Source organism: Equus przewalskii, chromosome 5 (genome assembly GCF_037783145.1).
Source record: "Equus przewalskii isolate Varuska chromosome 5, EquPr2, whole genome shotgun sequence".
In the NCBI taxonomy this organism is placed as follows: Eukaryota; Metazoa; Chordata; class Mammalia; order Perissodactyla; family Equidae; genus Equus; species Equus przewalskii.
Genome location: NC_091835.1, coordinates 31,745,515 through 31,887,665, shown reverse-complemented (window position 1 = coordinate 31,887,665; position 142,151 = coordinate 31,745,515). Strand labels below are relative to the sequence as shown.

General features: G+C 43.2%; 4 protein-coding genes and 1 long non-coding RNA gene across 11 annotated transcripts in view; 3 read left to right on the top strand and 2 right to left on the bottom strand.

The window, feature by feature from the left end:
• ITFG2 (integrin alpha FG-GAP repeat containing 2) overlaps positions 1 to 8,548 on the bottom strand; it is a 9,410-nt gene extending 862 nt beyond the window's left edge. Inside the window, exons 1-12 of the mRNA XM_008535725.2 lie at positions 8,253 to 8,548; positions 5,150 to 5,245; positions 4,505 to 4,546; positions 4,150 to 4,321; positions 3,217 to 3,356; positions 2,645 to 2,793; positions 2,160 to 2,263; positions 1,944 to 1,997; positions 1,740 to 1,831; positions 1,464 to 1,581; positions 315 to 488; positions 1 to 225 (exon numbers count right to left, since the gene is read on the bottom strand). The exon at positions 1 to 225 is cut by the window's left edge and continues 862 nt beyond it. Coding sequence (XP_008533947.1) covers positions 122 to 225; positions 315 to 488; positions 1,464 to 1,581; positions 1,740 to 1,831; positions 1,944 to 1,997; positions 2,160 to 2,263; positions 2,645 to 2,793; positions 3,217 to 3,356; positions 4,150 to 4,321; positions 4,505 to 4,546; positions 5,150 to 5,245; positions 8,253 to 8,348 — 1,341 coding nt within the window. The 5' untranslated portion in view covers positions 8,349 to 8,548 and the 3' untranslated portion in view covers positions 1 to 121. The remainder of the gene's footprint in view (positions 226 to 314; positions 489 to 1,463; positions 1,582 to 1,739; positions 1,832 to 1,943; positions 1,998 to 2,159; positions 2,264 to 2,644; positions 2,794 to 3,216; positions 3,357 to 4,149; positions 4,322 to 4,504; positions 4,547 to 5,149; positions 5,246 to 8,252) is intronic.
• Positions 8,549 to 14,628: 6,080 nt separating this feature from the next.
• On the bottom strand, positions 14,629 to 24,801 carry FKBP4 (FKBP prolyl isomerase 4). The gene is made up of 11 exons (XM_070620479.1): positions 24,121 to 24,801; positions 23,499 to 23,723; positions 21,248 to 21,392; positions 20,670 to 20,812; positions 19,679 to 19,799; positions 19,277 to 19,433; positions 18,575 to 18,665; positions 18,404 to 18,487; positions 17,965 to 18,150; positions 17,193 to 17,432; positions 14,629 to 15,443 (listed from the first exon to the last, which is right to left on the bottom strand). The coding sequence occupies exons 2-11, from the start codon at positions 23,601 to 23,603 to the stop codon at positions 15,336 to 15,338; spliced, it is 1,380 nt and encodes a 459-aa protein (XP_070476580.1). The 5' UTR covers positions 23,604 to 23,723; positions 24,121 to 24,801; the 3' UTR covers positions 14,629 to 15,335.
• Positions 24,802 to 38,361: 13,560 nt separating this feature from the next.
• LOC139083493 (uncharacterized) lies at positions 38,362 to 62,576 on the top strand. Its single transcript, XR_011540257.1, has 4 exons — positions 38,362 to 52,101; positions 52,484 to 52,532; positions 55,292 to 55,363; positions 61,219 to 62,576. It is a non-coding gene; the product is annotated as an uncharacterized lncRNA (long non-coding RNA).
• Positions 62,577 to 66,785: 4,209 nt separating this feature from the next.
• LOC139083492 (maestro heat-like repeat-containing protein family member 1) lies at positions 66,786 to 94,285 on the top strand. The gene is made up of 10 exons (XM_070620483.1): positions 66,786 to 66,919; positions 80,318 to 80,396; positions 80,967 to 81,077; positions 82,053 to 82,126; positions 83,423 to 83,467; positions 85,948 to 86,107; positions 86,630 to 86,682; positions 87,139 to 87,246; positions 89,907 to 90,022; positions 94,059 to 94,285. Exons 1-10 carry the CDS (start codon positions 66,824 to 66,826, stop codon positions 94,153 to 94,155), a joined length of 939 nt encoding a protein of 312 aa, XP_070476584.1. The 5' UTR covers positions 66,786 to 66,823; the 3' UTR covers positions 94,156 to 94,285.
• A 464-nt stretch (positions 94,286 to 94,749) lies between these two features.
• LOC103561226 (uncharacterized) lies at positions 94,750 to 141,929 on the top strand. Of its 7 annotated transcripts, none has more exons than XR_011540253.1 (14): positions 94,750 to 94,868; positions 95,223 to 95,303; positions 95,914 to 96,049; positions 97,598 to 97,687; positions 114,376 to 114,480; positions 115,837 to 115,934; positions 118,195 to 118,330; positions 118,983 to 119,176; positions 120,013 to 120,166; positions 120,344 to 120,458; positions 120,890 to 121,030; positions 121,359 to 121,444; positions 132,491 to 132,651; positions 139,873 to 141,929. XR_011540253.1 is itself a non-coding variant. In XM_070620481.1 (10 exons), exons 2-10 carry the CDS (start codon positions 95,281 to 95,283, stop codon positions 140,208 to 140,210), a joined length of 1,281 nt encoding a protein of 426 aa, XP_070476582.1. In that variant the 5' UTR covers positions 94,750 to 94,868; positions 95,223 to 95,280; the 3' UTR covers positions 140,211 to 141,929. The 7 variants fall into 7 exon arrangements, 2 of the variants coding, with proteins under 2 accessions (XP_070476582.1, XP_070476583.1); XR_011540254.1 differs by having other exon boundaries at positions 121,359 to 121,564; XR_011540255.1 differs by lacking the exon at positions 139,873 to 141,929 and having other exon boundaries at positions 120,341 to 120,458; positions 132,491 to 132,623.
• The last annotated feature ends 222 nt before the right edge of the window (positions 141,930 to 142,151 follow it).

Below are 142,151 nucleotides of genomic sequence, written 5' to 3'. Positions count from 1 at the left end.
ACGGTTGACACCATCCGTCCATGCTCGTCTGTAGTGTGTATTCCCTATCCTGCCAATGCCATGGATACCTTACGGGGGGAGGTTCAGAAGGATCCTTCTTCAGCTAAGAGGGCAAGTCTAGCTAGGTGGGATCCTGGATGGTTGCGGGAGCACACTGTGGTGGCTGGTCCGGATGGTAGAGGGTTTGGTGAAGCAGGGCACTGGCGGCTGGGAGGTTGTCAGGATCTGAGGGCAAGAAAGGGGCTGATAAGAGGCTGTGGATCTCCTCCCTGGGCCCCCGGGCATCTTCGCCCTGCAGCCTTCCTGGGACTCACCCACGCCCAGCTCCTGCAGCAGGCACCGGAACTCTGGCTCAGCCTCCAGCAGCTTGAGCAGATTGGTGGACTCCATCCGCTCCAGCTGCACCTCCCAGTACACATAGATCTTCTGGTTGAACGTGACGTACACGAGGCAGGGGCTGTTGCGGCCCTCTTTGCAGGCATACAGGCCTGGGAGGTGTGGGTGGTGAGAAAAAGGGCAGAAGTTCCAGTCCCAGCAGTGGGAGGGAGAGAACAAGATGCAGGCGTCAGAGTCAGCAGTTTTGACCCTCCCACAGATGTCAAGCAGAAAGCTAAAGGCCCTCTATTTGTTCTCTGTTGAGAACTCGGTAAAATATCTGGCTTATTCCAGATATAGAAAAACCATAGGAACAAAACCTAGGCAGAATAGCATCTATAAAGGTGATATTTATTGATTTTATCATCTTTTTTTTTTTTAAGATTGTCACCTTAGCTAACAACTGTTGCCAATCTTTTTTTTTTTCCTTTCTGCTTTTTCTCCAAATCCCCTCAGTACGTAGTTGTGTATTTTAGTCGTGGATCCTTGTAGTTGTGGCATGTGGGACGCTGCCTCAGCATGGCCTGATGAGCGGTGCCATGTCCACGCCCAGGATCTGAACCAGAGAAACCCTGGGCCACGGAAGCAGAGCGCGCGAACTTAACCACTCGGCCAGGGGGCCGGCCCCTGATTTTCCCATCTTGGTGATAGCCCTGAAGTAATGAGTCTTGCTAGTCTAAGGGATAGATCAGCAAAACGTGATTGGAACCTGAGGCTTCTCTTGGGTGGAAAGCCCTCTTCAAAGGCATATTAACCTTTCAGGTCACTGGAGTCTGCACGCCAGAGCACTACTCAGTTTCCATCATTTCAGGAACCAAAGATATCCCACATCACCCAGAAGAGTCTGTGGTGGTTTTCAAGGCCCCCAATTTAGAACTAATAAGAATGCTCTGGATGAATGTTCTTCACAGAGTTGTGACATAGTTAGAAAGGAAAGAACTTTCTGATGTCTTCATGCATCCCAGCCAGACAGATGATGATAACTCGCCCCATCCTTTAAAACATTCAGAGATGGAGGGAACACATTGAGAGTGGACACGAGGGGCAGACAAGCGTGCTTAGAGAGGGGCCATGGGGCAGGGTCCCACCTGCACAGAAGGCTCGGATATTCTCGTCCACTTGGAAGCGGACGACAGTGCGCTTGTGATCAATGATGTATGTCTGTCCATCCCAGGCACAGGCAACCACCTCCTCATGCCCATTGCCCTGAAAAAGGCCAGAAACAGGATAGAGTTAGATCCGTCTAAAGAGAGACTTAAGAGTAAAGTTGAGAGTTAATTGTGAAGTGAGGATGGCCTGATTTAAATCTCATCTCTCCATGTGAAGAAGGTAAGAATGTTCCCCTCCCCAGGTTTTCTACTCACTGTGACATCCAATTTCTCTAGGGCAAAAAGCTGGTGATCCACCTGCACTGACCACAGCAGCTTATCTGCTTCCTCCATAAGCTTCAGTGTCCCTGCAGGAGGACAGGCAGGCCTGGGGTGGGTGGGACAGGACGCCTGAGCACACCCCACAGGCACACAACTTCCTACCCCGGCACAGGACTGGAGCTGACCAGGGGAACTCACCATCCAGGGTGCAGAGGGCAAAGAGGCCAGAGCCACCACTCTCAGCGTCGTGGCCTGTGGGTGGGGTGGAAGGGCCAGAAGAAGAAAACGTGAGGGGCGAGGCAAGATCAGAGCATCTGAGGTGAGGGGACAGAGAGGAAGGGACAGGACTCGAGACGTCTCCTCTCTCCCAGAACCCACGTTTCCCCTCAGCTCCCTCCCGCACTCCCACCCCACCTTCACCACGTTTGATGTTGCCAATGAGGTGAGTGGAGACATTCTTGTTATGGATGCGACCGGACGTCTGGTGCAGCACGACATCTCGGGCGGCCGGGGTCTCCCTGTGGGCAGGAGGGTCGGGGGCTAAGTGGCAGATCAAATGAGCTTAGTTCTTCAGGACCTTTGTGGTCCCATCTCTGTAAGAGTTTTCAAGGTGTGAAGCAGCTTGGAAGCCTATCGCTGACCCCGTCTGGCCCATGTGGCAAGTAGGAAAGAGAGGGATGGAGCTGCCAGGTTAAAGTCTTAGAACCTCTTCCAGGTGCTACAAGGTTAAAGCCAAGATTCCCCAGGTCCCAAAACAATCTTCCTTAATGGGGCAAAGGCATTTGTGCCAGGACCTAGCTGAAGCAGCTTTGCCAACTGCAGACCCTTCCATGCCGTCTGCACCCAGGAGTCCATCTCACTTCCACGCACCCCACCATCCACAAGCCTATACCCCTTACCTACTGCCCTCCGTGGCCTCCTCAGGGGTCGGGGGGCGCCCAGTGTCTTTGTTCCAGGTACATAGTAGAATCGCATAAGCACAGCCCGGCTGAGACACCATCAGTTCAGGAACACCCTGGGGCCCTGGAGTCACCGAGAGGCTGTCAACCTGTATCAGGGAACAGGGGCTTAAGGGGCTGGGGAGAGAAGGAAGTGGGGCCCTGAAGAAAAAAGGGGAGAGAGGTGGGGCAGGGGCTCTAGGAACAGTTCCTCAGACTTCGAGGGTAGCAGTGGAGGGAGAATCCTAGCGCTCACAGGGCTCCTGCCTGGTGCCATCCTCTCCACACGGACCATCTGCTTTCCACTGTGCCCGCCTGAGCTAGGTCCAGATCCTGATATAGACCACGTCATACCCACCTTCACACTCCTACTTCTTAACCCTGATTTGAAATTACCTTCTTTGGATCTCTTTCAATACGATGACTCTCCCTTCTTCTCACCCTGTACCCTGGCCTGCAACTGTTCTCCCAGAACCCCCCTCCAGGAGGCCTTCCTCCCTGCTCCCCGGGCTCCAGGACACCCAGCCTCTCACCTGACCCTCCAGCATCCATTTCTTGAGTGACACCAGCTGCCCTGTCAGATGTTCTGTGCCCTCACCCAGATCTTCCCAGCGGAAAGCCCGCACCACACGGTCTGTGTAACCTACTACCAGTTCACAACACCCATCTCCATCTGCGGATTCAGATAATAAGACGAGTTTGGAGCCAAATCTGTGCTCATCAGCTTGAATCCTACAAGCATGCCCTCCCCACTCCTCTGCTAACACCCCCACCACTGGCACTTTTACCGGGTGTGACTTCTCGCCCACTCCACTGTGCAAGCCGCCTCACACACTCCGAGTCTGGTACCTGCACCCCTGCCTTCCTTGTGCTTAGAACACTGTCCCCACCCATCTGTTCCGCAGGTTCCCATCACTTTTTCCCTCCTACTTCTCCTCTCAGATGCATACCTTGAGAGTCCTGATTCATCCCACATACCTACCACAACATTCAAGACAACTTCTGGCCCAAATATCAGCCCCGTATCTGTACGGCTCACTCCCTTGCTACCTTCAACTTCTGATCAAATGTCACTTCCTCAGCAAGGACTTCCCTGAGAACTCTATTTACACTTGCTCCCTCTACCTTGACACTCTCTAGCCCCTTTCCATGATTTATTTTCCCCATGGCACTTACTACCTTCTAAATACTACTTAATTTTCTTACAACATTTACATTATTTTCTGTCCCTTCCTAGTAAAGGTCCAAGAGGGCAGCACTTTTTGTCTGTGTTCATTATTGCAATTCCAGTGCCTAGAATGCGGCCTGGTCTATTGCAGGAGCTCAGTAACTAACATTAAATGCATAATAAATATACAAATGAATACTGACTGCCCCGGCCCTGCCCCCAGCCAATCCCTTGGGATCTGCTCCATTACCCACTGACTCCTATTCCCCCAGCTGCCCGTGAAGACAGCCATGCCCACCTATGTCGCTGATCAGCATGACCTTGGTGTTGGCAGGGATGTGCTGCTTGAAGACGGGCCGTTGCTCTTCTCCCATTAGGGTTTCGTGGTGCCCAGAAGCATCCAGGGCCTTGGCAGGCGTCAGGTCACACAAATGAAACCAGCCTTCAGCACTCACCGCCACCACAAGGTTCTGGGAGAGACAGAGGTCCAGTTCACAGGGACTGGGGAGGGCAGTTTGGGCATAAGCCTGACTGTTCAAGCACAGAGGTCGGGGCTGAAGGCTTTAATTCCCAGCTTATTTCCACTTTGAGACAGGAATCAACATAAGGCCTTGGAGTTCTACCAAAGTCCCAAGGTCCCCCAGAGTGCCTACCTTTCCTTTATTACATACGTCTCCAACCCCAACACAGGTCAGCTGCAAAAGAAGGAAGGGAGGCTCAGGGAGACAGTGAGGGAGCCCAGTGCCCCCTAATCTCTGTAATGCAAGAAGGAGTATGTTTTTCTAATTACCATCATTCACTGAAAACTTGTACCATGTGACCTACACTGATCGTCTGCATTAATCAAGTTATTGTGCTATAGGTTCAGTTCACCCAGACGGCAACATGAAGACCTGAAGTAGTTAAGACAATCTGAGCCTAAAAAAACAAAAGAAAAACTCTACATCTAATATAGCCAGACTATCATATTTCTAGACTTATTCAAGCTATTGCCCCTATTTTCTACTGAACTTTATAAGATCAGACAACCTGGGCAGTTTCCATAAAGTACTAAGGGAGTCATGCCACAACATAAAATAAAAAACCCTGCCTTGTGGATGTGTGTAACAGATGGGGGAGCACTGCCTGGGGAATTTCGACACTGAATCAAATGCACCGAGAACCAGTGGCTGGGCTGAGTAGAGTAGCTGCTGAGTCAGGACACACTGGTGAGCTCCCGTGTGGGACTCACCCTCGCCAGTCCCTGGACAGAACGGTCCCTCCTTCTCCACTAGAGCCCCAGGGAGTTGAATACTGACCATTCCCTGGCAGGAACAGGTGAGCCATGGCCGGCTGTCATCATTCTTATACACGGACAGCTTTCCACTTGTGTCTCCCACCACGAGTTCGTTTAACTTCAAATGGAGAGAGAAGGGAGTGTTAGGATGGGGTCCTGCTGAGCCACCACACGCTCTTCTCTCCTGGGCCCATCCTGGGAGATTCACAAGACCTCGACTTGTATCTTCATCAGCTTTATTAAAAATCTTTTGTGACCAACACAGCCAGTTTCTTTATTTCCGTTTAGGGGTGTGTGTGTGTGTGTACTGGGGGCAGGGGAAGTTAGAGGAACGGGGCAATCGATGACCCGTGCCAGAAGAGTCTAACATCTGAACGAAAAGCTCAATGCCCCACATGCCTGACTTTGGCTCTTCTTATTTGTCCGTTAAAAATGGGATACGTTTTGAAAACAATCCAAAAGACTTAAATTTTGGAGAATTTAACTTCAGACCTTGTATTTAATCAGGGGCCCAATAAAAAGGCAATGTAAGCTCTGGGTACCCCCTTCTGCTAGTAAGACCTTGTGATCTTGGTGTACACGAGTGAACACACAGGGGATGGAGGTGCGGGAGGGGACAGCATAAGGGGTTGCTGGATGACAGCATCCACGCTCTGGGCGTCTGGTGCCCTCAAGTGGTGGCTAAGCTCTCAAAGAAAAATCAGAATGAAAGAGAATGACCAGTCAGCCCTTGAGTTTTCAGGGAAAGCTGGACAACCAGTTAGGGCACAGAGATAAAGGCCACAGGCTCCCTGCTGAGAAGGACCTCACAGTTTAACAGGGGCACAGACACAGGAATAAAATGGTAAAACAGTGTGGCAAGTGCAGTGAGCAAGCAAAGGCGGCTCAGCCCAGCAGAGAGCAGGGCTGCGTCCACCATCCCGGAGGAGGCCCATCTGCTCTGCGGCAGCTCTAACGCTTCCCAGCAGGTCTGCTGCTCTGTGGTTGATCCTGGGTCTGGCCTCTGGAGGACACTCAGTAACACTAAAGAACTCCAGCTGGAGAGGACACCATTGGTCAGAAATGCTGAAGGAAAAAGAAGGTGCGATCTTTCTGTGATCTGCTCAGCCTTCTAGAGACTTTCCCTCTCCTGTGTTGCCAGGCTTTGCTGGGCAGTCCCAGAGAGTGTGTATTCTATCGCTGGTTTCTCCCTCTGACTTAGCAGGAAATAAAATAGTTTCAAAGAACTTTAGGCTAATGGTTTATTAGGATGAAATAAGTCTTTTTCCTGCCTCAAATCTCCACATGTGGCCTGGAGAAACAGTAACAAACTTTCTATGCACACACATGCAGGCTGAGTATACCACACGCCTGATCACCAGCCAGCCATCTCAAATATCTGCTCTTCTTTCAGTTACATTTATTAATAACAGGCAAAGCCCTTTAAATTGCTTTGAGACACATAATCACATTTGCTTTTCATAACAATCCTCATTGATTCAACATTTATTGAGTGCCTACAATGTGCCAAGCACTATTATAAGTGTCAAGAATACAGCAGTGAAAAAATAGATAGAAAATTCCTATCATTATGGAGCTTACAAAAATGGAGCTTACAACCTAGGTAAAAACAAAAAAAGGTAGTATAATGTACCTACTATTGCAGAACTGAGTGTGTAATAGTGCAATTCACTTAGAAAAATACAAAAGCTTTTTTTTTCCCCAAAAAAGCTGGTGCTATGAAGCTATGAAAAAAAGGCATGTATGTTTCTTCTAAACAAAGCCAATCAGATAAAATGGAAAATAATGTACATCTAAAGTCATTTTGTTAATTTACCATTTTAAATGCCTCCCTTGATTTTCTCATAAAATTGTAGTGCTTGGCATATGAAGAAATGTGAAAGCTCAGAAGACATAACACAAATTTATAAGAATAACTTTTTTCTCTCTAGAGGGAGCAGAGCAAAAGAAGCCTCATAAAATACCTTTTCCATCACAGCACAAAGGAGGCTGGGAGGAGAAGGATGTTTTAGCCTTGTTTTTTTCCAGGGAAAAGAGAGCACAGAACAGGTAGGGAAGTGAGGATGCGAACTAGGGAGGCAGAGTAGGGAGATGGGACAGCGGGTAGGAGAGGAGGGCAATAAGGTGCTTTGTATTAAAAATATGAAATAGATAATGAATGAAACGATAAAGTCTGGAAAAAAGAGGGCGTCACACCATCAACAGCCTCCATTCCTTTTGATGCTCCACCTCAGAACCTTTTACATGTTTTAATCAATGTACCTCATTCCATTTTGCTATTCTTGTGACCATCACGCCACCTGATTACGAGCTACCTGAGGGCTGGGACTGTCTTGTTCATTTCTGGATTCCCAGAAAGTGGCGGAATCCTTGGCGCATAACGGGCAGTTCCATAAATATTTGCAGAAAAATAGAATCAAATGCTAACAACAACAACGCTATCACTTCCTGAACGTTAACTGTGTGCTGGGCATTGCTCTACCGTATTCATTCATTTAAACAACGAGAAAAGGAAGGACTGTTGAGGGAAGAAAAGGTAGATGGTAATTCAACCAAGGTGTAGGGCTTTAAAGAGGGCAGACACCTGCGTGTACTACAGACAGGCACTATGGAAACCCGACTTTCTTAGGGTCGGGGTGGCGGCGGCGTCGCTGCCCCGGCCGGAGGAGCTGAGTCCGCCAGTCCGGAGGCAAGGCAGAGCAGTGGAGCAACGCAGGCCCGCGCGAGGGGCCAAGCGGGAGAGAAGCAGAGGTGCGTCTGAAGCCTATATTGAGGCCTGAAAGGTAAAGTCATTTCAGAGGTAAAGTGACGCCCGTGCGGGAGGCAGAACGATGGAGTGAACCAGAAAATTTGGCCACCGGCGTTTACTAGGCTCCGACCGTGAACAAATTACTGAACTCGGCAGAGGTTCAGTTATCCACGCCCCTAAGAGAATACCAGCTCAGGGAACCAGACCAACGCAGCCACAACTTGCAGGCACTGCAGCTATTTACAAAGGCCTCGCCGAAGCCCCAGCCCCCGCGCATGCGCGGCGCCCACGCCGCACGCCCCGGGGACGCCTCACTTCCCGCCCCGCCCCGGCCTGCGCAGACGGGCCGCGTCTCTCGCAGTGCGCATGCACCGACCGTGTCATTATCGACGTCTCCGAGGCAGATCGCGTGCGGGAAGAGGCTCCCGCTAAACTCCAGCGCCACGCGCTGCACGTAGCTCACCGACCTCATCGCGCTTTCCAGGGCTTAGGCGCCGGGGAGCCCCACTAAATGTCCCTCGAGCCCCTCCCGACAGCCGCCGAGCGGAAGGCAACTCAAAGCGGGAAGCTACGTCACCTCCCGAGCCTCCAATCCCGGCCTTCCTCGCTTGACCCAGGCGAGGAGGCGGGTCTTCCGAGCCCCCTGGGCGTGGGCCGGGCTTGCCCGCTACTGATGAGTGACAGGGGCACGGGCCACTCTTTTCCTCCGGAGGGCTGGCGCGCAGGTCTGCCAACCCGACGGGGGGACGGGGGGCGGGGGGGGGCCGATCTGTTCCCTTGGCAACAGGGCCCCTAGGACTTGACCTATTAACCTTGACCTCTTCGTTTGTTGCCCTGGCAATAAAGATGCCCAGCCGTCAGATGATCCCTGAGAATCATAATAATCATAAAAACTGACAATTGTGTGGTTTCCAACAGTGTTTTTTAAAAAGACTATGTAGGGGCCGCCCCCATGGCCCAGTGGTTAAGTTCGCGTGTTCTGCTTCGGCGGCCTAGGGTTCGGATCCTGGGCGCGGACATGGCGCCGCTCGTCAGGCCACGTTGAGGCGGCATCCCACATCCCACAACTAGAGGGACGTGCAACTAAGATATACAACTGTGTACGGGGGTGGGGGGTGGGGGGGAGATAAAGCAGGGGAAAGAAAAAAAAAAGATTGGCAGCAGTTGTTAGCCCAGGTGCCAATCTTTGAAAAAAAAAAAGGAAGATTGGCAGCAGTTGTTAGCCCAGGTGCCAATCTTTAAAGAAAAAAAAAAAGACTATGCAGCTACCCTTTAGGGGTTGTGAAAACAATGTAGTGAATTGAACCAGCATTTTAAAAAACGAAACAGGATAGAATAGAAAATACCAGTGACTGTCGAGTGGTAAGGTAAGTATTGTTTTTGTGAAACCTTTGTTTCAACTGTGCATATTTATATGTGTATATACTAGCTTATCATGTAAAAACTTTTTTTTAATGGTGTGTGTGCTTTATGGCCAATAGTTTGAGAACCAGTTGCTGCAAAGCACCTTTCACATATATTTCATGTCATTAGCACAACCCTGTGAGCTTGAATTATTATTCCAGTTTTTTAGGTGAGGAAAACAGGTTCAGCAAGATTAGGTAACAAGGCAGAAAGTGGCAGAGGTGAGACTCAAACCAGGATTGTTTGATCCCAAACCCTACAGCCTTTGTCATTTACTGCCATGGTTCCTAGGCAAGTCCGCAGGCTAGAAGTCAGGATTGCTGAACTTCTGGACCTGCTCTGCCCTCTTGCTCCCCCGGGGATAAAGCTCTTGTCTCCCTCCCTCAGTGTCCTCACTCTGCAGTGTAAATGGGACATCACCATCATGGCTGGCCTCTTCGGGAAACTTCATGTTGAATGAGTCCAGCCTTTTTTTGCGGTGTCTCAGAAATCAGGGCATCAAAAGTATTATTTGTGAAATTCTGCAGTGCTCAATACCTTTTAAGGTTTAAATCTGCAGGCGCAGGCTGATTTACACTTTGGTCTTTCAGGAGTCAACATTGTGAAAATAAGGGTATCTACCTCACCTGGGGCTGTTGGACCAGGGGCTGGTCCTGCTTTCTATGTCTGAACATAACGGGAGAAGGCATTGGAGGGCAAGGCCTTTTTGCGTGGGGGAAGGGGAGGGCGCATTTTGTCCTCCATGTCCCTGTGGATCTGATGGCCAGTTAAGATGAGAACAACGAGCAGCAAGTCAGAACAGCAAACAGGAGGCAGTTTCAACAAATCCTGGGGGCTGCTGATACATTCAAGTTTCTGTTTCGGGTGGTGTACTGTGGGGTTGGCCAAGTCCAGTCAAAGGCTCTGGGTCACACAGGTGTAGCTGGTGCTTTAAATACATTGTCTCATTTATGGAGGGTTGCATGCTACCTTATCCTGCTCCACCACATCTCTATTCTCTCATCCTAGCTCAAACTCTAAGCTTCATATTAGATTTCAGGGGCTGGAAAAACAAAAGCCAAGTTTAAAATGTTTACCTCTAAATGTAAAGTTCAATAGTTGTGAATTGTTTCTTTTCACTGTATTATTTCTCCGTTGTTTTCTTTTTCCAGCCCTTTGAAAGAAATTTTAAATAAATTAGTAAGTAACCGAGGACAAAATAGATGAAGATAACCCTGCTTCTGTCACCAAATGCTCTGGCCTGACCCAGTTCTCTGAAGTCATACCCTGACCTAGCACTCCACAATGCCTTAGTTTTATCTTCGTCATCACTTGTGCTTCTTGTTCTTGACCTTTCTGTGCCAGGAGGTGACTGTTTTTGTTCGTTCTGTGTTTGCCGTGAAGATCATGTCATTCTGATCACAACGTTTTGACTTTTGTCAAGAGAACCAAATGAGAGGAAGGACAGGTCTCCAAGAAATACGGCATGGATCAGGTCTTCCACTCCTACGCCCCTCCCCACCTTGCATCGGTTCCTTGGTTCCTTTACCTGCGGTGAGTTGCGTGCACAGTAAATAGAACACAGGCTGGGCATCGCAGAGCCATGTGGACAGATCCGGCTCCACAAGGAACACCCCTGTTCTTGGTCCTTTCTAGTGGGATGGTTGGTGGGTCTCCACTGGTACCACCCAGAGCCAGTCTTGTTTAAGCCAAGTACTCTCTCAGCATAGGTTTTGGCTTACTCCCCAGAACCAGGCCATCTTCCTGGTTAGATGACATGGTTACAGTTGTGTGGGTGGCATATTCTTTACAAACCAGCCAAAAAAAGTTTCAATAGAAACCTGCTATGGGAGGAATGGGAGGGGAGTGGCGTTAAGTGGGAAGCATTTCTAGGGGGGATTTTTTGTCCACTTCTTCCTCCAAGAGTGGACAGAGGGGTCAGGTCCTATCCAAGTTCTGTCTGCCTGGGATGCCCAGGTAGGAAACGGGACCTGTAAAGCTCTTTCTACACATGAGGCCCAGAGCCAGTCACCATCCTGGGGGTAGTGTCTAGGGCTTCCTCATTCCCCTTCCCTCTCCAATTCACAGTGTGCCTTAGCATACTAAAGGTTCTGAGAAGTCATGAAGTACAGAAACCTTTCTCTCAAACTTGACTTAGAAATTAGGTAGAACAACAGCGTGGGCAGCCCTGCTCTGAGTGAAATGCTGTTATCTGGAGCTCTACTTAGAGTCCCACCCCTTCCTCACAGTTCTGCCCCTATCAGAAAGGACCACCGACCCTGGAAAGCTTTGATCCTGGAACCTGTCAAGGTTGTTGTCTGATCAAAACTCTACTGGCCATTAATCGAAAGGTGAAGAGTAGTTCTTCATTGTCATTGAAGTCCAAACGTGAGGAAATGGGCTTAAAACACAAAGGATGACAAAAATGTGTTAGAACTAGAGGCGGTGGTTGTGCAACATTGTAATTGGACTAAATACCACCGAATTGTTCACTTTAAACTGGTTAATTTTATGTTATGTGAATTTCACATCAATAAAAAAAAGTACAAATGGAACCATTTATGTGTGAAGCCCCTTTTTCTTTTTTTAAAGATTTTTTCCCTTTTTCTCCCCAAATCTCCCCAGTACATAGTTGTGTATTTTTAGTTGTGGGTCCTTCTAGTTGTGGCATGTGGGACGCCTCCCCAGCATGGTTTGACGAGCAGTGCCATGTCCACGCCAGGATTCAAACTGGCAAAACCCTGGGCCGCTGAAGTGGAGCGTGTGAACTTAACCACTCCGCCAAGGGGCTGGCTCCTGTGAGGCACTTCTAACAGTGGAACAGGGGACTGGAAATCCTAAGAACACACATGTCCTGGGCATGGGGATAGAATATGGCTGGTCCCCTCTTCTACCAAAGCACTCTCGAAGGTCATAAAGGCATTGCTCTTTCTTGATTGTTCCTCCTCGGAACCATGTGAATCTTTCATTCTTACTTTGCCTCCCAAATTGGTGTATTTAATGTTGTTTATTACATGCTAAATAGTTTTATTATGATGCTCAGCTTTTATAATTGAGACTAGTTGGTGCTTACATTATCTGAGGTTGGCAAGCAGCTGGGAACCATAGCCAAAAAGCCCGCAATAAGGATTTCCTCAAAGAGGACAAGTTTTCCTTGTGCTTAGACAGTCTTCACTCTTACATTGACTTATTCAGCACTGCCTTTGGCCCACCGTCACTTCAACTTAAGGGTTACAGGGCTCTGAGGCGGTCTGCATTTGGAGAGGGAAGATTGTTCATTGAGACAGAAGAGAGGAGTAATTACGACGGGAAAGGTTCCACTGTTTAATTCTTCATTTTCCAGTAATAGTTTTCTTAAAAGGTACTACTTCTTCCTAGTCCTGCCTAAAATGTCTTTCACGTACTATTTCTCCAATTGAAATGATACATCATTCGCCCCCAGCTTTTACTCTTAGGACGGTGTGGCTGGTGCAGAGTGAGAGGCCTCCGCTGCACTCGTGCTGGTAGGGCAGGCTGGGCCCGGCCATGCAGGGTTTTTTGGGCCACAGTGGATTCTGATCTTCAACTTAAACGGGATGAAAGTCATGGACGGGGGTTTCAGCAGTTGGAAGGATACAATTTGGGTGCAGTGCAGAGCGCGGTGCAGGCAGGTCAAGAGGTGCCGTGAGATAGGAGCCCTGTGCAGGCAGGGAGTGCGTGGTGATGTTGGCAAGGGGCTGCTAGATGGAGACTGGAAATACTTAGGAGAGAACTTGATGTTTGGACCAGCACTAGGACAAGAAAAATCCTATTTTAGTTTTTCTGGAGATCACCTGCAAATCTGCAGCAACAGCTAACAGTACTGCTTGCTACTAGTTTTCCTTATTCAAGCACATTCTCTCTGTATGGAAAGATTTGTGTTGGTGAAGAAAGTGCATCTGACTGGGAAATGAACTTGAGTATTGACCCAGAGTAGAGTGGAGTTATGTGGTGGGTTTATTTTTAACCTTAAAGACCTATAGTCACTTTAATAAAACACTCTCACAAGACAGTTTTAATGTTACATAAACCAAGGCTCGTCTAGCTCCAGGGTTCTACAGAAGTGCGTTTAAAGTCTGGGAATCCTACTGAAGCATTCAGAGTGGGAAGGAACATTAGGAGTGCTTTTTGCCCATCTCCTTGTTTGCAGATGAGGAACAGGGCTCAACCTGCCCAAGGTCACGTGAACCTCGTGGCGGTTGGGATTTGTTCCAGAGATCTCACATTCCAGGCAGACCTTCTTTCCATTTAACTCCCGCCCCTTGGTGTCCTCATCTGTAAGATGGGTGACACTCAACCTGCACGTGGCTCTTGGCTCAGTGCTGGCTTACACAGTAAGTGTTTAATGAGGGTTAGCGATCATCACTGGCTGCAGGAGCAAATCTAATCTTGAAATACCAAAGACCCAGACACAAACCCCAGGGACAACTATGGTGTGAACCCAGCAAGTGAGCAAGCAGGGACACTGGGAGACTACAACACCCAAATTTTAGTTCTGGCTCCAGTACCAGCCATGCTGTATGACTTGGTGAAACTTTTCACACAGAAATTAATCTTCCACAGTAAAAGTATGGAGAAATTTCTTCTGGAGGAACTATATTTACAGTAATGTAATGTATGTATATATAATGTAATGTAATGTATACATAATGTAATACACATACAGTAATGTGGGTAGGCACAGCCCAAACGGGAGAAGAGAGACAAGGGCATAGATTAGGTTCTGGCCCGCTGCCAGGATCATCTGGAGGCAGCTCAGCACGACTAACTTGTGCCCCCTTGGCCTCTCCCAGGGCCCCAAAATGCTACAGGAGTCAAGGATCAGAGCAGTTAGAAAAAACCATGAGCTTTTTCGTGTTCTGAGGAAGCTGGAGAGTGGGCCTGAGGGAGTGCCAGTGTTCCTTGGCTGGGCGACTGTTTTTCCTTCTCACCTTTATTGCGGAAAAGGTGTCTGACAGGTGTTAGTGACACCAAGGATTTTTCCTGCAGAAACCAGGAGAGCGTGTGCTTTCTACTGGATCAGCCAGGCAGAAGTCAGTCAGCCTAACTTCAAAGCAAACACGAGTGGTCCCACTATTTTAGATGTTTACACTTTCCTGTTCTTAAGTGTTAGAGAAGAAAACCAACCTACTAAAAACTGCCAGGCTGCTGGGGGCAGGGGTGTGCTGGGACCCAGGATGCCCTGCAAGGCAGCGCTGCTCCCTGCTCAACCACTGCTGCTCTCTTAGCTGTGCATTTTGAGCTGGACTGGGGACCAGGTGGTGACTCCCTGAATTTTGAGCCCTGCTCTTAGTGTACCCACCCACGCCCACCGTCTGAGGTCAAAGAGAAAGGGCTGCCCAACACCCAGGTTTTACTGTTTCCACTTTATTGCTCAAGCACGGAACTTGAGGATGGCCTGGGCCTTCAGCAACGTGCAGAGAAGAGGCTGAGGGCGTGGGGACATGACCTGGCTGAGAAGGGAGACCGACAGGAGGGGAAATACTGAAAGGGGGTGCAGAGGGTGGTCACCATGACACCAGAAGACATCATTAGCCACACCATCTAGGGTGAGGAGGGGACAGAGACGTCACGGGCACAGCAGTGGTTCTTCCCACGCCCCTAGCACCCACATGGAGGCCACGTGTTTGGAAATGGACTGGGAGGAGGAGAGGAGGAGGAAAACGGCTGCCCTGGGAGTGTCCCTCTCCACCCTGGTTTCACATCAGACCCCATACCCTACCACTCACCCCGTTCTACCAGCTGAAAAACAGACACAGCAAACAGAGGAAGCAAAATAAATTAAACATTCTGATAAGTGTGCATGTGGATGGACATTCGTTCAGCGTAACGGGGGAAGGGGAAAGGGAAGAGGTGGTGACACCACCTAAAATGATCCCCCACCTCAACCCCCCAGCCTACTCCTTTCCCCCTTCCCCCAAAGCCACCATCCAACCAGATAGAAAAATAAAGGTCTAATTCGCTCAAAATTCTTCAGGTTTTACAAAACTAACAGGGTGGAGTAGGGCAGGGAGCAGGGGAGGCAGGCGGGGGGCCACAGGAGCAGGGCTAGGGGAGGCTATGCTTCCGTCTCCACCTGAGACTGGCTCCCTGCCACACCGTTCTTCTGCTCTTCCTTCACCTCTGTGTCCGCGTGATGGTCTCCCGCAGCTCCTGCTGCCTTGGCCTGCGACAGGGAGAGGGGAAGGAAGGGGATGAATTCCAGCCTCACTGCGCCCAGCCCCTCTGATGAGAAAGGCGACTCTTACTCCATACCCCACGCTTGCCTGCCTGTACCCAATGGACCTGGTGACACACCTGTATCACCCAGCACCCAGACGCCACGTACGGTCTGAACCCACAAACAGTCATCCCCCAAGTCAAAACCATACACATGAATGCCTAACAGAATTACACGGACACAGCAATGCCCTTTCTAGATATGTCCTAAAGATATCCCTGCACATATACAAAATTATGAATTCCTAAGATCATTTATTGCAATACTATTTAGAACTGTACTTGTGCAACATGGTAGCTACCACCATGTGTGGCTACTGACCACTTTAAATATGGCTAGTTCAGGGGCCCGCCCAGTGGCACAGTGGTCAAGTGCGCACGTTCCACTTCTCAGCGGCCCAGGGTTCGCCAGTTTGGATCCCGGGTGCAGAGATGGCACCGCCCGGCAGGCCGTGCTGTGGCAGGCGTCCCACATATAAAATAAAGGAAGATAGGCACAGATGTTACCTTAGGGCCAGGCTTCCTCAGCAAAAAGAGGAGGACTGGCAGTAGTCAGCTCAGGGCTAATCTTCCTCAAAAAAAACCCCAAAAAAATAAAAAAAAGAGGCTAGTTCAAATTGATGTGTTTTAAGTATATAATACACATTGGATTTTGAAGACTTAGTCTGAAAAAAAAACAAACGCACTTTTTAAAAGTTATATGTTGCAATATTTAGATAACTTGGGTCAACTAAGTATTATCAAAATTAATCTTACCTGTTTCTTTTTACCTTTAACATAGCTACTAAAAAATTTCAAATTACACACGTGGTTTGCATCGTATTCCTATTAGACAATGCTGGTTTAGAACACTGAACAACTATTAGGAGACTGGCAAATCAGCTATGACGTAGCCATACAACAGCTTCTATAGAAGCATAAGGAAGAACGTGAAAGCTCTTTTATTTATGTGCTGACGTAAAATAAGCTTCCCGTACAGTATGAAGAAAGCGTGGGCGAGAGGAACAGGTAGAACGTGTTGCCTTTTATTAGGGAAAACGGAGAAGACACAAACGTGTCTGTTTGTGAGTATACAGTGTACTGGAATGATAGCAGGACTGGTAACATCAGTTGCTTCTGGGTGGGAGGGAGACTTTTTACTTCTCTTCCATGCAGTTTGAATTTAACTATGTAAATATATTACCTATTTAAACCCCATGTTTCCAAAAGACACAGAGGGGGCCGGCCCCATGGCCGAGTGGATAAGTTCAGCGGCCCAAGGTTTCGCTGGTTTGGATCCTGGGCGCGGACATGGCACCGCTCATCAAGCCATGCTGAAGCAGCGTCCCACATGCCACAATTAGAAGGACCCACAACTAAAAATACACAACTATGTACTGAGGGGATTTGGGGAGAAAAAGGAAAAATAAAATTTTTAAAGAAAAAAAAAAAAAGGCACAGAGAACATATGTTGGGAAGCACTCAGAGCAATCAGCTCCTGACCCCCAGGGCTTCCAGCCCGGACACAGCAGAACTCCGGCTGCGTCAGGAGGGGTTTTACTGAGGGAACACACATGCTACTGCTCCAGGGACAAGGGCAACTTCTGGTTTCTGGGGTTGGCACAGACAATCACAGCACACCAGCTGGGCTGGGCAGAGGGACAGGGTAATGCCTCTTTTTCTGTCCATTCCGACTGTTCCCTGTCCTGATGCTCACCTTGCTCTCCTCCTCAGCCAGCCTCTCGAACATGTTGGCATACAGCTTCTTCTCCCGTGCAAGCTGCTTGCGGATCCGCTGCTGGCAGATAGCCAGCTGGGCTTTGGCAGCTTTGTTGCTGGGGTAGAGCTGCAGGACCTTCTGGAAGTCAGCCCGTGCCAAGTCAAAGTCATTCACCGCCAGGTGGGCCTCTCCCCGGCGGAAAAGGCCCTTCTCATTGTTGCTGTCCAGTTCCAGGGCCTAAGGGTGTAGGGAGCAAGCAACAGTGAGACCTCAGCTCCTACAGCTTCTCTGGCCCAGACTGGGTTCCAAAGGTAGCCCTCAGCAGGATGAGGCAGAATGGAAATGGGTGGCTCTACCCCAGAAAGAATGAGTCTTGGGGCATTAAATGGAAAGGACCAAGGTCTGGGAAGGAACCTCATGTAGGCCACAGGCAGAGAAGGAAGACAGGTCTTTATAGGAAAGAGAAGAACCTGTGACGACATATCCATTTTCTTTAGAACAAAGCAAGTACGTTAAGAGGAACAGGCTAAGAACCAAGGGGGAGAAAAAGCTGAAGCAGTCCTTCCATCCGGTGTTTCCTTGTGCCTGTGTCAGCTGCCTCCTACCACTAAGGCCAAGTCGCTCGTTGCTCCCATCCCTTGCCTCTGGGCCCTTAATCTCAGAGCCCCCACTAGCCCAGAGTCACTGAGGGCAACTTTCAGACACGCTGGCAGCTCACCCAACCTTGCCTGTGAATGTGGTTCCCGTGCCCTCTTTAAAGGGGCCTCACCTTGTTACAGCTTTCAATGGCAGCTGAGAAGGCCTGTAGTTTCAGATGACACATAGCCAGGTTGAGGTGGGAGGCCAGCCGAAGGGCCTGTGCTTTCTGAACATCCTCATCAGAGAAACTCGACTCGTATTCCAGCCAGGACACGATCTTCTTGTACTGCAGTAAAGCTTGCTTGTATTTGCCTTCCTACAATGAGCGGGAGGCTCAAGCACCCTGCACGGGCTGTCACCCCCCATAGACAGCAGTGACCCTTGGGCACGAGAGAGCCCTGCCTCCCTTGCACACCCCCAGGTAAGATCAGCTAGCTCAGATAAACCAGGTGAAGACTGCAGGTCCCAACCTGTCCATTCTCTGACAGAAAATGACCTCATCAAGGTGAAGGAGGGGCCCAGAAGAACCCTCCCTGGGAGCGTCCTCAGGACCACGGCTGCTGGCTCACCTTGAAGTACACAGTGCCCCGCTCTTTCACTATTGTGCTCTGTTCCAGCTTCTCCTCTGAATTCATCTCCCAAGACTCCTTGGCCTGCCGTACCCCAAGGGAGAAACAAAGTTGTCAGCTACCCGCCCCCAGAGTCACCTATAGGGTGGCACCTGACTTGACCAAACGCACCTTCTCAAAACTCTTGAGGTGGACTTCATATTTCAGCTCAGCATTTGGTGGGATTTGGAACTTTTCCTTCCCAGCACTGCCAAAAGCATAGCTGTGGGGCAAAAAAGCAGCGCTTAGCCTGCTCCACACCGAAAGGCTTCTTGACTGTTTCCTGGAAAGCACCTCCCCATCCCTTGAGACCTGGTTCAAATGTTTCCTGTTTGGCAAAATCTTCCCTGACCTCTTCACACAATTAGCTGGTCTCTTAGCATCTTCCATATCCTCCTAACAACTCACACTACGCGCTGGGGTGATTACTAATTTAAATGGTATCTCACTGAACAGCAGGCAACTTACAAGGCCGGACCGTCTTTCGGAATTTTCAGCATTGTGTCTGGCACAGAGTACGTATGTTACAATAAATGTCATTAACAACTGGATGAATTAATGGGAGATGAAAATCTTGACGTTGGTAGAAGAGGCAGCAACCATGACTGAAAAGATGAGGCTTTGATCCAAGTAGATGTGGACAGCGGGGGCCACGCTCTTAAATACAATGGAGAGCCCACCGTGGCCCGTCTCTGGTGTGCCCAGAGGCACAGTGAACTCTACTGAGGCTGCGGTGGAGCGAACACACACAAGGCAAAGGATACAAATGGCCAGTTCTATCACTCGCTGTGGACATGGAGATCTCTGACCTTGGTTCATCCACCCACTCCTCACCTGGGCTTGAGGTACACAATGGAATGTTCTCCTTTTTCCATGCGCTGAATGGCTTTCTCCAGCCCACAAGGCAGATCCAGATTCTCCCCCTCACCGACTTCAAAGTGGACCTCCCGCCGGTCAAAGAGCTGGTCCTTATAGTAGCCTTCAAGTGCAACTGGCATGAAAGTACCAGGGGTGTGAGCGGGCAGGATGCCCTCAGCCTCCCTCTATCACCTCCTCACTTCCTGCCCCCAAGATGCCCTTGTTGTGTTCTCAGACCTGGAGAGATGTTAAGACTATGGTCCAATCCCTCATTTTACAGACAAGAAAATAGGATCACAGAAGGGAAATGACCTTCCCAAAGTCACCCAGGACCTAAGTCTCAGAATCTGAATTGAAACCGCAGACTGTACGTCTCACCTTCCACAAGAGCACCATCGTTGGGCCTGGCATAGCCTTCGCCCCGCGCCCGTATTCTCCGGATGATTCCACCATCTTCTTCTTCTGTCAGGTCCTCTCCCCTAAACTCAAACAACTCCACCTGTGGGACAAAGCGTCAAGCGACACAACTCCTCTCAGCACTAACTTACCAACAGTGAGATACAACTTTTTTCTTCCTCAGCAGAGTCCCTCGTAACTGCCAGACCAGGTCTGACCACGAGGGCAGCCACACTAGGAGCGGACAAAGCGGCACTTTTGCGAAGTTTTTGGGAGCTGCCCTAGTCTCAACTGGGACAGAGGCGGGCAGGACACATGGGTTTCAGTTTATCTCAAGAGATCAATCTATTTACCACCTGCTCCACATAGCAAGGGCATGTTCCAGACAATCCCAATTCAGCTACTTGAAAAGCCCAAGCCGGTGGGCACTGGAAACAACCTGGCCTCTTTCGGTAGCCTTCTGAACACTGTCCCAGTGGCCACTGATTAGGGCTTAACCATTTTAGACTGAACAGTGTCAAGTTCAACCTCCTCAGCAAAGGCTTTCCTCACCCCTTTGACGCTTGGGGGAGCATTTCTCCCCTCCTCTGATCTCGAGAGCACCAATATTCTATACCACCATTTATAATTACACAGATTCTGACTTCTTGACTCCTTTCGGTTAAAATTACGACCCATTTCTTCTGGTCATGGCTCCTGAGATAAACATGCCTCCAGCCCTGCTTCGAGTCTGAGGAGAGCTTCATGGCTGCCTCTTCCCACCTGAAACCTCCACCGTCAGCCCCGTCCTGGCAGCAGCAGGCTATGTGCACAGCAGAGCCAGCTGCCCTCTCCATTTCTCTTCCTGCCCTATGGCCAGGCCCTCAGCCTTGGCTACATTGTCTCCAAGCGGCAGGAAGGGCTGGAGGGCGGCCAGGCCCTGGGCTGAGATAAGGCTGGCTCTTTGCCTTGCTCTCTGTGGCTGGACACTCACCTCAAACACAAGCGTGGCATTGGGGGGTATCTTTGGAGGGCTGCCTGCCGAACCGTACGCATATGCAGGTTTGCAGGTGATGTGGCACACTTCCCCCACCTTCATGGTTGCTACGGCAATGTCCCAGGCTTTGATGACCTCCCCTGTAGGTGCAGAAAGCGAACAGGTCCTCCTTGGCAGGGATCTGACTCTGGGCTCAAACAGTAGCCCTGGAGAAACTTATTGTACCATGCCCAAGGGGAAGCTGGACACTCTTTAGAAACAGGACCAGGAAGGTAGAAAACATGGTTGCAGTAAGTGCTGTCAGGTCTCAGGAAAAAAAAAAAAAAAAAATCACTCAACTCTAGAACAAAGGAGTTCAAGAAACAAGGCAGTCCACCCCTGAGGAGGAAGTGAGGTGTTCAGGGAAAGGAGAAAGAGAAACCAACACAGTTAAAAGACAGTGGAAGAAAAAGGAGCAACAGAAAAAAATAGACTGGAATAAATCATTCCTCCTTAAGCTTCTGAGAATATGGTTTCTGCTTTGACAGCTCATACCCTCCTTGAAGCCTATCCTACCACCTACTAACCACGCCTACCTTTTCCCAGGTCAAAGGAGAACTTGTCCTTGCGGTCCACACTGGAGTCGAACTTGGTGCCATCTAACAGCCAGCCAGTGTAGTGTACAAAGACTCGGTCCCCAATCATGGGCATCTCCGTGCCCGTGCCCTCTCGCTTGATGACCTAAAAGGGGAGAAGGTGAGTATCCAGGGATGGGGGCAGAAAAAGGCACCGAAACTGCCTGCGTGCCACTGATGGGAACACAGAGGGACTCTTCTGCCTCCTCGTAAGTAGGTTCAAGGGACCAATCTTCAAATGATTCTGACCTCCTTCTCTTTGAAGTGCAACATGACTTGGTTTGAAAGACCGGAGACAAAAGACCCGAGTTTCAGTTTTTGCTGTATGATCTTGGGTAAGTCACTTCAACTCTCTAGACCTCATTTGTAAAGGAGCGATGATAATCCCTATCAGAGTTGTTGGAAGATTAAATCAGTAAAAGGTTGAATAAAACACTATCAGCAGCAAAGGAAAAAGTGTTTATGCATTGTTTCCTCATTCTTCCTAAATGCCAGTGGTCATCAGATCGGGATCTGGTTTGGAGGTAAGAGGAGGAGAAGAATAAGAGCAATAAAGAAAATAGGAGCAGTGTGAAAGAGGTAAAAGAAAATACCAGGTTACACATGAGCACAGGGGCTCTCAATCAGGCCGCCAACTCTGACTTGCAACATGAGCATTCCTGACTGGTAGGCTAGTCAAGTCCTTTATTTCAAAGCTAGAGTATTTCCCAAGAACGTATAAGCCTCTGCTTCTCTTCTTTAGCATTTATAAAAGATGACTCCACGGGCCACCTGGTAGGTGTGTGGTTACCCTCTAAAGGAAAGCTTGCATGATAGAATGGACCAAGACTTGAGAAGTAGAAAAGTAGAGAGGAAGGAGTGAAGGATAAAAGGGGAAATGACCCTTCCAGAAATAATAATCTCAGAAATCCCCAGGACGCTGGAGAGAGGGGAAGCTGCATGCCCACTGGGACAGCAGCATGAGATTCCAAGATCTGGGGCAAAGCCAGCTGCATTTCTAGACCAGGTAAGGGCTCCCCGAAGTCTTCAGCTTTGCCCAGATCTCACACACTCACACACGTGTGGAGCTGAGCAGTGGGAAGCCAGGACAAGGAGAAACATTGGATGAGGAGAAAGCAAGAAATCCTGCCTCGGGTTTCTCCATCCTGGACTCCACACAACCTGCTCTGGACCACCGCTGGTTGTCCTGACTCAGGTCAAGATGCCCTGCCCCCTGAGTCCTGGACCCCCTTCTTTGCTCCTGTGGCTAATTGTAGTCAGGCGGTTACACTGCAGCAGGCTCCGAAGTAAAGCACCTCCCCCTGGCCCCACAGCCCACACCCCGAAGCCCCAACTCAGGAGGCCCCCGGGGGGGGGCGGCGCAAGATGGGCGGGGAACTACAGGTCCCGGCATGCACCGCTCCCTGGTTTTCCCGGCGCTGGGCGGGGGGAGGCGGGGGACAGCATGGCTAAGCGGGTGACCTAGCTGGGTCCCAGCCTCTAGAAAGGGGGTAACGAGAGGGCGGAGGCCGCCAGAACCTTTCTCACGGCCAGGCAAGGGCGCCAAGTCGCACAAAGGCTTGTGGGCCAGGAAATCACTCTTGTGACCCGCTCCACGTCCTAGCTAATATTTAACTGCCAGGGGTAGGCGCGCTCTCGCACCACCACCGACGAAGGCCGCCCAGGGACTTCCCGGCTGCGGCTGGCAGGGAAGGAGCTGGCAACTTGGCGGGGCCGCGGGGTCGGGGCGAGGTGAGGTGAGGGGGGCGGTGTCGGGGCACGCCGCCCGGGCCCCTGGCCGCAGCTCGCGTGCCCCGCTGGGCCCCGCCCCTCTCGGGCGCACCGCGCACGCCGGATTTGAGGCTGCAGTCCCGGCCCCCTTCCCGGGCCCGCAGGGCTGGGGCGCCGGGGGGCTTCAGCCCAGACCGCGGGCTTCCCAGGGGGCCGGGAAAACGACCATGTGGAGGCCGGCGCACCTACGCACCCCTCTTAGGAGCGTGTGGCTGCCCTCCCACTCCCGAACAACGCAGCCTGGTCCAGGAAGGCGATGCGACCGGCCGCCGGCTGCGCGACCTAGCCAACTACTGGCCTGGAGGCTGCAGAGGCGGCCGTCTCCGCCCCGTCTCCCGGCCCGGGTGCCCCCATGCTCGGCGGAAGGACGGCTGCGATGGGCACCCGGAGCTCGGCCGCCCCAGCAGGCCCAGGGCTCCCGGCCCGCCCCCCCGCCCCTTACCTTAAGCACGCCTTCGTCTTGCTTGGGGCTGACATCCACTCCCTCGAGGGGCAGCGGCGCCGACTGCGCCCCGCTGTCGGCCGCCTTCATCTCCTCGGCGGTCATCGCCGCTCGGTGCGCCGTGTACTCGGGAGCTGGGCACCGGGCACGAGCCAAGCTCTCTCGGCCGCCGGGCCTATCTGCACGGGGTGCGGGCGGGACGGCGCTGGCGCGGCGGCCGCCGAGCTGCAAACCGGCCGAAAGCTCGAGCACCTCTGCCTCCCGGCGCGCTCGCGGCCCGCGGCGGAGTCGGGCGCGGGAGCGGGAGTAGGTGGGTAATGCGCGGCCGGGGGGAGCGATTGGTCCCACCCCGCCGCGGAGGGAGGGGCTGGGAGGAGCTGGAGCAGTAGCGAGGGACGGAGGGGGTGGGGGTGGAGAACTTTCTAGAGACGGCGGCGGCTAAGCCGGTTCGGGTTCTAGTGCTAAGGGCGCTTATAAGAAAAAAAAATTTTTCTGGTTCATTCCTCCTGCTGGCTGCGTGGCTCCTCTTCCCCCGACTCGTAGGACCCTCGGACTCTAAGGAACCGCCCCCCCGCCCCGCGCGCTCTCCCCGGGCCCTCCCCCGTCCGTTTCCCGGACTAACCGGATTCTACCAGATCCTTCTCGATCCCCCCCATCACTCCAACACGGAGCCTGCCAACTGCCCCAGATCCGCCCTTTATATTGCAGCCCGCAGCGTGGTTTGCTCAGAGCCCTGTGGCCGGATGTGAGCGGCAGCGCGTCCGTCTCCTCGGGACCGGAGACGCGCATTTTTATAAAAGCCGACCGTAAACACAGATGGCATGGCCTCCTTGCCTTTACTGCGCGCGTATATTTAACCAACGGGGCGAGAAAAGGGGGATAGGAATTCGGGCAGTGGCGGGGTCGGGGGGAGTGAGTCTAATAGCAGTTATCCCAGTGCACAGAATTGGGGGAAAGCAACCTTGATTTCCCTAGTTCAGGGAACATGTGGCGCCTTCAGCTCTTTAGAATGCTCGGAGTAGCCGATTTGCAAGAAATGACCCGCTGAGCTAAGGACTCTTAAATGGGGCACGTATTAAAAGGACCTTCCTTTAATACAATTAATAAAACTGCCGTTTCGGTTAATACTTATTCGGTTAGTACCAATTTTTAATTGGTTCAACTCGCGAAAACAGCCGTTCCATTTCGCTAAAGGCCCACGGGAAGGAATGTTTTCTTCTTACTGTTTGGTTGCCAAGTGTTAATGGGCTGCTTGTGGAGCGCAGAGCACCTGTGCGGTAGTTTGACGGTCTGCGCAGCTAGCTATCCAAACAAAAGCCTCTGACAAAAAGACCCTTTCAGAGAGAGTCTTGGTTTTGCTCATCACTTAACCCCAGTTTAGCATAGTGCCTGGTGAGTGGTACCAAATAGTTATTGGCTGCATGAATTTGTATTCCAACAATAAACTTTCTTTGGAGCCCTCACGTTGTACTTGGCGCTATGCTGCTGTACGCAAACTGTCCCGATGGCGGCGGGGGGGGGGGGGGGGTGGGGGGTGGGTAATTCAAAGGGCTGTTAGAGATGAAATTTCAATAGCATAACATAATTTGATAGTTTATTGTAGTCCTTTTTGATGGAACTTGACTGGAAGGGGATGCAGAAGAAATAAAACCGTTAATTCCAGCATTTTACAGTAAATGAGTTTAGCCACAAGTAAGATGTTTCTAAGTCCTGAGACTTAAGGTCGCTAAGATGATGGCGGATACCCTCAGAGGAGATGGACGATTCACTCACTAGGGTTAAATCTATTTCTTTTCTCCACTTCCCTTAGTAGGGTAAGAGGTAGCAGTGCTAAGGCTCTCCAAAACTCCAGCAGACAGGGATGGTGGGTAAGATTCTGGCTTGCTGTTGTGGCAGTTATCTTGCTGTTGGCTTAATGCACCTGCTTATTCTACATGGATGCTAGTTTCTTTCGGTGCTGGGGCCATTGGCTATTATCTAGCAGAACAAGTTGGGATAGAAAAGAAAAGTTCAGGGGCCGCCCCGTGGCCGAGTGGTTAAGTTCGTGTGCTCCACTGTGGCGGCCCAGGGTTTCACGGGTTCAGATCCTGGGCGCAGACATGGCACCGCTCCCCAGGCCACATTGAGGCGGCGTCCCACATGCCACAACTAGAAGGACCTGCAGCTAAGATATACAACTATGTACCGGGGGGGAGTTTGAGGAGGTAAAGCAGAAAAAAAAAAAAAGATTGGCCACAGTTGTTAGCTCAGGTGCCAATCTTTAAAAACAAAAGAGAAGTTCACCTTTAGAGTAATGCTTTTCTGCATTTTTTTTCCTTATTGAAAGCAAACTGTGTAGGTCTATGTCTTTTTTTTTTTTTTGAGGAAGATTAGCCCTCAGCTAACATCTGCTGCTAATCCTCCTCTTTTTGCTGAGGAAGCCTGGCCCTGAGCTAACATCCGTGCCCATCTTCCTCTACTTTATATGTGGGATGCCTGCCACAGCATGGCTTGACAGGTGGTGCTAGGTCCACACCTGCGATCCGAACCAGCAAACCCTGGGCCACCGAAGCAGAACGTGCGAACGTAACTGCTGTGCCGCCGGCCCAGCCCATAGGTCTATCTCTTTTAATTCTTGTCAGCACATATTAATTGGGCACTTAGGATGTGCCTGCCATTGCATAAACACACAACTTAATAACAGTAGAAAGAGCAAATGCTATGGAGTAAGCAAGGATTTGGGTTGCCCACGTACTAACTTTGATTCGGGGCGGGTTATAACATTGTCAATCAGTGTAGCTGTGATGGTTAAAAAAGTGGCAAGGTATGTCAGGTTCTAGCACAGTGCCCGCCTTCAAGCAGGTGGTTAATGAATACTGGTCATTAGTCTACTGTGATAAGTGCTGTGGTGGAGACAGGGACAAAGTGCTGAGAATACAGAGGTCTGTAAGAGAGGGAAAAGAGTGGGTGTAAGGGGAGAGGGAGGGACGAGAGGGAAAGGTTTGCCTGCATTCAGTGGATGAGTAGATGAGGAGGCTGGGGGAGGGGAGGGGGCAGTAGGCAGTGGGTTCTTGAATCTCAGCAGGAACTTATTGTTTCTAGAAGTTTTTCTGGTTATTTACATTATATTCTCCTCATAGTAAAACTTGCACATACTAAATGTAGAAAGTGCCCAGATGATTTGTTCTTTCCCTCCTCTTCCTTACCCCTTTCCCAGCCCATTTAAATTAGTATTCCCCTTAAAGGCATTTAACAAGGTAATTATTTTCACAGGTATCGGTTAGTCATTCAAAATCCTTCTGAAATATCCCCCTTTGCTAGAGGAAGAGAGTGCACTTTTTTTAATCATCCACCTGGCTCTGTAGATGCTTCCTGCTGTGGTTAGAAGCTTTAGTATTGCCAAAATGAGCCTCCAGAGCTCGTCTGGTTCACCTCCCAAATGCTAGGCCCATCCTTCAGACGCGAAGACCCCTTTGTTTTTTAAAGTTGCCATTTTGACTTAGTCTGCCAATGCTCTTAAACATTTGAAAAATTATATAATATGAATCATTCCAATGAATGTGAGATGAGTGTGTGTGTCTATACATGTACACACACACACGCACACACACACAGACATTACGTGACATGCAAACATAGTGAACCTTGGGAATATACCAGCAAACCTAAGAATTAGAACACTACCAATATGATTTGTGTCAAAAATGTAATAACAAAAATGTTAAGGACCCTTACATAATTTTTTGCTCCTTTTGGTGTCTATTAACTGAGAAAACACAAATTATACTACTGACCAAAATAGCTACTACACATTTCATAAAACATTTATTTATTTTAGTGATTACAGCTCCATTTTCATACATTTGAAAAATAGTAGCCCTCTGTGAGGTCTCCATGTAATGGAGATCTGCATAGTGTAAAGGGCTCTGGGCTCTGGACTGGGTTTACATGGGTTCAGATCTCAGCTGCATCATTGAACACACCATGGGTCCTTGGGCAAGTTTTATCCACGTCTAAAATGGGAGGGGCTGGCCCCGTGGCCGAGTGGTTAAGTTCTCAAGCTCCCACTGCAGGTGGCCCAGTGTTTCGTTGGTTCGAATCCTGGCCACGGACATGGCACTGCTCATCAAGCCATGCTGAGGTGGCATCCCACATGCCACAACTAGAAGGACCCATAACTAAAAATATGCAAATATGTACCGGGGGGCTTTGGGAGAAAAAGGAAAAATAAAATCTTTTTTTTTTTTTTTTAAGATTTTATTTTTTTCCTTTTTCTCCCCAAAGCCCCCCGGTACGTAGTTGTGTATTCTTTGTTGTGGGTTCCTCTAGTTGTGGCATGTGGGACGCTGCCTCAGCGTGGTCTGACGAGCAGTGCCATGTCCGCGCCCAGGATTCGAACCGATGAAACACTGGGCCGCCTGCAGCGGAGCGCGCGAACTTAACCACTCGGCCACGGGGCCAGCCCCAGGAAAAATAAAATCTTTAAACAAATAATAATAAAATAAAATCTAATTTCATGCTTCAGATAAATATACGTTTTTGTTTTGCTCTTAGGGGTGATAAAAAGTAGCTATTCATTATTCCATATCTAAGGATGCACTGAAATTTGGCTTTGGCCTTGTTCTTCAGAGGGTCACATAGCAAAATGCCTATTTCAGCATTATTTCCAGCTTCCCCAAACTTGTGTGTGATCAAAGGTCACGTGTTTCTCTAGGTTACTGTCCTATCTAATTAGCATAACTAGAATGAGGATTGTCATTTGGGAAAAATAAAACCTTGCCGTCCGTCATCCTCAGTTGAAAGTAAATGTGTGTTTAATATCATAGATGTCCACTGCAGTGACCACAGGAGCACCCCAACAGCTGTCCTTGCTGAGAAATTAGCAATCGTTGTTCCTTGTGTAATGTCAAACTTCCGTAATTGATCTACTAACATTTTAAAATGTTTAAATTGTATTAATAGTACGTTTATATGAAGGTTTGGGTTTCTTCTTTTATCTCAGAAGTTCATTCTGTGAGTTAATAGACAGCTGTCGTCTAGTCAGATATTGACTTTAATATTTATCCTTTCAGCATTTGGCCAAGATGTGTATCCAGAGCATTTCTGAGTTTAACCCTTCTCGTGGTTCTGCAGGTGGTTTTTTTTTTTTTTTTTTTTTTTTTTTATTAAAGATTTTTATTTTTTCCTTTTTCTCCCCAAAGCCCCCCCAGTACATAGTTGTATATTCTTCGTTGTGGGTCCTTCTAGTTGTGGCATGCGGGACGCCGCCTCAGCGTGGTTTGACGAGCAGTGTCATGTCCGCGCCCAGGATTCGAACCAACGAAACACTGGGCTGCCTGCAGCGGAGCGCACGAACTTAACCACTCGGCCACGGGGCCAGCCCTCTGCAGGTGGTTTTTAAGTAGCTCTGTCCACAGCTCACTTCCTCCAGGGGAATTATTCTGGCCTTTCCTTGGGCTTACTTCCTCAGGTTTCATTTCCTCCTGGGTTCCTGGGAGCCCTGGAGCGGGTGGTTCCCACAGATTCCTGGATAGACCAGACAGAGAGAGCCTCATACACCTACGGGGAGAAGGGGCATTAATTTTTTTTTAAAGGGCCTCTTGGTTTGCCAGGGGCTTCACTGATCAATTACTTGACACCCCAACTCTTCTGTCTTTCTTTCCCATGGGAAAGTAGGATAGAGGGATGGAGAACATCCCTCCGCCCCTGTGCTCAAGACCGTGCCCGCTGATACTTGCCACCACCACTTTCTACAAATGGCCAGTAAATGGTGTCAAGATATTTTTTGAGCACCTTCTAGGTTCCCGGGTCAGCACTAGGGACTGTGGGGTGCCAAGAGGCCACGACAGAATTACCCTCCCCTTAAGGTGCCGACACAGGGGAGTTAGAGCAAAGCTAAGGGCTAGCTGTGTGGCACTGTTTCAAAGAGCACAATGGCTGAACCTGTTCAGAGGAAAAGTATTCTGGGAAGGCCTCGCAAAGAGCTAGAACTTGGAAAAGATCTTGAAAGATGGATAATAATATTTATTTACTTTTAAAAAAGGTATAACAAATAAATGTTTGGCTTGATAAATTTTTACATATGTGTATACCGGCCTACACCCAGATCAAGATAGAGAACATTCCAGCACTTCAACAGATTCCCTCATGTGCCCTCCCAGGCAATAATCATCCCCAAGAGTAGCCACTGTTCAGACCGCTATCACAATAGAGTAGTTTTGTCTGGTTTCGAACATCATTCCAAAGAAATCCTACAGTGTATACTTTCTTCGACTGGCTTTTTTTGTTCCACATTATGTCTGTGAAATTCATCCATTTGTTGCATATAGGAGTAGTTCATTACCTTTCATTGCTATATAATATCCCATTGTGTGAATATACTGCAATTTACTTGTTCAGTCTATTGTTGACGATATTGGGACTGTTTCCAGTTTTGGGCTATTATGAATAAAGCTTCTATGAACATTCTTATTTGTGACTTTTGGTGGACAAAAATGTTCATTTCAGTTTGGTATATACCTAAGAAATGGAATTGCTGGGTTATGGGTTTCTGTTATGTTTAGCTTTAGTAGATACTGCCAGTTTTCCAAAGTCGTGGTATCAAGTTACACTCCCACCAAGAGTGTGCAAGAGTTCTAGTTGCCTCACATCCTCAGCAAAACGTGGTATTGTCAGGCCTTTTAATTTTAGCCCATTTGAGGGATGTAGTGCTATGTAATTTGTATTTCCTTGATAATTAATGAAGTCAGACACCTATTAATACACTTATTGGCCATCTGGATAGCCTCTTTTGTGAAGTACCCGTTCAAGTCTTTGTCCTGTTTTAAAAGATTGCATTGTGCGACTTTTTGTTTTTCGTTTTTTTTTAAAGATTTTATTTTTTCCTTTTTCTCCCCAAAGCCCCCCGGTACATAGTTGTATATTCTTCGTTGTGGGTCCTTCTAGTTGTGGCATGTGGGATGTTGCCTCAGCGTGGTTTGATGAGCAGTGCCATGTCCGCGCCCAGGATTTGAACCAACGAAACACTGGGCCACCTGCAGTGGAGTGCGCGAACCCAACCACTCGGCCACGGGGCCAGCCCCGACTTTTTGTTTTTAATTTGTGGAATTTCTTTCTATATTATAGGTAAGATTTGAAAGATATATTGTAATAATCTTTTGGTCTATGGTATGCCGTTTCACGCATTTTTTTGATGAACAGATTTTTAGTTTTAATGAAGTCCAATTTATTAATCCATTTTTTATGATTAGTGATTTTCTTTATTATTATTATTATTTTTTGAGGAAGATTAGCCCTGAGCTAACTGCTGCCAATCCTCCTCTTTTTCTGCTGAGGAAGACTGGCCCTGAGCTAACATCCATGCCTATCTTCCTCTACTTTATATGTGGGATGCCTACCACAGCATGGCATGCCAAGTGGTGCCATGTCCGCACCCGGTCCGCCGAGAAGCAGAACGTGGGAACTTAACCGCTGTGCCACCAGGCCGGCCCCAGTGATTTTCTTTAATAGACTTTATTTTTTAGAGAAGTTTTAGGTTCAAAGCAAAATTCAGCAGAAGGCACAGAGATTTTCCATAGACCCCCTGCTCCCATACTTGCGCAGCCTCCCCCATTATTAGCATCCCTCACCAGAGTGGTACATTTGTTACAATTGGTGAACCTACATTAACACATCATTATCACTCAAAGTCCATAGTTTACATTAGGATTTGCTCTTGGTGTTGTATACTGTATGGGTTTGGGCAAATTTATAATGACCTGTATCTACCGTTATAGTATCATACAGAGTAGTTTCCTGTCCTAAAAATCCTGTGTTCTGCCTGTTCATCCCTCCCTCCCTGGCAACTTCAGACAAGCACTAACCTTTTTACTGTCACCACAGTTTTGCCTTTTCCGGAATGTCATATGGTTAATCATACAGTGTGTAGCCTTTTCAGACTGGCTTCTTTCACTTAGTAATATGAATTTAAGGTTCCTCAATGTCTTTTCACATCTTGATAGCTCATTTCTTTTTAGTGCTGAATAATATTTCATTGTCTGGATGTACCACAGTTTATCTGGTCACTGCTGAATGACATCTTGGTCACTTTCAACTTTTGGCAATTAGGAATAAAGCTGCTATAAACATCCGTGTGCAGGTTTTTGTGTTGACATGTTTTCGACTCCTTTGGGTAAATACCAAGGATTCCGATTGCTGATTGTTGGATCATACGATAAGAGTATGTTTAGTTTTGTAAGAAACCACCAAACTGTCTTGTCAGGTGGGTGTTTCAAATTCCCCACCAGCAATTAACGAGCGTCCCTATTCCTTCACGTCCTCACTAGCAGTAGCTATTGTCAGTGTTCTGGATTTTGGTCATTCTAATACGTGTGTACTGGTATCTCATTGTTTTAATTTGCATTTGCCTGATGGCATATGATGTGGACCGTCTTTTCATATGCTTATTTGCCATCTGTATATCTTTTTTGGTGAGGTGTCTGTTAAGGTCTTTGGCCCATTTTTTAATCAGATTGCTTGTTTTCTTATTGCTGAGTTTTAAGAGTTCTTTTTGTATTTTGGCTAACAATCCCTTATCAGATATAGCTTTTAAAGATATTTTCTCCCAGTCTGTGGCTTGTCTTTTTATTCTCTTGACAGTGTCTTTTTCAGAGCAAAAATTTTTAATTTTAGTGAAATCCGGCATATCAATTCTTTCTTTCATGGATTGTACCTTTGGTGTTGTATCTAAAAAGTCATTTCCAATCCCAGGGTCATCTAGATTTTTCTCCTATCTAGGAGTTTTATAGTTTTGGCTTTTACGTTTAGGTCTGTGATTCATTTTGAGTTGGTTTTTGTGAAGGGTGTAAGATCTATGTCTAAATTCATTTTTTTTCGCTTGGGATGTTCAGTTGTTCCAGCATCATTTGTTGAAAAGAGTATCTTTGTTCCATGTATTGCCTTTGCTCCTTTGTCAAACACCCGTTGACTATATTTATGTGAGTCTGTTTCTGGTCTCTCTTTTCTGTTCCATTGATCTATCTGTCAATTATTTCACCAATACCACTTTGTCTTTTTTTTTTTTTCCTTTGAGGAAGATTAGCCCTGAGCTAACATCCATGCCCATCTTCCTCTACTTTATACGTGGGATGCCTTCCACAGCATGGCTTGACAGGCAGTGCCATGTCCGCACCTGGGTTCTGGGCTGCTGAACCCTGGGCCACTGAAGCGGAACGTGTGAACTTAACCGCTGTACCACTGGGCTGGCTCCAACCTGCCTTGATTACTGTCGCCTTATAGTAAGTCTTGCAGTTGGGTACTGTCAGTCCTCTGACTTTGTTGTTCTCTTTCAATATTATGTTGGCTATTCTGGGTCTTTTGCCTCTCGGTATAAACTTTAGAATCAGTTTGTTGATATCCACAAAATAACTTGCTGGACTTTAGATTAGGGCTGCATTGAACCTATAGATCAAATTGGGAAAAACTGACATCCTGACAATAGTGAGTCTTTCTATCCGTGAACATGAAATATCTCTCCATTTATTTAGTTCTTTGATTTCTTTCATTAGAGTTTTGTAGTTTTTCTCATACAGATCTTGTATATATTTTGTTAGATTTAAACGTATTTCATTTTTGGGGGTGTTAATGGAAATTGGTATTGTGTTTTTAATTTCAAATTCCACTTGTCCACTGCTGGTAAATAGGATTGAATTTTGTATATAAACCTGTGTCCTATAACGTTGCTATAATCTCTAGTTCCACTGGTTTTTTTTTTTTTTTTAAAGATTGGCACCTGAGCTAACAACTGTGGCCAATCTTTTTTTTTTTCCTTTTCTGCTTTATCTCCCCAAATCCCCCCTGGTGCATAGTTGTATATCTTAGTTGCAGGTCCTTCTAGTTGTGGCATATGAGACGCCGCCTCAACGTGGCCTGACGAGCGGCGCCACGTCCACGCCCAGGATCCGAACCTGTGAAACCCTGGACCGCCACAGTGGAGCACACAAACTTAACCACTCGGCCACGGGGCCGGCCCCTCCCTAGTTTTTTTGTTGATTCTTTCAGATTCTCTACATAGATGATCATGTCATCTGCGAACAGAAAATTTTATTTCTTTCTTCCTAATCTTGGTTAGTGATTTTTTTGTGTGTCTCGTTTAAGACATCTTTGCCTAGCCCATGGTCATGAAGATAGTCTCCTTTTTGTTTTTGTTTTTTTAAATCCTAGAAGATTTTATTTTCTCTTTCACATTTAGGTCTATGATCCATCTCAAATTAATTTTTATATCTAGAGTGGGGTAGGGAGCCAAGTTTTGCTTTTTGCATAGGATGTACAATTGAGCCAGCACTAGTTATTGAAGGGCCACCCTTTCCCCACTGAACTGTGTGGCTCTTTTGTCGTCTGTCAGGCGTGAGCGTGCATTTATGTCCGTTTTGGACTCTATTTTGTTCCCTTGGTCTGTTAATCTGTTGTGTGCCAATACCTTAGTGTGTTAGTTGCTGTAGCTTTAAGATAAGCTTTGATGTCTGGGAGTGCAAACCCTCCGGCTTTGTTGTTCTGTTTCAGATTGCCTTGGCTTTTCTTAGTTCTTTGATTTTTCTGTATACATTTTGGAATCATCTTGTCAATGTCTAAAAATAAAATGCTGGGATTCTGATTGGGATTCCATTGAATTTATACATCAAATTAGGGAGATTTGACATCTTAAAATACTGTCTTCCAATCCATGAACATGAAATATTCTTCCATTTATTTACGTATTCTTTAATTTTTTTCAGCACTGTTTAATGTTTTATATTTTTTAGTATAGAGGTCTTGTACATCTTTTATTAGATTTATTCATAGGTATTTTTTTGTTTTTGTGCTATTGCAAATGCTAGTTTCAAAAGTTTCCTTTCTAATTGTTTGTTGCCAATGTATAGAATGCAATTGATTTTTTGTTTTTATTTTTAAATTTTAATTGTGGTAAAATATACATAGCATAAATTTTACCATTTTAACCATTTTTGGGTGTATAGTGTAGTGGCACTAAATACATTCACATTATTGCACAAACATGCAATTGATTTTTTTGGTAAGAGCTTTATTGAGATAGAATTCAGACACCATATAATTCACCCATTTAAAGTGTACAATTCAGTGACTTTTAGCATATTTGTGGACTTGTGCCACTGTTACCACAATCAGTGTTGGCACATTTTCATGACCCCATAAGGAAACCTTGTACCCTTCCCAACCTCCCCAAGCCCCCAGCCCCTGGCAAATGCTAATCTACTTTCTGTCCATCTGTTCCCCTCTTAGTTCACAGGTATTTACGAGGTTTGACAGAATGACTGGAGCTTCATCTTTATGCACGGATAATGCTTTAAGAATTCCTGCAGATGTTTTACCCGCTCTTGGACGTTGTGGGTCTTTTAGACACTTGCATTCTATTGTTTATTTATCCGCCTGGTCCTTAGCTTTCTTTTTCTTTCTTTCTTCTTTTCTGCCTCTTACTTGTGAAAGAAAAAGGTGCGTTTCTGGTATCTGTCACCCTTCCTCTGTGAACATTGAGGCAAACACACCCTCTCCTCCTCGGTGGTGGCTCTTCCAGCCCTGAATCACCGTGTCCTTCTCTAGGCCGTGCCTTTCCCTAGTTCATTCAGCTGCTACTTGGACGCATTTATCTTTCTCCATTTCTGTTCTCCGATTTTTCTTTCCTCATGCAATTGATTCTTAAAATCAGCTTTATTGAGGTCTAATTTACACGTGCTAAAATTCCCCAATTTTAAGTGAATAGTTCAGTGAGTTTTGATAAATGTATGGAGATATGCAACCACTACAGCAATCAAGATATAGAACTTTTCTATCATCCCCAAAAGTTTGCTTATGCCCCTTTACACCTAGTCCCTAGCAGCCCCCTCCCTGGCCCCTGGCATCCACTGATCTGCTTTCTCTTACTGTAGTTTTGCCTTTTCTAGGATTTCCTATAAAAGAATTATACAGCATATATCTTTTGTATCTGGATTCTTTCACTTAGCATAATGCATGTGAAATTAACCCATGTTGTTGTGTGTATCAGTAATTTGTTCTTTTTTTAAAAAATTACTGAATAGTATTCCATTGTCTGGATATACCACAGTTTGTTTATCTATTCACCAATTGAAGGACATTTGGGTTGTTTCCAGTTTTTGGCTACTAGGAATGAAGCTTCTGGAACATTCTTGTACAAATCTTTGTTTGGAAATATGTTTTCATTTCTCTTGTATATACGCCTAGGAGCAGGCCTGCTAGATCATATGGTAAGCACATGTTTGACTTTATAAAGAACTGCTAAACTTTTTAAAAAGTGGCTGTACCAATTTGTATTCCCACCGGTAATGTGCGAGAGTTACATTTGCTCTGCATCCTTGCCAACACTGATTAGTCTTTTAACCATTCTAGTGGGTATGCAGTAGAATATCATTGTGGTTTTAGTTTGCATTTCCCTAATGAATAATGATGTTGAGCATCTTTTTGTGTACTTATTTGCCATGTTGTGTATCTTCTTTGGTGAAGCATCTGTTCATATCTTTTACTCATTTAAAACAATCAGATCATTTTCTTATTGATTTGTAAGAGGTATATGTGTGTATGCATATGGTGTGTGTATGGCACTGTGGTGAGCTGAATAATGGTCCTCCACGTTCTAAACCCCAGCATCTGGGAATAGGTTACCTTGGGTCTTGAGAGGGGGAGATTATCCTGGCGAATCCAATGTTATCACAAGGGTCTTTATAAGAGGGAGGTAGGAGGGTCAGCATCAGAGATGGAGCTGTGACGGTGGAAGCAGAAGTTGGTATGCTGTGGGTTCATAAGCCCAGGAATATGAGCAGCCTCTAGAAGCTGGAAAAGGTAAGGACGCAAATTCTCCCTAGAGCCTCTGGAAGGAATGCGGCCCTGCTGACACCTTGATTTTAGCCTGGTGAGACTGATTTTGGACTTCTGGCCTCCATAACCGTAAGATAATAAATTTGTATTCTTTTAAGCCACCACGTTATAGCAGGGGTACGCAGGCACTCAGTGTTCGTCGAATGATTTGAAGCTAGCTTTCCTGCCTCTAAATCCAGCGCTGCTTTGTTTCTCCCATATTGTTCTGAGTGGAGGGAGCAGGGTATTTCAGGTGGTGGAAAAGTACGAGAAAGCGGCCCCAAGGTGGACGTGAGCATCTACAGCAGAGAGTGGACAAGTCTTAGATGGAGTAGTGTGGGTTGGAGGGATGGGAGATGAGATCATTAGGTGGAGAACGCTAGATTTTGGAAGCTGAGGAATTTGGGCTTGAGACAGTGAGAAAGCACTTAGATGCTGGAGCATTTAGGAGGTTTGTTAGAACTATGGGGGTGGCTGTACCGAGAAGAAACAAACTTTGGGGAAAATGAGTCTTTCTAGTCTCCTTCACTCAGCTCTGATGGGAAGGCAAACCTGGCGTGTTGTTTGTTATTCTAACAGTGTTACACAGTTCTGCAAACCAAATTGATTGTGTTAATGGGGGTAGGGAGGCTGGGAGGTGAAGGCCGTCTCATCCCTTTGGGATCCTCTGGCTCACTGGAGTGCCCAGCCTGCCCCTCCCCTCAATCTCCTCCCAACTGGTGCTGGCCTCACTGATGACATTCTAAGATGGCACCGTCAGCCTGGTCAGCACTTCACTCTCGTCTGCCTGCACGTCACTGTATCACTCTGCATGGGCGTGGGGTTCTTTGGCGTGAAAAGGCATGGAGTTTGTTGGAGAGGGGCCTTCTGCAAACGAGACCAGAGCATACTGTTGTCTGGAAGCTGGCAAGATAGGCAGTTGTGTTCTCTGCTGCCCCTGCCCCGGCGGCACAGCTCTCAATAGTGAGAATGTGGGCTGGCTGGCTGACTGTCTGCTTCACACCCGTTCTCCCCACCTCTGGAGTTGTGACTGAGATCTCTGTCCTTGGGACTCAAGATGCCTCCAGACCCCTGGACAATGAATTTTCTGTTCTCTTTCCTACTTCACCCTCACCTAGGGCAGTTCAAACCCAGCCTCCTTCAGGAAGCTTTTCCTGATAGCTCTACCCAACTGAAAACACATTTTCTATGCTGCATGTTTTCAGTACCCATCGATTGTCACTTTACTATTTCACTATTCATTACATGGTTGTCTAATCATTCTGGAGAAGCAAGTACAAGACAGATGCCTTGTCTCCAGTGAGATTACAAGCCTCTTGAGGACAGGGAGCAGTCTCTTCATTTGTGCCGGGTCTCAGCAAATATGTTGTACACCACTGGAGGCCCGGTATCATTTTACATGAAGACATTTGTGGCGCCCTTCCGATGCTTGTTCAGTAGTCTTCAGGGAAAGGATGAGTGGACAGGAACTAAATAAGAGATGAGGAGGACTTCTTGGGAAGCCAAGGAGGGGTCATTTGTTAGTTGAGAAAGTCGTTTCCTTTCTAGTGAGGTAGACTCCTAAATTTAGGGCAAACCTAACAGGAAGCTCTAAGTTTTAACACTATAAAAAGACGGGCCTCTGGTCTCTAGTCCCGTTTTCTTTTTTTTGTGTACTCTCCTTTCAGTCTTTCAATAGACATCAGATGTTTGCTGAGTATCTTGTGTGATAAACATTAAGGACCCAAGGTGAATGAATATAAGGTGATGTTTCTCTGCAGGGGGCTATCTGAGCTGCTCTGTCTTTATCTCAGTGCATGTCATTCACAGACCTCTATCTCCTGTCCCAAGTTCCCTCCCCAAATCTGTTTCCTATCTTAGGTGTTAAACAATTTTCCACGTGTCAAAGTACAGCCAATTAGACCCGCAGCCCCAGGAGGAGCGGAGGTAATGCTTCTCCTCGCCAGGAGGGGGCGCACGATGCCACATGCCTTGCTGAAGCCGTGGGAAAGGATGGGGGTGGGGGGGGGGGGCGCGTCTTAACTAGTACTTGGATTTGGGCAGAAAGCTGAGAAACCCAGAACATCGGAGACAACTTCCTGCCAATAGGAAGCTGAGTTACAATCAAGAGAAGCTAGTGGTCAAATTCAGAGTAGTTTTATACACAAGAACAAAACGCATGCTTTAAAATGGAGGGAAAAATTAGTGATCACCTACTGAAATAAAGGAAAGCAGCAATAGTTGTGATGACAACAGCGACAAGGACATGCCTCCTTTTGAAGCGCTGCCCTGGCTTCTGCACCCTAGCTGCTCCCTAGACACGGACATGAGAACAATGTGGGCTGACAAAGATGTCCCACCAACGCCTCAATCCAATGTTTCTTTGGACAGCTCACTGATTCCTCCATTCTTCTCAGCTCCTTTTCCTACCAACCCTTCCTCCACTTTTTTTTTTTTTTTTTTTTTTTGTCAAAGGAGGGCTACGGAACGTGTCTGTGGTTAGGACGATGCCTCACATTGCCAGGAGAGGGCAGCAGTTCACGTCTCCTGTCACGCAGGTGCAGCCTCAGCGCTCTCCAGGATTCCTGTCATTTTTTCAGTAGTTACTGCGTGCCCACTATGTGCCAGGCTCTGTGCTGCGCACTGGGGGTGTAAAGCTGACTAAGATATGGGTCCCCGCCCTGGAGGAGGCTGTGGTCTAAAAGAGTGAGACAGCCATGGAAACAGACAAAATGCCAAGCAGTGGCGTGAGGTGCTAAGGCAGAAGGCTAGTTAGGGGACTGCCGACTCCCAAGGAGGGGTGGGGAGAGGAGGGGCATCAAAAGAAGCCTCATAGAAGGAGATGCCTGAACGGAGTCTTGAGAGGTAGTAGGTTTTCTGCAGTGTGCGGGATCAGGAAGAGCGTCCCAGCAGGGGTACCAGGGTGAGTGTGACACTACACGGTGGGCTCAGCTTGAACAAAGGGACTGGAGAGGGGGTAGAAAGACTCGGAAAGTTGGTGGATCATGGAGGACTCTGCTTGTCTGCCATGCTGAGGAGCCTGGACTCGAACCATGAAGGAAACAGGAAGCCGTCATAGGGGCTTAATTAGGAGAATAACACAGATTTGCACTTTTTAAAAGTTTCCTCTTCTAGCTGTGTAGAGGATAGATACAGTAGGGATGTAGGAAGGGCGGACCTGAAGACTGATGACCAGTTAAGGTTTGCTTGAACCAGGTCGAGTGAGAGATGACGGTGGTCTGAACTAAGATGGTAACAGTGGGCATGGAAAGGAGGGGCTGGGCTTGAGGCTGAAACGACAGGTTTTGGTCTCCGATTAGATGGAGTGGGATGAGGGTGGAGGTCTCCCAGGTGTCTGGCTTCGGTGTCTGGGGTGAATACTGGTGGCAGCTGATGGGATGGAGAACAGACAAGAGGAGGAGAGATCTGGGGAGAAAGATGATGAGTCATTGACAGATATGAGGCACCACGTCCAGCTCTCCGTTTCATCCCCACCATATCCCCTAGTCTAGATCCTCACTACTTCCCACTGGTTCTGTGACGGCAGCTTCCTGTTGGGTCTCCCAATGTTTAGTCTCTCTCCCTGTTGGAATAGCTTCTGAATTCTCTCATTTAATATGTATCTACTGACAGCTTATTACGTGCAGGCACTGTGATAAGTTCCTTCCCCCACAGAGCTTATAGCCTAGTGCAGGGAGATGGGGATGAAGGAAGAGACAGATAACTAAGACAATACTGGCAATACTATGGATGGAAAATGCTCTCCTAAGTGAACAACAGGATACCAGGAGAACATTCCAGGAGGGGCTCATAACCTTGACTTAGAGTTCCAAGGAGAGTTTCCTAGAGGGATGACCTCTAGGCTTATCTGGGTGAGTAGAGAGTGGTTTGCCCAGTGAGGGAATGGGTGGCACTGGGCGGGGGATGGGGAGAACGGGTTTAAACAAGACTGAAAGTGATGGGGGTGCAGTCCCTGACCCTGGAGTGCGCAGGACAGGAGAAACAAGCAGCCTCCACTGAGAGCACACAGGAGAAACCATGTCCTCAGGTTTCCATCAAGGAAAGGAGATAAAGAGGGCTTTCGATGAAGAGTGGGGATAGAGAGAAGTTTGCAGAGTGGGGAGGCCTTCCAAAGGGCCTCTGGAGAGGTTTCAGAGGGGCGGAGGCAGAGGGGTAGGTCAGGGGAGGAAGCACAGAGCAAGTATGGCAATCATTCATTCACTCATTCATTCTCTCATTCATTTTATTTAATAAGTATGTACCAACTACCTACTCCAGGCCAGAAATACAGTAGTGAACAAGACTGACAAGTTTCCCAATCTCATGGAACTTATGTTTCAGTGGGAAGAGACATACAATAAACAAATAAGATAATTTCACATAGGGGTAAGTACTGTGAAGAATGGAAAACAGGGGAGTGCAGTAGAGTGCCTAGGGAAGAAGTGCTTTAGGTCGGGACCAGGGGAAGCCCCTTTGAGGAGGTGACATTGACATGTGAACTGAGTAGGAGGTGAGCAGCCCTTCTAGGGAGAGGAGACAGTAAGAGCAAGGTAAAGAGGGCGTGGGAGAGTGGACACCTGGAGGGGCTTGTCCCCTGGGTGGTAAAGGAGGGTAGCAGCAGGGAGTGGATGCGTTTAGCTCTCACGAGTTGGGCACCAGTCCTCCACTGGGTGGATGGACCGCCGGGCCTGGAGGGATTTCACTTCTGAAGGAGGCTTCTTAGTCACTGACACAGATGAGGCTTGGGTTTCTGGAAGACGTTGGAGCTGGTCTGTGTCTGGATTCGTCACTTGGGCTCTGGGAAGAGGCTCCAAACTCCAGGTCAGGCGTTGGTAAACTATGGCCCGAGGGCCGAGTCCTATATTATTACAACACAGCCGAGCTTCTTCATCGATATAGTGTTGATGGTTTCTTTAGCAAGTTGAATAGCTGCCACAGAGACCATATGGCCTGCAAAGCCTGGAACTTTTACCATCTGACCCTTTATGGAAAAAGTTTGCTGAGTTCTGCTCTTGTCTGTGGCAGGCAGTTTTCTCAGAGGTGGTTCGGGCCTAGTCTGTATGGGCTGAAAAGGTAGGACTGGATTCTGAAGCTGCGTCTCCAAAAGCCACAGTCTGTCTCAGGTGCTGTCAGTCTGTTCACCGTCATGCTTGTCCGCATGTACACAGTAGTGTGCCATGAGTTTGGGGATGTATCTAGGCTTGGATTCATCTTCCAGGACTGGCCTGCGGGCTCTGCCACTTGCTGCAAGAGGATCTTCCTAAATTGCAGTCCTAAGCATGTCATCCCCTGCTCAGTAACGTTAAGTGGCTCTCTTTCGCTACCTAGTAAAATTCAGATGCCTTAACCTGACCTTCAGAGTTCTCCACATGTGGCTCTAGTGGGTCATTCCAGCCTTAGTTTCCATCTTTATTCAAATACCTATTATCTGCTTTGGTCACACGTTACTACTCACCACTCCACAAACATACTTTCTCCACTGAGTCATTTTGGGACCAATTACCACATTCAGCTTCCTGTTCTTGATTATTTGGGTTCTTGTCTCACGTGCTCTATCAGTTTTAGATGACGGAAGGGTAAGTACCATGTCTCCATTCAGTTTTAGATGCCCAGTAGGGCTGGCTTTTGGGAGGGAATTAATGTTTACTGAGTTATGTATCAGTCATGTCTTGGTAGCAGATGTTTAGCACTGTTTCTTGAATTCATTTGGCGCTCAAAAATAGTCACTTAGTGATGCTTTCAACCAATCAAGTGTCCACCGTATTAATACTTGTGTCCTCAGCACCCAATATCTGGCACATGATAAATGAATGAAAAGCAATGAATAAATGAATGAATGATCTCAAGCATTTCTACAAAGTGAGAAGAAAGTATCATATTAACTAGTAGCAGTAGGGAGGCATTTGGGATTGTTGACTCTGCTGTTGCGTGATTTGTTTGGGACTCTGAAGATTGGCGTTTCCTAATGCTAACCTTGAAGTTTCAATAAATTACTACCATGTGTGCAAAGTCACATGGGCCATGGCTCTTGTTCTAAATAATGTACTCCTTTAAGGTGTGACTAATTGAATGGGAATATAAAAATTAAAAGCAATGTTGGAGAGCTGTCCGTCAGCCACGGTGATAAGCACTCTGTATACATTATTTAATACTCAATACAAGCCCATGAAGTGGATTTTTAGAAACACTTTCTTTTATGGAAAAATTTAAACATATGCAGAAGTCAACAGAACAGCATAATGAGCCTTCCTATACCTATCACCAAACACGCTGTTTATTAACTCATGGCCAATCTTGTTTCACACATACTCCCACCCACTTCTCCCCCTCCCTTATTCTTTTGAAGGAAATCCCAGACATCATGCAATTTCATCCAAAAATATTTCAGTGTGTATCTGTAAAAGATGAGGATTCTTTTGATTTGTCTCTTAGCTTTTTTGGATGTATAGGTTTCTTCTTTCATCTCTTTTTTTCTCCCTTGCAATTTATTTATCAAAGAAACTAGGTTGTTTTCCCATATTTTGGGCTTTGCTAATTATACCCTCATGAAGTTATTTAACATGCCTCTGTTCCCTGTATTTACTGTGAATTAATAATTTGATCTAAAGGCCTGATCAGCTTAGACCTAGGTAGCGGGGATGGCAAAGATGATTCTAGGTTCTTCCGTCAGGAGGTAGGTAATGTCTGGCCGCCTTTTTTTTGGTGATGTTAGCAGCTGTTAATCAATTATGGATTGAAGAATGGTGGTATTATTGTATCATTCCCTCTTCATTTATTAGCTGGCATGCCTCTGTAAAGAGATACTGCCCCTTGTAAACTATTTTGTTACCTAATGGTACAATTTATATGTAAAAGGCTGGATAATTGCTTGATTTGTTGTTTTCATTTACCATTTTTCAAAATAGAGGGTTGTTTCATATCCTTCAATGGTGACCACTTTTTCTTTCTTAAGAACTATTATGAACTCAGGGACTTAAACATGTTTGATGTATTTCAATCCGTCTTAATTATATCTTTATTAATACACAGAATGTCCTGTCTTTGGACAGAAGGAGTCCTTTCAGATCAACTCTTGAGACTTGCTGACATCATCCGAATAATCTTTGATCAGATTCTTTACTGTCAGAGTGGCAATATGTTCCCTGTTCATCTTATACATTTCTGGCCTCAGACCTGGAATTAACAATTCCTCCGAGAAATCCTGATTTCTTTTAGTGGGAAATGGTATTTGGAGACCACAATCTTGGAGCTAGGGGTAGATGTTATCATTTAAAACTTTAAGAATAATTGATGGGGCCAGCCCAGTGAGGTCGTGGTTAAGTTCACTTGCTCTGATTCGGTGGCCCAGGGTTTGCAGGTTCAGATCCTGGGCGCGTGATACTGACTCTGATATCAGCTTCCCTACATCAAACCCAGCATATGTGGGGTTAAAACCAAAACACTCATTCCCAGCTTGTTCTCTGTCTTCCTGGCTCCAGAATCCACTATCCTCCATGGAGACAGACACTGCCAAGGACAAGCACCTGGATTCATTATCTCCTCCCTGCAAAGAGATACAGGCTGATGGGAAAGCTGCTGACCAGCAAGGTCACAGGCTCCCTCCTCTCTGCATAGTCTCAAGGCCAAAGACAGGCTGGTGGGAAAGCTCTGACCAGCAAGGCCATATGATCCACCTCCCGTACCTAAAACCCCAAAGAAAAACCCTTCCTTTTAGCTTTTTGGGGAGTTTGGGGTTTCGGTGTTAGCTGCCCTCTCTCAGCACTGTGCAAAAATGAAATTCCTACTTTCTTCCATCAGACCCGGTGTCAGAGATTGGCTTGCTGCGCAACGGGTGAGCGAACTCACTTCCGGTTCGGTAACAATTTGGCGACCCAGATGGGACAGTGTCCCAGGTGGACGTCCCGCTAGTGGCACACCGGCTTCTGGCTAAAGGCCTCTCTTGGAAGCTGGCCTGCAGCTGCCTGAGCCTCTTGTCTCAGGGACAGCCCCAAGTGACTGGCTGCTAGCCAGACGTTGTTGGCCCATGGCGCTTTTGCTTTGGTGGTGGAAGAAACTAGGTTTAGGACGTAGGAAGACGTCTCTTGTAAGCAGCTGGTAGTTTTTGTCGTTGTCTTTGTGTTAACCTTAAAACAGGACCGGCAGGAAATAATGGGTACCTTGGCAGCCCTCTAGGCTCTGTTTGTTTTGAAGTCACGCCACCCTGGCCAAATTTTGGTAAGTCCCCCAGGTGTGTACAACCGAGGTCCCTTGTCCTTGCTACGCAGATCTTCATTTGTTGGGCGCCCACCAAGTGTAGGACATGGACTAAGCTGGGACTGGAAGCACTTTGGTTTTTGGTTTTGGTCTTTGTTTTGGCTTCCATTTGTGGCTGAGGGTTTTTGGGAAAGTGTGCTTGTTTGGTATTTTCGGTTGTTTGTCTTCCCTTTTAAAAGTGTTAACATGGGAGGTGCTACATCTATTCCACCTAAGAGCCCCTTGGGAAAAACTTTGGTTGATGGTCGACCTATAGCTATAAGCCAATGTCTAAAGAGGGTTAATTTTCTTTTGTCACACCAGGTGGCCACAATATTCTTTAGACTCTGGAGGAAAAAAAAAGGCCAAACAATGGATCCTTAAGTTGGGAAACTTTTTAGAGAGCTCTTATGATAAACAGCTGTTTTATTGGTACATATGGAAAGACCAAATTAAAAGGAAACTATAATAACTAGTCTTAAGAACTTAATCAAACTTGGGGGGTCTCAGCTTCTTGTAGTCTTACAGATGCTAATAAAAACATTAAGTTAACGAAAAAAATTAGAAAAGGAAGAGTCACAGGACTCATCCCAACAGGATGAAAATCTTTAGCTAGTTATTAAAAGAAAAATGAGATAAATGGAGCAGATATAAATAAAATTAAAACAAAGGTTTTGATAAAACGCTACCTAAGGTTGGATGGGCTAAAGGGGCCCCCCCATTGGCTCCCCAACATTGAAGGACATCAGACAAACCTGTTCTATTTACCCCAGTTGGAAAAAATTTAAAAGATCAGGAGGCAAAAATCAGAATAAGAAACCTGACCAGCAATTGTTTGGGGCAACAGTTAGGCTACTAAGATTAAGACGACTATAAAAATTCAAGTGTTTAAACTAATATTATATGAAGAGGTTATGTCAACTTTGCCTGGATGTTTGCTTTGGGAATAAATGTTATGTCTAACTGGAAATACTTCCCCTACACAATATTGTAATACCAAAACTTGTTAATGGAATTCTAATGTAAGTTATAATTAAAAGTATAAGAGTTGGTAAAATTAAGATAAAAGTTTTGTAAAAATTGATATACATAAACAGGCCAATTTCAGTTCACCCAAACTGATGTATGCAATTGGAAAAGCCAGCTACAACAACGGGGAGCCTGTTTTAATCTTTTGAGGCTTCTAAATAAAATTGGAAATACTTCACTGCCTCTTTAAGAGAAAATAATTAAATAATTAAACATGCCAGCAGCTGAACCCAAAGCTGCTGCTTTTGTCTACTGTCTCGCTGAGCTTCCCAGCAAGCTGAGCTTCGCTTCAACTCCCCCAAAATTCCTGATCTAAAATTGAACAAGTTAAAATAAGTAAACTTTTGAAATAATTTGGAATGGTAGTGGCCATTCTGAAAGCCACTTTCAGAAGAGGATTCAAAATCTCTCATAATGGAATGCAGTCATTAATGAATATGCAAAAACTTCTAAGAGACAAAGTTATTTAACATGATATAAAATGATCTTTGATGAATGAAAACCTGTTTAAGTTTGCTGGTTTGATTTAAAATAAACATGTCCTCGAAATTATCGGCATTGGATACAATGCAGACATACAGCCTGGGTTTACTGGTCAAATGAGCTCATGCCATCTCTGCTACAGAATTTATCAGCAAAACTAATAACTCAGTATAATAGCTAATTTTGTTTAATGTTTCATGAAGTTTTTGTAGAGATCTAAATATAATTGCTAAAGATAGATAAACTAAATAAATGTAAAAGGATAAAAGTTTTTGGAAAAACTTTTTAACAATAATTATATGCATTATGATGTATGTACTGAAAACAACTGAAGATGATAGTTAACTGCTGTGATGTCACATGAAGTTTTAAAGAGTAATTGTTAAAACTGGGTAAGAATTTTAAGTACAATAATTATGTTTTATAGTCTGCATACTTAAAAAACAGCTTCTGAAATCTTTTTGGAAACTTAAATTTTATAGCTTGACTAAGTTAAGTTAAATAATAACAGTTTATTGGGTATCTAGGTCATTTCCACATAAGATACAATATTAAAGGTTAACTACTAAGCAGATATTTGTCTGCCTTTGGTTTCTTATACAGAAACTGAAAAGTGCTTAGGTTTATTGATAAACATGTTTTATGTATGCTGAGAAATTTTCTATGAGAAAACATATATTTCTAAAAGGAAATGTTTCCTGTATACAAGGAAAGTAAAATATATGTTTTCAGTAAAAAGATATAAAGAATGGAAATATTTTTGTTTCTTGAGTTAAGAAAGATAAATTTGTCCTAAAGTACTGGGACAAATTCTGAATGTAAAAAAAGCAACAAAAGCTTTGCGAAAGTAAAACCCCGTAAAATTTTGTGCATGGCCAAGTTGGCTAAGATTAAAATAAATTTGGGGCCGGCTTGGTGGCGCAGCGGTTAAGTTCGCACGTTCTGCTTCTTGCCAGCTCGGGGTTCGCCGGTTCGGATCCTGGGTGCGGACATGGCACTGCTTGGCACACCATGCTGTAGTAGGTGTCCACGTATAAAGTAGAGGAAGATGGGCACGATGTTAGCTCAGGGCCAGGCTTCCTCAGCAAAAAAGAGGAGGACTGGCAGTAGTCAGCTCAGGGCTAATCTTCCTCAAAAAAAAAAAAAAAAAACAACGATTAAAATAAATTTATTAAGTAAATGTTTCAATATCAAAAGTAAACTGGTACAAGATTAAAACTTGGTTGCCTCTTTCTTAAAAGGATAATTTTCCTAAATTTTTAATCTGCTCTTGATAAAAAGATTATAAAAAGGCTTTTTTTGGACTATTTTAACTCTGTTTCCCCTTGACTGTTTCTGTTGTCACTTCAAATAGATACCTGAGCATGGTTTTGCACTGAGCTTGGTTTCCTATCTGAACAAATGTTTTAAAGCTTTTAATATTTTTGACAAGCTTTCCCCCACACACAAATATTCAAGTCTTGAATAAAAGCTTTCTTTTGACCTGGAAGAGGAGGGAGAGTTTCTCCGGGGATTTTCAGAGGGCCCCTGGGACTTCTCAGAGAAAGTTGCTCTCTTTCTATAAGAAAAATGCTAAACTAATAAGGCTTATTTTTGTGTGTTAAATTACATGAGAAGTGTTGTCAAACGAGTAATGATAAATTTTCTTAAATGGTATTATGTAAATGAGTGTTATTGATATAAGTGTTTTAAAAATTGTCTGATCTGTTCTGATTGTACCCATAATTCTAGTTATTATCTCAAAGGATTATATGTCACAAGAATGGTCAAGTGTCTTTGTTAATTACCATTTTTGAATGTTTTTTATTTGCAGAGAGTTGCTGTTTTACTTTGATGTTTTTGCACATATGTTTCATCTTCAGAGAAATTCATGGAAAGGACTCTGGTGCTTTCTCTAGAATACAGGTTCTGATAAACGTTCAGACTGTAAAACTAAACTGGGTAGAAATTACAGAACTCCAGCAGAGAAACTGATCACCTCACAAACTGCTGACGGAAGATTAAGATCAAGAACCAGTTACATAGGACTGAATAAACCAACAGGGATGATTATAATTTTTATGGCTTTTTGATTGAGTTATTGCTGATTTTTGATGTTTTGTTTATTTCCAGTTTTAAGAAAACTTTTTCTCTATTCTCTTAAGGAACTATGATTTATAGCAAATGTAAACAAAATTGAAACATTCATCTTTTTCTCCCTATCTAAGCCCTCCAAAACGTAAAAACTCCTGATGAGTAAGTGTTCTTATTCTTGTGGCAATATAGATGTTTGCATAAGTCCAATAAGAATCTGTTCCTATAACAGGACACAATTGGAAACATTGGTTATGTTACCAAGTCTTTGACTGGAACATCATATTTGAAAAAAACATATGGGCTTGGATATAACAAGACAGCTTTTGAGGAACGAAGGTTGACATTCTGGAATAAAGCCACTTGGAAATATTGGCCTTGTACCTTGCTTATGGGTTCACTAACCTGGTAAGGTTGAGCAAAGAATGTTGCTCCCTCTAGCAGGCACAAGGAACCTCAATATTTTGGGGACCTTGTGAAAAGAGGGATTCACCCAAATCTGCAGGTACTGCAGGTGGAATCTGATGACAGGTCCTTTGCTTGACTTTCCTTGAGAGGCCTTTAAAGTTCAACCTGAGATTCCTTATAAGGTTCCAGCAAAGCAGATTTAAAAGAGCCTATATGATCAATTACTATTCTTGCTGTACTTATGTAAATAATTATGCCAAATTTATTAAAACTAGACTTATTTTGCAAACCAGTTAGTCTTAATTTGTCTATGTCTAGTGAAATTAAGAGTGATTTTAGAGAAAAAGATTATGTTTCAATAAAAACTATAATACACATTTGTAGATATTAGATTTTGGTTTTGTCAATTGTCTTTAAGATTTTTGTTACATCTGTTAACTGGACTGGATCCTGAATTCTTTTAGTCTCCTGACATATCTGGCTACAAACCTCCAAACTAACATTTTCAGTGTTTTGTTTCACCATTGTTTTCATTTGGAGTCTTTGAAAACTAAATTTGCCCTTTTCCCTAAAGCCTCGCAAACTGAAGTTGGAGAACCTAATATAAACTTAAGAGAGATTCATGTCTACTGCTGCATAAGCCACTCAAAAAGCTACCTGAGTGCCCAATGACACCATCAGAGACATTTCAAACTGCAATACATCCTTCAACCCTGACTTCTAGGAATCTTGATTGGCTGCCCCCTGGGCTCAGAAGCTAGTTTATAATTTGTTCCAACCATTAACCTTGTTTTTATCTTTTTGTTTCTCTAGAAAAACTTCTTATTAAATACCTGGTTACTTACTTACCTGATACAGGCCTAACTTTGGGAGCCCACCTGCATCACCACCTTATTAAAAGACTGGTTCAATGAGATGAAACAACCTATGCCCCATTTCAGCAGGAAGTAGCTAGATCGGTCACTGCCCCAATCCCTCAAGATTGAGGGATGAACATAAGATAGGAGGGAGTTGATACTGACCCTGATATCAGTTTCCCTACATTAAACCAAGCATATGTGGGGTTAAAACCAAAACACTCATTCCCTGTTTACTCTCTGGCTTCCTAGCTCCAGAATCCACTATCCTCCATGGAGACAGACACTGCCAAGGACAAGCACCTGGATTCATTATCTCCTCCCTGCAAAGAGATACAGGCTGATGGGAAAGCTGCTGACCAGCAAGGTCACAGGCTCCCTCCTCTCTGCATAGTCTCAAGGCCAAAGACAGGCTGGTGGGAAAGCTCTGACCAGCAAGGCCATATGATCCACCTCCCGTACCTAAAACCCCAAAGAAAAACCCTTCCTTTTAGCTTTTCAGGGAGTTTGGGATTTCAGCGTTAGCTGCCCTCTCTCCTTGCCCAGTGCTGTGCAATAATATAATTCCTACTTTCTTCCACTACCCCTAGTCTCAGAGATTGGCTTGCTGCACAACGGGTGAGTGAAGTCACTTCAGGTTCAATATCACATGGACCTACACACTGCTCATCAAGCCATACTGTGGTGGCATCCCACATACAAAAAGTAGAGGAAGATTGGCAGAGGTGTTAGCTCAGCACCAATCTTCCTCCAGTTAAAAAAAGAGGAAGATTGGCAATGGTTGTTAGCTCAGGGCCAATCTTCCTCACACACAGACACAAATTAATAGCTTTATTGAGATGTAATATACATACCATAAAATTCACCCATTTCAAGTATACAGGTCAATGATTTCTAGTATATTTAGTATATTTACAGAGTTGTGCAGCCATCACCAAAATCTAATTTTAGAACATTTCCATCACCCCCAAAAGAATCTCATGCCCATTACAATCATTCCTCATTCTCACCCCCAGTGTTAGACAACCACTAATCTACTTTCTGTTTCTATATTTGCCTGTTCTGGATGTTTAATATAAATGGAATCATGCAGTGTGTTCTTTTGTGTCTGGCTTCTTTCACAGAGCATTCTGTTTTTGAGGTTCATTGATGTTGTAGCATGTGTCAGTACTTCCTTCTTTTTTACTGTTGAAGAGTATTCCCTTTACCATAGTTTGTTTATCCATTCATAAGTAGATGGACATTTGAGTTGTTTCCACTTTTGGCTCTTGTGGATAGCGCTTCTATGAGCATTCACGTACAACACCTTGTGTGGACATATATTTTCATCTCCCTTGGGTAGATAACTTGAGTGAAATTGTTGGGTTTATCGTAATTCTATTTAACGTTTTGGGAAACTTTCATACTATTTCACAAAAAAGTGGCTGCATCTTGTTACATTCCCACTAACAATGTATGAGGATTTCAATTTCTCCACATCCTCACCAGCACTTATTGTCTTATTGATTATAATCATTCTAGTGGGTGTGAAGGATATCTCGTGGTTTTGGTTTGCATTTTCCTAGTGACTAAGATGTTGAGTACTTTTTTATGAGCTTATTGGTCATTAATATATCTTCTTTCGAGAAATGTTTATTCAAATCCTTTGCCCATTTTTAAATTGGGTTATTTGTCTTTTTATGGTTTAGTTGTAAGAGTTCTTCTGGATATAAGTCAATTATCAGACATATGATTTGTAAATATTAGCTCCCATTTTGTGGGTTGTGTTTTCACTTCTTCGATTGTGTCTTTTCAAGTGCAAAAGTTTTTTCTTTTCTAGGAAGATGGGCCCTGAGATAGCATCTGTTGCCAATCTTCCTCTTTTTTTTTCCCCTCCCCGAAGGCACAGTACATAGTTGGATATCCTAGTTGTAAGTCCTTCTAGTTCTTCTATATGGGATGCTGCCACAGCATGGCTTGATAAGCAATGTGTAGCTTTGTGCCCAGGATCTGAACTGAGGAACCCTGGGTCGCTGAAGTGGAGCACACAAACTTAACCACTATGCCACTGGGCCCGCCCCCAAAAGTTTATAATTTGGTCAATATCCAGTTTGCCTTTTTTACTTTTCTTGCTGTGCTTTTGGTGTTGTATCTAAGAAATCATTGACTAACACAAGAGCACAAAGATTTCCTACTATGTCTTCTTCTAAGTTGTTATTCTAATATTTAGATTTGTGATCCATTTTGGTTAGTTTTTGTATATGGATTGAGTTAGGAAACCAAATTAAATTTTTGTATGTGGATATCCAATTGCCCCAGTACCATTTGTTAAGAAGACTATTCCTTTCCCGTTGAATTTTCTTGTCCTCTCTGTAGAAAATCAATTGACTATAAATGTAAGGGTCTATTTCTGGACTTTCGGTTATATCCCATTGACCCATGTGTCCATCTTCATTCCAGTACTACACAGTCTTTTTTTAAAAAAAAAGATTTAATTTTTCCTTTTTCTCCCCAAAGTCCCCCAGTACATAGTTGCATATTTTTAGTTGTGGATCCTTCTAGTTGTGGCATGTGGGATGGCGCCTCAGCATGGCCTGATGAGCAGTGCCATGTGCACACCCAGGATCTGAACCAGCAAAACCCTGGGCTGCTGAAGTGGAGTGCACGAACTTAACCACTAGGCCCTGATGCCGGCCCCAAACACAGTCTTGATTATCTTTGAGGTAAGTTTTGAAATTAGGAAGCATAAATCCTCCAACATTGTTCTTTTCTTTCAGGTTTGTTTTGACTATTCTGAATCCTTTGCATTGCCATATGGATTTCAGGATCAGCTTGCCAATTTCTGCAAAAAAGGCAGCAGGGATTTTGACCAGGATTGTGTTGAATCTGTAGACCCATTTGGGGATTGTTGCCATCTTAGTAATATTTATTTTCTGATAATGTGAAAATGGGATGTCTTTCCATTTGTTTAGGTTTTATTTAGCTTCTTTCAGCAATGTTGTATAGTTTTCAGTGTACATGTCTTGCAATTCTTTTGTTACATTTATTCCTGAGTATTTCTTGATGCTATTGTGAATGGAATCATTTTCTTAATTTCATTTTCAGACTGTTCATTGCTAGCGAAGTCTAGTGTATTCATAGCTAATGTATGCTGGTAAGTTGATTTTTGTATGTTGATTTGATGAACTTGCTGAACTAGTTTATTAGTTCTAGTTTTTTCTCTTTTTTAGTGGATTCTTTAGGATTTTCTATGTACACGATCATGTCATTTGTTTTACTTCTTCCTTTCCAATCTGCATGCCTTTCCATCTTTGTTGCCTAATTACCCTGGCTAGAACCTCCAGGACTATTGAATAGAAGTGGTCACCATGGACATCCTTATCTTGTTCCCAGTCTTAGAGGAAAAGCATTTGGTCTTTCACCATCAAATATCTTGTTAGCTGTAGGGTTTTCACAGATGCTTTTTATGATACTGAGGAAGTAACTTCCTATTCCTAGATTGTTGAGGATTTTTCTCATGAATAGGTAGATATTATCTTTATTCCTATTTTACAAATAAGGAAACTAGCATTCTGTTCACATATGATCTGACTCCAAAGACCAAGCTCTTAATCACTGTGCTCTCTGTATAGCACATGCTTCCATTTAGTGACTGTTTTCACTCAGTCTCCTCCTCTAGGTTCTTTCCTTTTTATTCATGTGGATGTCCTCTTAGCTCGCTGCACTTGTTATTCTCTCCTGAGGTAGGAGAAGGGCTTCACTATCACTTCCAAGCTGATGACTACTATATCTTCAGCACCCCCTGAGCTCTGGCCTATCCTAACCCTAAGACTTCTCCCCTTGGGTATCTAAAGTGATCTCAAACCCATCGTCTTCTTCAAGTGCCCCATTATCGCCCCTCCTCTCAAGTGGTGTTCTCTTTCTGTATTTTCAATAATGAATGCTTTTACCCTACTCAAGCCTGAACCTGGGAGTGATCCTACGTGCCTCTCTCTCCTTGGCCCTTCCTCTCACCTTTTCTAATCAATTGCCAATTTCTGCCTATTTTAACCTCTGAAGTGTCTTTGTAATCCATTCTTTTCTCTTCATCTCCACTGCTACTCCCTTAGGTCAGGCGGCCATTATTTCTTGCTCCTGCCTCTGGTCTTGCCCCCCTCAAGTCCACTTTCCACATTATCAACAGAGGGATCTCTCTAAATTACAGATCCCCTGATTTAAACCCTTCAGAGGCTCCCTGTCGCCACAGCATGGCAAATAAGGTCTTTCCTCCTCAGTTGCATTTTTACACTTCCACCCAATAGTGAACTCATTAAATTCAAGATACTGATTTTAACAGCTGCATGATACTTCCACCATTTGGAGACGTCATGGATTATTTGACCGGTTCTGCATGTGCTGTCCTTTGCATGTCATGTTGTCTCATGCCTCACTGCTTTTTGCATATTCCATTGTGTTTGTTTGAGGGATTCTCTCTCCTTCCACATCATCCTCTCTACTCCTTTTTATCCTGAAAAACTGTACTCACCAGCCCGTCCTCTCTGAAACCTTCTCTAACTCTTACAGAGTTAATTATGCCCTCCTCTATGTTTTTTCAGAGCGTCGTACATGCCTATGATATTGCATGCCTTGTCCTGACCTCTAATGATTTGTCAGTTGTTCTTTACCTCACTCTAAGTTCTTTGAGGTCAGCAGTCATCTTAGATTCATCTTGAATGTCCTCGTGATACCAGCATATAGAAAGTGCCAAAAAACCATGTTAAACTTACCTGAATTAGGCTTTTTAAAATAAACATCCTTGCTCATAATGGACTGTTTTCTAATATGTCAAGCAGTTTAAATGCATTTTTAAAAGAACGTACTTAAAAACTAATATTTTTTTGGATGCCAAAAGTAACATATGTTTATTTTAAACTGCATGGAATTTATAGAGAAGCACTTAGGAGAAAATAAAAATTACTTATAAATCTACCATCTGGATATGTTATCATTTTTTTAAAAAGATTTTATTTTTCCTTTTTCTCCCCAAAGCCCCCTGGTACATAGTTGTATATTTTTAGTTGTGAGTCCTTCTAGTTGTGGCATGTGGGACGCCACCTCAGTGTGGCCTGATGAGTGGTGCCATGTCTGCGCCCAGAATCCGAACCAGTGAAACCCCAGGCTGCCAAAGCAGAGCGTGCCGACTTAGCCACTCGGCCACAGGGCTGGTCCTGATATGTTATCATTTTAATGCATGTCCTTCCAGTTTTTTTCTGTGTTTGTATATGTGTGTATGTGTACACATACATATGCATATATACACAGTAGACACACATATATGTGTACATTCTGTATAAATGTATACATATAATATCTAGTTGGATATGTATAAAACAGTGTTATACATAATTTTTGTCACTTGCTTTTTTTTAACTTAATGTAGTGCAAACATTTCCTCATGTCAATAAATATTATTTTACAAAATTATTTTTAATGACCTTGCCATGTTCCATCATATGTATGAACTGTAATGTAAATGTATTGTTGAATGGCAAAAGTATTTTGGATTTTTCTTTATGGTAAATAATGCCATGGTGAACATATTTGTATATAAATCCTTGTGCACACTTTTGATTGAACACAAGTTTTTAAAAAAGTAGTTCATTCACTTATTTATCCTCTCAACAGATATTTATTGAGTAATTACTATGTGGCAGGTATTTCAAAGAAGTTATCATAAAGCCATTGCTCCCCAGGAGTCCTAATTGGGGGAGGCGGAGCTCTAGTCCACCTTAGGTTCTCTGGGATAGGAGCTGGGGCGGTGAGTTCCGGGTTGAGCATTCCAGGCTTGGTTGCTAAGCTGTGATTGTTTCTCAACAATTGGGTGGTGTTCCCAGGAGACACTTACTCTGTGTTATCTGAACTTCTTCCTTGTAGTGCTCTTGCCTGTCTGGTGTGGCAGAGAAGGACAGAAACGGAAACTGGAACAGGTTCAGGCCTAGAGAGGAGGTGAGTATGAACATGACAAATGAACTAGAAGAAAGGCAGTGTAAAGGTAGAAAAGGGATGGAGCCAAGGGACATTTCATCAGTAGAATCCTCTGTCCTAGGAGGGCTGTGGTTGGTGCTGGAGAGAAGGAGTCAAAGATGACTGGAAGCTTAAGCACAGCCTACAGATGGGGATGAGGTTTGGATGCAGAGAAGGGGATAAGTTCACTGTAGGATGTGTTGAGTTTCAAGTACTACAAGAAATGAAGTCTAAAACATGGAAATAAGGGTTTACAACTCAAACAAGACCTGGAGATATAGATTTTGTTACTCTAAAAATTTTAAACATTTATTCTGAACTGTATATTTTTCTAACAGAGTTTAAAGTTCACCAATTCTTTATATTCTTCCTGAACAAAAGAAGGATCTTAATTGTCCTGCAAACTCAGCATTCTCATCTTTTGTGTTGTATTGTCTAATGTTTTAGTTCTATCATGATTTTAACTCCCTCAAATTAGTGGTGATTATTATTATATTTTAACAGTCAATATTTAGATTTACTAACATCTCAGTCAGGGTCCTAGCAAAACAAATTATACATTCAAATTAGAATAATTCAAGGAGAGTTTAATAAATAAATTAAAGCAACTCTTTCTAATGAGTATGTGTGGGTGGAGATTAAAAAATCACAAAAGCTAGTGTCATATGCAGGAGCTCGTAGCAACCAGAGTTTTATCACCCCTAGGCCTGAAAGGATTTGGGGAGAGAGCAGTCATGGAAACCCAAAAGGAGAATTGTGTATATGGGCTATCTTGAGAGAAGCAGTGACCTCAGAGGTATACACCCAGCAAAGGATAAACCTGCCAGGAGGAACCAAGAGGCTGTAGAGTCTGACCTGACCACCCCTTTCTGCGGTGTCCTATTAGGGCTCCCCACTGGCAAAGCCAAATTGCAAGCCAGAGGACGAGGGAGCTTGTTTGATGTGCTCCATACTGGCCAGCTTCCATGGCATTTAGCAGAGAGAAAAATGGCGTAGGGAAGATCTGAAGAGCTAACAGAAGATATTTAGGATACCAAGTGTTTACTAGTTCTTAGTACATGATTAATACATTTCTTGTATCCTACCCCTCCTTTCCAGGTTTATTTTATTCCTTACTGAAGGAAGGAAGTATGTTAGTATTTTCAGAGAGGGCTTATGAGTAATCAGTTTCTTACTATATCTGAAAATGTCATTTTGCCCTTACTCTTGAATTATATACTGAGTATAAATTTCTAGATTGATAGTTAATTTTCCTTCAAAATTTGGAAGCTATTATTCCATTATCTCATCTGTTGATGATAAGAAGTCTGTTGTTGGTCTGGTAGTCTTTCCTTTGCAGTTGATCTTTTTTCTCGGAACCTTCTAGGATTCTCTCACTTTTATAATTTTTAATTTTATTCCAATATATCTAGATATGAATTTGTTTTTATTTATCCTATGAAAAACTTGGTGTACTTTTTCAATCTGAGAATTCATATATTTCTTTAATTCTGGAAAATTCTCAACCATTATCGCTTTAATTATCACCTCTTGCCCATTTACTCTATTCTTTTGGGAGTTCCCATTAAGCGTATATTGACGTTTTTCATGCTATCCTCCATCTCTCTAAACTTCTCTTTTATTTTCTTCATCTTTCTATATGTCTGTGATATATTCTAGGTCACTTTTGCTACTCTATCTTCCAATTCACTAATTCACTCTTCAGTTGTATCTAGTCTACTATGAAACCCATCTACTGTGTTGCTTAATTCAATCTCTGTGTTTTTCTTTTCTGTATCTATCTTTAAAAAATATAGCTACTTTTTTCTTTTATGTAAAATTCCATATTTGTCTTATAGTTCCTATTTTTCTTTTAACTTAAAAAGTCTATTTTGTTGTTAAATATACAGAAAAGTGCATGAAACAAGTATGTAGACCTCAGTGATTTACCACAAAGCAAATATCTGTGTTGCCACCATCCATATAAAAAACTATAACATCACCAGCATCCTGGAACTCCCTATTGTGATCTTTCCTAGTCATTACTACCCCCAAGATACCATTAAACTTTTATAGAAATCACTTTCTTGCTTTTTAAAGAAGTTTTACTACCTAAGTTTACATCCCTAAACATGGTAGTTTATATTTACCTGTTTTTGAACTTTTAAATAAATGCAATAATAAAGTATGCATTATTTTGTATATGACTTCTCTCACTCACTTTGTGTTTGTTAGATTTATTCATATTTTTGCAGAAGATTGTAGTTGTTCATTTTCATTGCTGAATAGTATTCCATCACATGAAAATTGTATAAGTATATCACAATTTATTCCTTCATCCATTCTGATGATATTAGACATTGAGTTGCTTCCAGTTTGGGGCTATTATGAATAACGGCACTATAAACAGTTATGTACATGTCTGGTGCTGTAAGCATGCATTTCAGCTAGGTGTATACCTAGCAATGGGTCATAGAGAATGCATATCTTCAACTCTTAGTAGATAAGATCAAATTGTTTTCCAAAGTGGCTGCACTATTTTATACTCTCCCTAGTAGTATATAAAATTTCCCATTGTTCCACATCCCTGCCACACTTGTTATTGCAAACCTTTTAAATTTAAGCCATGAAATTTGGTGGGTGTGTAGTGATACATTTTTTTGTGGTTTTAATTTCCACTTCCATAATTCCTAGTGAGATTAGCCAAACCTTTAATGTGTTAATGGACCATTTGGATATCTTCTTTTATGAATTCCTCATAAATCCCTTAACCACTCTTCTATTTGTATTTTTCTTTCTGATTTGCAGGAGCTTGTTGTATATTTTGGATATGAATCCTTTGTTGATCTTCTGGCTGACATGTACCTTTACTCTGCAGTGTCCCTTTTTCACTCACCTACTTGTTTCTTTTGATGACTGGTAGATCTTAATTTCTCTCCCAACTTTTTATTTTGAAAAAATGCCAAACCCATAGAAAAGTTGAAAGAATAGTAGAATGAGCACCCATTCTTCTTCTTTCTTTCTTTTTTTTAAAGATTGGCATCTGAGCTAACAACTGTTGCCAACCTTCTTTCTTTTTTTCTTTTCTGCTTTTTCTCCCCAAATCCCCCCAGTAGATAGTTGTATATTTTAGTTGTGGGTCCTTCTAGTTGTGGCATGTGGGACACCTCCTCAGAATGGCCTAATGAGCGGTGGCCATGTCTGTGCCCAGGATGGGAACCGGTGAATCCATGGCCACCGAAGCAAAGCGCGCAAACTTTAACCACTCTGCCACGGGGCTGGCCCGGAGCACCGGTTATTCTTAAAGCTACATTCACCAATTTGCTAAAATATTTTGCCATATTTGTGCTCATTCTCTCTCTCTCTCTACACACATACGCACCTGAATCCTTTCAAAGTAAGTACAGACATTTTATAGTATTTTAAGAATTCCAGCATATATCCGCTTTTAAAAAAAAGGACATTCTAAAATCGTTGTTATGCTCAGGGAACTTAATATTGATACAGCAAAATTATCATTACAATACCATACAGCCTATGGTCAAATTTCTCCAAGTATCCTCAAAATTTCCTTTATAGATGTTTTCTCTCCCGTCTAAGATTCAATCAAAGATCATCCATCACATTCTTCTTTCATCTAAAACAGTCCACCTGCTGTTTTTGTCTTTAGTTGTCTTGTAGACTGTCTCACAGTCTGTATTTGACTGATTGTTTCCTCATTATAGATTCAGGTTAAACGCATTAGGCAAAAATACTACATGAGTGTTGTGTATTTTATATTGCATCATCGGGAGGCAGATAATATCATTAGTTTCATTATTGGTGGTGCTAAATTTGATCACTTGGTTAAGGCAATGTCCATCAGATCTCTCCATTGTAAAAGTACCTTTTTTCCATTTGCAATTAATAAGTAAGAAGTATGGTGATACTTTGAGGCCACATGAATATCTTGTTCCATTGATGCTCCTTGCCTGCATCAGTTATTTTGTTTGTAGTTGTACTTCTATCATTCTTTCCATATTTATTAGCTGGCATTCTTTAAAGCAGAATACCTCCCCCCTCACACAGCCACTATGCACTTTTAGTTCGAGTTTGGGCCCATGGGTTCTTTTTTTATTTTTTTTAAAATTCAGTGTGCTTTAATCCATTACCATCATTATTCTTTTTGATGTTCAAATTATTCCTCATTTGGCTAGTGAGAGAACCCTTTAAGCTGGAACCTCTGTCCTTTTAATGTATCCCCCTTAATTTCTTGGCACTTCCTTGTTTCTGGCACAAAAAGATAGAGACTCACTTTGTGCTTTTCCTTTTCCTAACCTGTAATTAGCCATTTATCCAATCAGCCTTTTGTTTTAAAAGCGTGTTATGAATGGTATGTAGAAAGTGGGATTTGGGTAGTAGGTCTGCTCTTGCTACTGGCATGTCCTTGCTTCTAGGCCTTTTCAGTGAACAGAGATACTTTACGTCATGAATTCTTACTCATTCTTCCAATCAAAATTTGAATATCAAAGAGCTCCCATTCCATATTTGGAATGCTCTTCTCCCATGGTGAGAATCCTGTTTCCTGAAAAGCATCAATATATTTACTACAATAGACATAATAGTTTCAGAATTGCTACCCCAATAATACTGTCAATAACAAACTCATTAAGTAAAGTTCAAGGCTTCTTTGCAGGTCTTTTTATCCTTAGAGTATATCCCACTAAGTATACAGTTAGAGTATTATGTTTAAAAGCTACTTGAATTATTTTTTCTGCATAGCTATATAACCAGTTTAGTATGTGTTAGATTAATTTATTTCTCTTGTATTCATTTTTAGGGTTTGCCTTTTTTGGTCCATTTGGACTCATTTTGTTTTTGAATAGGTAAAGCATTTACATGGTTGAAAAATCAAAATGTTATAAAGCACTAAAGCCGGGGAAGTCTTAATCTCATCCTTATCCCTTCCTTTCTCTTCCTACACACCCCAATAGTAACCATTTCATTAGTTTCTGGTTTATCCTTTCTCTGTATTTGTCTTCAAAAATAAGCAAAACTATACACATATGTAGGAATATATGCCTTTCCTTTTCTTTTAATTTTCCTGTATCCTTTTGTCTGAGATGTATCTCTTATGAATAGTATATGATTGTTTTTCTATTTTTAATCCAGCCTAGCAATCTTTTTATTTTAATTGAAACGTTTAATATATTTACACTGAATATAATTACCAATATAGTTAGACTTAAATCTACCTTCTTTTAAAAGCATTTTCTAAATATACCACCCATTCTGTGTCCCTAATTTCTCTACTTTCTTGCCTTCCTTTGGACTGAGTCATTTAAAAATCATTCTATTTTACCCTTCTATTACTTTGATATTTATACATTCTTTTACACTTCTTGTAGTGGTTATTTTAGACTCTACATAGAGTACAACAATACATCATGCAATTTCCTTACTATCTTCTGGCATCTTTTGTTGTTGTTGAGAACCTAGCTGTCAATAATCTGATTGCTATTCCTTTGTAGATAATTTGTGTTTTATTCTAGTGGCTCTAGAACTTTTATGTTTATCCTCGATGTTCTGCAGTTTCACTGCAGAACACTAATAAAACATCAATTTATCTTTATCCTGGTGAGTACTTAGAGTGCACTTTCCATATGAGGATTCTTGTCTTTTTTTCAATTCTGAAAAATTCTCAACTATCTTTAGATATTACCTTCCTTCTATTCTTCTGGAACTCCTCTCAGTCTGTCCTCCAAATCTGCTAATTATTCTTTTATTAAAAATTATTTTATTTTTTGGCATTGCATACTAGGTGAATTCCTCAGAACTATTTTCCAATTTACTAATTCTCTCTTTCTTTTTTTGAGGAGGAGTGGCCCTGAGCTAACTGCTGCCAATCCTCCTCTTTTTGCTGAAGAAGACTGGCCCTGAGCTAACATCTGTGCCCATCTTCCTCTACTTTATATGTGGGACACCTACCACAGCATGGAGTGCCAAGTAGTGCCATGTCTGCATCTGGGATCTGAACTGACAAACCCTGGGCTGCCAAAGTGGAACGTGTGCACTTAACCGCTGCGCCACCGGGCTGGTCCCACTAATTCTCTCTTTAACTGTGTTCAGTCTTGATTATATCCTATTTATTGAGATTCAAAATTTTAATGCTTATTTTTTTTTTTCTGAGGAAGATTAGCCCTGAGCTAACATCTGCTGTCAATTCTCTTTTTGCTGAGGAAGACTGGCCCTGAGCTAACATCCGTATCCATCGTCCTCTACTTTATATGTGGGACGCCTACCACAGCATGGCTTGCCAAGTGGTGCCATGTCCACACCTGGGATCCGAACCAGAGAACCCTGGGCTGCCAAAGCGGAATGTTTGAACTTAACTGCTGCACCACCGGGCTGGCCCCAAATGCCTATATTTTTAATTTTCAAGTTTTTTGTTTCTTTTTCATATCTATGAATTCTTATTTGATTCTGTCTGTTTTTATTTTATAATATCTTGTTTTTTTAAAATGGAAAGTACGTCCTCATTTTTTTTTTAACATCCTAAGTATATTTATTTGATGATGAGGAGGAGGGTGATGGTGATAATGATTACAATTATTATTATTTTTTTAAAGTCTTTGAGAGACTGTTTTATAAAATTAATCCCCTCTGGAGTAATTTCATGTTCTAACAGTTGATTTTGTTGGCTGTCTTTCATAACATTGGATTTCTATATGTCTTTGGGAATTTGGGTTTGTTCATTTTAAGCAGCATCTCCTTAGTTCTCTCTCCCTTCCCCTCTCTCTCCCCATCTCTGGATACACTTCCTTCCCATTGTTGTTTTTGGTTATCTCATTTGCACCCATACTCCTGATCTGATCCAGAATCTTGTCTCAAAGTGGCAATAAAGAGCTCCTCTCCTATGGAGATGTGGGGATGCTGTGGATCCAAGTGGCATGCCAACAGTTTCTAATTGAGAATAATAGTAATAATAATCATAATGATGATGATGATGATAATAAACAATATTTATTGATTTCTTACTGTATGCCAGGCACTGTTCCACATATATTGTCTGATGTAATGCTTCTAACAACTCTATGAGGTAAACGATACTACTACTATTACTGTGAGGACCATTTTATAAATGAGTAAAATAAGACATGTTAAATAATATCTTTAAGAAAGATAAACCAGAACATTTACATAAATAAATAAATTATCCTTGCTGGTAGTAGATAAACTGAGCCCAGACTACATCAATTTCCTGTTGTTGCTGTTGTTGTGGTTATGGTTGTGGTTGTTTTTCTATCACTGTTAATCAAGGTTATATGTGACTGGAATGTAAGTTTGTAGTTTATAGTAATCAATTTTTCACAGTCCTGTGGATAAGCCTCCCCTACCCCCATCCAGCTCTCAACCACGGAAGGCACTTTGTGATCTCAAGGGAAAAGACGTGATTCAAAGGGCAGGCTGAGATCCTGAAATTTGATATGTAATAGCACATATCTCATCTCTTGATTCTCATGTTAATTTTTATTATGCTTATTTTTCATATGAAGAAGTAGCGTCTGGATGAGTTAAGTGAATTGCCTAAGGACGTATTGCTAGTGAGGGGCGGAGTCTGAGTCAAGAGGCAAACTTGTGTCTTCTCATTCTTTGCTTGTTTTTATCATACTATGACACCTACCTCTGAGGAAACACCCACCTCCGGTAAGAGAGGAACAGCTCTCCTTCCTCGCTCTCTTTATTTCTTACAGAGATGTTTATAGTTATGGTAGGTTCCTCAGAGACCACTGAAAGGGACATCTCAGGAAGGAACATCAAGAACTTTAAGGAGGAACTCCAAGTTGCTGGTCAGGTGAGGACATCTCAGACATCTTTCTGGCTCCAGCCAGTGTAGGACCACCTCCATCAAGGTGGCTGGTTGGGCGCGTACCCATTGTGCCAGGAGAGTGGGAGGAATTTCTAGTCAGCAGAGCATACTTGGTCCAGTCCATTTACAGCCCAGGTCTGGTTCCCACGTCCCTAGTCTGACCCATGCCTTCTCCACACCCTCAACCTCTTTAATTGTTGTTGAGAACCAAGCTGTCAGTCTGGATGTTATTCCTTTGTAGGTAATTTGTATTTTATTCTAATGGCTCTAGAATTTTAATTTTTGTCTTTGATGTTCTGCAGTTTCAGGTCTGGCTTTAATCCTCTCCCTAGATTCACTCCTCGTCTTCCTTTCTCTATCAGGAATTGTTATTCTCTTTGCTATCTCCATCCTTCAACCTTTCTCGCTTCTTGAGTCCATCTCTCCTATAGTTGTCAGCAGATAATGTCTTACAAACCCTCAAGTTGCTGGAAGTTAAAATCCTAAATAACAAGATGGCAAGTCCACTATGCCAGAATGTGACAGGTATCATCGTGGACTACCTGAGGACAATGGTGAGGAGCCCATGCCTCTGGGTTGGGGCTGTAGGAGAAAAATGATCCCTGGTCTGAGCCCAAGAGTTTCTTTCTGATGGATAATGACATTTGGAAACTAAGTGGGATCTGGGATATGAGTACCTCAAGCTTCTAAACAGTTTGCTAAAGCTCATATCTTGAACCTTAAGCATGTCTCAAGACTGTGACCTAGAAGAATTGAAGATACAGTAATGAAGTGAAGGGCTGAGGTGGGAGAAGTGAGATGGAAAGAGGAGAAGCATTTGGCCTACTGACCTCAAAGTCTGTCTGGGGTCCTCAGATTGTGTCCTAAATCTCCTCCTAGCATACCTTAGGCAGTCACCTTTGTTATTGCATCTCAACTAGTCATCTTAATCTATTTACTAACCTATTTAAATCCACCCACCTGTCTGCTAGTCCACCTTTAGACTGAACATTCAGACATATACCTATCTGTCTATCTAGCCACATCCTCTTGTACTTACTTTCGTGACAGTGGGTTAATCTGGTTTCTTATTTCCCTGGTTGACTACCTACCTATAAGGTGTCTTTCTTCCACTTTACCTGCCTTCCTTGGCATGTCTGTCTTCTGATCAAGCCCTCTGACCTACCAGAGAGTTTCCAAAGTTGCTTGCACAATCTACCCACCATCCTGATGTTTCACTTGCTGCTGTAGGGGAAGCTCTGTGCTCTGGAAACCCCAATCCCCATTTCCACCCCAACACACAAGCCAGAGACTTTCCAGACTTCTTGTCTTCCTGTCCTCTTGCACACTCTAGGAAGCTCTTGCTCTCCATCACTGGGAAGGTGCATGTTGGATGGAGTGGTAGGGTAAGGTAGAGGAGTTCCTGCCCTCTAGACAGCAGAAAATCACTTATTTACCAAAGCTGATTCTCAGGAGCTGTGGACTCATCATGGGGATTAGCCTTGGAACAGTTAGTCTTTCTCTTTCCAGAAGCCAGAGGGAGAAGTGGAGGAGAGATGTACTGCGGTCCTAGTGGCTGTGGGGTCCCAGTTCCCAGGAATGGTCATTGTCAAGCTGTGGGACAGATTGCATCTGCACAACATGCCCCCAAGAAGCCTTCTGGTTGCAGTAGGAAAACTCAGCAGCTGCCAGGGTATGAACCTCTGTGGTGGAAGAGTTAGCCTGAGGACAGAGGCAGCAGGGCATGGGGGCGCTATATGGACTCTAGACTAGCATTATCCTCCTGACTCCTCTCACTGGACATCTCCACTTAGTTCAGTCATGGGTGTATGTAGTGGGGAGAGGGACATACCAGGATATCTGCGGGGTTGGTGGGAACTCAGGATGGAGGTCCTGGAGATAAAGGATGGGCATATTAGAACATGGTGGCTCTCTTTCCCATTCTACTCCCCTCCCTCAATCACAAAGTGTGAAAAAAAATCAAGTCAATGGGCAAATGACAGGACTTACCCTTTCTTTAACACTTGGAGCTGGGACCAAAGAGAGGCTAGGGGAGGTCAGCTGGCCTTCTGGGCATTAGGTTCAAAATGACAAGGCATGTGGGTTGGGCTGCACGGCAAGCCCAGAGAACACAGTGATAGAAGCTGGAAATGTGTCTCCTGGTCTAATCGGGGCAAATGTTCTCACAATCAACCTCAGGCAGCACAGCTCTTTGTTTCCTTAACAGTCCTTAGAAGGGAGCATGCATGTGTAGGCTGTGGCAATACCTTACATTTGTAGGCTGTATTGACACCCGTTATTAAGCGTAATCTTTCCAGAAGCCCTGTGAAGTGGTCATGTGAGGAAGTGTGGTCTTATTAAACAGTGGAGGAAGCTGAAACTCAGATAAATTAAGTAACTTGCTCTGGTTGACCAGACTCTTTGGAGGCAGAGTGAGATCAGAACCTGGGCCTCCTAGCACCTAACCGATAACGTTTCCTCCACTAAGGCTGGGAGGCTCCCCTCCATTGGATAGGGATGTCTTTCTTGTACTCTCCCTCCCAGGTACAGCCTCCCACATTGGTGCCACATGGGAACATATCCTGCACCTTCTGAGGATGATCCATGAAGAGGATGACATGTTGGTGATATGTCATGGTGAGGGTCACAAAGGGTCTGGGCAAGGCTCTGTTGGAATTGGAGAGGGAGGAAAGAAGGGCAGGAAGAGACTGGGTTCCTCTGAATGTGGATCCCGGAAGGCTGAGAAAGGGGCAGGAGATGACAGAGCAGGCCAGGCATGTGCAGATACTCTTCTCCATCTGATCTTTCTTGGCCTGGTTTGGGGCAAGGACTAAGCTTGATAGGGATGCTGTGGGTATTGACAGCCTCATCCACTTACCCTGGCCCTTCTGGGTGGACCTTGCAGTCTGAAAGGAAAGATAGTTGGGGAGTGGGTGAATGGGTTGGTCTTTCCCAGCACAGGACCCCAGAGGCCCTTTTAGAGTTGGAGATGAAAGGAATATGCCCACATGTGTGTATGTTTCCCTTTGTGGGAAGGGAAAGGTGATGGGCAGCTCCAACTCCCTGCTCCCCTCACAGTGCTCAACGGATCGGTCATCAATGCTCAGAAGCATCTGGATCTGGGTGCTAACGATGATGAAGTGATGGACATCACACAAGAGGGAGTGTCCATCAAGGCCTACAATACCTTCCGGGTTCTCTTCAGCCGTTGGTCCCTGAAGAGCAAGAACAAGTAGGAGTGGGAGATATAGCAGGGGTTGGGTGGATGGACTGAAGGAGTGAGGCTTGATCCAAAGGCGGGGCAGGGTAGTGTCTGTCCACTTGATGGTGGAAGACTGACTCCAGGAGAGCAGGGTGACTCTCCTCAGGCTCTTCTTCCCATTCTCCAGAAAAGGGTACAGTCGGAAAATCCTCCACTGTCTATGCACTTATTTTGTTAAGCATGCAATTTACACTTGTTGATTACTCTCATTTGCCAGGCACTGTGCTAGGCCTTGGGAATAGAAAGAGGAATAAGGAAAAGCCCCTGAGGGCCTGTCCTGCCTTCATCCCTGAGCTGAGGCAAGTTTGTTGTGTCTCTTTGAGCACAGGTGACAGAGCAAGTTCTGGAGATAATTGGCCACCTCTTCTTTCTCATGCCACCAGGCAAACTCAGAAACCAAGTGAACGAGTTAATCCGATGGTTAATGACTTTGATATCTGCAAAAGTGAAGCCTTGCTACATTTCTCAGGTGATTGGGGTGGGAGTGAGAAGGAAATTTAACTAATTCATGCACTCTATTTTTATTGAGTAGTTAATGCTGGAGTTGGCAAAGCATGGCCTATGGGCCAAATCCAGCCTGAAGCTTGTTTTTGTAAATAAGGTTTTACTGGAACTCACCCATGCTCATTCTTTGAATCCATCTCATGCTTTGAATCTCTCTGACTTCCCAGTCTCTGACCTCCAGACCCAGATTTAAAGGGCTCACGAGATTAGATCAAGCCCATCTGGATAATCTCCCTGTTTTAAGGTCAACTGGTGTGGGACCTTAATTACATCTGCAAAATCCTTTCACATCAACACCTAGATAAGTGTTTGAGTGAATAATTGGGAGAAGATATGTGCGTACCAGGGGCCTGGAATTTTGGGGCCTATCTCAGAATTCTGCCTACCATACAAATATTATACCAATATTAAATATTTTTATGAGCAGAGGATCTAGAACCAGAAACCCAAATTTTTTATTGTTGTTTCAGTCCTCTGTCCATTTCAGTGGCATTTCTCAAACCAAGTTTCCCCTAACTTTTTTTTAAAGATTTTTTCCCCCTTTTTCTCCCCAAAGCCCCCTGGTACATAGCTGTGTATTTTCAGTTGTGGGTCCTTCTATTTGTGGCATGTGGGATGCTGCCTCAGCATGGCTTGATGAGTGGTGCTGTGTCTGTGCCCAGGATCCGAACTGGCGAAATCCTGGGCCGCCAAAGTGGAGCACGTGAACTTAACCATGGCCATGGGGCCGGCCCCTCCCCCAGCTTTTAATGAGTATTCCATAAAAAAGTCGTGTTATTGGATAAAATGGATGGGAAACACTGAGTTAAAATTAAACAAATTTCTTACCAGTAGACTTCTCAGAGCCTTCAATATGTGGGTTAGTCTGATCCTCCAAATAGCAAATACCAAGATGAGATTAGACGTGAGGGAGATTTATTAGAGGAACACCTGTGAGGGAAAACAGGGAAGGAGCCGGGAGGCTGAGAGCCATCAGCCTGTAATGTAGGTCTGACACTCGATAAGGAGAAGGAGAAGGAGAAGGAAGGAAGGAAGGAAGGAAGAGAAGGAAAGGAGAAGAGAGAAAGGTCTTAGATTACAGTGTAGTTCTAAGAGAGTTTCAGCAAGGCCAATGGGGAGTCATCAAGCCAAAGTTACCGACCCAAAAATTTCCATATCTTTCAGGAACACTTTTGCCTTAGGGGACCTGCCATATTCAGTTATTGCCTGGGAGAAACTCATGGGAATCTGGCCTCAGTTTTAACACAGTGATGGGTTTTAGAGCACAGCAACTTGAGATGTTGGTCAATTATGCCCTTCAGAGTAGGCATCTGAGAGGCACATTTTTCAGGGTTGCTAAATATGCTAATATGCATTTATAAATTTCCAAGAGGAAGATTTTTTTTTTTTGAGTGCAACATTCATTAGTACCAACTTTTCAAGACCACAGTTTGTGGTCTGCCATTGCGCTACCCCCTCAAATGCACTTTCCTTGGTATATGGATAGTTGACCTTTCTCACATATGTGCTCTGAGTTTTTCCCATTAGTGGATCAGCCAAAGTCTCTTATTTACTCTCCCTCCTGGCACATGTTGCCTAAGGGTAAGGTCTATGAATTTGGAACGGAGGTTTGCTCTGTGTAGCCAGTTAGCCAGTGGGAGGATGAAATTTGTATCCCAACTGCTTGTCAGCAGATCGGTCAGGTAGAGATTCTACCCCATGTCTTGGCTGACAGAGGGAATGTTTTGGCTACTCCCTTTCTCCTTTTCCCTTCTCTTCCTCTCTCACTCCAGGGGATGGTGATTAAGAATCAAGATATTTATCATACCATAGTGTAATTTTGTTTGGACAGCTCTACTTAGGGAGGGTGGTCCACTGGAGGTCCATCAGGCAGAGCAAAGAGGAGGAAATGCTAAATACTCAAAATCCAGTGGAGAAATTTCTGCTTCTGGCAAAGATGGAGTAACTAGGGCCAGATTTACCCTGTTGCCTGAAATGACTAAAATACTGGACAAAATACATGAAATAATGGTTCTCAAGACATTGAGAACAAAGAACAGGCAACAAAGAAACATGATCCCTGAGAGGCAGGAAAGAAATGAAATGAGTTATTTATTGCCCCAGCTTACTTCCTTAAGAAAATTTCAAGGACGTGACGTAGGAAAAGAAAACCTAGGAAGAGTCTAGTAGACTTCCTGAGTTGAGAAGATGGCAATGAAAGTCCAGGGAGACCAAGGCACCTAGAGTTTACAGGGCAGAATACTAAATAGTGCATGTGTGTGAAGAAACTGTCTCAGGTGAGGAAAAGAACCAAGACTTGAAAGAACAGTAGCCAGGACTCACACAGGGCCAGGAATAGTGCCTGTTTCCACCAACCAGCCTGAAAACCTCTTAATTCACATGGCATTGGGTAGAGTACTTAAAAATGGGGACAAAAATCAACAGTAGGCTGAATGCTATTCTGGTCCTGTCTAACAAATCTTAAAAGCAAGACTCAAAAGGATCAAACTATTTCCAATAACTTAACTGTATCCCAGGAAAAACTCAAGAATAGTTATAGGAATATAAAAATATTTAGCATCCAATAAGGTGAATTCACAATGTGTGGCATAAAAAAAAAAGCATCAGGAATGCAAAGAAGCAGGAAAATATGACCTATAATAATGAGAAAAATCAATTAAAACTGACCCAGAACTCACACAGATGTTATAAGTTGCAGACAAGGACATTAAAACAGATATTATAACTGTATTCTATGGGTTTAAAAGCTAGAGGAAAGCTTAAGTAAGTTAAGTAGAAATAAGGAAGATACATTTTTTTAAAAGACCAAAATTGAACTTTGAGAGCTAAAAACTAGAATATTTGTGATGAAAAAACACTGGATGGGCTTAATGGCAGATTAGACATTGCAAAAGAAAAGATTGGTTAACTTAAAGACATAGCAATAGAAATTATACGAAATGAAACATACAGAGAAAAAAAGACAAAAAAAATGGAGAAGAAAAAGAAGAAGAAAGCATCAATGAGGCATGAGACAACTTCAAGCAGCCTAATTTCTGTGTAATTAGACTCCTCCACAAAAGGAGAGAGACAGGAAAAATATCTGAAGAAGTACTGGTTGAAAAGTTTCCAAATCTGAAGAAAAATATAAACCCACAGATCTAAGGTAGTAAATGAACCCTAAACATGAGACATCATAATCAGTTTTCTCAAAACCAGTGAAAAAGAGAAAAATCTTAAATGCAGCAAATGAAAAAAAAGAACCCCAAACCAAATAAAACCAAACAACAACAAAAACATGTTTCATACAGAGGAATAAAGATAAGAATAATAGTGGATGTCAGCATCATGGTGGAGTGAGTTGTTCCCTTTGTCTCTCCCCTCTAAGTTAGAACTAAATGGAAATTCATTAACCAACAAAGGATTCCCTACACAGCACATGGGGACACCTGAGAGATCCATGCAGTCATACATCTGAAGTTGGGTAGACTGGATCCCTGGGAAGTGATGGAACTAGGCCAGACCTCTCCCCGTCTCTGGCTGCAGCAATCTAGGTTGCAGGTCCTCACACAGTGGCTGGCATGACTGTAAGAGGAGTCAAGGGCAATCCAGGGTGCAAAAGAAAGTGCCTCTCCCCTCCTGCTTAGTGCAGCAGCTCCACCAGTCCCCTGCTGAGTGCAACATCCCTGCCTATGAGAGCAACCTCCTGGCAGAGCACAGAGGCCCGGTCTGTGCATGTGTGCATGATCTCCAAGTGGCTGAGGCTGAAAATTCTGAGCAGCTCTACCAGCACAACTTGCAGCAGACAGGGAAGTAGAAGAAAACACAGTTCCTGCCCTGCACAGTGGTGGCAGGTGGAATCCGAGACCTGATACTACCACAAATGCACTGGAAAAGGATCAATTCTTCAAACATGGTGAAGAACTACAGTAACACTTAAGATCAGAAGGAAAATGACAAGTCTCCAGAAACAATCCTGAAGTCACAGAAATTTACAATCTAAATGATAGAGAATTCAAAATAGTTGTCGTAAAGAAACTCAACAAGTTACAAGAAAACTCAGAAGGATAGTTCAATGAGCTCAGGAATAAAATTAATGAGCAAGGAGAATTCTTCACTAAAGAGATTGAAGCTCTAAAAAAAAACCAAACAAATTCTTTATATGAAGATATAGTATTACAATTAATCTCACAATTAATGAGATAAAAAAAAAACCTAAAAACCATAAGAAATAGAGCCGATTTATGGAGAACAGACTTAGTGATTTAGAGGATAGAAATATAGAAATGCTTCAGGTGGAGGAGGAGAGAGAACTAAGACTTACAGAAAAATGAAGAAATTCTCTCAAGAAATATCTGACTCAATTAGGAAAATCAACATAAGGATTATAGGTATTCAAGAGGGAGAAGGGAGGGAGAAAGGAGCAGAGAGTTTCTTCAAAGAAATAATAGCTGAGAACTTCCAAAACCTGGGGAAGTAACTGGACTTACAAATGCATGAATCCAAAAGAACTCCTAATTATATCAATGCAAAAAGACCTTCTCCAAGGCACATCATATTAAAACTGTCAAAAGTTAATGACAAAGGAAAAATATTAAGGGCAGCAAGGCAGAAAAAGCAACCTACAAAGGAACCCCTATCAGGCTTTCAGTGGATTTCTCAGCAGAAAGCTTACAGGCTAGGAAAGAATGGAATGATATATTCAAAATACTGAAAGACAAAAACTGTCAGCCAAGAATACTCTATCCAGTGAAACTGTCATTCAGATATGATGGAGAAATAAAAACTTTCCCAGATAAACAAAAGCTGAGAGAGTTCATTGCCACTAGATCTCCCTTATAAGAAATGATGAAGGAAGCCCTCATACCTGAAACAAAAAGGCAAAGGTCTACAAAGCTGTGAGCAAGGAGATAAGTAGACAGACAAAATCAGAAAACTGCAACTCTCTATCAGAATAGGTTAGCAAATACTTAATTTTAACATAAAAGATAAAGAGGAGGAGAGCATCAAAAATAACAATAAACACTTAAGTTTAGTCACAAACTCACAACAGAAAACAGAATAATTTGTGACAACAATAACTCAGAAGGGGAAGAGGTAAGGGATGGAACCTGTTGAGGCTAATGGAGATAAGAAGCTATCAGAAAATGGATGAACTCATCTGTGAGATCTTTTATAGAAGCCTCATAGTAACCACCAAACAAGAAATCAGAGCATAGCGATAATTCATAAATAGAAAACTGAGAAAACCATCACAGAAAACTACCAAGCTGAAATGGCAGTCAGAAGTACAAGGGAAGAGAAACAATGGAAATACAGAACAATCAGAAAAAAAGTGATAAAATGGCAGTATTAAACCCTCATATATCAATAATCACTCTAAATGTAAATGAATTGAATTCTCCAATAAAAGACACAGAGTATGGATAGATTAAAAAACAAGACACAACAATATGCTGCTTCCAGGAAACACATCTCAGCTCTAAAGATCAACATAAGCTCAGAGTGAAGGGATGGAAGGTGATACTCAAAGCAAATGGCAAACAAAAGAAAGCAGATGTTGCCATACTTATATCTGACAAAGGAGAGTTCAAGATAAACAAGACAATGAGATACAAACAGGGGCAGTATACAATGATAAAAGGGGCATTCCACCAACAGGACATAAAACTTATGAATATATATTTGTCTAAAACAGGAGCACCAAAGTATACAAAGCAACTATTAACAGAACTAAAGGGAGAAATTAGCAGCAACACAATAATAGTAGGGGACCTCAACACCCCACTTACATCAATGGATAGATCATCCAGACAGAAAGTCAACAAGGAAATAGTGGATTTAAATGAAACACTAGATCAGATGGACTTAACAGATATATATAGAAGATTCCATCCCCAAACAGCAGAATACACATTCTTCTCAAGTGCACATGGAACATTCTCAAGGATAGACCATCCTTGAGTTGGGAAACAAGGCAAGCCTCAACAAATTTAAGAAGATTGAAATCATATCAAGCATCTTTTCTGACCACAATGCTATGAAACTAGAAGTCAACTACAGGAAAAAAGCTGGGAAAGTCACAAATATGTGGAGACTAAACAACATGCTACTGAACGACCATTGGATCAATGAAGAAATCAAAGGAGAAATTTGAAAATATCTGGAGACAAATGAAAATGAAAATACAACATACCAACTCTTATGGGATGCAGCAAAAGCACTTCTAAAAGGGACGTTCATAGCAATGCAGGCCCACGTCAACAAACAAGAAAAATCTCAAACAATCTTAAACTACACCTAACTGAACTAGAGAAAGAAAAACAAAGCCGTAAGTCAGCAGAAGGAGGGAAATTATAAAAATTAGAGCTGAAACAAATGAAATAGAGAGTAAAAAAACAGTAGAAAGGATCAATGAAACAAAGAGGTGGTTCTTTGAGAAGATAAACAAACTCGACAAACCCTTAGCCAGACTCACTAGGAAAAAAAAGAGAGGAGGCTCAAATAAATAAAATTAAAAATGAAAGAGGAGAAATGACAATGGATACCACAGAAATACAAATGATTATAAGAGAATACTATGAAAAATGATATGCCAACAAATTGGACAATCTAGAAGAAATGGATAAATTCTTAGACTCATACAACCTCCCAAAACTGAATCAAGAAGAAATAGAGAATCTGAATAGACCAATCACAACTAAAGAGATTGAAACAGTAGTCAAAAATCTCCCAAAAAACAAAAGTCCAGGACCAGATGCCTTCTCTGGAGAATTCTACCAAACATTCAAAGAAGAATTAATGCCTGTTCTTCTCAAACTACTCCAAAAAATTGAAGAAGATGGAACACTTCCTAACTCATCCTATGAGGCCAACGTTACCCTGATACCAAAACCAGTCAAGGACAATGCAAAGAAGGAAAATTATAGGCCAACATCGCTGATGAACATAGATGCAAAAATCCTCAACAAAATATTGGCAAACAGAATATGGCAATACATTAAAGAGATCATACACCATGATCAAGCGGTATTTATTCCAGGGACACAGGGATGGTTCAACATCTGCAAATCAATCACTGTGATACACCACATTAACAAAATGAGGAATAAAAACCACATGATCATCTCAATAGATGCAGAGAAAGCATTTGACAAGATCCAACATCCATCTATGAGAAAAACTCTCAATAAAAGGCATATAGAAGGAAAGTACCACAACCTAATAAAGGCTATATTGACAAACCCACAGCCAACATCATACTTAATGGTGAAAAACTGAAAGCCATCTCTCTGAGAACAGGAATAAGACAAGGGTGCCCACTCCTATTCAGCACAGTACTAGAGGTTTTGGCCAGAGCAATAAGGCAAGAAAAAGAAATAAAAGATATACAAGTTGGAAAGGAAAAAGTGAAACTCTCACTGTTTCCAGATGGCACGATTCTCTATATAGAAAACCCTAGAGAATCCACCAGAAAACTATTAGAAACAATCAAAAACTACAGCAAAGTTGCAAGGTGCAAAGTCAACTTACAAGAAAGGTTGCATTTCTCTACACTAATAATGAAATAGCATAAAGAGATGTCAAGAATACACTCCTATTTAGGATCACAAAAAAGAGAATAAAATATCTAGGAATAAATTTAACCAAGGAGGTAGAAGACCTATACACTGAAAACTATAAGACATTGTTGAAAGAAATTGAAGAAGACATAAATAAATGGAAAGATATTCCATGCTCGTGGATTAGAGGAACAAACATAGTTAAAATGTTCACATTACCTAGAGCAATCTACAGATTCAATGCAATCCCAATTAGAATCCCAATGACATTCTTCATAGAAATAGAACAAAGAATCCTAAAACTTATATGGAACAACAAAAGACCCCAAATAGCCAAAGAAATCCTGAGAAAAATGTAGAAAGCTGGAGGCATCACAATCCCTGACTTCAAAATATACTAGAAAGCTATAGTAGTCAAAACAGCATGGCACTGGCACAAAAACCAGACACACAGAGCAATAGAACAGAATTGAAAGCCAAGAAATAAAACCACACATTTATGGACAGCTAATGTTTGATAAAGGAGCCAAGAACAGACAATGGAGAAATGAAAGTCTCTTCAATAAATGGTGCTGGGAAAACTGGACAGCTGCATGCAAAAGACTGAAACTAGACCATTATCTTACACCATACACAAAAATTACCTCAAAATGGGTTAAAGACTTGAATATAATACCTGAAACCATAATACTCCTAGAAGAAAACATAAGCGGTACACTCTTTGACATCAGTCTTAGCAGCATCTTTTAGAATACCATGTCTACTTAGGCAAGAAAAACAAAAGAAAAATAAACAAATGGGATTACATCAGACTTAAAAGATTCTGCAAGGCAAAGGAAACCATGAACAAAATGAAAAGACAGCCCACCAAATGGGAGAAAATATTTGCAAATCATATATCCAACAAGGGGTTAATCTCCATAATATATAAGGAACTCACACAATTCAACAACAAAAATCCTGATCAAAAAATGGGCAGAGGATATAAGCAGACATTTTTCCAAATAAGATATACAGATGGTCAACATGCACATGAAAAGATGTTCAACATCACTAATATTAGGGAAATGTAAATCAAAACTACAATGAGGTAGCACCTTACACCTGTCAGAATGGCTATAGTTAACAAGACAAAAAATAACAAATGTTGGAGAGGATGTGGAGAAAGGGGAACCCTCATGCACTGCTGCTGGGAAGGCAAACTGGTGCAGCCACTATGGAAAACAGTATAGCGGTTTATCCAAAAATTTAAAATAGAAATACCATGGGGCCAGACCCGTGGTTGGGCGGTTAAGTTCATGTGCTCTGCTTTGGCAGCCCAGGGTTTCACTGGTTTGGATCCTGGTCATGGACCTAGCACCACTCATAAAGCCATGCTGAGGTGCCATTCCACATTGCACAACTGGAAGGACCTACAACTAGGATATACAGCTATATACTGGCGGGGCTTTGGGGAGAAGAAGAAGAAGAAAAAGATTGGTGACATGTTAGCTCAGGTGCCACCTTTAAAAAAAGAAAAAGAAAAAGAAATACCATATGATCCAGCGATCCCACTACTGGGTATTTATCCAAGGAACATGAAATCAACAATTCAAAGAGATTTATGCACCTGTGTGTTCATTGCAGCATTATTCACAGTAGCTAAGATGTGGAAGCAACCCGAGTGCCCATCAACTGATAATTGGATAAAGAAGATGTGGTATATATATATAATGGAATACTACTCAGCCATAAAAAAATACAAAATTGTCCCATTTGCAACAAGATGGATGGAACTTTCACTTATTATGTTGAGTGAAATAAGCCAGACAGAGAAAAACAAACACTGTATGATTTCACTCATATGTGGAAGAGAAAAAAACACATGGATAAAGAGGACAGATTAGTGGTTACCAGAGGGGAGGGGCGTGGGAGGGTGGGCAAAAGGGGTAAAGGGGCACATATGTACAGTGACGGATAAAAACTAGACTATTGGTGGTGAGCATGATGCAGTCGACACAGAAACTGATATATTATAATGTACGCCTGAAATTGCATAACGTTATAAACCAATATGACCTCAATAAAATAATTTAAAAAGTAGATAAGGATAATAGCAGCTTTCTCACTGGAAACAATGCAAATGAGAAGATAGTGGAATAATACCTTCAAAGTACTGAAAGCAAAACGCTTTCTCCTGGACTTCTATACCAAGTAAAAATATCTTTCAGAAATGAATGGAAAATAAAAATGTTTTCACATACAAGAAGTGAAAGAATTCATCACCAGTAAATGCACACTATAACAAATGTTAAAGAAAGTCCTTGAGGCAGAAGGAAAATGATACTAGATGGAAATATGGATTTATACAAAGGAATGAAGAGAACTGGAAATGGTAGCTATGCAGGTGAATATATATTTTTCTTATTTTAAAAATCTGTTTAAAAGATAACTGACTATTTAAACAAAAATTATAACAGTATAGAGTTTATAACATGTAGAAATAAAATGGATGAGAACAATACACAAAGTGTAGTATACTTATACTTACTGTACGTAAAGTAGTAATAATATCACTTCAAGGTTGACTGGAATAATTTAAAGATGTATTCCGTAAACCCTATAGCAACCACTAAAATAACAAAGGGGTATAGCTAACAAGCCAACAAAGAATATAAAATGGAATTATAAAAAACATTCAATTAATTCAAAAGAAGGCAGAAAGAGAGGGAAAGGGGAACAAAGAGTTGGGAGTAATAGAAAACAAATAGAAAGATGATAGACTTAAGCCTAACCATATGAATAATCACATTATATATAAATGGTCTAAATACCCCAACTGAAAGGCAGAGATTGTCAGATGGATTAAAAAAGGAAGACCCACTTATATACTACCTAAGGAAATGCACTTCAAAGATAAAGATACAAGTAGGTTAAAAATAAAAGGATAAAAAAGGTATACCATGTGAAATTTATCAACAAAAAGGCTGTGTTGTCTATATTAATATCAGACAAAGTAGATTTCAGAGCAAAGAATATCATCGGGTGTAAAGAATATCATTTCATATGATAAAGCAGTCAATTCATCAAGAGCACACAACAATTCTAAATGTTTATGTACCTAATAACAGAGCCTCAAAATATAAAAAGCAAAAACTAATAGAACTGCAAGGAGAAATACACAAATCCCTAATTACAATCAGAGATTTTAACGCCTCTCTTTCAATAATTGATAGAACAAGTAGATGATCACTAAGTAGATAAAAGATTTGAATACGATCAAACAACTTGACCTAACTGGCATACAGATTGGAAAGGAAGTACAATTGTCTTTCCTCACAAGCAACGTGATCATCTATATAAAAGTATGAAATACTTAGGAATAAATATGAAGAAAAGATAGGTAAGACTTGCAAACTGGAAACTACTAATCATTGCTGAGAGAAACTAAAGAAGACCTAAATAAATGGAAATATATGTAGTATTCATGGATCAGAAGATTCAATACTGATAAGATATTAATTCTTCTCAAGTTGATCTGTAGATTCAATGCAATCCTAATAAAAATCCCAGCAGGCTTTTTAAAAATAGGAATTGACAAGCTGATTCTAAAATTCATATGGAAATGCGAAAGATCCAATATAGCTAAAACAGTTCAGAAAAAGAATGACTTATAAAACTCCAGTGATGAAGAAAGTGTGGTATTGGCATCGAGATAGACAAATTGACCAATGGAACTGAATAGAAAATCCAGAAATAGATCTACACATATACTGTCAATTGATTTTTAGCAAAGTTGAAAAGACAATTCTCTGCAGAAAGGATAGTCTCTTCAACAAATGGTGCTGGGACATTTGGATATCCATATGCAAAAAGATCCACTTCAAGACATACCTCACACCATGTGCAAAAATTAACTCAAAATGGGTCATACTTAAATGTAAACCCTAAAAGTATCAAAGTTCTAGATGAAAATATAGGAGAAATTTGTGTGAACTTGGGTTAGGCAAAGATATCTTAGCTACAACACCAGAAACATGATCCATAAAAAAAAAAAAAGGATAAATTGGACTTCATCAAAGTGAATAACTTCTGTTCTTTGAAAGACATGGTTAAGAGAATGAAAAGACAAACCTGAGACTGGGAGAAAATATTTGCAGATCACATATATATCTAGAATACATAAAAAATGCTCATAACTCAATAAAAATAGTTAAAAAAATGGGCAAAAAAATTGAACAGATGCTTCACCAAAGAAGATATAGAGGGATGGCAAATTAGCATAGGAAAAGTTGCTCATCATCATTTAGACATTAGGGAATTTAAAATCACAGTGAGACGCCACCACACATCTGTTAGAATGTAAATTGGCACTACTTTGAAAACAGTTTGGCAGTTTCTTAAAAAGTGAGTGACAGATCTATAGTGACAGAAAGGAGATGAGTGGTTGCCAAGGGAAAGGAGAAATGCTGCGAGGGAAGGGCAGGAGGGATCACAAAGAGACAAGAGGAAACTTGAGGGCGCTGTGGACGTGTTCATTATCTTAATTGTGATGATGGTTTCGTGGGTGTATACATTTATCAAAACATTAAATTGTATACTTTAAGTATGTGCAGTTTATTATATATCAATTAGACATCAATAAAGTTGTTTTTTAAAAATCAAACGGAATGTTTACACATGTGGAACTAAGGCTATTTGTAGAGCTCTCACACCAGTGATAAAAAAAAATCACAAAACAATAGAAACTGCTAGGTGGAGGGTAGATATTTAGGCTTTTAGACTTGGTTTTCAGAAGTTTGAAAGTCAGAGAACAATAGAACCAGTTCTTTCTTTGGCCACGATTAATTTATCCTGCTTCTTTGAGGTCAGCCAACACTTGCAATGTTGAATTGCCCTCAAAATTTCTGTGGAATAATGAGATTATTTGAAAATAAGTGTAGCTTCTTCGGTGGAAGGGCAGGTAGTGGCTGTGTTGGACTATGGAACAACTAGTCCCTGAGCCTTTCTGTAAAGTTCCAAGAAGGCGGTGTGAAACTCGGATGGCTTGGGCCATCTTTGAAGAGATGTGAGGACAGGTTTTCCCTTGAGTCTGTGGAGAGGGCTGAGCTGACGTGCTGACTCTGTCCTCATGCACACAGTGTGTTTGCCAGTTGGTGGATGCTCTGGCTCTCAGCCGCTGCGGAGGTGCAAACTTGCAATCCCAGCTGGAAAATATTATAGGCGTGCTGTTCGTGCAGGTGAGTGCTGTGGGGCTCGAAGCATCCTGGGCTTGCTCTTTGTCTCTTCTTTGGAGATGATAGCTACCCCAGTCCAGGCCACAACGTCCACGCAGCCCGGGGACATGTACATGGTGACCTTAACCATACATCCGTCAGGCTTCCCTGGAACAGGTCAATGCCTGGATTCTGGGCATTGAGTGGGATATTCTCCACGAGGAAAACTGGACACGTTCTGTATGTTTCTTGGGGGGACAGGTCTTTGTTGCTTCCCCTAAACTCTGAAGGTTCAAATGGCAGAAGGTTCAAACCACTCCATCATGCCTGTAGGAAATGTCAGGCCTTCTGTGCTGCGGACAGAAGAGGGAAATTGAACATTTCAATGGAAGTGGGAAGAGGACAATTGAACATTTTGCAAAAGGTGTTACCTTCCATATATTTAATTTGTTGGCCACTGTCTTCTTCCCTTTGGGGCTGGGAATGTGGATTCCTGGGTTCTATTTTCCTGTTCTCTTTATGGCCCAGCACCACACTTTTCATGGCTACATGCCTCAGTTTCCCCATCCACACCCAGGGCCCCTGGTTCCAGTCCTCCCAGGTCTGATGGCCTTGCTTTCCCCACAGCTGAGTGAAAATGTCAACAACTCAGATCCTTACTCCATACAGAACCACAGCCCCGCCCTGAGGACTTTCTACTTCCTGAGTGAGTTAACACGTTTCCCTGGTGCCAGCTATGTGTGCGTGTGGGTACTCAAGACTACCTTTGTCTCCCCCTGGACTGGACTGGGGGCCTATGTTCCCATGAGGGGCTTCCATCCTGATGGACATGTTGTGAAGTAATCTACGTGGGCTTGGCCTGAAATTCAGTGAACTGGCAAGGGCATAGACATTGCTCCACTCCTACCCTTTTTTCCCACTCCCTTCACCTGGTGTTGGCTTCTCTTTCTTCTTTGGTGTCCCCAGCTCAGAAAGGTGATAATGCAATCACAGTGCTGATGAGTATGAGAGGTGTTCTCACCCCTGGGAGGGCACATGGTAGCGCAGGGGAGGGACAAGGCCTAGCTCAGGAAAAGCATCAGGCCCCGCGCTTAGCACATGGTAAATGCTGGACAAACATGGCTCTCTCTCTTCTTCCTTCCTTTCTCCAACCTAATGGACCCTATTTTATCCTGCCCCTGGCATCAGTGGTTTTCTGTGAGCATGATTTACTCCTACTTACCACCTGCCACTCAAACATACTCTTGATTCCCTTGTATTCACACCCTTCTGATAGCCAAGTTATACAGTGATCAGGTGGTATTCCTAATACGAAAGACCATGGAATCCAACGATCCAATCAAGATAGTACCAGCCCTTCAAGTCTTCACGGATGTGTTCCAGGATGGTGAGTGGGAATCGGGCCCGGTCCTAGGGATCTTCTTTCCTATGAGATGTTCTTTCTCTGGGAGACAGTCCTGCATAGTAGTTAAAAACATAGCTTAAAACTCAATGTAATTCAAAGTCAATGGGTTCAAATCTTGCCGCTTTTCCTCCTATTAGCTGTGCAAACTTGGGCAGATTACTTTTAGTCTCTGCTCTATTCCTCGTCTGAAAAATGGAGATAAAATTAACACCTACCTTTAGGGTATTTTACTGAGGATTAAATGAGAAAACATATGTGAGGTGCTTAGATGATTGCCTACTATGCAGTTTTGTGTTGCTTTAGTCTATAATTAGTATCTCGGAGAGTAGGCTTCAGCTCCAATCTAGCGTTTGTTAAACTGTCGCTGGGTGTGTGGCACAGTGCTGGCCACTGCAAATACACATGGTCCCTGCTCTCAATGAGCTCACTGAGTAGGGAAGATGAGGCTGTGCACACAGCGAAACGACGCAAGATAGTTTGCATTAAGTTGCTTAAATGTGAGCATGGCAATGTGCAGCAGGAATGTAGAGAAGGGACCAGTCGAGGGGAGGGGATGGGCTCTGGGCAGGAGATGAACCGAGAGCAGGGGAGGAGATTGTGATGGTGGGTTAGGAGGCATTCATGTGGAAGAGCAGTGGTCGCAATTCTAAAGGTTGAGATGTACAGAGGGGAGGGGAGGACAGCTCAGCTGGAGTGGTGGATTTGTGTGAGCAGTCATGGGAGACTGGCAAGGGCTGGGGTTCAAATGTCAGCCTGATGACAGTACTGTTTTAGGTCACTCTTCAGTCTGGTTTGAATCAGAGGAATGGTGGAGATAACCTCTGGGGACTCCACCTGGCTTTTGAAGACCAGGATTATACCTAGAATGCCTCCTACCTGTCTGTCTTCTTATGCCTCTCAAAGCAACAGAGGAAGAGGGAGAAAACTGAGCCCCAGCTGTATGTCTCTTTTCTCTAGTGTCCCAGACAGAGAATCTGAAGAGTGAGGTGATGCACTCAGTCGTTGCCGTGATTCAGGAGGATCTCAAACCAGTGAGCAGAAAGGCGGAATGTTTGGGTTGGGAGGGCCATTGCTTTCTTGAGACCTTGAGGTCACGGAAAATGGAAAAGGAGAGGCTGTTGGGGGATGAGGAGAGAGAAAAGGCACACTTCACAAGCCAGTTCTGGCCTCAGACCACTGCCCATGGGTTACATTTGGGCTCTTCGAAGCCTGAGAAGGGTTTGGGAAGTAGGCAGGTGGTTCCTCCCTACTTTCAGAGTCTTTTCTGTGGGCGGCACTGTCTTATGCCTGGTGGGGACATGGAGCTCTAAGAGATACTAATTCTGCCTCCTGAGAATTCACGACTTGCTTGCAGAGAGAAGATCTCAAAGATCCTCTCTGCATGGGGTCTGAGAAGCCATGTCTTTAACGAGCTCTGCAGGCAGGGTTGGAGGCAGCAGAGACTGCTTCCAGCTTTGGATTGTGCAGGACAGGGGAGCAAGGGGGCAGTGGTTTGGGGTGCTGATTGGATGACATCATCCCTGAAAACAAAGTCCTAAATCCTCAGAGGGTCAACGGAGAGTCTGGGATCTTGAGGACTGGGCCCTCAGGGCTTGTGGGGTTCATTCCTAGCTTTCCCTATGAAGGCCGGAACATGAGACCTTTCCTGGTTTTAGATTCTCCTCCTACCCAACCCTCCTGCCAGTTTTCATATCTCTGAGGAAATAAGGTGTAGGCAAGCTAGATGCTTAGACTTCTCCAGGACGGTTGTAGGAGCTCAAGTGAGTTGGAACTTCAGGGTGGAGTACAGAAGTGGTCAGGTTCAGCGACTGGTGATCTGTCATCACCCAGAGCCCACTGAAGAGTCACATTGGGCTTGGAGTCAGGAAATCTGAGTCCTTTGAAGACACTCGTCCCCTGCTTTGGTTCTCTGTGTCCTCACCTGGAACATGAGGGGTCATACTGGTGGTCCCTGACATGACTTCCTGTCTTGCCATGTGATGGTCTGTGACCCCACAGGTGCGGAAGGCCCTCCTGAACTTCACTGAGATGCTGGGCCAGAGGAATTACTTGGCCCTGCCCCAGGGGAACATCATCATCAACTATGTCATCAAGCTCAGCAAGTCTGACAGCTCACTAAGCAAGACCCAGGCAGGGAGGGGACAGAGATGGGAGCAGACCTCAGGGGAGAGAACAAGAACAGGGCAGCGTTGGGAGCAGAGGGAAAGAAGAGGAGGGTATGGCCAGCATGATGGGAGGGGCTTTGAGCTGTGAGCCAGGGGAGGCCTGGAACCAGGAGTCTCAGTAGCATTGGTTTCAGATGTAAATCTTCCCTTTTATTATGCTAGGATGAAGAGGACATCCAACTAATGTGTTCCAAAATCCTACAGAAGGTACAAACAGCTGGGGTCAAAGAGGCCTCTCTGTTTCCTCCTCCCCTGGCACCCCAGATCACTACCCTGCCCCCGAGTCTGCATTCTCCCACCCCCTCTGTCTAACCCCTGTACTGTCTCTCTCACCCCTCCCTACCTTCACTTGTTCCCAATCCTTTGCCTGGGCCCCTTTGAGATACTCAGTGGAACAGAAGATGGTCACTGCATGGTGAATCTGGAGGCCTCCACTTGAGTCCTGCTCGCCCAGTTTCTAGCTGTAAAATCTTGAGTAAACTGTTCCGGCTGCAGTTTCTCCTTCTGTAAGAAAGCAGTTGATGATGTGCCCTGCCTGCTCACAGCAACCTCTAAGGATTCTTGGAGGCTCATGGAGATTCTTGGAAGCTGATGTGTGGGTCAGAGTTGAGTGAAAGGCTGTGGGAGGAAGAGGACAGCTGTGACTTCCTCTCCTTCCCAGAATCGCAGTGACCCTCCCTCCCAGCAGTCTCTGCCTCTTGACCTTTAGCTGCCCCTGGCATGTTCCCCAGTGAAGGCCATCATGAGTCACACAATGCCAAAGTTCAAGAAGCCCCTCTATCTGATGAAATTCTTCTGCTGTAATTTTAATCAGGACCTTGGTTACGTTTTACCAATATGGAGTGGGAGAAGAGAGAGACAGAGAGGGAAAGAGAGAGAAAAAGGAATGATAGAGAATATCGCTGGGGGGAAGGCGTGCATATAGGTCTCAAATACCCCTCCAGGAAAGGAAGACAAAGTCATAGGGTTGGAGAACTTGTGACTGGGGCCGACTGGGGCCTGGCATTGAAGGCTTTGCCACATCTCCTGCCAGGTGTCCTTGCCCAAACTGATCACCTTGGCATGTCAGCCCAGCAACATCTTGGCCTTTGTGCCCCTGAGTGAGACAGCCACAGAAATGGCTCTGAGGGCCCAGTCCCTGGGGCCAGTTCCCCTACCTCAGCAGTTTTCACCTCAGGCGTAAGTGTAAGTACAAGAGTCGGGCAGCCTGTGGAGAGGTGCCCACTGTGAAAGCTCAGGCTGCTACGGGCTGAGACTCTGTAGGGGTGATGGGTATAGGGGAGAAGATGTGGATCTGTGGGGTTCGGGGGGTGACTGTAGGCCATGAGCCTGGGACAAGGTGGGAGGAGGAGGGCAAAGGGTTAGGACAGCAGCTTAAGGCCATTTGGCTCCTTACATGGATGGAAAGGGTACTCCTGTGGAAAAGAGACAACTCCAGACATGGTTCCATCTGGCCATTAGTCCTCATTTTAAAACACTGGAGTCAAGCTGTAAAAATGTTGTTGTTAATTACAAAGTCATGAATACACAGACATTCCTGCCCCTTAGTTCTTCCTTTGCCCCAGCTCTGAGCCTCACTCTAGACTCACCCCATCCCTGACCTCTAATCCCAAGGGAGTCAGGGTTGGGGTGAGGATGTCCATTTAGCACATTACTTGGTATATTATTGTTGTTGTTGTTTTCAGCTGAAAATATAATGGTTTGTTTTTTAGGCTGAGTCAAAGTGTCTCAAGCTCCCATGGCTTTGGCACCAATGCTCCTTCCCCACTTAGCTCTTTTTCCTCCTCTGAAGTACTGACGGTGTTAGCCCACCCCCAATGGGGGCTGGAGGTCAGACATCCTGGAACACGCACTGACTCTGTCCTCTTCTTTTATCCTTTCTCTAACTTAGCCATGTAGTTCATCTCCCCACAGAAACTCCTGACCCATTTGTGGTAAGTGATGCTGGGATGAATACTACATCCCTCCATCCATCCATCCATCCATCCATCCATCCATCCAGTCATTACACAAATAGTTGAGTACAACGATATTCCAGGCATTATGCTGGACATGGAATAAAGAGGTAGGGCCAAGAATCATGGAGGCTCTGGGGAGAGGTATTCTAGGCCAAAGAGCTTAGAAAAAGGAACTGGGAGCATAGTGGTAGGGCCTGGAGGTGGGGAAGGAGTTGGGGATGGGGAAGGCTGGGCTTGTCTCCTGTATGGCCTTGTCATAGCTTCTCTCTGTTGACCTTGGACAAGTCTACATGTCTTTACGGATCTCATTTTCTCAGCAAGTATGTTTTGAGTTTCTCTATTTTCCCAAACATTGTGTGCTAGACATTACGAACACTTGGAGAGACAAGGTATAGACCTGTTCTTGGGGTGTTCACAGTCTTAGTGGGAAGACAAGCCTGGGAATAACCACCCATAATTCAGTGTGATAACCGTACTCATGAAGGAATACACAGGGTGCAATGGGATCTTAGAAGCGGAATGAGCTGACTTGGTCTCCAAGAGTCAAGGAAGACATCACAGAGGAGGTGACGTTTCGAGAGCATCTTGAAGAACATGTAGGAGTTCAACAGGAGGAAAAGAATGGGGAGAGTCTAAGTGTCAGCTTTGCCATTCTATGAGTTTGTTCTAATTTTCTTCTCTTCCTTTAAATCCTGTCTCTGCCTTCTGCTTGCTTCTCCTGTTTCTCAGATGTTATCGCTGAAGCCCTACAGAGAGAAGCAGGTTGGTGTAAGCTCCCTAAAGCTACTCTATGCCCTGCATCCGATCACCTCCCTGCACCCTGTTATCAACTCTGACATGGGCCAGCTGTGGAAGAAGATGATCCCTCAGATGTTGAACATACTAGCTGGTGAGGGGTTGGCTGGGAGTGGGGAGGAATGGAGCTGGGGCAGTGGGGCAGACTCCAGAAGAGATGGAGTCTGAGGTGCAGGATGGACCTTTCTCAGTGTGAGGAGGACTGGGGCCAGCCTCTCTGTCCCTCTGAGATGCCGTTTGGATGAGTCTGCTTATTTGGACCGTGATCTGCACTGAGCAGGTATGTGGTCCAGAGTTCTGTGGCTCCAGAGTTCCCAGAACAACTCCTGCCGTTTCTTGTGGGCGGAGGATCAGGGAAGAGTGTGGGCTTTGGAACCAGACAAACCCAGGTTTGTATCTTTGCTCTGACACTGACCAGCTGTGTATCTTTGACCTTTGGAAAGTCATTCATCTCCTGGAGCCTCTGTAAAGTGGCAGAGCAGTTGTCTTGTAGGATCATGGTGAGAACAAAATGAGATGATGGACACATAGCCCCTGGCATAGTGTTCAATGTTGGTTCTTTTGCCCTGGCTGGGTCCTTCTGGTCGGCTGGGTCCCATGCTCTCTCCTTTCCTAGGTCACACTAAGGAGGACCTTAATCAGAAGGAGTGGGAAGACAGGCTGCTCCAGGTGAGCACTCCCAGGGAGGTGCCTCCGTCCACACGTGCCTTGTTTCCCCTCTTCAGGACTCACCTTCCACGCCCTCAAGGCCCTGTCGTCAAGGGGAGTAAGGGAAAGGGCCAAGCTGTGTGCCCTTCGGCAAGTTCTTTAGGCTTTACAGGCCTCAGCTGCTTCATCTGTAAAATATGAATGCCTATCTCCCAGAATTAAATAGGATAGAGTCTCATAAACTGGAGAGGGCTTCACACATGTAGTTGGCATTACCATCATTGTCATTGTATTGTCATTCTTCAGTTCTGACAAACCCCCTTCCGTGTATTTCAGTTCCTCCCCATTTCTTGAGCTCTTTTTCCATATTTTCAAACCATGCCCCTTGTCTCTTGCTTCCTTCTGATCCCACTTCCGTGGGACAGAAAAGTCCTATCACTGTTCTTCATGGTTCTCTTCTCCTTTCCTCTTATTCAGTTTTCAAGTCGGTCACTAGTAGCCATCAATGATGACAACTGGCTCGAGCAACTCATGGAAGTCATCTTGGAGAGGATAAACGATTTCAGCAATGAAGACGAGGAGAAGGTGTGTCTCTGTGTGTGTGTGTGGCTGAGGTTTGTGGTTGCAAGGGGGGAAATTGGGGGGGAGGAACCTGGTAGGGAAGGGCTGTAGAAATGCACATGAAGTTCAGGCCTTTAGGGAAGAGCCCATGGATGGGTGCTCCGGGTCCTGGGGCATCAGGATGGGGATGATCAAGAGCTGGTGGTCACCCAGGAGCAGCAAAAATATCGAAGTGTCTAACATTTGAATAGTGTTTCAGGCTTTATCAAGAACTTTGCCATCTGTTGTCTTAATTGAACTTCCCAGCTGTTCTGAACAGAATGGAGCTGGTGTTTGGGTGCAGTGGAAAGATTATTGACCTTGGAGTCAGATTTAAGCAAGTTAATTCAAGTAATCTCTGAGGGCATACCGTGGGTTAGGAACCGTGCTTGGTGTTGGGAACATGATGCTGAGGAAGAAAGACGGGCTCCTTTCCTCAAGGAGCTCAAGGTGGGTGGTGGCAAAGGCCTGGGGCCCTGCCCTGGCATCTCCGTGCACCCCTGGTGTAATCTGGTTCGAGGGTCCTAGCCTCCCTGAGATTTCAGTGCCTCACGTGGGAAGTGGCAAAAGTAACTTCTACACCACAGGAGAGCAGACGAGGAGCAAACGAGGATACCTGTGAAGGGGCTTTGTAAAGTCAAAAGGCTAACTCACCGGACAGCCGTCATTACCCCTCCCTCGCCAATGAGGCAACCCCATCCTGAGGGTTTCAGTCTTCAACAAATTATTGGCAAAACTGGCGCTTGAATCCAGGTTTCTCGGTTTCTCGTCTTGTTTTTCTGTCACTGAGCAACACTTTATTTGGGCTTTGAGGGGTCTCCAGAAAAGAGGCCTTATTTCCAAGACTGATCGTTTGCTCTCTAATTATGAACACATATTTATGAAGCACCTATTATGTGTAGATGGGAGATTGGGGTGAAAAATGAAGCGAGCAGGACTCTGATGGCATTGGTTCAGTTATTAAATTGTGTGCTAAATGCCCGCAGCACGACAGGCGCTGCCTGGGTGCAGGTGCTCACAGACGAGACGCGGGCTGCCTTTGGGAAACCATTGTCTGCGGGAGTGAATAGATAAGAAAACGGGCAATTATAATAAGTGTGCTAAGTGGCAGGATCACTATCTGCTCTGTATGCTTGGGAGCCCAGAGGAGGACGCATGTGGCCTGTGGGGGCTGCACAGAGAAGCTTTCTCAGAGGGGACCCACCATCTCAGTTTGCTCCAGACTTCCAAGGGTTAGCACTGAAAGTCCAGCACCCCGGAAAACACCTCAGTCCTGGGCAAACTGGGAGGATTAGTCACCCTACAGAGGAGTGAGTAGGTCTGGAAAGATGAGTGGTTGTTTGCCAGCCAAGCAGAGAAGTGGGCACCTTAGGTCAGGGCTCATGGAAGCGGAGCCTGAGGCGGGGTTCTTGCCACATGGTTTAGCCAGGGAGCGCTGCCCGGAGAAGCTGTGGCAGAGCTGAAGGAAGCAGGATGGGAGGGGGAGAGGCTGAGCAAGGATGTGGTCTGAGCCCATGGGGAGCCCTGGATGGAAACTGCACTGCAGAGTCTGTCCTGCCTGGAGACAAGTGAGGGGGGCTTTTGTACCTATGCCCCCCACCTGTCTGTCATTGACTCCAGGCTTCCATGGTTGGTATGGGCCAGGGACGGGTGAGGGAAGAATGTAATTCCCAGGCGCCACCAGGCAAGGAGGCCCAAGTTACCCCAGGACACCAAGGCTGCAGGTGGGAACTGTTTCCAACAGTGCCTGCAGCCAGTCACAGGCAAGGAGCCCTGGGGTCTGGACAAGGCGCCAAGAGCATCTGCTGGAGGGACAAAATGTGCCCGTAGAGAGGGGGTTCTAGGGGGTGAGTGGAAACCAGGTAAGACATTCATCAAACAACTGGTATGTCCTGTTTGCCTCCTGTGTCAGGCACTGTGTTAGCGCTGGGAGAGCCATGAACCAGACAGACCCTGCTCCTGACCTTGATTCTGGTTAGAGATGTGGGGTTGGGGTGAGTTAGGAACTAACCAAACAAATGCATGAGGAGATACCTAGTGATTGTGCTGAAGCTCAGAAGGAAAGAAACAGAACGGTGAGCTGAGGAACAGGGAACAGGGTAGGCTCACTGAGCCAGGATCTGAGAGACGAGAACGGGCCGGAAGGTGTTCCGGATAGAGATAGGGAATGCAGACTCGGATGCAGGGAAGCGGGTGAATGTGTAAATACGGGTGTTACAAGGTAGACAGGGCGATGCATAGCATGCGGGGACAAAGGCCCCTGAAGTTCAGAGAAGGGAGAGAGAAATGGTTTATAAAAGTACTTTTTCAATTACTCAATTTTGATTTGAAAACTGCAAATTTAAGGAAGTGTTTTTATTTCTTAGCTGGAAAGTAGGAAGAGCGTGGGTCAGGGAAAGTTTCTAAAGGACAAGCCCTACCCTAAGTGGCTGAGAAATTAGAGATGCAGCTTTCCCTTCCCTCTGGCTGAGCCCCTGCTCTGTACAATCACTGCCTTGCCCAGATGCCCCCAGAGAGCAAGAGGGCCAGTGTGGAGGATGAGACGGTGGGCGAAGTTACAAAGCTAGTGTCAGAAATGGCTGTTCCCCAGGCCGCCCTAAACTCATTCCAAGCTGTGCATGACCCTCCCCTTCCACCTCCCCTAGGCTTTCCTATATAAATTCTTCGGCTGCACCCTGCTGACCTCGAGGGATGTGAAACTGGTCAAGAAGATGCTCTCCTCCGCCCACAAACTGCCCACGAGGAGCTGCAGGAGAGGGAGGTGAGGTGGAGGGCACTGGCAAAGAGGGACCATTTTTAGTTTAAGAGGCAGGATGGCAAGGTGGCTAAAAGCTGGGGCCTGACAAGCCGGACCACCTGGATGGGAACCCCAGCTCTGCCACTTACTAGCTGTGTGCCCTTGGGCAAGTTGCTGAACCTCTGTGTGCCTCAGAGTTTCCTATTCTGTAAGATGAGGCTATGGTACCTTCCTCATGGGACATTTTCTAAAAAGTTTTTAGTCTGAAATAACCCCACACAAAGAAAAGTTGCAAAAAACTCCCAGAGAATTTCTGTATACTCTCCTTCCAGATTCCCAAAATCTTAACATTTTCCCATGTTTGCTTTATCATTCTCTCTCTCTCCCATTCTCTCTTTCTCACTATAAAATTTATTTATTATTATTTTATTTTCTGAACCATTTCATGAAGTTGCAGTCATGATGCTCATTTTACCCTAAATGGTGCAGTGTGTATTACCGAAAAATAAAGACATTCTCTTACATAACCACAGTACAATGATTAAAATCCGGAAATTAACATTGCTACAATGCTATTTTCTAATTTATAGACCTGATTTGAAAATTGTTAGTTGTCCCGCTAATGTTTTTTAGAGCAAAAGAAAAGCATTTTTATTTGTCTGGTCTGTGATCTAATTCAGAGTCAAATAGTGCATTTAGTTGTCATTTATTTACTTAATTTTTTAAGTTTATTGAGATCACATTGGTTTATAACACTATGTAAATTTCAGGTGTACATCATTATATTTTGGCTTCTGTATAGACAACATTGTGTTCACCACCAAAAGTCTGGTTTCTGTCCACCACCTTACATATGTGCCCTTTTCCCCCTTTTGCCTTCCCCCCTCCCTGTTGTCTTTTTTTTTTTTTTGAGGAAGATTTGCCCTGAGCTAACACCTGCTGCCAATCCTCCTCTTTTTGCTGAGGAAGACTGGCCCTGAGCTAACATCCGTGCCCGTCTTCCTCTACTTTTTATGTGGGACCCCTACCACAGCATGGCTTGCCAAGAGGTGTCACCTCTGCACCCAGGATCCAAATAGACCAACCCCAGGCCACTGAAGTGGAATGTGCGCACTTAACTGCTGAGCCACCAGGCCGGCCACTGTTGTCACTTATTTTTAATAGTCTTTAATCTGGAACAGTTCCTCAGTCTTTATCTTCTATGATCTTGACATTTTAAAAATGTACAGATCATTTATTTTGTAGAAGGTCCCTCATTTTTGGTTTGTCTCATATTTCCTCATGATTCGATTCAGATTGTGTATTTTTAGCGAGAATACCACGGCAGTGATGTGTGTCACAGGATGGTTTTGAGGATTAAAGATGTGACAGCACTTAGAACAATGCCTGGCACATGAGCACTCTTTAAGCGTTGATTCCTGGCAGAGTTGGTGTCCTTGCTCTCGGGCCTGCCCTCCCCAGTGCCCTTCCCCAGCCAGATTCTCAGAGCACCCATCACCATCATGGCTATCATCAGGCATTTGCCAAGCCCAAGTTGCAGACGGTATCACTGGGGAGACAAGACATGTCCAGGAAGAAAACAGCTGACTACACAGAATAGCCTTACTCGAGGTTACGTGAGCAGTCACAGAGACATATAGTAGCTATGTAGGAGGGTGGTTGGGACTTGGGCTGGTTGGCGCTGGTTTAGGAGAAGGAGGGAAGCAGGTATTTCCACTTGATATAATATTCTGAGTCAAGACTCAGGAACTTTTAGAGGCACGTCTAGAGAATAGTTAGTGGTCTGGTGGGATGCGAGTACACAGTTCTTTGACAGGGAAGTAAAAGCTATCCCTCTGACAGCCCTAGGGGACAGAATGGATACAGAAGATGAAGATAAGAGGGAAGAGGATGTCCAGGATGGTTCCTGGGTTTCTGGCATGCTCAATTGGGAGGATAATAATGGTATCCTTCACTGAGAACAGGAACCCAGGACAAAACGGGGAGGAAGAGGATGCATTCAGCTTTTGACTGGGAGGGGTTGGGGAGCCTCAGGATAGCCAGGTGGAAAGATCCAGTAGCCATGTAGATCTGGAACTAAGATCTGGGCTGGATGTCTAGATTTGGGATACATTATATTTTCCCTGTCTGTAAAACAGGGGTGATAATATTGACCTGAAAATTTTAGTGTGAGGATCAATGAGATCATATGTGTAAGGCTGGTACAAACTAAAGCACTAATATTCTGATGATGTCAATGATGCTGATGATGACGACTATGATGAGTGGAAGCCATGGCTAAGGGAGGTCATGAGAAGAGGGACAGAAAAGAACCCCCTTCTGATGCTCAACTAGTCCCTGCTTTCTACCTAGCCAGAATTTTCCCTTCATGTACATGGAGACCAAAGGTCTGCCAGTCCCACTAATACTTCATCCCTTCTTGAGGATCTGTGTCCTGGAGCAACTGTCACTGTCCCCAGGGTCCCATCCACTCTGCCACTCTCTGCTGCAAAGTCTTAGTGGGGGGCCTTCCTGCACAAATGAGTCAGTTCATAAACAGCTGGCACTTGCATCTCTGGGTTAGGCATTCTTTTAGCTCCATGCCAGGATATCCTGTTGAGTAAGCTCTGGGAAGAGACTGGGCTGACATTTAAGTCAAAATGGCCTACTATGAGATGGAGGAATTTAAATTAAATATTGTTACTGGCAGGAAATGTAGAACCCCCAAGCCTTCTGTGCTCATGACTCTCACTAGGTTGTCGATTCCCAAATCCACACTTATAGCCCCAGCTGTCAGACCCACCAGTCACTGACATCATTTTCACTCAATTGTCGTGCCACTGTGTCCCACACAACACATCTAGGAGCTCACTCCTTCCTCTCTCCCAAGGCCTAGACAGGCCCCCTTTTCCACCTGCCCATTTTGGTCAGAGTTACTGCTGTTTCCTGTTTTCCTGGACTAGGAATATTGGTGTTGCAGGTCTTCCCGCTCCTCTGTCTCCTCTCTGATTAGCCATCCAATCCTGCTGATAATATGCCTCCGATTTGTTCTTCCTCTCCATTCCCTCTTCAGAAAAACTCTTCTCTGAATTCATAGTGCAAATAAGTATGTTCTGTTTTGCAATGTCAGATTTGACAATCCCAAGATTTTGTAAATCTGTGACTAACGTTTCATAATCTGGGATAATTTGCTTCTTAAATTACTTCCTGCAAAGATGTTTGGTTCTCCATCTGGATTTTAAACAGTTCAAGTCCAGGGAACCAAATTTCCCTTCCATTTCTGTTCTTTCCCTCTCCTCTGCCTTCCTCTCTCTAAATCCCTGGTTCTGGGGGAGCATGCGGGTGCTTGGCTTCCCCTGAGCTGTGGCATGAGGCTGAGCCTAGCTCTGTTCCAGGGCATTGCTGTGGCGCTCAGTATCATGTCCACGAAACACCTGGAGCCAGCCCTGGATGAGCTGCAGGTGTATAGTGCTCTACTCACTGACAAGGACTCATCGTCCATCCTCAAGCTGATGAAGGTGATGGCATTCCCGGGGCCTCTGCCAGCCTCCCACACAAAGCCTCCCAAGGCATCCCCATCACCCCAGCCTCCCCACTTTTCTGAGGCCTTGTGACTTACCTCTAAATGCTTCTCTTTCCCTCTGACCAATAGTGGGGAAGTTTCATCCTCCCCTCCCTTTCCCTCGCTCCCTCACACCCATGCTTCAGGCCCTGAGATCACCAGCTGCACCTCCCAGCTCTTCACCATTCCACAGCCCCATCTTTCCTTCCGTGCGCTCTGGGTGATCTTTTCCTCTCTGATCCTCCATTTCTACTGCAGACAAGGGGGATAAGGAGAGGAGAAGGCAAGTTTTCCCCTTCCCCTACAGGAGCATCAGCAAAGGGAATGGGGGCTCATCTGTAACACCATCTACTTAAGCTATGGCAAGATTATTTTAGAGAGTGAGGGAGCTGTCAAGCATTTAGATGCCATTCTCGCTTTGGTCCTGCAACACTACCGCAACTGTATTGTGGAAAAGGTACTTCCTGCTTATTCTTTCTCTCCCACACCCCATCCCTGCCTTCTCTCTTCCCCTCCAAGGACAAGATGCCTGGCCTTGAATGGAACTCAGTGTGGGGCTAGTGCAGTGACTTCCTTGACCACATTTCAATGCTTTTACTTAATACTGCTACTCTGAAACTCTAACCAGCCCAAGGAAGAGCCTACAGAAATTTTAGGGCTGTTGAAAAGTGTCACCTCCCCTGCTGGCATGCTATGTAACATGCTTTTGGGCTCTTCACTGCCTCTCCAAGGGACGAGGAGGAACAGATGAGTAATCCCTAAATTCCCTAACACATGGGAAGAAGTGTTCAGGGGAGGTAGAGGGAGCCACAAGGAAACGTCTTGCCTTTGTTATTTGTCCTGAACATCTGTCCCTAGGGCAGGGAGAAGAAGCACTTCTTATTCCCTGTCCATCTGCCACCCAACTAGACACCCTTCGGGAGAACTCCTTGTGTGAAGACAGCATCCTAAGAGATAAGGAAGTTAGACCTGTCCTAATTTAGGAGTTGTATGAGGGACTCTGGAAGTAGGTTGGTGAGAGGAGTGGCCCTTTTCCCCTTTTGGGCTTCCCCTTCCTGAGCTGCCCTCAGAGGGAAGATGCAGGGCTTCGGCTAGGGGAGGCTATGGCAGGCTGAGCTCCTCATCCCCCAGGTTCTGTGTAGGCAGTTTTGCCTGGCTCCAGGATCATGCCTACCTTGGAGCTCTCTAGCATACTGGTTGTTTTAGGGTATGAACCTGAAGCTGGATTATCTGAACACCCTGACCAAGCTGACAAACATCCTGAGCAGCCAGCCCCTGGCCTTTCAATTCAAGTTCCCTCAGAAACTGGAAATTGTAACCTTCATGGTGGTAAGTACCGCTCAGGAGGATGGAGGTGGAAATGCAGAGAGCAGGGAGGATGGGTCCTCATGGAAACCATTGGCAGTGCTCCTAGGCTAGGCCTGGAGGGTAGAAGTCCAGATTTTCCAGTGTTCTCGTCCTACCTCAGTGTTCCCTTTCCCATCCTCAAGGCAGGGGGAGCACTGTGGGGAAGACGTGGTTGGGAGTAGGAGAGAGGTGCTGTTCTTCAGAGTCTTTGCAAGTCCCTGAAGATTCCACGTTCTGCCTCTTGTGAATATGGCCTGGAATGGGAGGAGGGGAGGAGCGCAAGAAAAATATGTTCATGATCCTCTTGGTCTCTGGGGGTATGTGTGGGTGTCTCAGGAGCTAATCAAGGAGGAGCCCGTTGAACTCCATCTCCAGCCCCATTAGGCAGAAGGCAATGAACATCATCACTGACTTCAGGTAACAACATGCCATCCACTCTCTCTTCCTTGTCCTGCCTATATTTCAGCTCTTTATTCCCGAGTCTGTCCTCATCTCTTATTTTCTACTTCTGCTTTTAGCATAAGAGGCCCCAGGCAATAGTAGACATTTACTAGACAACGTCTGCCACTTCCTTTTGCCGAGAGTTTTTGGGTGGGGTTTTCCAAACACCTGGCAGAGACTGCCTCTCCCCTCTCCACAGGCACTTGCTGTTGCTTCTTGCCCAGGCTTCCTTCTGCTTTCAGGGCTGTCCCCGACTAGGCACTTCCGTCTCTCTCACTGATCCCCCATTCCCTTAAGACATCTGGGGAACCAAAGAGTAATATATCATCCCCAAGATATCAGTACCCTTTCCTGTACTAGTCATGCCTCCTCTCTTTCCCTTAGTTCTTTTCTTTCCATCTTCCTGGCTCTTTTCACCTTTTCTTACTGTTTCCTCCTTTTCCTCTTTCATTACCTTTTTTTCTAGTATCTCCCTCTCTCTTGCTCCACTTAGCCCTCCATCTCCACCTTGGCCCTCTGTGCCTCCCTCAGCTGTTATTCCCAGCCAGCATTCTCTGGTTCACTTCTGCTGCTCCCTGGATCTTAGGAATCTCAGGCCCCTCTTAGAGGTGGAAGGAAGAGCCGAGCTACTCTCTACCTGCTATAAGAGCGTGATCTGCCTGCCCGCCGTGGATGCTCTGCAGAAGGAAGCTTCCAGTCCCAAGGAGGCCCAGGCCAATGTGGTAATTAACTCTCTAATGTTTCTCTCTTTGTTTTTGTTCTTATTTTTTTGAGAGGATGAGAAGTATAGGTTTGGCAGTTTTATGTAAGGATCATCTGCCTTCTTTAATAAAAATAAAGTCATTGGAAGGTAGACTTCCTGTGAGGAAGGAGTTGCTAGGTCATGCAGCCTGAACTCTACTCATGACCTGCTTCCTTCTAGGGGCACTCACTGATGACCACTGCCACCACTTTAATATTCTGGCCCAAAGGTCAACACTCGAGCCTTCCCTTTATAACTGTTGTACAATTGAAACCAGATTGGAAGTTCAAACATGACTTTACTAAAGGCCCACTTCAGGCTTCCCTAAGGGTAAACGCATTCAGGGAGCCCCTGGAGCAAGAGATCTGAGTCCACTTCCTACAGGGCCGATGGTGTTTCTTTGAGGGAGGGAAGAGGGATGCAGTTTTCCAATTTGCATTCATATGTTTAATTCCTAGGATCTCTTTCATATTCTCTGATTACTCCTTTATCTTGACTGGTTTTTCTTGTTTTATTGATGCCGTAATCTTTTGAAATTTTTGAGGGTATCAATAAGAATTTTTAAAAATAAAGGTTTCTACTATTTATTGAATTAGTTTGGTTTTCTTTAGGATCATTTGGTCTGTTTGGTTATCTTGGGCTTTCTTTTCGTCGGACATCTGGTGATCTTCTTTGTCAGTTCATATTTATTTATGTTATGAAGCAAGAACCGGGCCTTAGAGAGAGGGCTAAGGTGGGTTTCCTCTGGTTGTGTCCCCATGGGGTCTTCATCAGTGTAGCTCTGGTTAGGGTAGGGATGGTGTTTTGACAGGCTTTCCCCTGTTTGGGACAGGCTGGGAATTCCAAGTGCCCTAGAAAGGATAGCTTTACTCTGGAGGTAGCTTTCTCTTGAGTACTTTATTCCGGGAGAGGAGAGCTGCCTTTCTTTTCCTTTGCCCCTCCTGGTCTGTTTTGGTGGTCCAGAACTGTCACAAATGTTGCTTTGGTTTTCCCAGCAGGCCCCTACCTTTAGGAGCCCTCCTAGGCAGATCACCTACTTTCTTTATAAGGTTTATAAGGTTTGGGGCGGGGCCACTTAGTTCACTAAAGAATGAGAGGGAGAAGTCTACTGTCGTGGCTTTTGTGAATTGGTTACCCTGCAGACTGCTGGGCCAGTCCTCTTCCTTCCCTGGAGCCAGCCAGCCTCTCAGTCATGGCTGCTGACTGAAGCTGACCCACTGGGAGCTGAGCCCCAGAATGAGCTCAGGTCAGCAGTGGGTTGGAGGGGCAGGGTAGTTATGTTGTTAGGGAACTCCCTGTCCACTAGTACAAACAGCACATCTGGCAGACATTTGTGCTCTGGTGAAAACAACAAGGAAATTCATTCAAGTTAATAGCTGGCAAGTCACGCTTGAAATGTAGGGGAAAACTTGTGGGGCAGAATTTCTTAAGGAAGGTTTCCTGGGAAAGCCAGAGTGCTGAGTGGAGTTTAGGAGGAGGGATGGGGCTGAGAGTTTGGCAATTCTTTGAGCCCCTACTCTCCCTTCAGGAGCTGTTCAGGGAGACCCTGCAATCCCTCCGAAGACTATTGGAGACTCTTGTCGTTGAGAAGCCCACTCGGACCTGGTACTGCTTGGAGGTCGGTGAGAAGGAGCCCCTGAGAGTTGGTGCATTAGTTTCCTAGAGCTGCCGTAACAAAGTACCACAACTGAGTGACTTCAAACAACAGAAATATATTATCTTACAGTTGTAAAGACCAGAAATCCAAAATCAAGGTATCTGCAGGGTTGGTTCCTACTGGAGGCTCCGAAGGAGAATCTGTTCCATGCCTCTCTCCTAGCTTCTGGTGATTCCTGGTGACCAGAGTGTCCCTTGGCTTAAAGATGTATCATTCCAATCTCTGTCTCCATTTTCACAGGGCCTTCTTCCTTCTGTGGTGTGTGTATGTCTGTGTCTCTGTTTTCTCTTCTTAATAAGGAGAGCAGTCCTTGGTTTAGGGCTCACTTAAATCCAGTATGAACTCATCTTAATTTGAATTCATCCACAAAGACCCTATTTTCCAAACATGGCCACATTCTGAGGTTCTGGGTGAACACGAATGTTGGGGAGGACACCATCAAGCCAGTACAGCTAGGAACAGACCCACGGAACAGTTGGGGGCAAAATAAGAGGTAGAATTGAGGATGAAGGTTCAGTGCAGAGCTTTTAAGGAAAGGATAATCGGCTAGGATCCAAATAACCTTGGTCTTCCTTTGCAGGAGAAATTTTCCTTCTTCCTTCTTCCCCTTCAGTCACTGCTGTGGTCATCTCTTCTTTCTGCTCCCCTCTGCTCCTTCACAGTAGTTAAACATTCTGGCCTTCCACCCTCTGCAGTTCCAGATTCTGGCTCTTCTGTTAGCTGTGTGGCCTTGGGAAATTATTTAACTTTTGTCTGCCTCAGTTTTCTCCTGGAAAATAGGATGATAATAGTACCTAGTTAATACAGTCATTTTGATAATTAAGTGAGATAATATTTATAAAGTGCCTGGCTCAACGGAGTAAAGCAGGTTCGAATAATTTGCTCATTTTAAAATTGTTTGTCTTTCTATTGATTTGATTTCCTTTATGCTAATGTCATTGTGATGCTTTGGCCTGCTCCTGAATATCCTGTTCCCCAGTTACCACATGAAGTTTAAGATGCCTTTGCAGTTCTTTTTGTTGTCAGAATATCAATCGCTAAGAAGTATAGTCAGAATATTGTATTCAAAAGTGACTTGAAATAACTATTTTCCTTATGATTATATTATCAATGATATAATTTGGACTTCTTTGTGTTGAAGTTTAGGATTTCCTTTTATTTACTTGAAGAGTTTGATTATGTAAATATTTACATAATTAAAAACTTAAAACTCTATAAAATTTTTCTCAGAGAATTCTTGCTCCCATCCCGATCTTCTTAACCTCATTCCCACTCACACACTAGAGATAACCATTCTCATTAGCTTCTGGTTTGTTCTTCCTGTTTTCTTATTGTAAAAATAAATGAGTCTGTGTTTACGGTATATTCTTATTTCCCTTTCTTTCTTACACAGTAGGTAGCACGTTCTATCCAGTGCTCTGGACCTGGCGTTTTTCACTTATCCACATCAGTTCACAGATGTATTCCTTATTTTTATGGTTTCATACATTGTGTGGATGAACTATAGTCTGTTCCATCAGTCCCCCTGTGGATGGGCATTGGGCTGTTGCCAATCACTTTGCTGCTAGTTTTCTTCTTTTTATTTTGAAATGATTGTAGATTCATAGGGAGTTGCAAAAATGGTACCTAGAGTCCCTTGAATGCTCCACCCAACTTCCCCTAAGGGTGACATCTTATATAACAGCAGTGCACTATCAAAACCGGGAGCTGACACTGGCACACTCTTGTCAGACTACAGACTCTACACGGTTTTCACCAATTTTTACATGCACTTGTGTGTGTGTGTTATATGCAATTTGATCTAACGTATAGAGTTGTGAAACCACCACCATCATGATGTAGGATGTTCCCTCACCGAGAGACACTCTCTTGTATTTCCGCTAGATAGTCACATCTCCTACCTCATACCTCTTCCCTGGCAACCACTAATCTGTTCTCTGACTCTCTAGTTTCGTCATTTTGAGGGTGTCATATACAACCTTTAATGGGATTGGCTTCTTTCACTAAGCTTAAGGCTCTTAAGATCCTCAAAGTTGTGTGTGTCAATGGTTCCTTTTATTACTGAGTAGTATTCTATGGTATGGATCCTAGAGTTTGTTTAATTATTTACCCAGTGAAGGACATTTATTTGGGTAGCTTTCAGTTTTGACTATTATGAAAAAAGCTCCTGTGAACATTCATATACAGGTTTTTGTGTGAACATGAGTTTTCATTCTTTGGGATAAAAACTTGAGAGTAATTGCTGAGTCATATGGTAAGTATATGTTTAATTTTATAGGAAACTACCAAACTGTTTTCCAGAGCGGCTGAAGCATTTTACGTTTGCACCACAATATATGAGATGTCCAGTTTCCCTGCATCCTTGCTAGCATTTGGTATTACTTTTAAGTTTTATCTCATTGTGGTTTTAATTTGCATTTGCCTAATGGCTAATGATGTTGAATACATTTTCATGTGCCTATCTGTTATCTATATTCTTTCTTTGGTGAAATGTCTGTTCATGTCTTTTGCCCATTTTTAAATGGGATTTTTTTCTTTAATGTTGAGTTTTGAGAGTTCTTTATATATTTTAATCACAAGTCCTTTGTCAGATCTATGTTTTGCAAATGTTTTCACCCAGTCTGTACTTGCCTTTTCATTCTCTTGATAGGGTCCTTCAGAAAGCAGAAGTTTTAAATTTTGATGAAGTCCATTTTATAATTTTTTCTTTTACAAATGATGACTTTGATGTCATGTCTAAGAACTAGGTCCTGAATATTTTCCCCTATGTTTTCTCCTAAAAGCTTTTTAGTTTTACATTTTATGTTTAAATCTGTGGTCCATTTTGAATTAATTTTTGTATAAGGTATGAGCTTTGGGTTGAGGTTCAATTTTTTGCATATGAAAGTACAATTGTTCCAACACTATCCTTTATCTGTTGAATTGCCTTTACAACTTGGGCAGATTCAATTTGCCGTATTTATATAGATCTATTTCTGGACTCTGTGTTCTGTTCCATTGGGCTCTGTCCCTGTTTCTTCACTTATACTCACTATCTTGATTATTCTAGCTTTAGAGTAAGTCTTAAAATTCTGTAGTATAATCCCTCCAACTTTCCTCTTCTTTTTATCTTTGCATATAAATTTAGAATCAACTTGTCTACATCTGCAAAACATCCTGCTGGGATTTTTATGGAGTAGCCTTAAATCTTCAGATTCATTTGGGAAGGATTGAAATCTGTATTACATTTAGTCTTCTAATGAACATGTTATGTCTCTTTATTTATTACATTTTCTTTGATCTTGTTCATCAGCATTTTGTAGTTTTCAGCATACAAATCCTGTGTACATTTAAGTATTTCCTTTTTTGGAGATATTTTAAATGCAATTGTTTACAAATTTTGCTCTCCAGTGACTCAGTGTTATCATATAGAAATTCAATTGAGTTTTGCATGTCGATCTTATATTACTTCTAGTACTTTTGTGTGTGTGGATTCCTTGGAATTTTGCATGTATCTTGTTTGCAAATAGAAACAATTTTCTATCTTCCTTCTAGTCTTATACCTTTTATTTCGTTTTCATACCTTACTGCACTGGCTAGGACTTCCAGTATGACGTTGAATAGGAGTGGTAAGAGTAGACATCCTTGCCTTGTTCCCCATCTTAGGGGAGAAGTCATTCAGTCTTATACCACTAACTATGGTGTTTACTGTAGGCTGTTTGTAGGTGCCATTTATCAGGTTAGGAAGGTTGTTTCTGTTCCTAGTTTGCTGAGAATTTTTAATATGAATAGATGTTGAATTATGTAAAATGCTTTTTTTCTGCATTAATTGATATGGTCATGTTGATTTTCTTCTTTAGACTTGTAATATGGCAAATTACATTGATTGATTTTCAAGTGCTGAAGCAATTTTGTGTTCCTAGGATAAACCTCACTTGACTGTGACGTATTATTCATTTTATATATTGCTGGATTTAATTTCCCAGTATTTCATTGAGGATTTCTGTCTATGTTCATGAGGGATATTGACTTACAGTTTGCTTTTTTGTGTGTTGTCTTTGTCTGATATTGGTATCAGCTTATTATTGGCCTCATAAGTAAGTTGAGAAGTGCTCTCTCTTCTTCTGTCTCATGGAAGAGAGTGAGTAAAATTGATGTTATTTCTTCTTTAAATGTTTACTAGAATTCATCATTGAAACCATCTTGACCTGGAAATTTCTTTTTTTGGAAGGTTTTTTATCTATACATTCAATTAAAAAATAGTTATAAGACTATTCAGGCTATCTATTTCATCCTAGGTGAGTTTTGGTTTTTGAAAAATTGGTCTGTTTCCATTTCATCTAAATTGTTGAATTTATGTGAGTTAGGAGTTGTTTGTAGTATTCCCTTATTATGCTTTTAATGTTTGCATAAACTCTTTTTCAGTCTTGTATCTTTTCTCTTTTTTCTTTGTCAAAAACTAGAGGTTTTTATTGATTTTATTGATCTTTCAAAGAACCAAATTTTTGTTTCATTTTTTCTCTGTTTATTCTTTTCATATTTTTCTCTATGTTTTTGTTTTCAATTTTATTGATTTTTTCTATTATCTGTAGTATTTTCTTCCTTCTGCTTGCTTTGGGTTTATTTTACTTTTTCTAGTTTGTTTTTTTCTGTTTTGCTTTCTGTTTTTTTGCTTTTGTTTGAGGAAGATTAGCCCTGAGCCAACATCTGCCACCAATCCTTCTCTTTTTGCTGAGGAAGACTGGCCCTGAGCTAACATCCATGCCCGTCTTCCTCTACTTTATATGTGGGATGCCTGTCACAGCATGGCTTGACAAGCAGTGTGTAGGTCCGCACCTGGGATCCAAACCAGTGAACCCCAGGCCAATGAAGTGGAACATGTGAACTTAATCACTGCACCACCAGGCTGGCCCCTCTAGTTTGTTTTTTAAGGTGGAAACGGATTATTGATTTGAGACTTTCTCCTTTTCTAATATAAACATTTAGTGCTATAAATTTTCCTCTAAGCACTTCTTTAGTTGCATCCCATACCTTACAATATGTTGTATTTTCATTATCATTCAGTTCAAAATATTGTATAATTTCTCTTGAGAGTTCCTCTTTGGCCAATAGATTATTTAGAAGTGTGTTGTTTAATTTCCAGATGTTTGTAGAATTTTCTGTTATTTTTCAGTTATTGATTTCTAGTCTAATTCCATTATGGTCAGAGAACATACTTATGATTTCCATTTTTAAAAATTTAAGGTTTTATTTTATGAAACAAGATATTGCCTATTTGCTTTCGTTGGATGGAGTGTGCTAAAATGCCAATTGATGTCAATTGTTCAGTTCTGCTATATCCTTGCTGATTTTCTATTTACTAGTTGTATCCACTCCTGAGAGAAGAATATTGAAATCTCCAAATATACTGAAGATTTGCCTATTTTTCCTTTCACTTCTGTCAGTTTTAGCTTCATATATTTTGAAGCTCTGTTGTTAAGTGCATATACAATTAGGATTTTTATATCTTCCTCGTAATTTTTCTTTTTATCATTATGAAAAATCCTCTTTATTTCGGATAATTGTCTTTGCTCTGAAGTCTTCTTTTTCTGTTATTAATATAGCCACCCTTCTTTTCTTTTTATTGGTGTTTGCATGATATGTCTTTATGCATCCTTTTACTTTTAATACACCAATATTATTATATTTGAAGTGAGTTTCTTGTAGATAGCATACAGTTGGCCATTTAAAAAATCCATTCAGTAGGCTCATTTGAAAAATTTCTTTCTGACACTGTGTCTTTTAATTGGTGTGTTTAGACTATTCACATTTAATGCAATTATTGGTATGGTTTTAGGCTTCTCACTTCATTGCTCGTGTCCTACTGGTTCCCTCTGATTTTTATTCCTCCGTTTCCTCTTTCTTACTTTCTTTGGGCTATTTTCACATTATTAGTATTATGTGTTAGTTTATCTGTTCTGCTTTGATGATGTCTCTCTGTGTAGTTTTTATAGCAGTTCCTCTGGGGATTACAATATACATGCTTATCTTTTCACAGCCTGTTTAGAATTGATATTGCACCACTTCAAGAGGAACGTAGAAACTTTATCACCATGTAGACCCCTTGATTCTCTCCCTTCTTTATGCTGTAGTTGTCTTACATATTACAATTACATACATTAAAACCCCATCAGACAATTTTAGAATATGCGCTTTGAGATATTCAACATATTTTACAGATCTCGATAAAAGAATAGTCTATTCTATTTACCCAGATATTTATCTTTTCTGTTCAATCCTGATGTCCCAAGTTTCCTTTTGTTATCATTTCTCTTCCTTTAACAATTCTTTTAGAACAAGTCTGTTGGCAATGAATTCTCTTAGTTTTCCTTCACTTGATAATGTCTTTATTTCACCTTCATTTCTGAAGAGTTTTTTCCCACTGGACATAGAATTCTGGGTTAACAGTATTTCAATTTCAGCACTTAAAAATATTATTCTACTTCTTTATTTCTGATGAGAAATACACAGGCGTTCAAATAATTGTTTTCCTACAGGTAATGTCTCATTTCTCTCTAGTTGCCTTCAAGATTTTTTTCTCTGTCTTTAGCTTTCAGAAATTTTGTTATGATGTGTCTGCATATGGATTTCTTAGGATTTAGCCTGTTTGGGATTCACTGAGCTTCTTGAATCTCTAAAATTATGTCTTTCACCAAATTTGGGAAGTTTGCAACCATCATTTATTCCATTTTTTTTCAGTACTGCACTTTCCAATTTCCTCCTGGGATGCCAATGACATGAATATTGGACATTTTGGTATTATCCCACAGGTTCCTGAGATTCTGTTTATTTTCAATATTTTTTCCCTTTTTCTTGTTCAGCCTGGATGATTTTTACTGGGCTATCTTCAAGTTCACCAACTCTTTCCCCTGACATTGCCGTTTTTCTATTAAGCCTACCCAGTGAAATTTTAATTTCAGTTACAGTACTTTTCAGTTCTAAAATTTTCTTTTATTTTTCCTTTGTATCTTCTGTTTCTTTGCTGAGACTTTCTCATGTGAGTTGAGATTTTCCTTGTTCTTTATATGTGGAGTAAATTTTGGATTGTATCCTGGACATTATGAATATTATGAGATTCTGGGTCTTATCTAAATATACAGAACATGTTGATATTTTCATTTTAGCAGGCAGCTGATGCAGTTCAGATCAAGCCACAATGTCTGATCAGCGTTCTGTGGGTTGTAGTTCCAGTATCAGTTCATTTTTCAAGGTCTTTGCAGTACTAGTCAGATGTGTCCCAAATATGTACCACACGTATGTGTCCCACTTTGGGACTAGGGTGGTAAACTACTCCTGTAGTTCAGTTCTCAAAGTCTGTATGTTTTTAGGATTAGATTTGTACATATGAACCTTGATGGTGAGCCCATGAGTTCATAAACAACTTTAAGGTGTTTATTTTCCAAACTCTTCCCTCTCTGCAGTCTCCCTAATATTTTCTGCCTCTATAGGGCTCCCCTTTTTGGTCCTCCAGCCAGAAATCTGAGGCTTTAGTGACCCTGCCCTCTCAAGCATTTCCACCACTGTATCTGCATCTGGGGCCAAGCAATGGGGGGACAGAGAATAAAGAAAACGTCTGGAGTTCACCTCACACTTTTGGGACCACAGGTCCTCTGATCAGCATAAAGTTCCCCTCTCTCAGAGGTTTGGCTCCTGCAGCTTCCTCTTGCCACCATTGCTGTCACAAGTTTGCTTAGGGGCTGGGGCATGAGACAATTGGGGAAAGGGGGAAGAAAGAGCAAACAGAAAAATGGAGGATTCCCCCACGCTGAGGATTAGAAGTTCCCTTTCCTGCTCCTTGAGCTAGAATTAGAGCACTTCTCTGGGAGCTTTTCTCTTTGCAACCTGGTACCCAGGTTTTGGACTGTATTGAGTTCAAGCCAGAAGAAACTCGAGGGAAAAAATGGTAAACTCTCCACTGATTCAGTGTTGCTTTGAATTCTGGTCTTCTTCCCTAATACACCTGCTACTATCATTTTGGAGTCCTCAAATGGCTGCTCCATGTATTCCATCCAGTTTTTAAAAAATTTTTATTTTATTGAGATCATAATAGTTTATAAGATTGTGAAATTTCAATTGTATGTTATTATTAGTCGGTCACCATATGTATGTGCCTCTTTACCCCTTTTGCCCACTCACCAATCCCCTTCCCCTCTGGTAACCACCAAACTGTTCTCTTCATCTGTATGTTAGTTGATCTTCCACATATGAGAGAAATTATGCAGTGTTTGTCTTTCTCTGTCTGGCTTAGTTTGCTTAACATAATACCCTCAAGGTGCATCCATGTTGTTGCAAATGGGACAATTTTGTCTTTTTTATGGCTGAGTAGTATTCCATTGTTGTGTGTGTGTGTGTGTGTGTGTGTGTGTGTGTGTGTGTGTATACACCACATCTTCTTTATCCAGTCATCAGTTAATGGTCACTTGGGTTGCTTCCATGTCTTAGCTATTGTGAATAATGCTGCAATGAACACAGGGGTGCATAAGTCTCTTTGAATTGTTGATTTCAAGTTATTTGGATAAATATCCAGTAGTGGGATAGCTGGGTCATATGATATTGCTATTTTTAATTTTTTGAGAAATCTCCATACTGTTTTCCATAGTGGCTGCACTAATTTGCATTCCCACCAGCAGTGTATGAGGGTTCCCTTTTCTCCACGTCCTCTCCAACATTTGTTATTTTTTGCCTTGGTGATTACAGCCGTTCTATTGGGTGCAAGGTGATATCTTAGTGTAGTTTTGATTTGCATTTCTCTGATGGTTAGTGATGTTGGACATCTTTTCATGTGCCTATTGGCCATCTGTATATCTTCTGTAGAAAAATGTCTGTTCCGTTCCTCTGCCCATTTTTTTTGACTGTTTGCTTTTTATTGTTGTGTTGTGTGAGTTATTTATATATTTTGGAGAGTAACCCCTGGTTGGATATATGATTTGCAAATATTTCCTCCCAGTTTGTGGGTTGTCTTTTCATTTTGTTCCTGGTTTCCTTTGCCTTGCAGAAGCTCTTTAGCCTGATGAAGTCCCACTTGTTTATTTTTTCTTTTTTATTGTATATCCTTTATTATATGTCCTTTCTTTTTAATTTTTTCATGTCTGAGTAGACATGTTATTCAGAAAGATTATTCTAAGACCCATGTCAAAGAGTATACTGTCTATGTTTTCTTCTAGGAGTTTTATGGTTTCAGGTCTTACCTTCAAGTCTTTGATCCATTTTCAGCTAATTTTTGTGTATGGTGAAAGATAGTGGTCTATTTTCACTCTTTTGTATGTGGCTGTCCAGTTTTCCCAACACCATTTATTGAAGAGATCTTCCTTACTTCATTGTATGTTCTTAGCTCCTTTGTCAAAGATCAGCTGTTCGTAGATGTGTGGGTTTATTTCTGGGCCTTCAATTCTGTTTCATTGATCTATGTGTCTGTTTTTGTGCCATTACCATGCTGTTTTGATTACCATAGCTTTGTAGTATATTTTCAAGTCCAGCATTGTGGTGGCTCTTGCTTTGTTCTTTTTTCTCAGGATTGCTTTAACTATTTGGTTCTTTTGTTGCCCCATATGAATTTTAGGATTCTTGCTCTATTTCTGTGAAGAATGTCATTGAGAGTCTAATTGGGATTGCATTGAATCTATAGATTGCTTTAGGTAGTATGGACATTTTAGCTATATTTATTCTTCCAATCCATATGCATGGAATATCTGTCCATTTCTTTATGTCATCATCAATTTCTTTCAATAATGTCTTATAGTTTTCATTGTATAGGTCTTTCACCTCCTTGGTTAAATTTATTCCTAGATATTTTATTCTTTTTGTTGCAATTGTAAATGGGATTGTAGTCTTGAGTTCCCTTTCTTTTAGTTCATTATGAGAGTACAGAAATGCGACTGATTTTTGTAAGTTGATTTTGTACCCTGCAATTTTGCTGTAGTTGTTGATTATTTCTAGTAGTTTTCCAATGGATTCTTTAGGGTTTTCTACATAATAAAATCATGTCATCTGAAACAGTGAGAGTTTCACTTCTTCATTGCCTATTTGGATTCCTTTTATTTCTTTCTCTTGCCTAATTGCTCTGGCCAAAACCTCCAGTACTATGTTGAATAAGAGTGGCAAGAGTGGGTACCCTTGCCTTGTTCCTGTTTTCAGAGGGGTGGCTTTCAGGTTTTCACCATTAAGTATGATGTTGGCAGTGGGTTTGTCATATATGGCCTTTATTAGGTTGCAGTACTTTCCTTCTATATGCATTTTATTGAGAGTTTTTATCATAGATGGATGTTGGATCTTGTCAAATGCTCTCTCTGCATTTATTGAGATGATTGTGTGGTTTTTATTCCTCATTTTGTTAATGTGGTGTATAACATTGATTGATTTGTGCATGTTGAACCATCCCTGCATCCCCAGTATAAATCCCACTTGATCATGGTGTATGATCTTATTCATGTATTGCTGTATTCAGTTTGCCAATATTTTGTTGAGGATTTTTGCGTCTATGTTCATCAGCGATATTGGCCTGTAATTTTCCTTTTTTTGTTCTCCTTGTCTGGCTTTGGGATCAGGGTGATGTTGGCCTTGTAAAATGTGGTAGGAAGTGTTCCGTCTTCTTCAACTGCTTGTAATAGTTGAGAAGAATAGGTATTAAATCTTCTTCGAATGTTTGTATAATTCTCCTGAGAAGCCATCTAGTCCTGGACTTTTATTTTTTGGGAGGTTTTTGATTATTGTTTCAATCTCTTTACTAGTGATTGGTCTATTCAGATTCTCTATTTCTTCTGATTCAATTTTGGGAAGTTATATGAGTCTAAGAATTTATCCATTTCTTCCAGATTGTCCAATTTGTTGGCGTATAGTTTTTCATAGTATTCTCTTACAATGATTTGTATTTCTGGGGTATCTGTTGTAATTTCTCCTCTTTCATTTTATATTTCATTTATTTGAGCCTTCTCTCTTTTTTTCTTAATGAGTATAGCTAAGGATTTGTCAATGTTGCTTATCTTCTAAAAGAACCAGCTCCTTGTTTCTTTGATCCTTTCTACTGTTGTGTTTTTTTGTTGTTTCAATTTCATTTAGTTCTGCTCTAGTTTTTAATATTTCCCTCCTACTGACTTTGGGCTTTGTTTGTTCTTCCTCTTCTAGTTCTGTTAGGTGTAGTTTAATATTGCTTATTTGAGATTGTTCTTGTTTGTTAAGATGGGCCTTTATTGCTATGAATTTCCCTCTTAGGACAGCTTTTGCTGCATCCCATACTAGTGGTATCATGTATTTTCATTTCTCTCCAGATATTTTTTTGATTTCTCCTTTAATTTCTTCAATGATCTATTGGTTTTTCAGTAGCCTGTTGTTTAGTCTCCACATATTTGTGACTTTCCCAGCTTTTTTCTTGTTGTTGACTTCTAGTTTCATAGCATTGTGGTCAGAAAAGATGCTTGATATGATTTCAGTCTTTTAAATTTATTGAGATTTCCCAACATATGTTCTATCCTTGAGAATGTTCCACGTGCACTTGAGAAGCATGTGTAATCTGCTGTTTTTGAATGGAGTGTTCTACATATATCTATTAAGTCCATCTGGTCTAGTTTTTCATATAAATCTACTATTTCCTTGTTGACTTTCTGTCTGGATGATCTATCCGTTGATTTAAGTGGGGTGTTAAGGTCCCCTACTATTATTGTGTTCTTGTTAATACCCCCTATTAGGTTTATTAGTAGTTGCTTTATGTACTTTGGTGCTCCTGTGTTGGGTGCATATATATTTATAAGTGTTATGTCCACTTGGTGGAGTGTCCCTTTTATCATTAAATACTGCCCCTCTTTGTCTCTCATACCTGTTTTATCTTGAAGTCTACTTTGTCTGATATAAGTATGGCAGCACCTGCTTTCTTTTGTTTGCCATTAACTTGGAGTATCATCTTCCACCCCTTCACTCCGAGCCTATGTTTGTCTTTAGAGCTGTGTTTCCTGGAGGCAGCATATTGTTGGGTCTTGATTTTAATCCATCCCTCCACTCTGTGGCTTTTTATTGGAGGATTCAATCCATTTATATTTAGAGTGATTATTGATATATGAGGGCTTAATGCTGCCATTTTATTGCTCATTTTCCAGTTGTTCTGTATTTACCTTGTTTCTTGGCCAGTGTATTTTGGACTACAAATTCAGTTTGGTAGTTCACTATGATGTTTTTCTCATTATTTATCATTTGTGTCTCTGTTCTGATTATTTGTTTAGAGGTTACCATGAGGTTTGTATAAAAAAAAATCTCATAAATGAGATACTCCATTTTCTGATAGCCTCTTATTTCCTTAGTCTAAGCTGATTCCAGCTCTTTTCTCCTCCCCTTCTAAGTTATTGTTGTTAGAACTTATTCCATCTTGTATTGTGGGTTTGTTGTTAAAATGATGAGATTATATTTATTTTTGATGTTTCCTTCTCTTTATCTTTAAGGTTATAATTAAGTATTTGCTAACCTGTTCTGATAGAGAGCTGCAATTTTCTGATTTTGCCTGCCTATCTATCTCCTTGCTCAAGGCTTTGTAAACCTTTTTTTTTTTTTTTTCAGGTATGAGGGCCTTCTTGATCATTTCTTGTAGGTGGGGTCTTGTGTCAATGAATTCCCTTAGCTTTTGTTTATCTGGGAAAGTTTTTGTTTCTCCACCATATCAGAAGGATATTTTTGCTGGATAGAGTATTCTTGGCTGAAAGTTTTTGTCTTTCAGAATTTTGAATATATCATTCCACTCTCTCCTAGCCTGTAAGTTTTCTGCTGAGAAATCCACTGAAATCCTGATAGGAGTTCCTTTGTAAATTATTTTCTTCTATCTTGCTGCCCTTAATATTTTTTCTTTGTCATTGACTTTTGCTAGTTTACTACTATATGCTTCAGAGAAGGTCTTTTTATGTTGATATATTTAGAAGTTCTATTAGCTTCTTTTACTTGTATTTCCAACTCCTTCCCCAGGTGTGGGAAATTCTCAGCTATCATTTCTTTGAACAGCTTTCTGCTCCATTCTCCCTCACTTCTCCCTCTGGAATACCTATAGCTGCATTTCCTAATTGAGTTGGATATTTCTCAGAGAATTTCTTCATTTCCTGTTAGTCTTAGTTCTCTCTACTCCTCCATCTGAAGCATTTCTGTATTTCTGTCCTCCAGACTGCTAATTCTCTCCTCCATAATATCAGCTTTGTTATTCAGGAAGTCCAGATTTTTCTTTATCTCATCCATTGTGTTTTTTGTCTCCAACATTTCTGATTGGTTTTTCTTTACAGTTTCAATCTCTTTTGTGAAGAATTCCCTCTGTTCATTAATTTGTTCCAGATTTCATTGAACTGTCTGTCTTTTCTTGTAACTCATTGAGATTTTTTATGATAGCTATTTTGAATTCTCTGTCATTTAGATTGTAAATTTCTGTGCCTTCAGGATTGATTTCTGGGCGCTTGTCCTTTTCTTTCTGGTTCGGAGTATTAATATATTTCTTCATACTGTTTGATGGTGTGTATTTATGCCTTTGCGTAGTGATAGTATCTGGTCACAGATTCCAACTGCCTCCATTTGGGGTTGGGAGGTTCAGGAGCTGTGTAATCTGAGCCCCCTGCGATTCCTGGCATCTGTGCCTGTCCTTAGAATCTATGCTGACAGGGCTTGCCTGCGATTGCCAGCTAGCTCGCTCACAGCTCCTGTTTTTCTAACCTATGAACAGGTGCTCTGGCCAACTGGTTGAGCTGGAGTGCTAGGCAGGGGGAGGGGCACTTTCTTTCACATGCACGATCCCAGGGGCTTTCTTGCTCTGCTCTCACTGTCTGCTCTCCTGGTGTGCTGGCTTGATGGAGACACACCCCCTCAATAGCTTAGCCATCTCTGTGTGGGGCTTTCCCATAGGCTATGAGGGAACTGGGAGAGCAAAGGTGTTCCTGTGGAGCATTGACCCTTCCCCCTCTCCTCTCAGAGCTGCACCTGGTCCTGCCCCCTGAGTCGCTGCTGTTTGGGAGGGAGAGAATATTCCCTTACCTCTTTCCACTTCCTCTCAGGGGTTCTGGCACCTCCACCTTCAGATGTATGACTGTGTGGATCTCTCAGACGTCTTTTGCGTTGTGTGAATGTCCTCTGTTGGTTTATGAATGTCCTTTTCATTGTGTCTTAGGGGGCAGAATCTAAAGGAAGAGCTCACTCTGCCATGATGCTGACGTTCCCTCTCTCTGTCTAGTTTTTATAGATGCATTAACTGAGAGAGACAGGGTGGGTGGTGCTTATTTCATCTTACCCAGAACCAAGACCCCTACTTTTTTTGTTCCCAATTTCCATTCTAGTTTTCTTAATTTTTTATTATAGAAAATCTCAAGCATCTACAAAAGTAGGGAGAATAGCACAATGATCCCTTGTACCATTACCCAGCTCCAATGATTAGTCATGACCACTCTTGTTTTATCTATACCCTATACACTCCCCAACCTCCTCCCCTCTATATTATTTTGAAACAAATTCCATACCATTTTATCCATAAATATTTCAGTATGTTTCTCTAAGAGATAAGTATTCTTTTAAAAAAATATATAACTGTGCTATCATTATTACATTTAAAAATTAACATTAATTTCATTGTTTAAATATCATTAAATATTCAGACATTCCAATTGGTTAGTTTGTCTCTTAAGTCTCTTAATCTATAGATTCTCCTTCCATTGTTTTTTTCCTTAAAATTTATTTGTTGAAGAAACCAAGTCATTTGTTCTGTAAATTTTCCACATTCTGGTTTGTGCTGATTACATCCTTTGGGGTGACTTAACAAGTTCCTCTGTTCAAATCCTTCCTATAAATTAATTGTTAGATCTAGAGCCTTGATCACGAGTCTGAGCAATTTTTGGCAAGGATTACTTCATAAGTAGTCTTGTCTTCTTCCACCAAGAGGCACATAATGCTGGTTGTCTCTCTTTTTGAGGCATTTACAGCTTTTGATGATCACTACTTAGATTCATTAATTCATTAGTGGTTAAAAATTGGTGATACTCTTTTTTTTAAGACCTTGTTATTGGATATCACTTGCTACAATAAAGTATGCAAATCTTAAGTGTACACTTAGACACATTTTTACGTGTGTATACATCTGTGTAAATACCAGTCAGAACAGAATATAGAACATTTCCAATACCCCAAAAGGTTCCCCGTGTTCCCTCTCCCAGTGAATAACCCACACCAGTGATAGCCACTATGTTGACTTCTAGCACCATGTATTAGTGTAGCTTGTTCTTGAGTTTCGCATAAATGAAGTTGTATAATATGCACTTTTTTGTGTCTGTATTATTTCACTTCAACATTGTGTTTGTGAGATTCATCCATGTTGTTACGTGTAGCACTACATTATTCTTTTTTATTGCTATGTAATATTCCATTGAATGAATATACTTCTATTTATTTTTGCAAAAGGATGATGCAATTCTATCATTCCTCATTCATTTTTAGCTGGAATTCTAATATAAAGAGAAACCACCTTTAAAGACTATGTGATTACCTTGAGGAATAGCTTTTCATATAGAAAAGACAAGATAAATGCTGGATCCTTTCCCTTTAACAGTTTACAAAGTAATTAATTGTTTCCTAGTATTCTCCAAAAGTGACCAGTGATGTTATTTCTCTAGTATCCTTGAATTTAAAATGAATTTTAAAATGTTTTATGTGTTTTAATCAATTACAACTATTATTCTTATTTATGCTTAAATTCTTCCATCTTTGGTCAAAGGGGGCCTCTTCAGATTGGCTCCTGAATCCCTCTACATGACTCCAATAGTCTTCAATAGCTTCCTTGCTCTTCAATACAATATCTTGTATATTTTCTGTCTCAGTCCTGGAATCAACTGTTTTTACAAGGAGTTCTGATTCCTCTTATTGAAAAATGGTATTTAGAGACCACAGTCTTAGCACTGGGGTATTTCATCAGAGTTTGGCTGCAAGGAGGACTTGCAGAGCTCCCAGGAGAACTCCTCATATCTTCAGGAAGAGTGTTTTTTGTTATTAGTGTAGCGTCAGTATTCTCTTGATTTGGTTGTGGATTTTTCATCTGCTGCTTTTCCCCTTTTCAATTATAAATCGCTGTTTGTTTGGCTGCACCATTGTCAGATTGATTGCTGTAGACTGACACGTAGCAATGCATCTTTGGATCAGTGGCATTTTGGGCCCATAATTTACTAATGGTGAGAAACTTATACATTGTGTTTCAAGTAGGAATCATCCATAATTATATTTCTCAAGCAGATTTAAACATAATTCACCCTTGAATCTGTGAATACTGCGATGCTTCTGTGTTATCACTAAGTTCTCTTTCTACTGAAGAATGGGAAGCAGTGGGTAGGGAGACACTGGGGTATGTTGACCCTTTGAAGTGAATCACAGTCATATAATTTGAGAGCCATGGCTTTAACCTGAAAGAAGGAGGTACTAATTGAGGAGATTTCTAGCACCTAGATAAGGGCAAGATTGGGGGCTAGAGGAATGAAGTCTTCTGGTGCCAGACCCACACATATAATCTGCCTCTAGGCAAATAAAATCCTGTTCTCAGAAGTCTTGCCCTGATACTTTGCAAAAGCCAGGTTTAAGGTTACACTTCTACCCTCTGGGTTGCAGCTAAACAAGACTCTCCTTTCATTCTTTTCTCCTTCCAGCTTCTGGACACATGGCTGAATTCCCAGAAGGACAATGAACGAGAACGGGCCATGTGGTGCACTGCCTGTATCCTTGGTTTTACTGCAAAAATGAACAACTTTGAAGTGAGTGGGAGCCTGCCCTAGAGCCTGGGCCGGCCCTGCTGCCCACTCTGGTCACCCTTATCCCTACCTTTATCCCAAACTTTATCACATGTATTACCTAGCCTTAGTAATTCATCCTTATCCTCCATCTCCTTGACTCCATCCTCTGTTTTCTCTTGTGCATCCCATCTTGTTCTTTCCTTTCTTCCTTCTGACATCTTCTGCTTGGTCTTTTTCTCCATCCACCAATTCCATTCCACTTGGTTCAGTTTGATTCCATTCATCTTAACAGGCAGTTACTGAATACTCACCTTGTGCCGGGCACTGTGCTAGGTGTTACACTGGATACATAGAGGACCAAGACAGTTCCCTGACTTCATGGATCTTACAGTCCACTGGGGAGAGAGGCATGCATAGAACACATTTAAATAGAGGGTAATAATGAATGTACAAATCAAATGTGGTGGGAATAAAAGATCAAAACACAAATGATTCCAAGTGGGGGTATCAAGGAAAACCTCACAGAGGAGGAGGCATTTGAGTGAGGCTTGAAGGATGAATGGAGTGTCCAGAGGCAAAGAAGAGGGACAATATAGAGTCATTCCAAAACTGTGATTCCTGTGTCCTTTGTAGCCACAATTCACCCACCTAATTCCTTTCCCATTAACCTCACCTAGTCTCACCTCTCATGTCTCTGGCACATGCATCCCCTCTTCCTAGTTCTTTTCCTGTCATTCCTCCCAGCCGAAGGGGGTGGCTGGGATAACCTGTGACTCTCAGCTCTCCTCCTCAGACGGAAATCAAGTTCACTAGCCTGGGGCGTTTGGTAAGGCTGCTGGCCATGCGCTGCCAGGACCCAGTCGACGACATCTGCTTCCTGTCTTCCCAGGCCGTCTACAACCTCTACTGTATCCTCCTGCTACAAAAGCATATGGCGAACTTTCTCTTGTCCCTCCCGCTCTGCCTCCCACTTAGGCCTGGCCGTCCCCACATACTCTGTCCCAGGAGAGTGAGAGTCAAGAAGTTACTTGAGCACCTCATTTCCACTGAGGAACCTGCCCCCAAACATCTACAGATACCCTCTTGGGACAAAATATCTATTCAGGAAGCAGAGTTTTTGAATTAGTTTCTCTCCCTCTGGCTGAACCCCGTACTCTTGCCCAATTCTGTCTCTGCTCTGAGGCAGGCAATGCGGGTTCCTTTGACATTAGCTCGCACCATTCCTGGTCTTAGTGCCCATTCCTCTGCTCTCAGCTCCATGGGATATACATCTCCCTAAGCTGACTTAGTTCAGTAGGTGGGAGGCAGGAGGGAAACGGGGGAGCCCAAGATGGCTTCTGAGTGTTTGAGGGGTGGAGTCGGGTGTCTTTGTTTCAGAGACGGGAAGGAAGAAACAGGGTCTGTGGGAAGAAGAGGGCAAGAGCGAAGTCTATAGTGCCAACGTGTTCTACAACAACATCTGTGAGATTGCCAAGGTGAGGGGGCAGGCTAGGGACAAAGTGGGGAGAGCCTGAGCCTCTCATTTATACAGTATCAGAGACTCCTGGGCTGGGACTCTTTTATCCCATCTCCCTTCCCCTTCCATTACTGGATGTGACCTTTTTCTTTGGGGAAATTTTCCTACCACAACTGCCACATGCTCCCCCTTGAGCATCATGGGTCCTAATACTTCTTTTTTACTCCTCCCCCGGAAGTATTTGCTTCATGCTAAAGATGCTTTGTGAGCAATGTGTAGACTCAACCCATGCTTCAAAGAGATGTCATTAAGGATCTTAGCCCCACCCCTTCTCTCCCAGTGCTCTGCCTCTGCAACCTCTGACATCTGAGCCCCATATTGTACCGAAGGTCAGGGTTTTCTCCCTCCCATCTCCAAAGATTGTCCACAGTGAAAGAGTCTTCTAGGAGCTAGGCAGACAGCACAGGCCTAGGACAAAAGCACATTATGTTCCGCAGAGAAGCTCTCCCTCCTACCCTAACTAGGAAGAATGGCACAGGCTATATCGGGCAAGGGACCCAGGTGTGTCCACCCTGATCCCACTCTGTTGCAGACATTTGCAGAGTATTTCACCCAGATCCAGCTCACCTCCTTGGTGCTGACAGCCATGGAGGACCTGACTGACAGCAGAGCCAAGGTATCTCTGGCTGCAGCCCAGCTGATGAGTGCTGTCATGAAGGAGGGGGCAGAGACATGATAAAGGTAGTATGGTGCTGTGGCAAGAGCTCTGCCCTGCAAGTCAGGAGCCCTGGGCTCTTGCCTGGCTCTATTACTAACCAGCTGAAAGGCCTTGGGCAAGTCCCTCTCCTCTGTAGGCCTTAATTCACTCACCTCTAAAATGTGGGCTTGGACTAGATTTTCTCTGCGGTCCCACTGAGCTCTGACATGTGTATCCTGAGCTCATAAGTGCAGTGCCTCCCCTCTGGGGGGCTGGTTGCTCAGTTAAGGACGATTGCTTACAGGAGTTTAGGCAGCTGGAGGGCCTAGCAGGCAGAGCACAGGAAGCTTTGTTAGAGAAATTCATCCCGATTCCCTGGGGTGTCAGGGAGCTTAGACCCCGTGAAGGATAAGGCTGTAGACTGCAAACCAGCAAGCTCATGGAATGACTCTGACCTTTGGATAAATTTTCTCTTAGGTTAACATATAAAAACAAGAAGGTTTTGCATAAAATCCACATTTCTCACTTCACTGAAAAAACAAACCTTTAAAATGGGGTCACAAAGGCAACTCTCTGAGTGCCGCCATCCTTTATATGGGTGCAGGTGCTAGCTAGGCCCTCCTCTGTCTGAATCCTCTGACACCTGTTGCCTCCACTCATTTAGGTGACTTTCCTGGCTTAGGTACCAGAAATGGAAGGATCCCTCTGAGGGTGTCTTTGAGGCATTACAGTGAACTGGCTTCCCAGAGGCCCAGATATTAAGGATCTGAGGGTCAGATGAGAGTCCTGTGGTCCCCCTGCTTCCAATGCTGTCTGTCCCTGCACTTTCATGGGTTGAAGTTGACCTCAGCTGGGAGGGGAACCTCGCAGTGTCTCCGGTCTTCTGCCATCCTTCCTGGAAGGTCTTGTGCCCCCTGAGTAACCCAGGAGCTCCCCTCTGGACACTGCGGCTATGGGCAGGCATTTGCTATAAGGGCCTTGGCATAAGCTTCTAGGGTTCCTTCGTGGCCCCTGCTGGTCTGGCCTCTGGCACTCCAGAACTCTGCCTTGAGAAGAGAGTCACTGGCAGGATTGCCACCAAGTCCCTTGAGTTTAGGGAATTTGTAGAGAGGGAGGAGGAGGGAAAGAAGCAAAGAAAGAATTACTGAGACTCTTCTGGCTCTGCCCCGTAGATTGAGGAAGTTGTGGAGGGTATCCTGGAATGGCTCAACTTGCCGCTGGAGCCCAGCACGAAGGAGGAGACCCTACGTGCTCACTGGCAGGCACCAACACCCACATGGTCGTGCCCATGCTGCTCAACAAGCCCCTCCCTTGGGATAGGTACCTCTCCACTGCTGGGGGGCACATCCTCCAGCCCAATGACCCCTCCCCTGCCCCAGTCCAAGCCCAGCATAGCAATCACTGCACAGGGACGCTTTCTCTTTGATGTCAATCAAACTTCCTCTCCATGTCCTCTGGCCCAGTCCTCTTTGGTCTCACTCCCTATAGACCCTAAGAGCTGGCCCTTCATAGGTCCAAGGCCAGACTAGTCCTAGGAGCATGGTCACTAGGGCTCATGACATGCTGTCCCTGGGTCCTGCAGAACCAATCTGGCCCTGTGGAAGGCGTTTGGCACCCAGCGAGAGACCACAATCAACGTCCTGCAGCTGCTCATAGACATCCTGGAAAAGCTCCACTCCAGAAGGGAAACGAGGAAGATGGCCTTCCAGCCTGTGGTGGTCAGCATGAGGGAAGAGAGGGAGCCTAGGAATTACTGTTTGGGGCCTTGGGGGCAGAACTGAAGATCAAGGGACAGCTGCAGGATGGAAGCCAATCTTAGGGAGGAGCAAAGAGGAGAGGTTAACACTGGAATCACTAATACCCTACATTCAATGAGCACTTTACCCACCTTTTTGCGCCTATATGTCTAAGAGCTGCATGATGTAGAAAGAGCAGAAATCAATCCCATTTTCTGGACAGGAAATTGACGTTCAGAGTTAATCATCTTTTCTATCTCCTGATTCTGGGGCTGGCACTCATTTTTTCAGGGCCTGGAGTGTGGCATGGGAGTTGGGGATGGAGGAGCTTTGGTTGCCTGAAACTGGGGTGGCCAAAGTATGTCCGAAATCATTTTCTGCTGAAAATTTGGAGTTTGTTCCCATTTTGTTTTTAATGTCAGGGAAGTTGCATGTGTGTGGCCCCCTCTTTTCTCTAGGGATGAGCGGTGGGCTTTCACTCTTTGGGTGGTGCCTGAGTCAGAGTGAGCTGCACCCTTTGGGCAGTGACAGGGAGGGCAGGGTGAGACTCAGTGTGTGGGACTGTGGACCATTTTATGCCTTCACTCACGCCTGGTCAATTCTGCTTCCCTCCTTCCATCGTGTCCTCTCCCAGGTAGCATGTGCCTTGTGTGAAATGCTATCAGGGTCCTTATGCCAGGAGGCCGTCCAAGAACTCTGTCCTCGGCTGTTGCTGGCTGTGCTATGTCATCTCTACTGGGTGACTGAGCAAAATGTTCCCACAAAGATAGTGGTTTACAGCAAAGAAGGGGGCCCAGGAGGCAAGAGGAAGCCCTTTGACCCCACTAGGTAAGCCTAACCCCTGTGTGATGGAGGAATGAGACTAGTTAATTCCTGAGGGCCCTGGACAACTGGATGCTGATCCCCTAGGAATGCTGAGAAAGAGAAAGCAGAAGAGTGGAAGAATATCTAGCATCATGTGCTAGAATATTCTTGCATATTCTCAAGTCTCTCATTAATCTTTTTCTTGCCTGCACTCTTCTACTGATTCACTCAGTGGTTCATATCCATGGTCATAACTCTGCACATGAGGAGATTCAATTAGGTGGTAAATGACCGGACAAGACCATGTCTGTGTCATTCTCTCCATGCAGTTGTGGCCATTTGAATCTGGTTGACTGCTGGCTTGGCTTTGTCACTAGCTGTGCCATTTTGTGCAAGTCACTACTAGAATTCAGTTTTCTCATCTGTAAAATGGGAGTTGGACTCCTAAATCAGTGGTTGTCATACTTTTTTTCTTTAAACCTCAGGACATTCTAGTCAAATGAAATTTTATATGAAAATGAAAACCAATAAAACCAGTAAGCAGAGACATTCTGATTAGGTGGGTATGGAGGTGAAGAGATAGCCTAACCCTCCTTCTGTGCTATGGAGAGCAGAATTTGAAAACCATGGCACTAAAATGTCCCTAGGGTCTCTTTCATAGGACTCTGTGGTTGGATGAGTGCCAGGGTTGAAGGGGTACATGGATGGACAATTGGAATGGGTTTCATAGAGCCATGGATTTTCACCTGCAGGACAGCAGAATCCAGCTACCAGATTAGGGAACTGTTGCCAGCACAGGGGTGCAAACTAGGGCGTAATGCTTTGTCCATCCTTCTGTCCCTTTCTTTTCACAAACCCAGTGATGGTGGCTTTCAGTTGTGCCCTGGAGGTAGTGAAGTTGGTGCTATTGTCAGCTGCGTATGATGGAGTGGTGGTCTATGCAGATCAGCATCACTGCTGGGACTTCCTGTCCTGCCCCCAATTTTTCTACATAGGGATTATGGACCTGACAAGGTGGGATGATTTCCCCAGTGCCCTCTGTACCACTCTAGCCCCTGGACCGCAATGTCCTATCTCCCAGCCTTCTCGTCTCCTGCTCTCTCAGCCCTCATGTCTTCCCTGTCCTGTGTACCCTGGTTCCTTGCCAACACCCTCCAGCAACTCTTGACGTCCTGTGTCCCACCCTAGCAGCATTGTGAACAATTGTGAACCTGCCATTCTGCACCGAATTCTGAAGCCTGTCAGGAAGCTCCTCTACAGCGTCGATGATCATTGGAGGATCCTGGCCAGGGCCTTCACTGTGCAGGTGAAAGCCCGGGGAGAGGTCCATAGCCCAGCCTTTCATTTGCTGTAGCGGAGGACATCTAACAGAAATGTTAAATAACTTGCCCCAGAAAGAGAAAAGAATAGAATGGAGCCATCTAAAGTGTAGTTCCCTTCCCGGCCAGTCCAAGGGCCTGGTTAAAGGAGGCAGGGAAAGCCTGAGGAGGGGTCAGCAGCTCTAGTCCTCCTGGAATGATCCATGGATCCCAGCATCTGGCTTGAGATTCAAACCTTCTCAGCATTATCCCCCTACTTGTCACTTTAGTCTCCACCTATGTGTACCAAGCAGTCTGCCCCTGCTCTCAACTGGACACAGTCCTTACCTGAGTATGGGGCCTGAGGGAGGGCTGAGGCGGGTACTTGGTTCCCATGACCTGTTCTCCATCCATAGCTGTAGTCTCCTCGCACCCACAGCTCCTCTGGCACCAATCAGTGGCTCAGACTCTGGGGCAAGACTTTTTGGGCAATCTAATCAAGTGGATCAAGGAGCCCAACCTCGTCATGAAAGAAATTGGGCTCCATGGAATCAGTAACCTGACACTGCACCCAGGACAAGTAAGGGTGGGGGGCACCAAGTGGGAATTGAAGGTTAGTCCCTGAAGCATTTAATTTACCTCCCTTGAGCCTCTTAGTTATCCAGGGCTTAGTATATCCCCCAACTCCTCATCCTAGGGCAGCACAGCATTCAGTTTGTAGACTTACGTAGACGGGCCGTCAGGCCTCCTGAATCTCCTGAGCACCAGCCTTCCACTTCCTCGGCGTGTCCAGCCCCCAGATTCCCCATGTCTGTTTCTCTTAGGCATCATCTCTTTTCTCAAAGCCCTGTCCCCAAAGTGTTGCATGATCCCCAGGTGATGAGTGATCTCTGCCTTCTCCCAAATAGTCAGAGTCTCTGAAGAGCCTGGTTCCCGTCTTGCGAGACTTCCTTCTTGCGAGACTTCCTTCTTGCGAGACCTCCTGAAGAATGAGGTACGAGTGACAGTGCAGGCAGTGAAGTGTCTGTGGAACATCATCTGCCATGGGCAGGGAGAGGACATCAAGGTGGTCTTTTGCAGCATCTCCAAGCAGCTGTGTCTGCTCATCAATGATGTATGGGCCTGCGTCCTTCGAATCAGTTGGGAATAGGATGGGCTGGGGCTGAAGACGAACCCTGGAAGCTGAACGAAGGGCACTGGGGCAAGGCTGTGGGACTGTGGTGGAGGCTGAAGTCACTGAGGGGCAGAAAAAGGAGATGTGGCTACTTGAAGCAGTGTGTAGGACGTGAGCCAAATGCATTCCTTATTACCTACAGGCGTAGCACACGCTCATCCACTTACTTTCTCACCAGAAGTTTCCTGAAGGAACCACTGAAGGAAAAAAAGTGGCATACTAACATGAAATTGGTTCTGACTCCAAAGATCTTCTGCAGACTCCACTCACGAAGTGAAGAGTAGGGAGAGAACACATGACTCTACCCTCCTCCCAAACAACACAGGGGCCCTAGAATGCTGGGAACCTTGTCACAAGAACCCACAGGCTCAGAAACCTGAACTTCCCAGACCAATACCAATCTACTCCATGTCTCGTCCCCCTTAAAGAGCATAGAATTTTAGAGCTGAAAGGAACTTGACATCAGAGATGCATGCTCACAGTGCTCCTGATCTGGCATCTATAACTTTGAAATTTGTGAACCTTGGATTTGAATTACTTTTGTACCGGTCTCATCTCCTCTGTGAGCCTGGACACTCCATGGTGACAGAGTCAATGTCTGATTCGTCTATCTTTCAGTTATTTTTAAAATTCAATGTGTATGCTTGACTTAACAAGGCACAATAAAATCTTTGTCCTCCATCCAAACAATATAAGGACTTTAGAATGCTTTAACTCTGATCACACCCTCTCATTTTATATATTAACATTGCCTAGTATTTTAGTTTCCATTCTTTTAAAATCCCCAAATTTGGTCTTTATTTATATTTTTATTTTTATTGAGTTGATAAGTTACAATCTTGTGAAATTTCAGTTGTACTTTATTGTCTGTCAGTCGTGTTGTAGGTGCACCCCTTCACCCTTTGTGCCCACCCCCCACCCCACCTTTCCCCTGGTAGCCACTAATCTGTTCTCTTTGTCTGCATGTTTAAATTCCTCATATGAGTGGAGTCATACAGAGATTAACCTTCTGTAACTGGCTTATTTCACTTAACATAATTCCCTCAAGGTCCATCCATGTTATTGCAAATGGAATGATTTTGTTCTGTTTTGCAGCTGAGTAGTATTCCATTGTATATATGTACCACATCTTCTTTATCCATTCGTCTGTTGATGGGCACTTAGGTTGCTTCCCCGTCTTGGCTATTGTGAATAATGCTGCAGTGAACATTGGGGTGCATGGGCCTTTTGGGATTGCTGACTTCAAGCTCTTTGGATAGATGCCCAGCACTGGAATGGCTGGGTCATATGGTAGTTCTATTTTTAATCTTTTGAGCAATCTCCATACTGTTTTCTGTAGTGACTGCACCAGTTTGCATTCCCACCAGCAGTGCATGAGGGTTCCTTTTTCTCCACAACCTCTCCAACATTTGTTACTATTAGTTTTAGATATTTTTGTCATTCTAATGTGTGTAAGGTGATATCTTAGTGTAGTTTTGATTTGCATTTCCCTAATGATCAGCAATGATGAACATCTTTTCATGTGCCTATTGGTCATCCGTATATCTTCTTTGGAGAAATGTCTGTTCATGTCTCCAGCCCATTTTTTGATTGGGTTGTTTGATTTTTTGTTGTTGAGTTGTGAGAGTTCTTTATATATTATGGATATTAAGCCTTTGTCAGATATATGACTTGCAAATATTTTTTTCCCAGTTAGTGGGTTGTTTTTTTGTTTCAATCCTGTTTTCATTTGCCTTGAAGAAGCTCTTTAGTCTGATGAAGTCCCATTTGTTTATTCTTTCTATTGTTTCCCTTGTCTGAGAAGACATGGTGTCCAAAAAGATCCTTTTAATACTGATGTCAAAGAGTGTACTGCCTACGTTTCCCTCTAGAAGGCTTATGGTTTCAGGTCTCACCTTTAGGTCTTTAATCCATTTTGAGTTTATTTTGGTGAATGGTGAAAAAGAATGGTCAATTTTCATTCTTTTACATGTGGCTTTCCAGTTTTCCCAGCACCATTTGTTGAAAAGACTTTCTTTTCTCCGTTGTATGCCCTCAGCTCCTTTGTTGAAGATAAGCTGTCCATAGATGTGTCGTTTTATTTCTGGGCTTTCAATTCTGTTCCATTGATCTGTGCACTGGTTTTTGTACCAGTACCATGCTATTTTGATTACTGTAGCTTTGTAGTATGTTTTGAAGTCAGGGATTGTGATGCCTCCCGTTTTGTTCTTTTTTCTCAGGATTGCTTTAGCAATTCGGGGTCTTTTGTTGCCCCATATGAATTTTAGGATTCTTTGTTCTCATTCTGTAAAGAATGTCATTGGGATTCTGATTGGGATGGGTTGAATCTGTAGACTGCTTTAGGGAGAAGGGACATTTTAACTATGTTTATTCTTCCAATCCATGTGCATGGAATGTCTTTCCATCTCCTTATGTCGTCATCCAATTCTCTCAGGAAGGCCTTGTAATTTTCATTATATAGGTCCTTCACTTCCTTAGTTAAATTTACCCCAAGGTATTTTATTCTTTTTGTTGCGATTGTGAATGGTATTGTATTCTTGAGTTCTTTTTCTGTTGGTTCATTACTGGAGTATAGAAATGCTACTGATTTATGCAAATTGATTTTATACCCTGCAACTTTGCTGTAGTTGTTGATTACTTCTAAGAGTTTTCCAATGGATTCTTTGGGGTTTTCTCTATATAAGATCATGTCGTCTGCAAACAGCGAGAGTTTCACTTCTTCCCTCCCTATTTGGATTCCTTTTATTCCTTTTTCTTGCCTGATTGCTCTGGCCAGGACCTCCAGTACTATGTTAAATAAGAGTGGTGATAGAGGGCATCCTTGTCTCGTTCCTGTTTTCAGGGGGATGGGGTTCAGTTTTTGCCCATTGAGTATGATGTTGGCTATGGGTTTGTCGTATATGGCCTTTATTATGTTGAGGTAGTTTCCTTCTATGCCCATTTTGTTCAGAGTTTTTATCATAAATGGCTGTTGGGTCTTGTCAAATGCTTTCTCTGCATCTATTGAGATGATCATGTGGTTTTTATTCCTCAATTTGTTGATGTGGTGTACCATGTTGATTGATTTGTGGATGTTGAACCATCCCTGTGTCCCTGGTATGAATCCCACTTGATCATGATGTAGGATCCTTTTGATGAATTGCTGAATTCTGGTTGCCAAAATTTTGTTTAGAAGTTTTGCATCTATGTTCATCAGTGATATTGGCCTGTAGTTCTCTTTTTTCGTGGTGTCCTTGTCAGGCTTTGGTATCAGAGTGATGTTGGCCTCATAGAATGTGTTAGGAAGTGTTCCATCCTCCCTAATTTTTGGGAATAGCTTGAAAAGGATAGGTATTAAATCCTCTATGAAAATTTGGTAGAATTCTCCAGGAAAGCCATCTGGTCCTGGGGTTTTATTCTTTGGGGTGTTTTTGATGGCTGTTTCAATCTCTTTCCTTGTGATTGGTCTGTTCAAATTGTCTGCTTCTTCTTGAGTGAGCTTTGGGAGATTGTAGGAGTCCAAGAATTTATCCATTTCCTCTAGGTTATCCATTTTGTTGGCATATAGTTTTTCGTAGTATTCTCTTATAATTAGTTGTATTTATGCAGAGTCTGTTGTTATTTCTCCTCTTTCACTTCTGATTTTGTTTATTTGAGCTTTCTCCCTTCTTTTCTTTGTAAGTCTGGCTAGGGGTTTGTCAATTTTATTTATCTTCTCAAAGAACCAGCTCTTTGTTTCATTGATCCTTTCTACCGCCTTTTTCATTCAATAGCATTTATTTCTGCTCTGAGTTTTATTATTTCTCTCCTTCTGCCGAGTTTGGGCTTTATTTGTTCTTTTTTCTCTAGTTCAGTTAGGTGTAGTTTAAGATTGCTTATTTGGGATTTTTCTTGTTTGTTAAGATGTGCCTGTATTGCGTTGAATTTTCCTCTTAATACAGCTTTTGCTGTATCCCGTATGAGTTGGTATGGCATGTTATCATTTTCATTCATTTCCAGGTAGTTTTTATTTCTTCTTTAATTTCTTCAATGATCCATTGCTTGTTCAGTAGTGTATTGTTTAGTCTCCACAACCTTGTGCCTTTCTCAGCTTTTTTCTTGTAATTAATTTCTAGCCTCATAGCATTATGATCGGAGAAGATGCTTGTTATTATTTCCATTTTTTTAAATTTGTAGAGGCTTGCCTTGTTTTCCAACATATGGTCTATCCTTGAGAATGTTCCATGTGCACTTGAGAAGAATGTGTATTCTGCTGTTTTTGGATGAAGTGATCTATATATGTCTATTAAGTCCAATTGTTTTAGTTTTTTGTTTAGCTCCACTATTTCCTTGTTGATTTTCTGTCTGGATGATCTGTCCATTGATGTGAGTGGGGTGTTGAGGTCCCCTACTATTATTGTGTTGTTTTTAACATCTTCCTTTAGGTCTGTTAATAGTTGCTTTATGAACTTTGGTGCTCCTATGTTGGGTGCATAGATATTTATAAGCATTATTTCTTCTTGATGAAGTGTCCCTTTGATCACTATATATTGTCCCTCTGTGTCTCTCTTTACCTGTCTTATTTTGAAATCTGTTTTGTCTTATATAAGATTTGCAACACCTGCTTTCTTTTGCTTGCTATTAGCTTGAAGTATTGTCCTCCACCCCTTCACTCTGAGCCTGTGTTTGTCTTTGGGGCTGAGGTGTGTTTTCTGGAGGCAACGAATTGTTGGATCTTGTTCTTTAATTCATTTTGCCACTCTGTGTCTTTTTATTGGAGAGTTCAATCCGTTTACATTGAGGGTGATTATTGATGCATGTGGAATTAATGCTGTCAATCTGTCGCTCGTTATCTGGTTTTCCTGCCTTACCTTTGTTTCTCGTCCTGTGTGTTTTAGCCTACCCATTGACTACTGCAATTTCTTATGCTGGGTTTCTTAGATTTTTCCTTATTTATGTTTTGTGGCCATGTTCTGTATTTTAGTTTAGTGGTTACCCTGAAGTTTGTATTTAGAATTTCATGTATAATATAGTCTATTCTCTGGTGGTCTCTTACTTACTTGGCCTAGACTAATTTAGTCCCTTTGCTCTTCCCCTCCTAAATTATTATTTCCATTTCTTATTCCAACTCATGTTATGAGTTTGTAGTTAGAGTGATAAGATCGTCTTTGCTTTGGTAGTTTCCTTACCTTTATCCTAATGCTATAGTTGAATATTTGCTATCTATTCTGGTTCTATCTATCTGTCTCCCTACTCTGTGGTTTGTGACCCCTTTCTCCCTTTTTTCTTTTTTCAGGTATGAGAGCCTTCTTGAGGATTTCTTGTAGTGGAGGACTTTTGGTTACAAATTCCCTTAACTTTTATTTGTCTGGAAAAGATTTAATTTCTCCCTCATATCTGAAGGATATTTTTGCTGCATAGAGTATTCTTGGCTGAAGATTTTTATCTTTTAAAGTTTTGAATATGTCACTCCATTCTCTCCTAGCTTGTAAGGTTTTTGTAGAGAAATCCGCTGAAAGTCTGATAGGAGTTCCTTTGTAGGTTATTTTCTTCTGTCTTGCTGCCCTGAGTATTCTTTCTTTGTCTTTCATTTTTGCCATTTGTACTACTATATGCCTTGCAGTAGGTCTTTTTGCATTGACAAATCTAGGAGATCTGAAAGCTTCCTCTACACACATTTCTCCCTCAATCCCTAGATTTGGGAAGTTCTCTTCTATAATTTCATTAAGCACACTTTCTGCTCCATTTTCCTTTTCCACGTTCTTGGGAATTCCTATGATCCTTAAATTCTTTCTCATCATTGAATTTGCTATCTCTCGGAGATTTTCCTCATTCTTTTTAATTCTTAGTTCTCTTTCTTCCTCTGTCTGGAGCCATTCAGCCTGTCTATCTTCGATTATGCTAATTTTCTCCTCTATGATGTCTACACGGGCATTCAGGGAATCCGTATTCTGTTTTATCTGGTCCATTGTGTTTTTCATCTCTAGTAATTATGTTTGATTCTTCTTTATAATTTCAATCTCTTTTGTGAAGTAACTCCAGAACTCGTTGGCTTGTTTCTCTATCTTTCTCTCTACCTCATTGAGTTTTTTGATGATAGCTACTCTGAACTCATTTTCACTTAGTTTACCTATTTCCAAGTCCTCAGGACTTAATTCTGTGTTTTTATTGTTTTCCTTCTGGTCTGAGGCTTTTATAAATTGCTGGATGGTAGAGGAGCAGTTTTTGCACATGATGGTAGAATTCAGTTGCAGTTACAGCCTGTTGCCACTAGATGGGGGTTGAGAGCTGTGAGTTCTGAGCTCTCCGCCTTCGGGCAAGATGGCGGCGCCCAGCGCAGTTTGCTGGGGGGAGGGGCAGTTTCTCTTGCACGCCAACCTGGATTCGGATCAGCTCTGTTCTCTGGTCTTCCGAGGCCCTCACCTGATGGGGTCCCCGTGCATGGAAGCTTTCCCCTCTCAGCGGGTTTCCACTGTACCAGCGGCGGGAGTCCTGGACGATCCCCTGGTCGCATGGTCCCTCCACCTCTCCTTTCCGCACCTGCGGCAGCGATCCCAGTCTCTAGGGGAGGGAGCAAAGTTCTCTCCTACCCCATTCCAGCTCCTCCAAGGGCAGCTCCAGCCTCTCCGTTCTCTGTCTTCTTACTCTGTAGGTCTCTGACAGTCTCAGCATTAGGGGTCATTGGTTGAAATTCAGTTTTTCCGGGTTTTTTTGGTTTTATTTTGGAGGGGAGAGAGTCGCAGGTCAGCTCACCCTGCCATTTTGCTCTGCCTACCCCCCAAATTTGGTCTTTATATCATCATCATCATTATTGTTGCTATTTTACACAGTCAATACTTATTTAGATTTACCCATGTTTACAAATTTCTTTTTCACCTTTCCTTCTTGCAACTCTCTCCTCCCTTCTAGATTCATTTTTTTTTCTCCCTTGGTGGTTTCTTCAGTGAATCTGTTAATAGTAAAAGTTTTCAAAAGTTTGGATTGTGTCATGGACATTATGAATATTAAGTTCTGTGACTCTGGGTCTCACTTAAATCCTATGGAAATAGGATATTGATATTGATATCAATACTGGATGTGGATATTGATATCAATATTGGATATTGATATTATCCCTTTAGCAGGCAATTGACCTGTTTAACTTCAGGCTGCAAGTTCTGACTAGCCTTTCTGAAAATGTCTTTATTTTGTCTCACATTTGTCTTTAGTTTTCAGCAGTTTAGGATGAGTCTTGGAATGAATTTATTTGGGTTTAGTCTCTCTAGGGTTCACTGAATTTCTTGAAATCTCTATATTTATGTCTTTCACTAAATTTGGAAAGTTTTTAGCCATTATTTCTTCAAAAATTTTTCAGCACCACACTCTTTCTTCTCCTCTCCTGTTGGGAATCTGATGACACAAATGTTAGACCTTTTGTTATTGTCCCATAGATCCCAAGATTCTGTTCATTTTCAATCATTTTTCTCTTTGTTGTTCAGGTTAGATAATTTTTATTGATCTTTCTTCAGGTTCATTGACTCTTTCCTCTGATATCTCTGTTTTGTTGGTAAGTCTACCCAATTTTGTATTTCTCAGTTCTAAAATTTCCCATCGCTCTTCTTTATATCTTCTTTTCCTTTGATGAGACTTTTCATTTCTGTATTCACTTCAAGAGTGTTCACTGTTGCTTTTGGGAACCTTTGGTATAATAACTGCTTTAAAGTTTTTATCAGATAATTCCAACATCTGTTTCCTCTTGACTTTAGCATATCAATTGTCTCTTCCCATTGAATTGAGATATTCCTGCCTCTTTGCATGCTGAGTAATTTTGGATTGTGTCATGGACATTATGAATATTAAGTTCTGTGACTCTGGGTCTCATTTAAATCCTATGGAAATAGGATATTGATATTGATATCAATATTGGATATGGATATTGATATCAATATTGGATATTGATATTATCGCTTTAGCAGGCAATTGACACGTTTAACTTCAGGCTGCAAGTTCTGACTAGCCTTCTGAGTGTGGGTTGTGATTTCAATGGTCAGTTCTGAATTCATAGCCTTTGCTATTCTGAGTTCACACCACCCAGTGTCCAGTCTTGGACCTGGAGCATTGTCTTTCCAGTAGTTCAGTTCTCAAAGTCTATTGTATGTGGTTTAGGATCAGATCTATGCATAGGGTGAGCTCAGGAATTCATAAACAACTTTATAGGGTCACTTTCCCTCTCTGTGACCTTCTTAGTTTTACATTTCCCTAGGGCTCCACTTTTTCCAGTCATCTGGCAAGAAAGCTGGGGTTTTAGTTCCCCCACAATGCCAGACATTTCTGTGACTGTGCCCACAACTGGGCCATGGGGTGTTAGAGCAGAGAGAGGAAATAAAGCAATGGTGGTTTGTCAACCTTCTTGGGGCCAAAGCTCCTTCAAGTGGAGGGTAAACTTCCCCTCCCTCAGAGTTTTGGCTCCTATAGGCTCCCACTGGGACTTGCTTGGGGGGTGTAGCATGAGAGCATAGAGGGGATAAAAAGAAATGAGGGATTTCTTTGAGCATTTTGAGTGTCCTTTCTGGTTCTTTGAGCATTAACTAGAGGGCTTCTCTGGGATCCCTCTGTCTGCCCATGGTGCTTGCTTCCCAGTTTCTGGCTACCTTGCAAGCAGGCTGGGGAGACCAGTAGGTATGACAAGGCATGCCCCTAGGTTATCGAAACCAGAGAAGTCCTCCTCCTGCAACAGCAGCTGGAGTGTCAGCAACCTCTTCATCTTTGGTCCCTGGGAATGTCTCTTATTTTCTTGAAAGCTCAGCTATGCTTTAAAAATATTTTTTGTGTATTTTATCTAGCATTCAAAGGTGTTTATAGTGGGAAAGTTGTCCAGTTATTTTTTTCTTCTATATGGCTGGAATAGGCAGTTGAGATTTATGGTCTAATAGTAAATGGTCATCATCTACAGAATGGGAACCTGGCAGAATGAAAGGAACACTCCCCTGAGGGTCATAAGATCTGGACTCTGGGTGCTGCTTTACCATTCACCTAGTCATATGAACCCACTTAGGTGAAGCTCACTAGTTTCATCATTTGTAAAATTTTCTTCTATTATTTTGCTGGTATGTGCTCTTTTCTTTCTTCTTTCTATTCTAGTCTTTGGAATTTCTTTGAATTTATTTTCCATGTTTCTTAACTTTTCTTTTATATTTCCCATCTCTTTGTCCATTTTGGAAGAACTACTCGGCTGATTCTCCTCTTAATTCACTCTTTAGCTGTGGTTATTCTGCTATTTATACCCATCTACTGAATTTTATTTAATTTTTTTTTTAATGAAGCAGGTTCTCTTTCTCTTCTGGTTGATGGTGTGATATCTGAATAACTATTACATTATTCTATGGAGATACTGCCTTACTTTTGCCTATATCTATTTATTTCCTTATTTACTTATAATTTCAAAGTTTGGATTTCCAAGCACTTTAAAAAATGTCCTCAATATCCTTTTTTTACAAAGTCTTTCTAAGGATTCAATTATACTTTCTCTAAAGTTTTGTTCAGACTGTATTATTTGGATGATGGGGGTTTTGTTTGTTTCTCTTGTGGTGTTGGTTTTCCTAACTGTTTGGTGAGACCTGGAAATTTTGCACTACTAATTCTTCGCTGGCCCTCTGTGAGAGCAATACCTAGCACTGCAGTCTAACTTTAGTAATTGTGGGGGAGCACCCAGGGACATGTGGACAGCTGGATGCCAGTAGCCAGTCTTTTGATTACGGGGTTCTGTGCTCTTCCTGGGTGTTACTGGATTCCTGCACTGTCCTATTTCTCTGGTCCAGATACACACTCCCTGCTCTGTTGGGGTGACTTTGTGCTCCTTGTGCTTGCTGTTTAGTAAGGGGGATAATGAGAGGGCAGGGTGGAGAGAGAAACTGGATTGGATGGCTGAACTACAGCACCCCAAACGACCACCCTGTCATTTGCCCAGTGTCCTGTTCTGCTCCATGTACGCACAGCCTGTAAGCTTAGAGCATCCCAGAACACACCCACTTCCTGCAGCAATCTGCTCTTGCCCTCACTTTGGGCTGTGGTTTCAACTTTTATTTCAATCCTGTCTGCTGTTTATCTTTCACTGATGCTCTAGTCCTCTGCAGGGGAAACATTTAATATTTCAGAGCGATTATGAATTTAAAAAGTATATCTCTACTATTTCTCTGAGGGATTTAGGGCAGGAAGGGATGATTGGAGCAATGCTCAGTCACTCATCTTGAGCTAATCTGCATGAGATACTTTTTCTCTTTGTTTTTTAAATTAAAGTACTAACATTGAATCATCTCTCTGTTTTGGCCATTATGTTCACTGGGCAAAAATTAATAACATGTACATCCAATTTGCTAAATTGTCTGTTGCCCATATCCTACAATTTCAGGGACTATCTGTCTTGTCCACTATGTCGCTATTATTTGGCACTGTGCCTGGCTCATGATAAATGCTCAATAATTATTTGTTCAATTTATATATATAATATACTCTTGAAAGTGTACAGAGTTTAGCTGTTTGTGATCATTGTTAATTAATATAAGCTAATATAGATTTAAAAATTTTTATTCACAGCATAATGAGGATAACCATACGTATTTTTTAAAATTTGGTATTCTTGAGCTAAATCCTTGGAAGAGTATAAAGTTACTAGCTGTGGATATGGTCCATGGCAGAACTGAAACTATGATCTTGGTTTCCCTTGTGCTGTGCCTTAACAAACTGACTTATTAGCTCTAGGGCTCTAAAGAGAATTACTCAGATACACAAACCGTGTTGCCTTTACATTATGTAAACACAATGCCATCAGTGTATTTTGGACATGGAAAATGAGATGTGGGAGTATGGAAGCCAGGCCAGGCAGGGCCAGAGGGAAACCATGACCTTCCTCATCTCTATTTTGCTCTTCAGGGCAGGAGAGGGACAAGGTGAGGATTTCAGCCACCTCTGCCCTGGGCCACATGGTACATCGAGTTCACAAATTCAAGCCTGGATCCGCCCTCCAAAAAGAGATCTACACTTTTCTAGTCCCACTGCTGCTCAGCATTCAGGACACCACCGAGGTAGTCAAGGTACTGATGACCTCTATCCTGCCAGCCTCACCTGGTTTACCCCGTTTTTGCTAGAGCACAACCCCTTCCCTTTGGCTCTTTTTCATGAGGCCAGCCTTCGCTGTATTTTCTATATCCATCTCTTCAGTATCATCCTCTGGGCTGGCTCTGAGCTCTTTTACCCTCTTTTGGATACCATCGGTCTATCCTGATATGGTTCTGCTCCCTGAAGCTATTGATGTCCCTTGTTATGAGCCAGGTCCCATGTTTTATCTGATCCTGGCTACCAACCCCCAACCAAGCCCTTTGGGGGCCAGCTTTGTAGTCTTCCACTTAGTCTCCTGGCCTGGCTCTGCAATTATAGGAGTGAGGCTTTGGGGATTCCCTTCTTTCCATGCCATAGGCCTGTGGAGGGGCCCTGACCGAGTGGACTAATATGATTGGTTGGTCGTCACTAACACAGACATTCCGGCTTACCACCCTCAGTGATCACATCCAGGTATTGGAAGAAACATGCAAGTACCTGGTGAGTGAAAGTCTCTGAGGAAGCCGGGTCACAATATTCATGCTAAGGACTCAAGGGCAGGCTAGGCGGGTGAAGAGGGGAGGGCTGACAGATGATACATTCTTTCTGTTTCTTGATTCTCATTCTCTATCATCAGCAAACTCTGAGAACCCACATTTGGGATACCAGTCCCTGGTTCTCCATATTTGATCCTCCTGGCGTCCCAATCTCTGCCTTCAGAGGCTAGGGAGGTCATGCAAGGGTAGTAGATGGCAATGGGACAGAGGCCTTCTGGTTAGAGTTGTAGGAAGAGAGGTAGGCAGGAGTCATCTGGGCTTTAGGTCAATGGTCATGGTGTTAAGGGTCTGTGGCTCCTAAGAAGTCAAGAACAGGGCAGAGATCAGGAATCCTTGTTGAAAAGTAAACACTTAAGGGCTAAGCAAGTAGGTTAGAAATTAACATTAGCAATTCTAATATTATGAATTTTGGCGCTTATTGCCTTCCATAGGTAGAGCACTTTACATTTACAAAGCACTTTTACATCCATTATCCCATTGGAGCCTTACAATCATGTGAGGGAGCTTGGGCAGGTTTTATTTCAGCTCTTACAGATGAGAAAATTGAAGCCAGTGTGTGTCAGGGCCAGTTTTCAAACCTGGTCTCCTGGCTCCATGTCAGTTGTTTTCTCTCTTATCATGTTGGTACCAAGAAGCAAACTTCTCTTTATGAACTTCTTGCTGAGTCTGCACTGCTGCTGTGGGTGGGACTGTCTGAGTCTATAGTTAGTTAGGCAGTTAAGCTGGCTGAGGACAGAATGATGCTGCTTGTGGACAGGGTGGGAGGGCCATGGCCGCAAGAAGGTCTTTAGTGGACTTCCCAGCAGCCCCCCCTCTCCTGGTCAGCTTACCCCTCTTTGGCTCCACAGGTGGGCACAAGCAAAACACAGTTTGTAGGGGAGTTACTGTCCCAGAGCTTTGGCTTCCTGAAGAGCCCTCAGCCCTTCCTAAGGGCAGCTGTAGTCAGTTTCATGGGTAAGATGCTCCCTCCTGGAGACTCCTGCCCCCTCTCTTCAAAGGGGAGCCCTCTTTGACCTTCTGCTTAAAGGGCTGAGCCAGAACCATCAACAATGAAGCAGGTCACCTCCTTTCCTAGCCTGACCTGACTAAAGAGAGTGTCGGGTGACCGTGCTCACGTCCTGTGTTAGAAAGGCTCAGGGAGGAAGGGGAGGTCTGTGTGGGTCCACCCACACTGTCTGCACTCTGCTTTTTAGGCAAGGGAACCATGCTCATTTGAAAGGGAAAAACCTGTTATTTCCACTGGAACTGCATGGATTTTCCAAAATATTTTTGTTTTGAACTATAATAGTAAGATATGTTAATGTTAGAAACCCTGAAACATTCAGATTGGCAAAAAAGATGAAAATAATGCCAGAAATTCTACCATTTGGATTTAACCACTGCTAACATTTTAGGGTTTTTTCCCTAAGCATATACTATACACACACACTTGCACATGCACATACATAGCACTTTTTAAAACTTCCAAGTTTAGTACACCATTTTTTCCCTTGCTGTATCACAAATACATACCTTTACATACTCTCCAACATTATTTTTAATCACCGCATAATATTAATTCCATTTTATGGGTGGGTTTCTGAAATTATTTAGCTAGTCCCTATTTTTGAATGTTGAGACTATGTCGTCTTTTGTTTTTCTGAGCAGGGACTCTGGTTGAATCTCTGCATGCCATCATGATTATTTTGTTAATGTAAATTTCTTAATGAGCAGAATTTCTGGGCCCAAAGGGAATGTAAAATTTTAAGGATTTTGGTGCTTTAACTGCCCTCTAAAAAGCTTGAGTCACTTCTATTCTCACCAGTACTGTATGCGAGTATCCATTTCTCCAGACATTTGCCAGCCCTGGGTAATATTTTAAAATCATTACCAATTTGATAGGTGAAAAAAAATACCTTGCTGTTGTTTTGATTAATATTTTTTGTAGCAGGTTAAATATTTTTTCCTATGTTTATTGGCAATGCATATTTTACTTTTGCAAATTAATTGCCTTGTACCCTTCGTCCATCTTTTTATTGGTGTAGGAACCTCGTGGAGTTTAACATCTTGGGCTCATGCTCTACTTGTCACCTGCCGACAATATTTTTCTGGGTCACAGCTGCTCTGAGGGTTGGTCTTCTATTAGGACACTGACATCTAGGCTGCAAGGCACCTCTTAGATACATTCTTTGCTAGAAATGGTTTACAAGTTTGCTTGTTCACTACTCAACCTGGGGAAAGGGGTGGCCCAAAGGACCAGAAATTCTGGACAGACTTTCAATCTGTCCTATCTTTGAGGGTTAGCAGTTAAGCGGATAAGCATGAATCACATACGTAAGAATGACATGCAGCAGTTACAGAATGGTGAGCCTGAGCCTTGTGCCGGGCTTCTGGGTTACACAAGGGGTGGGGCAAGGTGGAAAGCAGGATGGGAAAATTCTTAAGGACATGTCTCATTATTTTAAATAAAGTTTATTTTTTACCATTGTAATGTTATATATAAAAGAAGAAAACGGAGAGAAGTAGGAGGAAGAAAACAAATTATCCATTGTCATACTAGTTAGGTACAAACACTACTGGCAAGAATGTTGTGGTCACTGAACATTTACCGTGTGCCCTGGGTGGTGGCGCTGCAGTGGTGCTCAGGCAGACACAGTCCCTGCTCCTGAAAGAACTTGCAGTTTTGTGGGTTTTTTAGTTGCATTCAAATATTTTAAAATTAATTTATATTTATAGAATAAATACATGAATATAGCCTCTTTGCAAAAAAAAATAGAAAAATTGTTGATAAGGGTAAATTTCTATTAACCCACGAGTCTTGCTGCTCTCCCCTCTTCCCCTGCCTGTTTGCTATATAGTCCCATATTCTTTTTCTGTGTGTGTGTGTGTGTGTGTGTGTATGTAATACGTATAACACATGTATTACATATATTATATATATATACGTACAGTTTTTGCAACTTGCCTTTTTCCCACTTAGTATGTTGGTGTGTACAGATCTACTGCATTCCTATAACCCTTGATAGTATAATATTTGTTTCAAATTTTTGCTAGTCAAACAATGCTACTGTGAAATTCTTATATATGCCTCCTTATATACAGGTGTAATTTTTCTCCAGGCTAGATACCAAAAAGTAGACATTTATCATGCATACTGAGTTTAAAGTGAAACCACATGGTAAACTTTGCTCCTGTGTTGGCATGAGTTCCAGTCACCACCCCTCCCAACTTACAGGCTTTTGTTAGCCAAGATTTCAGTTCTCTTTTTTTAACCTAGAATTTGGATGTTATGATTATTGTTGTTATTTTATACAAACTGTTTAGATTTACGTACAGTATTACATGCTCACCATTCCTTTCTGCGTCTCTTACCATCCTTCGGGGGTCATTTTCTTCATCCTGAAGTACACCTTTCTGAAGTTTCTTTAGTGCTGGCATCCTGACGGTATGTTCTCTTGGTTTTTGTTTGTAATGATTTTTTTCTTACCCACATTCTTGCAAGATAACTTTACTAGTGACACAATTCTAGACCAACAATGATTTTCTCCCAGCACTCTGAAGTTATTGCACTGTTGTTTTCTGGCTTCGTTGCCAATAAGAAGCCTGCTGTTGGGGGCCGCCTGGTGGTGCAGCAGCTAAGTGCGCACGTTCTGCTTTGGCGGCCTGGGTTCACTGATTCAGATCCCACGTGTGGACATGGCACTTCTTGGCAAGCCATGCTGTGGCAGGCATCCCACATATAAAGTAGAGGAAGATGGGCACAGATGTTGGCTCGGGGCCAATCTTCTGCTGTCATTCTAATTTTTGTTCCTTTGTAGGTAATCTATCCTTTTTCTCTGGCTGTTTTAAGATTTTTCTTTTTGTTTTTAGTGTTCTTTAAAAGTATAGAGAATAGTATCATAACCCCCCACCCCCATGCCCATCTCCCAGCTTCAACAAATATCAACTCATGGCCACCCTTGTCTTTCTATTTCCCTACCTATTCCTTCTCCCTGTCAGAATTATTCTGAATCAAATCCCAGACTTCATATTATTTCATCTATAAATATTTTAGTACCTATGTCTAAGTGATACTCTTTTAAAAATCAAAACATTTAAAAAGTTATAATGGACAGATTAAGGAGTAGAACGTAAATTATGCATGAATTTTTAAGATAAAAGAGGTTCCAAGAATTTGTAGAATATATAGGACTTGAGGCAACTCATCCAGACCCCTGTCAACCTTAAAAATAAAACAGCCAATTATTTTACCAGCAAACGAGTTCATTCAGGAATAGCCAAAGAATTGCAATTCAGGATGCGCGAGCTGCAGTGGACCATAGGCAAATCCAACAAATAAGGGAGAGGAACATTATTTTAGAGAGAAAGGGGAGGAAATTGGGAAGGGTTGTTTTGAACAAAAGTCCATTGGAGAAAAGCAAGAGTTCAGGGTGCTGATGATTTCTCATTAGCTGAGTTGCGGGGGTAGTCAATTTCTGTTTGGGATGCAATGTATATTTCTTCCTGTAATTGAAGATTCTTTCCTGTTGATGACTCCTTTCTGTTGGGATCTGTAGTTGACTATCTTTCCTGTAATTGACCTTGAGTTGTACTGTATGGGAAAACCTCCTTCTGGCCTCCTGACTCTATTTTAAATGGAGTTTCCCCTTATTAATTTTCACATTTTCCCCTTTTGATTAAGATCTTTCTCCAAAAGCATTGCTGTATCAGGTTCTTTGCACCTAGTGGTTTTGTCCCTCAGTGCAGGAAGGACCGTTCCTGGTTGTCATGTACCACACTGGAGGGGAAGGGTATAGTGGCTGGAAACCATTTAGGCCACATTTAAATAACAAGGAAGGTTAGGAGGGAGAACTCTCAGGCATCTCTTATTCAAAGTCTATAGTTCTCTGAGTTGTAAGTATTGGAAATCATTTCATATTGTTGAGTTAACATCATCTTATTAAGTACATCATGTTTACAAAGTTTCGACAGGCAATAGGTAGAGTTAACAAGAAGTAACAAAGCAGGATTAATTAAGAACAATACAGTAAGCCCAGTTTGTGTGATAGTTCTAAACCAGGAGGCCGGGTTTCAGTTCTGACCCTGACATTTTGTACCTCTGCTGCCTTCTCCTAGATCTTACAACTGAGGTCTCTATCTGAGGTGACCCCTATTTCCAGCCACCACTGAGGAATTTCAGAGAAAGTATATCCAGAATGGTAATCCTAGACTCCTCAGTATACCAGAGAATACACCTCGCCTTCCTCCTCCCACTCGGCCTCCAAGAAAGGCTGCCTAAGTCACCTAGACAGGAGGAAGTTTTACCCAAGGAGAGGAATTTAGTTACACTTCCACCTGTATCTAGAGCTTAACAAACCTTGTGGTCAAGAAATGGTTCTTCAAAGGATTTACATCTTTTCTGTATAGCTTAAGCCCAGCTCTTTTTTTCTGCTCTAAGTATCAATGAGGGCCACACGAAGTTGTGGCCTTTGATGAGCTTGAAGGGCCTTTTAGTTCTGTTGAGCCAAGATTCTTCCTGTCCTCTTTATCCTTTGCCTGCTAAGCAATTTCCCGTCTCCATCCCCTCGGTTCCCACCTGAATCTAAGCCCCTGCCCACGATTCCCTAACTGGACCACTTTAACGACCACCAACATCCTCCTCCTCTTCTCTACACTACTCTCCACACAGCAGCCAGATTCTCTGCAAAACATACATTGGGTCATGTTACTCCCCTTGCTTAAAACCCTTCAGTGGCTTTTCACTGCTCTTTTGATCAAATTCTGTTCCCTTGCCCCCAGTCACAAGGCTTGACTGCTCTGGCTTCTGACTGTCTCTCCACCCTTAGCCTTCATCATTTCGCCCCTCACCAGAAGCTGTAGCCACACTGTCTGCTTTCTACACCGTGAAGAGACCACCCCTGCCCCACACTGGGAATGCTTCTGGCCTTGCTCTTCATGTGGCTGGGTCTTGGGCTGGATCTCATTCTTTGGACCTTAGTTTAAATGTCACTTCTCAGAGAGGCATTCTCTGACTGGCCTATCTAACAGGGTCCTTCCCAGCTATTCGCTCTAATTACTCTGTTAACTTTCCTTCTTTGGGCTTAATTTATGTTTTTCTGTTTATTTGGTCTTTCCTCCACTAGAATGTTAAGTTCTTGAGGTTGAGGAATCTGTCTTTCTTGCTCACCACTGCATCCCCAGCACCCAGCACAGAGCCTGGAGATAGCAGGTGCTCAATAGATAGTTGTTGAATGGATTAGTGGTTATTGTTTACAACAGTGAAAAATTGCAAACAACTTAATTATTCACTTATCGGGGTTCATCAAGGAAATTATGATAGAAGCATGTGATTGAATATTACGTTATATGAAGGAATATTTTATGGGAATAAAAATGCTAATCCTATTTTTGTAAAAACAAAAAGTGTCTATATTAGATATTTTAAAAGGTACTGCAAGGATTAAGTATGAAAATATTAACAGTGTTATATCTAGGGGTGAGTGATTTTTCTTCCTTTCAGCTTAAAAAAATGGTATTTAAACATTTGTCTGCAATAAAACAAGTATCACTTTTACAGTGACAAAAATTATTCTAAATGAAGTTATATACTAATAACCTGGCATGTGGGGTAGAAAATAATAGGGTTTGAGTAGACAGTTTTTGTAGATCGGGAGTCTGAGTTGACCTCCTTTCTGGTTTCAGCTCTCGGAAGTCTGAGGAACGATCCTGTGGAAGATGTCCAGTCTTTGGTCCACACTATCCTGAAGAGAACTGATGAAAATGTTAACCTCCCGCCTGTCTCTCCTCCCAAGATGAGCCGCTTCAGCAGTAGCCTCTTTAAATTCTCTGGCATGAAAGCCCCAGAAAGAAAGCAGCAACTGTTTAAGATTGTCAGACAGGAAAGAGAGGATGACGACAATCGGAAAAAGAAGGCCTGGCGTTGGCTCCCGGGCCCTCTAACTGTACTGCGCAACCGGTGCAACAGCGGGGTGAAAAATGCCCCACGTAGCATAGGCGATTTAGGTGAAAAATCAACATAGTCACAAACACCAAAGTCGAAGTGCACCGGAAGAAGCTGGGTCTGTCGAGGAATCAGTTGTTGGCGAGTCACTGTGAATATTTAGAATGGGGACCACAGCCTTTCCCATTGTCTGCTCAGATGTCAGCACTTCGCTCCACAGCGGCCTCTCCCGCCTCTGGTCTAGTGGCGTGAGCTGCTTTGGAACAAAGCTGAGGAGGCAGTTTTGGTCTTAGTAGACACAGTATGTTTCTTGTCCTTTATCACCCAGGGGATTGTTGCCTATTAGCACATACACTTGTTAATAAAATTTATTTTCTCGTCCTAAGACAAGATGGCTTCCACGCTAGTTTTTGTGGATTGGGGATAAACCCGAGTGACAGGAACAGCTCTGGAAGCGTCTCCTTCAGCCTTCCGGTAAAGTTTCAAATGACAAAAAGGGAGGAGTAGGGTGGCAGAGCAGCTTAGTGCCTAGTTTTCAATCTGTTTTTCCTACCTCCGCACATGTTGGATGAAATTCACGTGCCTGACGCACCTCCGTGGTGTATTCAGATCTCAGGTTAGAGCGTGAAAAGGTGTTCCAGGGTTGTGTGCAGTGGAGCAGCAATGCCTCCAGCCCTCTTTCACTCAGGAAAGCACGTGAGATTGCCACCGAGTAAGTGACATTATTGTGGGGATAACTTTGGTCCATTCTCATCTATTTTAAAAACTCATTCTAAAATTTGGGTTTGAATTCTTGCTCCCACTACCACATAACAGTTATTACACACTAGTTCTTTTATGCTCCTTCCAAGCTCTGTGCTTCACTTCCTTCGTGCCTGATTTCTCGTCTACAAAGTGCTATTTATAATACCTCCTGTGGTATGGTCTCCCAATATCCATTCTCCCCTTCTTCCTTTTTTTAACCACGCATTTGGTTGCCTGGAATAAAGAATATGTTTCCCATCCTCTCTTGCAGCTAAGTGTGACCATGTCACTAAGTTCTGACCAAGTGGGTGTAAGGGGAAATGGCCCATGCGACTTCCCAGAAGTGCTCTTAAAGGGCAGAGCACATCCATTTCTGTCCTGCCTGTCTTCCTGGTGACTAGACTGTGAACGCGATGGTTGGAACTAAACTGCGAGAGGAAGTGATATATTGGAGATGGCAGAGCCGAAAGATAGAAAGAACCTAGATCAGTTATGATAGCAGAGCTGTTTACCGGTTTGCATATCTTACCTTCAGACTTTGTTTATCTAGGGAGGGGGGACAAATACAATTTTATCTGTTTTAACGAATGTTATTTGAGTTTTCTGTCACAGGCAAACCCAATCCTGATGGATTTACTTAATCTTTCAACATTGCTGTAAGGATTAAAGGAGATAATGAATACAAAGTATTTAGTAGTTTGTCTGGCATGAAGTAAGAAGGCAATAATTTTTTTTCAAAAGTTATGAAACATTTAGGCTGTTGGAACTTGGTTCTGAGAACTTTCAAAGATATGGAAAGACCAGAGAATCAGTTCTTACTTTGGTCACATTGACTCATTTTACTTCTTTGAAGTTAGCAGTGATCAGCATGGTTTTGATTGCTTCTAAATTTTACGAACTTTTGGATAAAGTCTTTTGAAACTGGTTTCCTCATATTTAAAAATGAGAATATTTAAATGTACTTTATAGGCCCTACAGAATTAAATGAAATAGTGCTGTGTACTTGGTATATAAATGGCTGTAAATGGCACTTAATAAATGGCTGTAATTAGTCTCTAGGTGTGATGGTTAATTTATGTGTTAACTTGGCTGAGCCGTGGTGCCCAGATATTTGGTCAACATTATTCTGGATGTTTCTGTGAGGGTGTTTTTGGATGACATTGACATTTAAATTGTAAATAACTAGAGCAGATTGCCCTCTATAATGTGGGTGGGCCTCATCCAATCAGTTGAAGGCCTGAATAAAACAAAAGACTAACCACCTCAGAGCAAGAAG

What these genes read in the sequence shown, in the direction of transcription:
- FKBP4 (XM_070620479.1), bottom strand. Translation starts at nt 23,603, where the DNA reads ATGACCGCCGAGGAGATGAAGGCGGCCGACAGCGGGGCGCAGTCGGCG. An exon ending in CGATGGTGCTCTTGTGGAAG is followed by an intron (nt 19,434 to 19,678) that starts GTGAGACGTACA and finishes CTTTCATGCCAG; the next exon opens with TTGCACTTGAAGGCTACTAT. An exon ending in ATTGTGTACCTCAAGCCCAG is followed by an intron (nt 18,666 to 19,276) that starts GTGAGGAGTGGG and finishes TTTGCCCCACAG; the next exon opens with CTATGCTTTTGGCAGTGCTG.
- LOC139083492 (XM_070620483.1), top strand. Translation starts at nt 66,824, where the DNA reads ATGCCACCAGGCAAACTCAGAAACCAAGTGAACGAGTTAATCCGATGG. An exon ending in GGGAAGACAGGCTGCTCCAG is followed by an intron (nt 86,683 to 87,138) that starts GTGAGCACTCCC and finishes CCTCTTATTCAG; the next exon opens with TTTTCAAGTCGGTCACTAGT. An exon ending in AGGAGCTGCAGGAGAGGGAG is followed by an intron (nt 90,023 to 94,058) that starts GTGAGGTGGAGG and finishes TTCCCCTCCAAG; the next exon opens with GACAAGATGCCTGGCCTTGA.
- LOC103561226 (XM_070620481.1), top strand. Translation starts at nt 95,281, where the DNA reads ATGAACATCATCACTGACTTCAG. An exon ending in GGACCTGGTACTGCTTGGAG is followed by an intron (nt 97,688 to 114,375) that starts GTCGGTGAGAAG and finishes TTCTCCTTCCAG; the next exon opens with CTTCTGGACACATGGCTGAA. An exon ending in ACACCACCGAGGTAGTCAAG is followed by an intron (nt 132,652 to 139,872) that starts GTACTGATGACC and finishes TTCTGGTTTCAG; the next exon opens with CTCTCGGAAGTCTGAGGAAC.